At 43.3% G+C, this 144,179-nt stretch overlaps 3 protein-coding genes across 5 annotated transcripts; 1 reads left to right on the top strand and 2 right to left on the bottom strand.

Moving 5' to 3' along the window:
• Positions 1-47,904: 47,904 nt before the first annotated feature.
• Positions 47,905-73,056, bottom strand: LOC127576150 (tumor necrosis factor ligand superfamily member 13B-like). The gene is made up of 7 exons (XM_052026538.1): positions 72,793-73,056; positions 72,587-72,680; positions 52,319-52,375; positions 52,146-52,232; positions 48,383-48,492; positions 48,107-48,257; positions 47,905-48,017 (listed from the first exon to the last, which is right to left on the bottom strand). Exons 1-7 carry the CDS (start codon positions 73,054-73,056, stop codon positions 47,905-47,907), a joined length of 876 nt encoding a protein of 291 aa, XP_051882498.1.
• A 7,232-nt stretch (positions 73,057-80,288) lies between these two features.
• Positions 80,289-106,829, bottom strand: abhd13 (abhydrolase domain containing 13). Of its 3 annotated transcripts, none has more exons than XM_052026166.1 (2): positions 106,797-106,829; positions 80,289-81,959 (listed from the first exon to the last, which is right to left on the bottom strand). In XM_052026166.1, the coding sequence occupies exon 2, from the start codon at positions 81,922-81,924 to the stop codon at positions 80,911-80,913; it is 1,014 nt and encodes a 337-aa protein (XP_051882126.1). In that variant the 5' UTR covers positions 81,925-81,959; positions 106,797-106,829; the 3' UTR covers positions 80,289-80,910. The 3 variants fall into 3 exon arrangements, with proteins under 3 accessions (XP_051882126.1, XP_051882125.1, XP_051882127.1); XM_052026165.1 differs by having other exon boundaries at positions 80,289-81,964; positions 106,797-106,818; XM_052026167.1 differs by lacking the exon at positions 106,797-106,829 and adding an exon at positions 106,486-106,504 and having other exon boundaries at positions 80,289-81,964.
• A 3,315-nt stretch (positions 106,830-110,144) lies between these two features.
• On the top strand, positions 110,145-117,614 carry lig4 (ligase IV, DNA, ATP-dependent). Its single transcript, XM_052026745.1, has 2 exons — positions 110,145-110,467; positions 112,940-117,614. Exon 2 carries the CDS (start codon positions 112,979-112,981, stop codon positions 115,715-115,717), a length of 2,739 nt encoding a protein of 912 aa, XP_051882705.1. The 5' UTR covers positions 110,145-110,467; positions 112,940-112,978; the 3' UTR covers positions 115,718-117,614.
• The last annotated feature ends 26,565 nt before the right edge of the window (positions 117,615-144,179 follow it).

The raw sequence follows: 144,179 nt of genomic DNA, 5'->3' as shown, positions 1-144,179 counted from the left end.
TAGTGGAGCAGTGACTGATCAACAGTATCATCTGTCCACATCTCATGATTTTACACAGAACTGGTAGGGCAAAGTTTTTTTAAACCAAGTTTTGTTGACCCATGCCTATGCCACTGAAGAGCATTGATTTTCACTGCAAATGCCAGGAAACACCAATGAAAGAATTTTAATCTGACTATGAATTTGCTACATTTTGGAAAGCTAATACCAATCCACTGAATTTCATATTTAACCTGAGTTTGTCAGGCTGTGATTGAGAACTCTCCTTGAGAGAAGTAATTCCAAAATGTTCTTCACTCATTGTAAGCAGCATTAACAGGTGTTAGAACTTTAACATAATGCAGCAGTTGCCTCAGTATCCTGGTACTTAATGACAAAAGCAAGGCAAGAGGATAGCAGCATTGGACAAGGGCTGGGGAACGGAAATCAGACTTTACATACAGCAAACTCACAGTTGTTTTCTTGAATCACTATGACGGGATTTTACATAGAAACCACGTCATTTCTTTACACAGGAAACTTTGAAGAAAGAATTTGCAGGATTTGTGCTAACTTCTGCAATGGTGCTATTCACATTTCAACATATTGCTACCACAAGGTACCGCAATATGAAATGGAGGATGTCCATGAGGGACAGCTGCAAAAGCCTTGGTATCAGCAGCAGACTACTTTTTAACCACCTGGAGCAGGACAATAAAAGAAGGATTCAGAAGACAGGTATTGACTACTAGAGGCCAAATCCATCACAGAAGACAAGTTCCTGCCTATATACTGTGTCTGGAGGCTCAAAATATCTGGTGATGCCAGGTCACTGCAGAACTTGAGGAAGATCTGTCACCTGCCAGATCTGATGAACACTCTCTACCCAGAGACCAAGACAATGACTACCATTCTCAGATTCTATGCTTGGGAATCCTTCCACAGTTCCACCAGAGATAAATCTTAACTCTTTAGAAAGGACCAGGCAGTTATCTGGCAACTTTCTTTCAGGGCTGGGCTAGTTCCTCAAACTTGCCATTGAAGAGGCCAGGCAGAACAAACGAGCTCAGGCATGTCATTAGTTCCATCCATGTGGCTTTCAAAACACCAAATGATCGGCCAGGAATATCCTTAGTCATAAAGGCTTCCATTCCATGAGATTTAAGTGGTTGAAAACTACAAAAATAAGATAAGATATCTTTATTAGTCACATGTACATCGAAACACACAGTAAAATGTATCTTTTGCGTAGAATGCTCTGGGGGCAGCCTGCAAGTGTCGCCACGCTTCCGGCGCCAACTTAGCACGCCCACAACTTCCTAACCCGTACATCTTTGGAATGTGGGAGGAAACCGGAGCACCTGGAGGAAACCCACGCAGGCACAGGGAGAATGTACAAACTCCTTACAGACAGTGGCTGGAATTGAACCTGGGTTGCTGGTGCTGTAACAGCGTTATGCTAACCACTACACTACAGTACCCTTTCTGCAAGTGTGTACAAGATTTTCAGGCAGTTGCCATGTTCCTGTGACGTGTGGCAGATGACCTTCCCTGAATGAGATTTCACCTCCAAACAGACTTAGAACTGGACTACTTGGAGTCAAGGGATCTTCTCTTAAAACTTGGAATCCAGTGAAATGGATTGTGAGGTGGAAGATCGGTTGTGATTTTGTCAACCGGTGCTCAAAGAGTTCCATGGCTTACCCATGCTCCTGTATCTTTATATTCTTTTATAACCACCTTATGGCACAATGTTAGGAATTATTAGTATTGTTGGTTGTACCCTTTCAAAAAAGGTTTTCATTGCCTGTTTCTGGACGTGTAAGCCAGTGCACAGGTTTTGTAAGACTGGAGGAAGCTATTACACAACATGACAAAAAGCAAGTACACGAAGTTCAGTCTTGGTGCACAAGAGGGAGGTTCAGTATTAGGGAGTAGCAGCCATAATCAGGGTATAAAGCATAGCAGCCATTACTACAAACAAGAACCAGTCTTCAAACTCTTTTCAAGTGTAACCAATAAGCAAGCCATGATACATCCAGATAGGATGCTTTCTATGGTGCATCAGTAACAGTTGGTGAGAGTCAAAGGGGACAAACCAAATTTCTTTAACCTCCTGAGGAAGTAGAGGCGCTGGTGAGCTTTCTTGTCCGTGGCTTCTACATGATTTGACCAGGACGGGCTGTTGGTGATGTTCACTCCCAGGAACTTGAAGCTCAACCCTCTCGATCCCAGCACCATTGATGTAGACAGGTGCATGTACACCATCCCTTTTCTTGAAGTCAATGACCAGCTCTTTTGTTTTGTTGACATTGAGGGAAAGGTTGTTGTCATGACACCATTCCACTAAGCTCTCTTATCTCCTTCCTGTACTCCGACTCATCGCTGTTTGAGATACGGGCTACAACGGTGGTATCATCTGCAAACTTGTAGATGGAGTTAGAGCAGAATCTGGCCACACAGTCATGAGTATAGAGGGAGTAGAGTAGAGGGCTGAGGATGCAGCCATGTAGGACACCAGAGTTGAGAATAATCGTGCTGGAGGTATTGCTGCCTATCCTCACTGATTGCGGTCTGCTTGTTAGAAAGTCAAGGATCCAGTTACAGAGGGAAGTGTTGAGTCCTAGATCTTGGAGTTTGGTGACAAGCTTGCTTGGAGTTATTGTATTGAAGGCAGAGCTGTAGTCAATAAACAATAGTCTAACGTATATGTCTTTACTGTCCAGATGCTCCAGAGCTGAGTGTAGGCCCAGGGAGATGGCATCCGCTGTAGACCTGTTTTGCCGATAAGCGAATTGCAATGGGTCCAGGTTGTCTGGCAGGCTGCAATTGATGCGTGCCATGACCAACCTCTCAAAGCACTTCATGATGGTGGATGTCAGAGCCACTGGTCAGTAGTCATTGAGGCATGTTACCTTGCTTTTCTTTGGTACCGGGATAATAGTGCTCTTCTTAAAACAGGAGGGAACCTGAGATTGAAGCAGGGAGAGGTTGAATATGCTTGCAAATACTTCTGCCAGCTGATCAGCACAAGATTTGAGCATGCGGCCTGGGACACCATCTGGGCCAGGTGCTTTCTTCGTGTTCACTCTCTGGAAGACGGATCTTACATCCTCCACTGTGATCACAGGTTCAGCTACATTGGCAGCTCTCAGGGTGGATGGTGACAATCCACTTCTGTTTTGTTCAAAATGCGCATAGAATGCGTTGTTCATCAGGAAGGGATGCACTATTGATAGCTATGCAGCCCGACTTTGTCTCGTAGCCTGTTATGGCATGTAAGCCCTGCCGTAACTGGCGGCAGGTCTGGGACTCTATGTTGAGTCGGTATTGCCTCTTGGCATCCCTGATAACTTTCCGAATGTCATATCTCAATTTCTTGTAAAGATCAGGATCACCAGATTTGTGTGCAGCAGTCCTCTCCTTCAGTAGGGAGTGGATCTCCTGGTTCATCCATGGTTTCCTGTTTGGGAACACCCGTATTGTCTTCTTTGGTACACAGTCCTCCACACACTTGCTGATAAAGTCTGTGATGGTGGTGACATACTCATCAAGGCTGGCAGCTGAGTCTTTGAACATGGACCAGTCCACTGTCTCAAAGCAGTCACATAGGAGCTCATCTGCTTCCTCAGACCAGCACTGCATGACTTTCCATACCGGATCCTCCCATTTCAGTTTCTGTTTGTATGCAAGGAGAAGGAGCGCAGCCTGGTGGTCTGATTTCCCAAAGTGAGGACGAGGGGTGGCTCTGAAGGCATCTTTGATGGTTGTATAGCAGTGGTCAAGGACGTTGTCGCCCCTGGTGGAGCAGGAGATGTGCTGATAGTATTTTGGTAACATGCTCTTGAAGTTGTCCTGATTGAAGTCCCCTGCGATGATGAAGAGGGCCTCAGGGTATCCTTTCTCAAGGTTGTTGACCACGGAGTATAGCTCATTGAGTGCAGGCTTCATGTCCATCTGTGGTGGGATGTAGACTGCCATCAGGATAGTTGAAGTGAACTCCCTTGGCAGATAGATTGGTCAACACTTCACCATTAGATATTCCAGGCTGGGAGAGCAGGAGCTCGCCAGGACCACCACGTTATTGATTAAGAAGGAGATCCCTCTGCCTTTAACTTTGCCTGAGGACTCTGTGTGCGGTCCATTCGATGAATTGAGAAGCCGTCAGGTTGAATAGCAGAATCAAGTGAGGCAGGTGTGAGCCACGTGTCAGTGAGACATAGTACACAACAGTCCCTCAGTTCTCTTTGGTAGGTCAGTCTTGCCCTTAGTTCGTCAACTTTCTCAATGGACTGGACGCTAGCTAGTAGTATGCTGGGGAGGAGGGGTCTTGTAACCACGCTGTTTCAGCCTCGTCTACAGCCCAGTCCTCTTGCCATGTTTCCGAGATACACGGCGGTGACTCTTCGTTCTTGAAGTGGAGCCAGCAGGTAAGTTATTGTTTAGGGTCAGACCTGTAAGACCTGGTGTGGACTCTCCTGGACTGGATGGTAAGTATCTTCTCCTTGCTAGACTTTGAAGACCTGGAGCGGATTTACCTGGACAGGATTGAGTCGCCATTGTCTAGCACCAGAGGGTACGTCCACTAACTTTAGTGGGCGGCATGGTAGTGTAGTGGTTAGTGCGACGCTATTACAGTGCCAGCAATCGGGGTTCGATTCCTGTCGCTGTCTGTAAGCAGTTTGTACGTTCTCCCTTGTCTGCGTGGGTTTCCTCCGGGTGCTCCGGTTTCCTCCCACATTGCAAAGACGTACAGGTAAGTTAATTTGGGTTTAAAATGGGCGGCACAGACTCGTTGGGCCAGAAAGGCCTGTTACCACGCTGTAAACAAAATGTAAAAAATTTAAAATTTAATTTAGTTGATAGTTTCAATGGCACATGATCGGAAATGGCAATTGCATCATATACTTACAGTCAGTAACAAGTGGAACTAATCATGCATCAAGAAAAAAAGTAATCAATCCTGGAGTAATTGTGATAGACATAAGAAAAGAATGAAAGCTCTTTATCACATGGGTGTAGAAATCTCCAAACTTCTAAGATTCCAGAATCAACTAAAAAGAAGTTGATAAAAACAGCAGCTTTGTTAGGATGTGCAAGAGTCGACACAGATCCATCTGTCGAGGGGTTTAGACAACAATTAAAATCTCCACCCATAATCAACATATATTCGTTTAAATTAGGAAAAGATGCATAAAACCATAACATAACATAACATAACAATAACATAACATAACAAAAAAACCATAACAACTTTTTTGTTATGAAGTAAAAATATTAACAAAATAAAGATTTTGTTATAAAAATCTACCATTCGGGTCTGAAATTGCCTTATGATGAACAAATGAAATTGAGGAGTCTATAAAAATAGAGACTCCTTTCATCTTTGCTTGTGAGTTAGAATGAAACTGTTGACCCCTCCAAAATCTAAAAAAGCACTGATTATCCTCTTTCCTAATATGAGTCTCCTGCGCAAAAATAATCTGAGCATTCAGTCTATGAAAAACTTCAAAGATCTTCTTACGCTTAATTGGATTATTCAAGCCGTTTGTATTCCATGTAATGAAATTAATCACCTTATCCATTTTAATAGACTAAAAAAAACATATGGTATGTAAAAGGGTTAACGTTGCTAAGGAGATTCGTTAACAGGAAGAGGAAAAAAAGTTCAAAGAGGAGCCTGGACAAGACTCTGATACAATACAAATGGATATGACGACAGTTCAAACATATTTGTAGTTTATCAGTCCAGAAGAAAAAAACAACTAACCTAAAAACAGCCTCACCCCCCCCACCCACCAAAGCCTGAAAACTGCCAATTGGCAGCCAGAATGCCACCCACTATTGTTTTACCCCAACCTTTTGGTGGCAGATCTTGAAGTTGAAAAGAATGTATGGCACCATCAATAGTCTAAACATAAGAGAAAAGATCGCCAAAACAATTTTTCAAGTTGTAAACAGACTTGCAAGAAATACAGTCTTATTTTAATTTCAAAGAGAAAAAGGCAGTCACTCAGTTAAATTCTTAATTATTACCCAAACAGAACATTAAAAATGTTAAAATAAAATAATAAAGAAAAAACAATTAAATTAAGACATGGCAAGTATCCATGTTCCAGAACCAAGCACGAAAAAATTAACAAAGGGCAGGAAAATATCTCCGGGCATAAAAAGCGTTTAAACCTGTAAGTTAATCATTGCGTAGTAGACCAATTAAGTTCAAAATCAAAGAAAAACACATTTCTTGACCATCTGGAGACAAAAAATTAACCTTGGAGGAAATCTTCGGCTTCTTTAATGGAATTAAACCACCAGCATGATTTGTCGAGAAGTGAGATTCTCAGGCGGGCTGGGAACAATAATGCAAGGTTGATAATTCCCTTGATAAAACCGCGACACAATCAGTTTGTAAAGCAGTCTCTTTCATAACTTCTGAGGTGTAATCTTCAACCAGAAGGAACTTCCAATCTTTGTATTGGATCATTCCTCGATGACAAGCAATTAGAGTCAAATGCTCTTTGGTACTCACATAGTGAAATCTCAATATTACTGGCCATGGTTTTTGCTCTGCTGGAGGTTTTTGTCTTAACGCTCAGTGGGCATGATCAAGTATAGGGCTTGTAGAAGAAACTTCAGGGCCAGACACATCCTTCAGAAGTTTAGAAAATAATTCAATGGGATTACCAGATTCAGCGTTCTCGGAGAGGCCAATAATCCTCATATTATTTATCCGACTGCGGTTTTCTAAATCAATAATCCTCTGTCTTTGCTGTTCCAGTCTTTGTTTGGTCACCATTAAATCATTTTCCTGTAAGTCCAGCCTGCAATCTCTCTCTTTGCTAGCTTGATCCAGTTCAGCAATTGCTGTTGTTTAGCACTTTCCTGTATAAGTGTGGTCTGTCTGTCTTCGATATTTTTTAACAGCGTTTCCAAAGTGGCAAATCTCTGGTCAAGCTTTTTATCCAGTTTAGAGATAGCTTCCAAAGTGAGTTGAGGGTCTCCGTTACCCTTGCTATCAGCTCCAGCATTAGCTCTGGTATTCATTCTGATACTTAGAAGTCAAAATCAATCTTGTAAAAGTATTATAAAAGTCTTAGTAAAGGGTGGTGCTTAAGGAGTTAAAAGGTAAGTGGAGCAGGACCGAGATATGACCTACTCCATGTAGGGCCACCAGAAGACTCCCCCATAAACGTTTATTTCTATGGAACCATTTGTCCACACCCAAAATATTGAAGTAAACTAGGCAATTGTAACTATAGAAATTGTATGTATATTCACATGTTAATAGCTTTGTACTTAAAGGTCATAAAACTTCGAGGTACTTTGAATTCAGAGAAATTCTGCCATACGATTCTCCCTGCATGTGACACATGTGTAACATGTGTAGTGTGTGTAGCATGTGTAACAAGGATCTGTTCCATCTACTGCTACCCGTCTCTGTGTGGCTCATTCAAAGACACAACATTCAATGCCCCTGGAAGCCCTCCTTGTCATTGTGGTAGTGAGAAAAGATCATAACTAATATCAATGCCATTCAAGAACATGGATCCATTACCATAAGCTTAATGACCCCAGACATCATCAAGGTTAATGAAGACATAGAGTCATAGAGCATGGAAACAGGCCCTTCGGCCCAACTGGTCCATGCCAATCGAGATTCCCATCTAAGCTAGTCCCATTTGCCCATATTTGGCCCTTGTCCCTCTAAACCTTTCCTATCCATGTACCTATCCAAGTACCTTTTAAATGTTGTTAATGTACCTACCTTTACCCCTCCCTCTGGCAGCTCATTCCATATACAGAACATCCTCTGGTGGATGTCATCAGGTCTCATTCCTCAGCAATTCCACCACTAACCCCACACACTCCCCCAAGCAGTACACCAAGTCACTTATCTGATAACAACCTCTGTCAATCAAAGCTCAGCCCTACATTCACATGCCCACCACACCTCACACATACTCTAGGAGCAGAACTGTGCTTGCCAGTATTGACAGGACTGTGACCATGGCTCACTGTCCTAGAGGACAGATAACAGTAACAGAAGCCATTAAACATGATGATGGCTTTATACTTCATCTTCCTTTTCACTCCTCCCTTGTCCAACAATCAAATTTACAACTGGTAGATAGAGTAAGCATGTATCTCTTACAAGTTACTTTCTATTGTATAGGTGTATGATCACTTTGCACTCAAATGGACAGTCTTTTTTGTTCTAATTGTGTTCTTTCTTGTAAAAACTGTGTATAATTTATGCTTAATGTATGTTTTTCTTGTGAATGCTGCTTACATGATGCTATGTGCCTGTAATACTGCTGCAAGTAAGTTTTTCATTGCACCTGTGCATGCATATGACAATAAACTCAACTTTAACTTTGACATTCAACATGATTTGTTGGGATTAGCACTCTAAAACTAATGGCAGTTTGCCAGCCTTAAGAATCCTGCATGTTTTTGCCCCAGTATCTTAGTCTTACTGTGGACCAACCTGCTAAATTATCTGCTTTTCAGTTAATAGCATGACTTCTGTCCTTGTTAATATCTGTGATACCTAACTGATACATCGAAGAAACATACAGTACAGAAAAAGGCCCTTTGGTCCACCAACCATCAAACACTCACTTAGTCTAATCCTGCACTAATCCCATTTTAATCTCCCCATGTCCTCATCAATTTCTGTCAGTTTCTACTATTCAACTGTACACTAGGAGCAACTGCACATTAGGATCTTCCACTCTCTGAGGCAGAACATTCTGTCCTCAGCAGGGGCCTTAACTTTGGTCTCCTGCTGCCACACCTCAATGAGTTCCTTCCCCTCCATGACGCCGAGCTTGTCTTCTGTTGTGTCCGTCTCCAGGCCCACTTCTTTGGCAAGGATTCCCCACCCCCCACTGATGACCCTTTCTCCTGCCTTAAGCCCTCCTCCTCCTCTTGGACACCCTGCTCTGGCCCTCTGACTGCTCTGGATCTCTTCATCTCTAATTGCCAATGGGACATTAACTGTCTCAACTTCACCACTCCTGTTACCTATTCCAACCTCACCCCCTCTGAACACACTGCCCTCCACTCCCTCCACACTAATCCCAACCTCACCGTCAAACCCGTAGACAAGGGCGGTGCTGTTGCAGTCTGGCGGACTGACCTCCACCTTGTTGAGGCAGGTCTCGGACACCTCTTACTTACCCCTGGACGAGGATCCCACTGAGAAGCATCACTGACCTCATCACCTCCGGAGATCTCCCCTCTACAGCCTCCAACCTCATAGTTCCCTTACCCCACACTGCCCGTTTCTACCTCCAACCCAAGATCCACAAACTCAACTGCCCTGGTAAACCCATTGTTTCTGCCCTACTGAACTTCCTATCTCGACTTTGTTTTGTCCCCCTTGGTCCAGTCCCTTCGCACCTACATCCATGACACTTCGCATGCCCTCCATCACCTTCGCTCTGTCAGCTGTAACAGTCAGGATCTCCCGGTGACCAGTCATTTTAATTCCACTTCCCATTCCCACACTGACATGTCTGTCCACGGCCTCCTCTACTGCCACGTTGAGCTAGACACAGGTTAGAGGGACGAAACCTCACATTCCACTGTGGTAGTCTCCAACCTGATAACATCAATATTGATTTCTCCAACTTCTGGTAACCACTCCCCTCTGTTTCCTTCCCCCCATCCCCACCCCCGGGTTTTCCCATCCCTCTGGCCCCCTTACCCCTTCTCTTTCCCCTCCCCCACCCTAATGACCAGCCCATCACCCACACCTTCCTCCCTCTGGTTCCCCATATCCTTCCCTTTATTCCACGGTCTACTGTCCTCTCCTATCAGATGCAGCCCTTTTTCTTCCACCTATCACCTTCCAGCTTCTCACACCATTCCCACATTCCTCCCGCCCCACCTACTTACCTTCCTTCTCGCACCTGCATTCACCTATCCCCACCAGCTTGTGCTCCTCCCCCTCCCCCCACCTTCTTATTCTGCCTTCTGCCCTCTTTCTTTCCAGTCCTGATGAAGGATCTCGGTCTGAAACGTCGACTGTTCATTTCCTTCCATTGATGCTGCCTGACCTGCTGAGTTCCTCCAGCATTTTGTGTGTGTTGCTCCAGATTTCCAGCATCTGTAGTCTTTCTCATCCTTGTGTCTCTGTGTACTTTAGGGGCAATTTGCAGTTGCCAATTAACCTACTAACCTGCATATCTTTGGAATGTGAGAGGAGCCCCATATGGTCACAGAGATAACGTGCAGACTCCACACAGAAAACACTGGAGGTCAGGATTGAACATCAGTCACTGGAGCTATGAGGCAGCAGATCTACTAGCTCTGCCACTGTGCACATGGAACATTAAAGTTGAACTGATGGTGAAAAAGGGAAATTTAACATTGTTTTCTTTTAAACCTTTTTTGCTAATAATAATCAAATAAAGCAACATTTGATCATTTGCATTAATAAATATTTATCTTTTGTTGTTTGATATAATTTAGAAGCATTATTGTTGCTTCAGATTCCAGCATCTGTAGTCTCTTGTTTCTTGAGTTCCTTGCAATGTGGTCAGACTAGGCCTCCCACTGTCATTTCCTCCCTTGCTCCTCATCCATGTCCTCCAGTGGCTCTGGAACTGCAGTGCTGTGACGGGAAGGCCATAGAAGTCATGGGAGGCCATTACAAAGCAGAAGACCTTCAATGGACTGGAGAGCAGTTCAGCTCCAGAGTGGTCCAGGAAGTGAAATTGTTGCCTCAATATACCAGTGTGTCAACAGTTGACACTTATTAGTTGAACGCTGACTGGAATTTGGAGGATGAGGGAATCCCTCTGTGCCCATAGATAATAATTGTGAGCACAGCTTCTTGCTACAATATGAATGGGCCAGGTCATCTGTACAGCAGTGAGTAGAAATGTATCAACACATGTTTCTCAAGCAACCTGAACTCCTGCCAAGGCCTTCTCATGTCCCCTTCTAGCTCTCCTAATCTCCTTCTTAAGCTCCCTCCTATTAGCCTTATACTCTTCCAGATCTCTAACATTACCTAGCTCTCTGTACCTTTTGTAAGCTTTTCTTTTCCTTTTGACTAGATTTATTATAGCCTTCGTACACCATGGTTCCTGTATCCTCTCATGACCCCCTGTCTCATCGGAACATGTCTATGCAGAACTCCACACAAATATCCCCTGAATATTTTCCACATATCTTCCGTACTTTTCCCAGAGAACATCTGTTCCCAATCCAATTTCCTGCCTGAGAGCCTCATAATTCCCTTTACTCCAAGTGAACGTCTTTCTAGTCTGTCTGTTCCTATCCCTCTCCAGTGCTAACGTAAATGAGATAGAATTATGATCACTATCACCAAAATGTTCACCCACTGAGAGATCTGACACCTAACCAGGTTCATTTCCCAATATCAAATCAAGCACAGCCTCTCTTCTTGTAGGTCTATCTACATACTGTGTCAAGAAACCTTCCTGAACACACCTAACAAACTCCACCCCATCTAAACCCCTCACTGTCTGGAGATGCCAGTTGATGTTTGGGAAACTAAAATCCCCCATCACAACAACTCTGTCATTCTCACACCTTTCTAGGATCTGCTTCCCTATCTGCTCCTCAATATTATAATATAGACTATATAATATAGACTATATATATAATATAATATAGACTATATTAGAAAATAGTCTAATATAGGTGTCTTTACCATTCAGATGCTCCAGAGATGAGTCTAGGGCCAGGCAGATGGCATCTGTCACCAACCTGTTTTGGCGGTAGGTGAAATGCGGTGGGCTGAGGTTGTCTGGGAGGCTGGAGTTGATGCATGCCATGACCAGCCTCTCAAAGCACTTCATGATGGTGGATGTCAGGATAGTCATTAAGGCACGTTACCTTGTTTTTCTTAGGTACCGGGATGATAGTGGTCTTCTTAAAGCAGGAGGGAACCTCAGATTGATACAGGGTGAGGCAGCTGTTTTGGATGTCTGGATTGCCTACAAAAGTATTTAAATATGCATTGATGGTCCTGTTGGTTGAGATGTGTTGCTATTGTAAGTATGTAATTCGATGGAGCCATTTGGCTATGCCCAAAATGTTGAAGTAAACCATGTAAATGTAACTATTTAGTCACTGTTTGTTATCTTTGTGCTAAGAGTATAAAATACTCCAAGAGATTAGTCCAAAAGGTATCCTAAATGTCAGCTTGGGCTGAATAAAGACCCTCTGCAGTGTCTGTCTCCATGTGGAGAACATGTGCCTCCAGATCAGTAATTGAATTACCCCCAGCTGTACATAAGTCCTGGCTGGGTATTTTTAGTAAATGGTAAAAAAAAAAGCAGAAAGCATAAAAGATATTAAAGAGGAAGAGGTGTTGGGTCCATTGAAAAACATTAAGATGGAAAAATCCCCACGACTTGATGGAGTCTATCCCATGGTACTGAGGGAGACAAGGAAGAGATTGCTAAAGCCTTGACAGAGATCTTTGAATCCTCTTTAGCCACAGGCAAGGTTCCAGAAGGTTGAAGAATACCCACTGTTGTTCCTTTGTTTGAGAAGGGCAACAAAGTCAAACCAGAAAGTTATAGGACAGTGAGCCTTACATCAGTGGTAGGCAAATTGCTGGAGAAGATTCTTAGGGACAAGATTTATTTGCATTGGAAAAGCATAAACTTATTAGGAATAGTCAACATGGTTTTGTGTGGGGGACATCTTATAAACGAATGTGTTTTTTGAGGATGATTGATAAAGGTGGGGCAGTGGCTGTTGTATACATGGACTTCAGTAAAGCACTTAACAAGGTCCCTCATGGTAGGCAGATGCCAAATGTGAAGGCACATGCAATCCACAGAGACTTGGTAGATTGGATTCAAGATTGGCTTGGCCTTAGAAGACAGAGGGTAATGATAGACAGGTGTAATTCTGTTTATGACCAGTGGTGTTCTGCAAGGATCTGTGCTGGAACTTCTATTGCTTGTGATATACAGTATATAAATGATTTGGACAAAAATCTAGGTAGGTTGATTAGTAAGTTTGCAGGTGACACAAAAATTGGCAGAGTTGTGGATTGTGGGGAAACTTGTCAAAGGAAACAGCAGGATATAGATGAGATGGAAAAATGCGCAGAGAATTGGCAGATTGTGTTTAATCTGGACAAGTGTGGGGTATTGCACTTGGGTGGATCAAATGTAAGAGGAAACAATACAGTACAATACAGGACTCTTCGGAGCATTGATGTACAGAGGAATCTTAGGGTGCAAGTCTGTAGCTCCAGGAAAGTGGCAACATATGTAGGTAGGGTGATAAAAAAGACATATGACATGCTTGCCTCAGTGGTTGGAGCACTGAGTATAAAAGTTAGCAAATCTTGTTGCAGCTGTATAAAACTTTTGTTAGGTCATATTTGGACTACTGTCTGGATTGGAGAGGTTGGACAAACTTGAATTGTTTTCTTTGGAGCATCAGAGGCTGAAGGGCAACATGATAGAAATATATAAAATTATTTGATACATAGATAGGGGAGACAGAGTCTTTTTCTCATGGTGAAAACATCAAATATTAGAGGGCATAGCTTTAAGTTTAAAAGGGGAAAGTTTAAAGGAGATTTGCAAGGCAAGTTTTTTACTCAGAGAGTGATAGGTGCCTGGAACACGCTGCCGGGGAAGGTGGTGAAAGCAGATATGATAACAATATTGAAGAGACATTTAGTCAGGCACATGAACAGGCAGGGAATGGAGGGATACAGACCATGTGCAGGCAGATGGGATTGGTTAGATTGGCATCATGGTCAGCACAGACCTCGTGGGCCGAAGGGCCTGTTTCTGTACTGTACTGTTCTATGTTTGTATGTTATATGTAACTCCACTCAAGTATGTTCAGAATTTATAAGCTTTGAGCTCACACTGTCATTACTTGGTGATTGTTAATTGTAAGCTGGTATTTTAGCCACATAACCGTAATAAGGGAATTAGTTCTGCCTGTATAAATAATCACGTTTGCCACATCATCACTTTATTCCTTGTGCAACCAATCACATTCACAGGCAGATAAAGTCTTTCATAGTAAAGATCATTGAATTGTGAATGAACATTGACATGTGTAAGTAGATTGTTCTAGTTTGTGCTTATCACTGCATTTAAAGAAAAGCTCATTGTTAACTTTTCCTTGTCAGTTATTTTTGTTCCTTTTCCTCTATAAAGTGACCATAATTAATTCATGCATTGTCAATTATGCATTGTCAGTTATCAATACAATGATCTAACAATAAATACATTGCAAGAATTGATTGAAATTGTGATGCATTGGACAACGCATCAAAATATATTACCTTAAGTTAAAGCTCTTGCCAGCAATTGTGTACCATCATGCATTTTTGGTGATTATAACACATGGGAACTAATCAAGCAAATCTGCAGGGAGGCAGAATGAAGACTGGAATTGATTTTTATTGATGACTTTACATTTGTATGACATTGAGCAGCTGCAAGTGGCCCAGCAGACAAGCAGATTGGTGCTGCTAAATTACATAAATGATGAATGCATGAACTCCCTCTGGCTGTTTAACACACACAGAGTTGTAAATTGGTAAATTGGTAAATTAGTTTATCGTTGTCACATGTACCAAGGTACAGACAAAAACTTTGGCTTGCATGCCTCCATACAGATTATTTCATCACAACAATACATTGATGCAGTGTAAGGGAAAACAATAACAGAATGCAGAATAAAGTGTTACAGTTATAGAGACAGTGTAGTGCAGGCAGACACTAAGGTGCAAGGCCCTAACGAGGTAGATTGTGAGGTCAAGAGTCCATTTTATCGTACTAGGGAACCATTCAATAGTCTTATAATAGTAGGATAGAAACTGTCCTTGAACCTGGTGGTATGTGCTTTCAGGCTTTTGTATCATCTGCCTGATGGGAGGGGGAGAAGAGGGAATATCCGGGGTGAGTGGGGTCTTTGATTGTGTTGCCTGCTTTACCGAGGCAGCGAGAAGTGTAGACAGAGCCTATGGAGGGGAGGTTGGTTTCCACGATGTGCTGAGCTGTGTCCACAACTCTCTGCAGTTTCTTGCAGTCCCAGGCAGAGCAATTGTTGTAAAAAGCCATGATGAATCTGGATAGGATGCTTTCTAAGGTGCATTGATAAAAATTGGTGAGGGTCGGCAGGGACCTGCCAAATTTCTTTAGCCTCCTGAGGAAGTAAAGGTGCTTGTGAGCTTTCTTGGCTGTGGCCTCTCTGTGGTTGGACCAGGACAAGCTATTGGTGATGTTCACTTCTAGGAACCTGAAGCTCTCAACCCTATCCACCTCAGAACCATTGATGTAAACAGGTGCATGTACACCGCCCTCTTTCCTGAAGTCGATGACCAACTCGTTTGTTTTGCTGACACTGAGGAAAAGGTTGATGTCATGACACCATAAGACAAGATAAGGCATCTTTATTGGTCATATGTACATCGAAACACACAGAGAAATGCATCTTTTGCGTAGTGTTCTGCGGGCAGCCTGCAAGTGATACCATGCTTCTGGCGCCAACATAGCATGCCCACAGCTTCCTAACCTGTATGTCTTTGGAATGTGGGAGGAAACCAGAGCACCCGGAGGAAACCCACGCAGACACAGGGAGAATGTACAAGCTTCTTCCCAGGTCACTGGCACTGTAATAGCGTTACGCTAACCACAACACTACTGTGTCACTAAGCTCCTTCCTGTACTCTGACTCATTATTTGAGACTTGGTGGTGTCATCTGCAAACGAGTAAATGGAGTTAGAGCAGAATCTGGCCAGGCAGTTGTGAGTGTATAGGGATAGAGTAGGGGGCTGAGGATGCAGCTTTGTGGGGCACCAGTGTTGGGGATAATTGTGACGGAGGTGTTGCTGCATATTCTCACTGATTGTGGTCTGTTGGTCAGGAATTCAAGGACCCAGTTGCAAAGTGAGGTATTGAGTCTCAGGTCTCAGAGTTTGGTGATGAGTTTGCTTGGAATTATAGTATTGAAGGCAGAGCTGTAGTCAATTAACAATAGTCTAACATAAGTGTCTTTACTCCAGGGCTGAGTATAGGGCCAGGGAGGTGGCGTCCGCCATGGAGATGTTTCGGCAATAAGCAAATTGCAGTGGGTCAAGGTCTTCTCAGAGGCTGGAGTTAATGCATGCCACGACTAGCCTCTTGAAGCACTTCATGATGGTGGATGTCAGAGCCACCGGGCAGCAGCCATTAGGGCATGTTCCTTGTTTTTCATAGGTACAAGGATGATAGTGGTCTTCTTAAAGCAGGTGAGAACCTGAGATTGAAGTAGTGAGAGGTTAAACATGTTTGCAAATATCCCCGCCAGCTGACCTGCACAGGATCTAAGGACACAGCCAGGGACACCATCCAGGCCAGATGCTTTCTGTGGGTTCACTCTCCTGTGTCAGTGCTGAAGAATGATGGGCCACAAGTGAGACATTTTGAAGTGCCAGAGCATTCTTGATGGCTCTCTTTGACTTATTCCCACTGCAGCTCGTACTCATTTTGGAAGTTGGATCAAAACCTAAAAATTGATTGAAAGGAACATTTTGAAAGTTTTTTCTCTTTCTGTATTTATCCAATTGCTTTATGAAAGGTATAGGCCAGAAAATGGCATCCATCCACCCAAGCTCCTGCTGAGTTCCAGATGAACTTCATCTCACACAGACAGCTGTGACTTGCAGAGATAACCCAGCTCAATCCCTTGTTGAAAGGATCTGCTCATCAAAAAGACTTTCTATTCTGTAATGGGATCAAACTTGGGTGGTTGGTGGAGGAGGAGGGAAGAGGTGGATGAACTGAAAGGCAGGGTGAGAAGGTGAGTGGATGGAGTCAGAATACGATCCCTGTACAGAGGAAAGGTGAATAGATCACAAGATCACAAGATCACAAGATAAGGGAGCAGAAGCAGGCCATTCAGCCCATCGAGTCTGCTCCAAGGAAAAGGGAAAAAGAAATGGGGTGGGAAAAAAAGAAGAAAAAAAAAACTATTCTAATCCCATTTGCCAGCCTTATCCCCATATCCGTTGATACCCTGACTATTTAGATATCTGTCTATCTCCTCCTTGAATACCCCCACTGATCTGGCCTCCACTGCTGTGCGTGGCAAGGAGTTCCACAATTTCACCACCCTCTGGGTAAAGAAACTTCTCCTCATCTCTGTCTTGAAACTGTACCCTCTAATTCTAAGATTGTGCCCTCTGGTCCTGGACACGCCCACCAAGGGAAACAGCCTAGCCACATCTACTCTATCCTTACCTGTCAACATTTTAAATGTCGCTACGAGGTCCCCTCTCATCCTTCTGTACTCCAGCGAGTACAGTCCAAGAGCCGACAAACGCTCATCATACTTAAGCCCTTTCATTCCTGGAATCATTCTCGTAAATCTCCTCTGAACCCTCTCCAACGTCAGCACATCCTTCCTAAGATGTGGGGCCCAAAACTGCGCACAGTATTCCAAATGAGGCCTCACTAGCGCCCCGTAGAGCCTCATCAACACTTCCTTACTTTTATACACTATACCTCTCGAGATGAATGCCAACATAGCATTCGCTTTCTTAACCACCGATCCAACCTGGTGGTTAACTTTTAAGGTATCTTGTATGAGTACCCCCAAGTCCCTTTGTACTACCGCACTATCAATCTTCTCTCCTTCTAGATAATAATCTACCCGCTTATTTCTACTTCCAAAGTGTACAACTGCACATTTCTCAACATTGAATCTCATCTGCCATTTCCTTGCCCATTCTCCTAAACTGTCTAGGTCCCTCTGCATTCTTTCTATTTCCTCTATGCTCCCTACTCCTCCACTTATCTTGGTGTCATCCGCAAACTTAGCCACACAACCATTTATTCCATCATCCAAATCATTGATGTACAAGGTAAAAAGGAGAGGCCCCAACACCGACCCCTGCGGCACACCACTAGTAACCGGTAACCAACCAGAACGAGATCCTTTTATTTCCACCCTTTGCTTCCTGCCAACCAGCCAATTCTCCACCCATTTTGCTACCCTGCCCATAATTCCATGACCTCTCATCTTATTAATCAGTCTCTTGTGAGGCACCTTATCGAAGGCCTTTTGAAAGTCTAAATACACAACGTCTACCGCCTCTCCCTTATCCACCCTACCTGTGATTTCTTCAAAAAACTCCAATAGGTTGGTCAGACAGGACCTCCCCTTCACAAAACCATGTTGACTAGGTCCTATCTTGCCTTGCGCCTCTAGGTATTCGGTAACCTCCTCCTTGAGGATAGACTCCAATAATTTTCCCACCACTGACGTCAGACTAATAGGTCTGTAATTGCCTTTGTGCTGCCTCCCACCTTTCTTATACAACGGAACTACATTCGCTACCCTCCAGTCCTCCGGAACCATGCCAGAATCTATCGATTCCTGAAAAATAATCGCCAATGCCTCCGCTATCTCCACAGCCACCTCCTTCAGAACCCGGGGATGCACTTCATCCGGTCCGGGAGACTTATCAGCCTTAAGCCCCTTTAGTTTTCCAAGCACCCTCTCCCTATTAATCTCAATTGAACTCAGCTCCAATTCGTGAGACTCCTGACTAACGGGCACATTGCTTATGTCCTCCACGGTGAAGACCGATGCAAAATATTCATTCAATTCCCTTGCCATCTCACTATCATCCATTATAATACCTCCTGCACCGTTATCAATTGGTCCTATGTCAACCCATGTCTCTCTTTTATTCCTTATGTATTTAAAAAAACTCTTAGAATCCTTCCGAATGTTGTCCGCCAGCTTCCTTTCGTAACTCATCTTTGCTTTCCTAATGACCTTCTTAGTTTCTCTCTGCAGATTTTTAAAATCGTTCCAATCTTCTGTTTTCCCACTAATTTTTGCTACTTTGTACGCCGCCCCTTTTGCTTTTATTTTATCCTTCACCTCCCTCGTTCTCCACATCTGTGCCTTTTTTCCATTCAAAACCTTCTTTTTTCTTGGAATATATCTGTCCTGCATTGTCCTTATTTCCTGTAGAAATTTCTTCCATTTTTCCTCTGCAGTCCCTCCAGCTAACTTACTCCTCCAATCAATTTGGGCCAACTCATCTCTCATACCTTTGTAATTTCCCTTATTCCACTGAAATATCGATACACCAGTTATCAGCTTCTCCTTCTCAAACTTGAAACTAAACTCAATCATATTGTGATCACTTGTTCCCAGTGGTTCCTTTACCTTTAGTTCCCTAATCACCTCGGGTTCACTACACAGCACCCAATCCAAAACAGCCGATCCCCTGGTGGGCTCCTCAATAAGTTGCTCCAGAAAAACATCCCTTAGACATTCCACAAACTCACTCTCCTGAGTACTACCGCCTTGCTGCATTTCCCAGTCCACCTTCATGTTAAAATCCCCCATAATTATCTTCACATTGTCACTCTGACACGCTTTTTCTATCTCAATCTGCAACTTATGGTCCACTTCCTGACTGCTGTTCGGGGGCCTATATATGACTGCTATTATTGTTCTTTTACCCTTGCTATTTCTTAGCTCCACCCATAAGGATTCCACCTCCTCTGACCCAATGTCCTTCCTTTCTATTGATTTTATATCGCTACTAACCATCATGGCCACACCTCCCCCTCTGCCTACCCTCCTATCCTTCCTATATACTGTATACCCCTTGACATTCAGTTCCCAATCACATCCATCATGAAGCCACGACTCAGTGATTGCAACGATGTCATATTTATTAACCTGTAGTTGTGCCACTAGGTCATCTACTTTATTCCTGATGCTACGTGCATTTAAATATAGTATGTTTAGACTGGTATCTGCTATTGATTTTATTGTACTTCTATTGATCAGCAGATTATCCTGACTTTCTACCTGTCCATCCTTCTTACTATCTTCGCTACCTACTATCTTAGACATGTTCGTGTAGACCTCATCCCCTATCCTAACATTCGGTATCCGAACATCCTCATCCCCGATCCTAACATTCTGTATCCTAACATCCTGATTTGTTGTACTTCTATTATTCAGTAAATTATCCTGACTTATCACCTGCCTGTCATTCTTGCCATCCTCAATGGATTCGTTTCTATACACTTTCTCCCTCACCTTAGCATCTTGTAACCTAGCATCCTGGTTACCATCCCCCTGCCAGATCAGTTTAAACCCTCCCCTACAACTAAATTAAACATTCCCGCCAGGATATTGGACCCTTTGGAGTTTAGATGCAACCCATCCTTAGCAAATAGGTCTTGCCTCCCCCAAAAAAGGTCCCAGGTATCCAAGAATCTGAAGCCCTGCCCCTTGCACCAGTCACTCAGCCACGCATTTAACTGCCAGAGCTTTCTATTCTTCCTGTCATTGATACGCGACACGGGTAGTAGTCCTGAGATTACTACCCTTGAGGTCCTACTTTTCAACCTTCTCCCTAATGCCTTGTATTCCTCCTTCAGGACCTCTTCTCTTTTTCTACCTACATCATTGGTACCTACATGTACCAAGATTTCTGGCTGCTCACCCTCCCCTCTCAGAATATTCTCGACACGGTCTGTGATATCCCGTACCCTGGCACCAGGGAGGCAACACACCATCCGAGACTCATTATCACTATCGCAGAATCTCCTATCTGTACCCCTTACTATCGAATCCCCAATAACCACTGCATGTCTCTTCCTCTGCTGGACCACAGTATCAGACACGGTGCCAAGGTCCTGGCTGCTGAGGTCTTCCTCTATGAAGTCATCCTCTCCAACCGAATCTAAAATGAGATATCGGTTTTTGAGGGGGACCGCCACTGAGGTGCTGTCTACATAATCTTTATGACTCCTGTCTATCTCCTGCTCGCTCTCCCTAACCAACCGAAGGTCATCCAGCTGCTGCTCCAGACTCTCAATCCGTTCCTTGAGGAGCCGCATCTCGGTGCACTTTGCGCAGATGTAGTTATCAGGGAGTCTGGTCGTCTCCCAGGGGCCCCACATCTGACACTCCAAACACAACACTAATCCCAGATGCATACTGCTGAATATCACTGAGCTCAACACTAAACTAAACTAATAACTCACCCCTCTCTATAATCTCGCCTCTTTCCCGCTCTCGCCGAAGCCCGTTGAGCCAAAGCCGAACCCACTCTGCTCCCTCTCACTCAGCTGCCCGCTCCGACGCTGCCCGCTAGATATGCTCGTCTGCTTTTTAAATCGCCCGCGCGCTTCCGGGTGACGTCAATACAAGCTGTACAACTACCTCTGTGACTATCGCCCTTAACAAGCTGAAAGGCTGAGCTAGCATGGTGCAGTTTTCTGACGTATTCCAGGAATGGGCTGAAAAATTGTACTTTCCCTTATTATAATGCTTTGTGAGAATCAAGCTTTAAAGAGTTCTGAATGTAAGCCGATGATCTGAGAGAAACAGAACAGATGAGTGACAGCAGTAAACAAGTCTGGTCACCTGGGGAGATCGTGCATTCAAAGAGCTAGCCTTTACAATACCGTTGTAAAATAAAGGTTCCCTATCCCTTAAATTTGTCTAAGGAAGCTTATAGAAATAGTGACATACAGGATTTATTTGTTTACACAAAGCACGAGTTTAGCTCAGTTGAGCAGCGGAAAGGAGATGCTAAGAAACAGCAGAAAGGAGAATAGCAGAAGGGAGATGCGAGGGAGAGTTAACTGGGAACAGAAAGACCAACTGCATAAGAGTACAGGACAGGTATGTTCTAGTAAGAAGGAAGGACAAGGATGGCAGGGTAAGAGAACCTTGGATTATGAGAGAGATGGTGAATTTAGTCAAGAAGAAAAAGGAAGCATATGTAAAGTTTAGGAAGCTAAAATCAAACATGGCCCTTGAGGATTATAAAGAAGCTAGAAAAGAACCATGAAAGGAATTAGGAGAGCCAGGAGGGTCCATGAAAAGTTCTTGGCAAGTAGGATTAAAGAGAATCCCAAAGCATTCTGTACATGCATCAAGAGCAAGAGGATAACTAGGGAGAGGGTAGGACCACTCAGAGATAATGGAGGAAATATGTGCTTGAAGGCGGAGGATTTGGGTGAGGTCCTAAACGAGTACTTTGTGTCGGTATTTACCAAGGAGAAGGACATGGAGGATAGTGAGATCAGTGTGGAGTGTGCTAATATGCTCGGGCATTTTGAGATTAGGGAAGAGGTAGTGTTGGGTCTCTTAAAGAACATAAAGGTGGATAAGTCCCCAGGACTAGATGGGATATACCACAGGTTATTGAGAAAAGCAAGAGATGAGATTCTGAGGCATTGAACAAGAACGTTGTGTCCTCTCTAGCCACAGGTGAGGTACCCGAGGACTGGCAAGTAGCTAATGTTGTTCCGTTGTTTAAGAAGGGAAATAAGGATATTCCTGGTAACTATATACCGGTCAGTCTCACATCAGTGGTAGGGAAGCTATTGGAGAGGATTCTTAGGGATAGGATTTATGAGCATTTGGAAAACTGTGGCCTAATCAGGGACAGTCAGCATGGCTTTGCCTGGAGCATGTCATGTGTTACTAACTTGATTGAGTTTTTCGAAGAGGTGATGAAGGTGATCAATAAGGGTAGAGCTGTGGATTTTAAATCTACATGGATCTTAGTAAGGCATTTGACAAGGTCCCACATGGTAGGTGCATCCAGAAGACTAAAATGCCTGGGATCCACAGTGATTTGGCCATTTTGATTTAGAATTGGCTTGCCCATAGAAGACAGAGAGTAGTTGTCAATTGGATTTATTCTGGCTGGAGGTCTGTGACTAGTGGTGTGCTGCAGGGATCTGTACTGGGACCTCTGCTGTTTGTGATATATAAAAATAACTTGGGTGAAAATGTGGATGGGTGAGTTGGTAAGTTTAAAGGGGATGTGCAGGGCAAGTTTATTACGCAGAGAGTGGTGGGTGCCTGGAATTCACTGCCTGGGGTGGTGGTGGAGGTACATAAATGTGCAGAGAATGGAGGGATATGGACTTCTGTAGGCAGAAGGGATTAATTTAGTAACATATTTAATTACTAGTTTAATTAGTTCAGCACAACATCATGGGCTGAAGGGCCTGTGCTATGTAAGAAGTGTAAATTTTTTATTTACTCATTTAGCATTACACATGTATAACGGTATTGTGTTTTATGGGACTTCTCTTTCACATCCAGACTTGTACATCTGATACATGGACTTGACAGGTAAGGAAGGGAAGAGAGTTTAAGTGCTGTTTACTCAGGCCAGCACAGGAGGGCAGTTAGGCCACAATGGGAATATTGCTTGCAAAATAATTGTAAGGTCAATGGGAATTCCTCCATTTTTATTTGTGTTGCTGCAGGATTTTACCCTGAAAGTGGGACGGCCTTGGCCGCAGAATTACTGTTATCAGGACAGGGAATACAGTCAGGACACAGAACCCCAATCAGCCAAAGAGTTTCTGCAGTCAAGAAAGGCGAACTGATCATTTGCTATCCTCCAGTCATCTGGCACCTCATCTGAGGCCAGCGAAAATTTGAAAACCTCTGTCAGAATCCCAACTATCTCCTCCCTTGCCCTCTACAAGCAGCCTCGTTAGACCCTGTGGATTTATCCGCATTTAAGCCTGCTGAGACATCTAATACTTCCTTCATTTCAATAGTAAATTACTGTAGAATTTCTCCATTCCCCTCCCTGAATTCTCCAACTACAATGTTTTTCTCCTTGGTAAATATGGATGAGAGTATTCATTTAAGACCTCACCAATGTTCTTTGGCTCTAATCACAAAATGGCCCTTTGGTTTCTAATGGGCCCTACTCTTTCCCTGGTTACCTTCTTTCCTTTATATACTTATAAAATGCTTTGGAATTTTCCTGAAATTGCCTGTCAGTGATACTTCATGCCCCCTCTTTGCCCTTCTAATTTCTTCTTTAAGTATCTCCCTACACTTCCGATGCTTCTTTTGGGCCTCTCCCATTCTGTTCTCCATAACTGAATTTTTGTGGCTTTATTGAATTCTTGATGTTAAGAAATATCGCGGGTTCTTCACTGATCCAGTCGAGTTCTGATGCAGGGTTTCAACCCAAACTGTCAACAATTCCTTTTATCCTAGAAGATAATGCTTGACCCACTGAGTTTCTCCAGCAGATTGTTTCAGATTCAGATCTGCTTCAGAAGCATTGCTGCTTCAGATTCCAGCATCTGTAGCCTCCAGGATTCTTTGGAATTGTTGTCCTTACCTTCCACCATTGCAGGAACATGTTAGCCCTAAACACTTACTATATCACTTGTGAATGTCTCCAAATCGTCAGATGTAAACTTACCTGCTCCCTGTCTACTTTCACCAGTAATATTGAGGTCATAAATATATGGAGGTTTTACCACAGGGCTGGAGAGGTAGAAAGAATAGGAAGGTTATCCTAGCTCTGACCTATCTGTCTGTGGCCTCTTACACCCTTAAAACAAGACTTAATGCAAGTTGAGAAACAGCATTTTGCAGCATTCCAGACTCAATATTGAATTTGTTAACTTTAGGTAACTCATGTTCATTAGCTGCACCCAAACAGGCCATTTCTGCTGTTAGCCATCGATCTGTGACGTTGGCTGTTTTTGTCTCTCCATCAGTACAGCCAGATCTGCTGGGCATGTCCTACAGCCCCACTATTTGCAACACATTATTTTAAGTTTAATTCAGATAAATGTGATGGGTTGCATTTTGGGAGGACAAATGAGGGTAGGCCTTTCACAGTGAATGGTAGGGCCCTGGGGAGCATTGTAGAACAGAGGGATGCAAGAGTATAAGTACATGGTTCCCCGAAAGTGACATCATAGGTTGACGGTGATGAAGAAGGCTTTCAGCACGCTGGCCTTCATCAGTCAGGGCATTCAGTATGGAAGTTGGGAACTTATGTTGCAGTCGTACAAGACATTGGTGAGACCATATTTGGAACATTATATTCAGTTTTTGTCACCCTGCCGTAGGAAAGATGCTATTAAGCTGGAAAGAATACAGAGGAGATTTACAAGGATATTTCCAGGACCCGGGACTCCAGGAATTGAGTTATAGAGAGAGGTTGAGCAAGTTGGGACATTTTTCATTAGAGTGTAGGAGACTGAGGGGTGATCTGATAGAGGTGCATAAAATCATGAGGGGCATAGATAGGGTGAATACACACGGTCTTTTCCCCAAGGTTGGGAAATCAAGAACCAGAAGACATAGGATTAAGGTGAGAGGGGAGAGATTTAATAGGAACCTGAGGGGCAACTTTTCCACCCAGAGAGTGGTCCATGTATGGAATGAGCTGCCAGAGGAAGCGGTTGAGGCAGGTATAATTAACAACGTTAGAAGACATTTGGATAGGTAAGTGAACAGGAAAGGTTTAGAGGGATTTGGGCCAAATAAGGGCAAATGGGACTTGCTTAGATGGGAATCTTGGTCGGTATGGACCAGTTGGGCTAAAGGGCCTGTTTCTGTGCTGTATGACTCTGTGACTCTGTGACATTATGCTTCTTTGTTATCTAACTGACCTTATTGACCCATTTGACTGGACAGCTCCTACACCTCATCCCCATGGCAATCCCTGGCATCATCCCATCACAGATACTCTTTTAGTCTTATCTAACCCTCCCTCCAACTACTCTGCAATTTAAAACTATTTTTATCTCTTTCCTGGCTGATAAAAGGTCTTTGGCCTGAAACATTAACTCTATTTCTCTTTCCACATGCTGTTGAGTTTTTCCAGCATTTTTTGGTTTTCCCTTCACTGAGGTGACTGTAATCTGATCCCAGAGCAGAAGTCATAGAGTCACAGTGTCACAGAACTGTACAGCACCTAAGTGGGCCCTTCAGCTCACCAGGTCCACGACAACCTCTTTGCCCATCTGCACATCCCGTTTTCCCACCTTAGATCTGTTTCCTTCTATGCCTTACCTCTTCAAGTGTCTGTCTAAATGCCTCTTAAACATAGCGAATGCAAGTGACTCCAAACCTCTTCTGGCAGTGAGTTCCGGATATCAACCACTATCTGTGTAAACAAAAACTTTCCTTCAAATCTCCTTTAAAACTCCTTCATTTCACCCCAAACCTGTCTCTTATTTTTGATAGCTCTACCACAGGACAATCTACCCTATCCACGCCTCTTATAATTTTATATACTTAAGAGTCATAGAGTCATGATGTCTATGAGATCACCCCACTGCAGGTAAACCAAGTCCAGTCTGAACAGTCTCTTCCCATAACTAAAGTCCTCCAGTCCAGGCAACATCCTGCTGAATCTCCTCTGCACTCTTCCCAGCACAACCACATCCCAAGGGACCTGACCACCCTCCCACATGGAGCTGCACTTCCGATGGCCGAACTTGCTTTTAACCACTTGATCTCACTACTGGCCCCCTGCGATTGGCTGAGGGCCACACTTCTCTCATCAGCTGAGCTCCAGAATGGAGGGTCCTATCTGCACCTGATCCATCTACAGCCACCTACAAAAGTCTCATGCTTCTTCTCCAGACACCCAGATCTTACTGACCCCCTTCAGGCCTCAATTCTCCTTCTGAACCCCTGCCTCCTGCTTCCCAGCTACTGGCTTGATCACTAAGCCAATCCCTGGGTAGAGGTGCAGCCCTGCCTTTATCCCACTGGCCTTGCTTGTTGTTAGTTCTGGATAGTACATTTTCTGCCAAAGAGTGCATAAATCCCTTTGATTAGCACATGACAAAAACGGTTATTGATGTGCTATAACCGTTTTGGGAATTCTTTTGGGTGCACTGGAATTTCTAGGCCGGTGCCTTTCACAACTGTACTTGTCCTCCATCTAGTGGTAGTCCTCCCACATAGCAACACATAACACTGAATTCCATTCAGGTATGCTGCACATACATACTCAACTTGCAAATTCAGCCATTTGTTATGGAAACATGAACAGCCTCCATTAGCTCATTTTTACATCCAGTAGTTATTGATATGATAGTAGTTAATGAATGTTAGGTGAACCAGTGAAAGTTTTGATCTTTCTATTTAAAATAAACTTCTGTAATAAAGTGGAGAGAGGAATGTGGCATCTCAGATACACTATCTGCAGTAGGAGATAAGTTTTCAAATGTTTACAGGAGTGACTCAGACACCTTAAAGCCTTTCCAACAAGGCACAAGTCAGGAGTATGATAGAATACTCTACAGGATGAGCACAGATCAACAACAAGCAGCTTGACATCATTCAGGCAAAGCAGCCCATTTGATGGGCGCCTCATCCACCACTCTAAACATTAATTTCCTCTGCCATTGCAGTACACTACTCCAACAGCACTTCTCAAAGTACAAGGGCAGCAGGTGCATGAAAAGACCACCACCTGCAGTTCCTTTCAAGTCTGAGTTGAGCTTCTGAAACAATTTCACCAAAACACTCATTTTTCCCTTAGCAATATTTTCTACTCTTAGATAACCTTCATTACTTTAAAGTCCTTGTGGATGATCATATTACTTTCAGAGGTGCTTTATCAAGGATACATTGCACCTGTTTTTCAAGCTTTATTCAAAAAGCTACCGTTATTTAAGAAAGGCAGCAAAGACAAACCAAGGAACTACAGACCAGTGAGTCTGACATCAGGGTGGGTAAGTTACTGGAGGGGATTCTGAGGGACAGGATCTATCAACACTTGGATAGGCAAGGTCTAATTACACCTTCGACAAGGTCCCGAGTTACAGGCTAGTCTTGAAGGTTAGATTACATGGGATCCAGGGAGGGATAGTTAATTGGATTCATAATTGACTCCATGGTAGGAAGTAAAGATTGATGGTCAAAGGTAGTTTCTTGCATGAGAGATACAAAGCACTGCAGATACTGGAATCTAGATGAAAAACACAATGATGCTGGAGGAAATCAGCAGGTCAAGCAGCATCCGTGGAAAAAAGCAGGCGGTCAACATTTCGGGTCAGAACCCTTTTTCAGAACTGAAGATAGGAAAAGGGGTATTGGTATTGGTATTGGTTTATTATTGTCACTTGTACCAAGGTATAGTGAAAAGCTTGTCTTACAAACCGATCGTACAGGTCAATTCATTAAACAGTGCAGTTACATTGAGTTAGTACAAAGTGCGTTGATGTAGTACAGCTAACAACAGTAACAGTACAGAGTAAAGTGTCACAGCTACAGAAAAAGTGCAGTGCAGTAAGGTGCAAGGTCACAATAGATGACGTGAGGTCATAGTCCATCTCACTGTATAAGGGAACTGTTCAATAGTCTTATCACAGTGGGGTAGAAGCTGTCCTTAAGTTGGTGGTACATGCCCTCAGGCACCTGTATCTTCTACCCGATGGAAGAGGAGAGAAGAGAGAATGTCCCGGGTGTGTGGGGTCTTTGATTATGCTGGCTGCTTCACCAAGACAATGAGAGGTAAAGACAGAGTCCAAGGAGGGGAGACTGGTGTCCGTGATGCGCTGGGCTGTGTCCACAACTCTCTGCAGCTTCATGCGGTCCTGGGCAAAGCAGTTGCCGTACCAAGCCATGATACATCCAGATAGGATGCTTTCTATGGTGCATTGATAAAAGTTGGTGAGAGTCAAAGGGGACAAACCCAATTTCTTTAGCCTCTTGAGGAAGTAGAGCTACTGGTGAGCTTTCTTGGCTGTGGCATCTACGTGATTTGACCAGGACAGGCTGTTGGTGATGTTCACTCCCAGGAACTTGAGGCTTTCAACCCTCTCGATCTCAGCACCATTGATGTAGATGGGTGCATGTACACCGCCCCCTTTCCTGAAGTCAATGACCAGCTCTTTTGTTTTGTTGACATTGAGGGAAAGGTTGTTATCATGACACCATTCCACTAAGCTCTCTATCTCCTTCCTGTACTCCGACTCATGGCTGTTTGAGATACGGCCTACAACGGTGGTATCATCTGCAAACGTGTAGATGGAGTTAGAGCAGAATCTGGCCACACAGTCGTGAGTGTATAGGGAGTAGAGTAGAGGGCTGAGGACACAGCCTTGTGGGGCACCAGTGTTGAGAATAATCATGCCAGAGGTATTGCTACCTATCCTCACTGATTGCGGTCTGTTTGTTAGAAAGTCAAGGATCCAGTTACAGAGAGAGGTGTTGAGTCCTAGGTCACGGAGTTTGGTGACAAGCTTGCTCGGAATTATTGTATTGAAGGCAGAGATGTAGTCAATAAACAATAGCCTAAAATATGTGTCTTTATTGTCCAGATGCTCCAGAGCTGAGTGCAGGGCCAGGGAGATGGCATCCGCTGTAGACCCGTTTTGCCGATAAGCGAATTGCAATGGGTCAAGGTTGTCTGGGAGGCTGGAGTTGATGTGTGTCATGACCAACCTCTCAAAGCACTTCATGATGGTGGATGTCAGAGCCACTGGTCAGTAGTCATTGAGGCATGTTACCTTGCTTTTCTTCGGTACCGGGATGATAGTGGACTTCTTAAAACAGGAGGGAACCTGAGATTGAAGCAGGGAGAGGTTGAATATATCTGCAAATACTTCTGCCAGCTGATCAGCACAAGATCTGAGCACGCGGCCCGGGACACCATCTGGGCCAGGTGCTTTCCTCGTGTTCACTCTCCGGAAGACTGATCTTACGTCCTCCACTGTGATCACAGGTTCAGCCGCATTGGTGGCTGTCAGAGTGGATGGTGACAATCCACTTCTCTTTTGTTCAAAATGCACATAGAATGCATTATGTTCATCAGGAAGGGATGCGCTGTTGTTAGCTATGCAGCCCGACTTTGACTTGTAGCCTGTTATGGCGTGTAAGCCCTGCCATAACTGGCGGCTGGTCAGGGACTCTATTTTGAGTCAGTATTGCCTCTTACCATCCCTGATAGCTTTCTGAAGGTCATACCTCGATTTCTTGTACAGATCAGGATCACCAGATTTGTGTGCAGCAGTCCTCTCCTTCAGTCGGGAGTGGATCTCCCGGTTCATCCATGGCTTCCTGTTTGGGAACACCCGTATTGTCCTTTTTGGTACACAGTCCTCAACACTCTTGCTGATAAAGTCTGTGATGGTGGTGGCATACTCATCAAGGCTGGCAGCTGAGTCTTTGAACATGGACCAGTCCACTGTCTCAAAGCAGTCACATAGGAGCTCATCTGCTTCCTCAGACCAGCACTGCACGACTCTCCGTACCAGATCCTCCCGTTTCAGCTTCTGTTTGTATGCAGGGAGGAGCACAGCCTGGTGGTCTGATTTCCCAAAGTGAGGACAAGGGGTGGCTCTGAAGGCGTCTTTGATGGTAGTATAGCAGTGGTCAAGGGTGTTGTCGCCCCTGGCGGAGCAGGAGATGTGCTGATAGTATTTTGGTAACACACTCTTGAGGTTGGCCTGATTGAAGTCCCCTGCGATGATGAAGAGGGCCTCAGGGTATCCTGTCTCAAGGTTGTTGACCACGGAGTATAGCTCACTGAGTGCAGGCTTCATGTCCATCTGTGGTGGGATGTAGACTGCCATCAGGATAGCTGAAGCAAACTCACTTGGCAGATAGAATGGTCGACACTTCACCATTAGATATTCCAGGCTGGGTGAGCAGGAGCTCGCCAGGACTGTCACGTCTGAGCACCACAAGTTATTGATTAAGAAGCAGACCCCCCCACCTTTAACTTTGCCTGAAGACTCTGTACGGTCCATTCGATGAATTGCGAAGCCATCAGATAGAATAACAGAGTCAGGTGAGGCAGGTGTGAACCACGTTTCAGTGAGGCACAGTACACAACAGTCCCTCAGTTCTCTTTGGTAGGTCAGTCTTGCCCTTAGTTCCCAATATATAGGAGGGAAAAGCAGAGCAGTAATAGCTGGACAAAAGAGGGGAGGCGGGGTGGGCACAGGGTGGTGATATGTAGATGCAGGTAAGAGATAGTGATAGGCAGGTTCGGAGAAGGAGAGGAGAGCAGATCCACCGAGGGATGGGTAACAGGTAAGAGGATGGGGGTTACCTGAAGTGGGACAATTCAATATTCATGCCGTTAGGCTGCAAGGTTCCAAGACGGAAAATGAGGTTCTGTTCCCCCAGTTTGTGCTTGGAATTCTCCTGGCAGTGGAGGAGGCCAAGGACTGACATATCAGTGATAGTGTGGGAGGGGGAGCTGAAGTGACTGACAACAGTGAGATGTACATCATGGTTACGGACAGAACGCAGGTGTTCTGTTGAACAGTCACCTAGTCTGCAGTTGCTCTCAGCAATGTAGAGGAGGCCACACTTGGACCACTGAATGCAGTGGACGATGTTAAAGGAGGTGCAGGTGAATCTCTGTCTCACCTGAAAGGACGGTTTGGGTCCCTGGATAGAGGTGTAGGGAGTGGGATGGGTAGGGGGGGGGGAGGAGTGAATGAGGGAGTTGTAGAGAGAGTGGTTCCTGCAAAAGGCAGGAAAGGGTGGGGAGGGGAAGATATGCTTGGTAGTGGGGGCCAGTTGGGGATGGCAGAAATGGCGGAGAATGATGTGTTGGATATGTAGGCTGGTGGGATGAAATGTGAGGACAAGGGGGACCCCATCACTGTTGGGTCTGGGAGGGGTGAGGGTGAGAGCGGAGGTGCGGGAAATGGCAGAGATGCAGGTGGGAGCTTTCTCAACCACAGTCAGGGGGAAGGCCCGGTTAGAAAAGAAGTTGGATATCTTAGATATCGTGGAGTGGAAAGCCTCATCATGGGAGCAGATGCAGCGGAGGCGGAGAAATTGAAATAAAGGGATAGCATTCTTGCAAGAGACAGGGTGGGAAGAGCTGTAGTCGAGGTAGCTGTGGGCATCCGTGGGTTTGTAGAAGATGTCAGTGGATAAGGAATCTCCTGAGATGGAGATGGAAAGATCGCGGCAGGAGAGAGAGGTGTCAGAGATAGTCCAAGTGAATTGGAGGGCTGGGTGAAAATTAGTGGCGAAATTTATGAAACTGTCAAGCTCTGCACGGGTACAAGAGGTGGCACCAATACAGTCATCAATGTAACAGAGTTGAGGAATGGGCCAGAGTAGGCTTGGAACAGAGACTGCTCAACATAGCCAATGAAAAGGCAGGCATAGCTGCAGCCCATGCGAGTGCCCATGGCTACATGCTTGGTCTGTAGAAAGTGAGAGAAATCGAAAATGAAGTTGCTTAGGCTGAGGACAAAGTTCAGCCAGGCAGAGGAGAGTTTTATTGGAAGAGGAGTGGTTCTGTCTCTGGTCCAGAAAGAAGCAGAGGGTGGTGAGGCCATCGTGATGGGAAATGGAGGTATATAGGAACTGGACATTCATGGTGAAGATGAGGTTGTGTGTGCCGCAGAAGTTAAAGCTATGGAAGAGTTGGAGAATGTGTGATGTGTCACGGACGTAGGTGGGAAGGGATTGGACTGGGGGGACAGGATAGTGTCCAGTACGAGGATACGAGCTCCATGGGGCAAATAGCATGCGGAGACAATAGGTCTGCCAGGACAGTCCTTCTTGTGGATTTTGGGGAGGAAATAGAAACAGGCCATTCTAGGTTGCGGGACTATCACATTGGTAGCTGTGCAGGGGGGTGGAGTTCTCCCGAGGTGATGAGGTCAGTGATGGTGCAGGAGATAATGTCCTGGTGGTCCTCGGTCCAGTTTCTCACACTGGAGGCCTGTGATTAATGGTGTGCCACAGGGGTTGGTGTTGGGACCTTTGTTGTTTATTATTGATATAAACAATATGGACGTGAATGTACAAAGCATGGTTAATAAGTTTGTGGATGATACCAAAATAGATGGTATCGTAGACACTGAAGAAGGTTATCAGAAATTACAGGCAGAAATCTTGATCAGCTAGCAAGTGGGCTGAGAGTTGGCAAATGGCTTTCAATTTGGATAAGTGTGAAGCATTGCATTTTGGGAAGTCAAACTAGCATAGGACCTATGCAGTGAATGTCGGGCACTGGGGAGTGTAATGGAACAGACGGACCCAGGAGTACAAGTACATAGGTTGCTGAAAATGGCATCACAGGTAGACAGGGTGGTGAAGAAGGCATTTGGCACGCTGATCTTTATCAGTCAGGGCATTGAGCATGGTAGTCAGGATGTTATGTTGCAGTTGTACAAGACTTTGGTGAGATCACATGGAGTATTGTGTTCAGTTTTGGTCACCCAGTATAGAAAAACATGATTATACTGGAAAGAGTGCAGAGAAGATTTATGAAGATGCTGCCAGGACTGAGAAGCAGGATTGGTACTAACTGTGCCACGGCTGATGGATAAGATTCTCAAAGATAATCTAGACAAAGATATGAAAACTCGTGAAAGAAGTAGCAAGGTGAAGGGGCGTAGAGTTATCAGGAGAGTTTGAGGGGGTGGGGGCTAGGACTTTATTCCTTGGAACATAGGAGATTGAGGGGGTCACCTTATAGAGGTGTTATAAAATCATGAGGGGTAAAGATAGGATGAACACGGATAGTCTTTTTCCCAGGGAAGGGGAACTAAAAACTAGAGGGCATAGGTTTAAGGTGAGAAGTGAAAGATTTAAAAGGGAGTGAAGGGTAGCTTCTTCACACAGAGGGTGGTGTGTATATGAGATGAGTTGCCAGAGAAAGTGGTTAATGCAGGTCCAATAACAACATGTAAAGACATTTGGATAAGTGCATGGATAGGAGGGGCTTAGAGCAATTTGGACCAAATGCAGGCAAATGGGACTAGCTTGGTGGGTACCATGGTGGCACGGAGAAGTTGGGTGAAGGGCAGTATTACTCTGTGACTCTATGATTATGACTCTAATTCCTGCATTGTTTTTTCACTTTTGGTTCTGTGGAGCAAGTCCATCAGCACACATTCCCATCTTCCTTCATTGGCAAAATAACACTAAGCCCCATAATCTAGAACTCCATTCTACACCACCTTACTACTTCTTTCACAAGTTTTCATATCTTTGTCTAGATTATCTTTGAGCATCTTATCCATCAGCTGTGGCGCAGTTAGTACTGCTTCTCAGTCAGGAGTATGGGTTCAAATTCTGCCTCAGAAATTTGAACGCAAAAAAAAGAGAGCACTTATGGGGAAAGAAAAAGTTTAATACTTTATTCCAGGTAATCACTCTTCCACCAACATCCGTCAATCATACTCCCATGCTCCAACACATTCTCACACACTTATCTTTTATTCAAGGCTCATTCTCATATTTGCAGCTTACACAGAAATCTAGCTATTCAATGTGGCAGAGATACTGTACAAACATACTGCACATCTTCATTCAAAAAAAGTAATTGTGGTTTGCTTTTAGCATTAAGCATTTTCCTTTCCATAGATGGAACAATAGCTGTACATTTATAGACTACTACTGCCATCTATTGACGTACAAAGTATCTTCAAGTCTATTTCTTTTGTTTTGGGCATCTTACAAATTCTGTAGACAAGTCAGCCTTAATTGTTTTCTCCTGATTGTTTAGCCTACCCTTTATCCTTCACATTCTTGGCTTGTTCGAATACAGTTCAATACATAGTGATCAATGCAATTGCCCTTATTAATTATGTACCTCCAGTAATTAATATTTCCAAGGCAATATGGATAGCTTGTGTAATAGAATATTTGACCAGAAAGTGTGCCACAATTAAATCTCATCTTATATTCAGAGGGAAAAGCCTGCACCTTAAGCTAGAAGTTAATGTCTGCTTGGGTTAGACCTCGTAACCTGAGGTCAAACACAACAATCCCTGAGATTAACTCATCAGTTTGGCTTGTGAGTCTAATTCATAATGCACATGCCCTGGCCATAGTTTATCCAGATCTCATTCCATCCATTAGATGAAAATGTTCATCGCATAATCAGGTAATATTCATAATATAAATAGGACCAATCTTACACAAATATTTAATACAACTGGGGAAAATTTGTTACAGTTAAGTAACAAATGGTGAACAGGGAATAGAATGTAGAGAGGAACAAAAATGTAAGGAATTTTCCATGATCACAATAAATAAGTGTAATGAGGTAGTAGATCCTATTATTTTCTGAGAATAGGCTTGGTGCAAGGGACACACACTGCAGGGAGCACTCATTTGATTAATGTAGGACAATACAATTTCCATGGAATGCTTTCCACTGCACATCTCAAGCTCTATGTGATAATTGAAATAAGCTTGAATGCCACTTTATCCACACACAATCATTTACTGCTGCACATGTTTATGTGTAGCAGTAAAGTCCGCAGTGATGGCTATGATTAGGAATGTAGGAAGAATACATTCCCAGACATTCCCTGTCCCAGACCCAGGCTGGCATCTGAGCTCCTTGCCTGTAGCTCCATGAACCCAGACTTATTTTTTCTGGATGTAGAATACAGGACAAGTTGACCCCCAATAACTGATGGGAGTTCAGCAAAGTGGACAGACTCTGAGCAATGGCTAGGCCTCAATCAACTCACCAACTGTCAGAGGCTTTTGAATGTATCTGATCATCATACACATTGAAAACTGTTCAAATAGATTTAAATAATTTAACAATTGTTGGAAAAAAGTTTATTGATTAAACATGCATTAAAATACCTGCAAATAAGTCAAAACATTAGAGTAAAATATGTCAAGCACTGACCTACATCTACTTTTTTCACATGGTTGGTGCAACCTATTCAAATAAATGATATTTCTGTTCCTATACCAACCCTTCCATGTGTTAAACTGGAGAGCCAGGTGCAAAGTGCATCTGAATTCTCTGTTTAGCACATAACGTGTCTGCCACTAGACTCACAAATTGCACTGACAGCTGACTTCTAGTCATCTTGTACTTCCACATTTGACCACACATCTGCAGAAGTCCTAGATGTTCTGAGGTGCAGAGGCTGATAAGCAGTGGTTGCAGTACATTTGAAAGCAACTAAGGAGATAAAGAGGTGTCTATATGGACTTCAATGCACATCTTGCATGAAGCATGTCTGCTTCAGAATCCCAGTAAAGTTGGTGGGCCAGGTCTACGGATCTTTTAAAAACATGTCAGCAGGTAAAATTTTACAAGGGAGATGCAAATCATACAGATATAAGCCTGCAAACTTTATTTTAAATGAATTACCTACAAACCCCTTCAGATGAATACTGCTTCTAACTTTATTGACCAGACAAATACAATAATAGACAAAAGCAGAGGCATGGCTCATAATGGGCAAACAGTCTGATAGATTAAGAGAGGCAGATCATTGCTCATACTTCTATTTGTTAATCTACATGGCCAGTATCCAAGGTTAACTGGTAGATCTTGTACTGGTACTATACAGGTAGAGTAAAATAGAGGGCTGTGGGTAAGCCTAGTAATTTCTAGGGTAGGGATATGTTCGGCACAGCTTTGTGGGCTGAAGGGCCTGAATTGTGCTGTAGGTTTTTCTATGTTCTATGTTCTATCTTCATGAAGAATTTGATAAAGGTTGAAATATTTATAATCTTTTAAGTCAGAGTCTTTCATTTTAAGCAGCCCTAATTAATCTACTCTTTGACTATTAAGTGTGTAGCTTTTGACCTGTTTTCAAGTGTTTTCAATGCACACTTGACAGAATGAAGATTGTCAAATTAAATGTAAATTAAACTAAAGCTAATGAACTGAGGGGATGTATGAGTATGGCATTTGCTCATTACTGAAACATGGGTTAAGGAAGGAATAGAAATTCCGCATTCTTAGTTACAGATGACGTAGAGGGCTAAAAGGGTATGGGTTATTATGCTATTGGTTAAGGAAACAACCATTACTATGAGGAGAGCTGAAATGTGAGAAAGATTAACAAGTGAATTGAGGAGTGAAAAATGGATCATTACATAGCTGGGAGTGTAATGAAGACTTCAAGCAGTCTAAAGAAGATGAAAGAGCAAATATTAAGGCAAATTTCAGAGAACTGAAAAAAATAAAAAGCCAATAATAGTTGAGAATTTCGACTACTCAAATATTAACAGAGGCAATAACCAAAGTGAGACCTATAGAAGGTGCAGAATTCTTAAAATTTGTTGAAGAGAAGGGGGCAGTATAGACTAACTAAAAAGGTAATTCATCTCTAGTCACTACACCACAGAAGTGATGTTACCTCACTGGGTTCAGTGCAGGACAGATTTACAAAGGTTTTACTGTGGCAGGAGAATCGTACTTAGGAGGGGAGTTTGCCCCACCTGGTATTATTTGCTCTGAAACATAAGAGACTGATAATAAATTTAGTGGAGGTTTATAAAATTATGAGGGGTCTAGAAAGGGTGATCACAAAGGACTTAGTTCCCTTAGCAGATACCAAGGAGAAATAGATTTAGGTAAATTAGTGGAAAGACTAGAGGGAGGTTGAAGGGGAAAAACGCAAACATTCAGTAGAGAGGATCTGGAAACTCACTAAATGCAGATGACACTAAAATTCATGGTACAGTGGACAATGAAGAAGGTTATCAAAAATGACAGGGGGATCTTGATCAGCTGAGTAAGTGGGCTGAGGAATGGCAAATGGAGTTTAATTTGGATAAGTGCAAGGCATTGCACTTTGGAAAGTCAAATCTAGGTAGCACTTTCACAGTGAATGGCAGGGCCCTGGGGAGTGTTGCAGAACCTCAGAGAATAAGTACATGGTTCACTGAAAGTGGAGTCACAGGTAGGCAGGGTGGTGAAGACGGCTTTTGGCACACTGGCCTTCATCATTCGGGGCATTGAGTATAAATGTTGGGAGGACATGGTGCGGTTGTACAGGACACTGGTGAGGCCACACTTTGAGCATTATTTTCAGTTTTGGTCACCCTACTATAGGAAAGGTGTAATTAAACTGGAAAGAGTGCAGAAAAGATTTACAAGGATTTTGCAGGACTTGAGGGACTGAGTTATAGGGAGAGGTTGGACAGGGTAGGGCTTTATTCCTTGGAGCATAGGAGACACTGAGAGGTGATCTTATATAGAGTTGTATAAAATCATGAAGTGAATGCATTCGGTCTTTTTCCCAGGGTTGAGGAATCAAGAACTAGACAGCATAAGTTTAAAGTGAGAGGGGAAAGATTTAATAGGAACTTGAGAGGCAACTTTTTTTACACAAAGGGTGGTGTGTATGCAGAATGAGCTGCCAGAGGAAGTGGTTGAGCCAGGTGCAATAACGACTTTTAAAAGTCGTTAGAATCTCAGAATGTGATCACAAACTAAGTAAAACAGACTGCTTGCAACTCCTTTCTGAACAGACAGACATACTGTTATCGACCCCTGTTGAAAGTAAAGAAATCAAGTATTCAGTGGAAGGAGGGAGATGGTGAAAGTCTCTCTCACTCTCTCCCCCACTCTCTTTCTCTTTCTCTCTTTTAGTTATAGCTATGTGATTTGTCTTGTGATCCTGAAGGGGGGAGGGAGAGATACACTTGCTTTGACTTAAGAAGCAGGAGGATATTATCACACTAATGGACATAGTCTGAAGGCCATAAAACAGTGAGATATAGATAAGATATTTATTTATTAGTCACACGTACATCAAAATACACAGTGAAATGTGCCTTTTTGCATTACTGAGAATGAGCTGGGTGCAGCATGCAAGTGTCGCTCTTCCGGCGCCAACGTAGCATGCCCACAGCTCCTAACCTGTACGCCTTTGGAATGTAGGAGGAAAACCATGCAGACACGGTGAGAACATACAAACTCCTCACAGACAGCGGTGGAATTGAACACGGGTCACTGGTGCTGTAATAGCGTTATGCTAACCGCTACACTACCATGCAGATCAAAGAACAAATCTGCAGAAATTACAGAAATAGGTGAGAACTGTAGAATGATGATACTGGAGGGCCATCAATTACCCCAGTATATGTTGGTATAATGTTAAAGGGCAAAGAACCTGAGTCTTTTGTGAAATATGTTCAGATGGCCTTCATATGTCAGCATGTTCTCAGCCCAATGAGGAAAAAGCTTTGATTTAATGTAGTTCTGATGAATGAGTTGGGCCAGTGCACCTTCTCAGTGGGAGAAAACACATGGAGAGCAGTGATCATTAGATCATAAGAGTTAGATTAATAATGGAAAAGGGCAAGAATAAATCTAAAGTATAACTTCTTACTTGAAGGAGGATAAAGTGTAGCCAAATATTAAACTGTAGTAGGATAATGACTGACGTATGCTTACAACAATAATGGTATATGCAGACTGGGTACGTTCCCGCAAGATGTAAAGGAAACAAACTAAAGCCAGAGTTCCCTAGAGGACAAAGGAGATAAACATGATGCAACAATAAATGAAATGGAAGACACAGGTCAGACAAATATTCCAACTGAGAACCAGTAAATGAGAAGGAAAGTGAAAAGAAAAATAAGACAAACAAAGAGAGGGAGAGAGAAAAGAATGGCAATTATTGTAAAAAGTAACCCAAAACTTTCCAATATTCCCTATGTACAGGAGAGATTCCAAAGGTTGGAATTGGAAAGTGCAACACTTTAATCAGAAAGGACAAATCAGGGAATTACAGGCCAATCAGTTTTAATCTAGGCTGTGAACAAGCTTTGAAAAATAATAATCAGGCAAAATAGTCATTTGCACTTGGAGAAGTTTGTGTTCATTAATGAAAACCAGCATGGATTTATTAAAGGCAAATTGTATTTGACAAACCCGATTGAAATTGTTTGATGTGGTAATTGGGAGGTAATTTTGGGAGGTCAAATGGAAGAGGAAAGTATACAGTAAATGGCAGAACCCTTAGAAGCAGTGATGTACAGAGGGACCTGAAGGTGCAAGTCCATAGCTCCCTGAAAGTGGCAACGCAAGTGGATAGGGTAGTAAAGAAGGCATACAGTATGCAAACCTTCATTGGTTGGAGCATTGACTTTAAAGGTTGACAAGTCATTTTGCAGCTATATAAAGCTTTTATTTGGCTACATTTGGAGTATTGTATGCAATTTTGATCACCACATTGCAGGAAGAATGTGAAAGCTATGGAGAGGATGCAGAAGAGGTTCAACAGGATGCTGCCTGGATTGGAGAGTATTAGCTTATAAGGACATGTTGGACAAACTTGGATTGTTTTCTCTGGAGCTTTGGGGCTGAGGGGTGACCTGATGGAAGTATATAAAATTATGAGAGGATAGAGATAGGGTAGATAGATTTGTTTTTCCAAGGTGGAAATATTAAATATTAGAGGGCAAAGTTTTAAGGTGAGAGGAGGAAAGTTTAAAGGAGATTTACGAGGCAAGTTTTTTACTCAGAGAGTGGTAGGTGCCTGGAAAACGCAGGAGGTGGTGGAAGCAGATATGGTAGCAACACTTAAAGGCATTTAGATATATGTACACATGAACAGGCAGTGAATAGGGGGATACAGACCACATGCAGGCAGATGGGATGATTTAGATTGGCATCATGGCTAGCTCAGACATACTAGGCCAAGGATCTGTTCCTGTGCTGTACTGTTCTATGTTCTGAGAAGGTTGATAAAGGCCATGAAGTACTTTTTGTTTAGGGATTTTCAGAAGGTATTTGATGAAGCTGGCTAACAAAATTGAGGCCCATGGAATTAAAGAGCAAGTGGAATGTAGAGAGGAAATTGGTTTAAAGACAGAAAGCTGTGCGCAAGGATATATGGATGTTTTTTCAGACAAGGATTTGGTAGACAGTTATGTTCTACAGGAATCAGTGCTGATATCCCTGTTCCTATACATTTTAATGACACAGACATGGTTGTACAAGGTAAAGGCTCCAAATCTGAAGTTGACATAAAGTTCAATTGTGGTAAACAGTGATGAGTTTTATAGTAGAGGATATAGGATAGGGTAGCAGGACAGAAAAGTGTGAAGTGAATCACTTTGGCAGAAAGGTAGAACAATACAGATTAAAAGGCACAGTTCTAAGGAGAGTGCAGAAACAAAGGATCCCAGGTATGCATGTGCATAATCTTTGAAAGTCATACAGCATGTTGAGAAAGTGGATACAAAAGCATATGGAATTTGGGTGCAAGGGGTTTACTTTTATAGAGCTGGAGATGTTGACACAGGCCATAGAGTTGTACAACATGGAAAAAGACCCTTCAGCCCATATGTGTCCATGCCGACCAAGATGTATATTCAAGCTAATCCCATTTCCCAGCGCTTGGCCCATATCCCTCTAAAATCTTGTCATTCATGTACCTGTCCACGTACTTCTTATATGTATCTAAGGTACCTGCCTCAACCACTTCCTCTGGCAGCTGGTTCAATACGTCTACCATCCACTGTATAAAAAAGTTACCTCTCAGGTTCTTATTAACTTTTTCACCTCTAACCTTAAAACTATGTCCTCTAGTTTTCGATTCCTCAACCCTGGAAAAAGGACCACTCACTGTATCTATGCCTCTCATGATTTTATATACCTCTGTGAGATCACTCCTCAGTCACCTATACTCCAAGGACTAAAGGCCCAGCCTGTCCAACCTCTCCCTATAACTCAGTCCCTCAAGTCCTGGCAACATCCTTGTAAATCTTTTTTGCACTCTTAGTCCAAGGTGTATGTCCTTTTCTCAGAATCCTTTGATGAAAGATCTTTAAGCTGAAATGTAAACAGATTTTGCCTGACCTGCTGAATATTTCCAGCATCTTTGTCTTGAATCAAAGGATGTAATGCTGTGATCAGATACTGACCAAAGGCTGGGTTCTCATCTCTGGTTGGTAATAGTTAATTATTTATATATTGGTCAAGAAAATGCTCACCTCTAATGTGTAATCATAGAATTCAATGATACTGGTCACATATAAAATGCTAAATTTGTGGTAATTATTAGTTGTGACTGTAGGTCATTCTAGAACTCTTGTATTTGAGTGATTTCCTTTGATATGCTCAAATAAACCAATGAACAAAGGATTACTGTTGATTACTGTTGATTATCCTGTTGATATCCTGTTGATTACTGCAGGAATGTGAAGGAGATTAAACTCTCACAAAACATAAATGGAGACATACAGTAGGAAAGTTACATTGAACATATAGAAATTATTGGTTAGGCCATAACCGGATTATTGTGCCCACTACTGATCATCTAATGTTATGAAGAATGTGAAAGCCCTCGTGAACTACAGGTGACCCCCACATTTAGGGGCTTGTACTCCTGGAAAACAGGCCATGTCGCAATTTTCTGTAATATGAAGCTGCATGATTTGTGCATGCGTCAAGAAATACAAATTAAAAAAACATTGTGTTGATTTATTTACTTATTTTTTTCCACATGAATTTGGTGAGAGCAAATTTTATTCTGTATCTCAACTTTTTGGGTCGTGGTTTGTGAAAGCTGTAAAGGTGGACTTCTGTAACCTGAATGACCACAACACAGAGGTCACTTCTACCAGGTTAGACAGCAGAAGATGGGATTATTCTTGGAGAAAAAAAAGATTGGGAGGAAGTTTGATAATGATATACAAGATCATGACTGGTTTAAAGAGGGTAAAATAAATAGAAGCTTTTCCTATTATCAGATGATTCAAGAACCTGAAACATTAACTAGATAAGATAAGATACCTTTATTATGCACATGTACATCGAAACACACAGTGAAATGCATCCTTTGCATAGAGTGTTCTGGGGGCAGCTCACGAGTGTTGCCACGCTTCTGGCGCCAACATAGCATGCCCGCAACTTCCTAATCCGTACATCTTTGGAACGTGGAAGGAAACTGGAGCACCCGGAGGAAACCCATGCAGACAAGGGGAGAACATACAAACTCCTTACAGACAGCGGCCGCAATTGAACCTGAGTTGCTGGCGCTGTAATAGTGTTATGCTAACCGCAACACTACCGTACAGGTGCTGTCTCACCTGCTGGGTATTCTCAGCACTTTGTTATTTTTATTAACGTTTTACAGTCTCTAGAACTTCCCTATCCCATTAGCTGGATAGATCAATCAGATGTGCCAGTATAGTGATATACAACTTCCATAGAGTCAAAGAGAATCATAGGGAGTCATACAGAATGGAAACAGGTCATTCGGCCTACCATCCATGCCAACCAGTGGGACTCATCCATATTAATCCCAAATTCGAGAACCTGCTGCTAAACTGGAAGGGAGTGGTCTTGGCAACCCTCAACAGCAGATCCCATAAAGGCACACAGCATCAAATCAAACATTGACAAGAAAACCATCAGTAGTCCTCCTTAAGATGAATGCCATAAGTAAAACTGAAGCATTTGCAACCACTTGTGGCCAGAAGTACAAAACAAATTATTTGTCTCAGCTTTCCCAGAGCTCAGCATGATTTGGGGCAAACATTAAATTCAGACCCTAACTTCAGTGCCCATCACAGAAGCTAGTCATACGATTTCAAGAAACAATAAAGAAACCGCGAAGGTTATGAATCCATAGAGTATCCCTGTTGTGATACTAAGGATCTGCACTCCACAACTTGCAGTGCCTCTAGCCTAGCTGGTTCAGTACAGTGCCAACTTTGTATCTTCCCAACAAAATGGAAGTCTGAAATAAATATAGAAAACGCTGGAAGTTCCCAGCAGGTAAGGCAGAGTTAATGTTTCAGGTCTTCAACACCCTTGTGAATCTCCCCTGCACCCTTTCCAGCACTAAGAAAGAAGAATAATAACCTGTATTAAGAAAGTATTTTTATCACAGTTAAGATGTCACAAATTTTACACACTAGTGGAACTGTGTATCAATTATTACCAATAATATGGTCAAATATTGTAATTTAGAAAATCTGGACTTATTGTGTTATCAGATTTACTTCTCTGTTTTGTTCATCTCTTTACTACTAAGGGCCAACGTGCAGTCTACCTGAAGAGATATTATACTTTCCAACTCTGCACATTCAGGCTGGGCACGGAAGTTAGGGTCTGAATTTAATATTTGCCCCAAACCATGCTGAGCTCTGAGACAGCAGGAACACGCAACATACCATCTACGTCTTCAAACAAGTTGGTGAGAATTTGAGTGATGGTGCTGACTTGTGAACACACATGGCTGGCGTTACTTATAGACTGCCAGCCAGAAATTTTGCCAAAATCAGCATATTGAGGCAGTGTTGTGCCAGAGGGTTACAGCATCATATATATAAAGGCAGGGATTACACAGTCAGTCTTGCTCACAGTCCTTTCAGCCACGAGCTCTTGCCTTTGCAGAGAGTGGAGATCAACAATGGAAATCAGCCAGGCAGACAATGAATAGGGCTTGGGGATTTGGAATGGGAGAGAACTGGATGGTGGAGGCAGGGAAGTTGAGGAGAGAATCAGGTAATGGCTCACTGGAAGGAGGTGAGTCAGTGTGAGGCTGAGGGAGGGTTTTGGAGAGATCGGGCAATGCCTAAGAGCAAAAATGGGGGAGGAAGGTCAATAAGAAAAACATTTTAAGACTTATTTGGAAGAATATAGACGTCATGGACTCTCTGGCAGCAGCCTACTTAAGTTCAGAACCACTTTAAATAACACTGAGGTAGGCCTGTTTCAGTGTTTGAAGTCCAGACGATTTTTAATGTTTTGTTTGTGCAGAATAATTTTAGGCAAGTGATATCAAAATATTCATTGTATGTCATTTGACATTACTGCACATACCCAGTGGTATCTACACATACAAAGGTGATACACATAAGGACCTGGAACAAAAATCTGGACGTATACTACTAGTGCACTAAGTATTGAATCATGTGTAGCAATGGGCTTTTAATAAAACATTACCATATAGTGGACAAAATATTGTACTGCACAATAGGAATTAAAGGTAGGTCCGATTAGAGGCAAAAATGGGAAGGTGTGCCTGGAGCTGTAGAAGTGGGTGAGGTTCTCAATGAATACTTCTCTTCAGTATTCACCAAGAAGGGGAGTCTTAATGACGCTGAGGACAGTGTTGGTAAGGGTAATGTTCTAGAGCATGAAGATAACAAGAGAGAGGATGTGTTGGAGCTGTTAGAAAATATTAGGACAGATAAGTCCCCGGGGCCTGACGCAATATTTCCCAAGCTGCTTCGCGAGGCGAGGGAGGAGATTGCTGAACCGTTGGCTAGGATATTTGAGTCCTCATTGTCCATGGGAATGGTACTGGAGGAATGGAGGGTGGCAAATGTTGTCCCCTTATTCAAAAAAGGTAGTAGGGATAGTCCAGGGAATTACAAACCAGTGAGCCTTACGTCTGTGGTGGGCAAGCTGTTAGAAAGGATTCTAAGAGATAGGATCTACAAGCATTTTAGAGAATCATGGAATAATTAGGGACAGCTGCATGGCTTTGTGAAGGAAAGGTCTTGCCTCACAAGCCTGATAGGGTTCTTTGAGGAGGTGACCAGCAAGATTGATGAGGGTAGTGCAGTAGATGTGGTCGACATGGATTTTAGTAAGGTATTTGACAAGGTTCCACATGGTAGGCTTCTTCAGAAGGTCAGAGGGCAAGGGATCCAGGGATGCTTGGCCGTGTGGATTCAAAATTGGCTTGCCTGTAGAAAGCAGAGGGCTGTGGTGGAGGGAGTACATTCAGATTGGAGGGCTGTAACTAGTGGTGTCCTATGCTAAAGAAAAAACAGACCATCATTGAGGATGGGAATGTTCTTGGAGCCTCCTCATCCTGCTGAATTTTCCACCGCCTTGATGTGGTAGAACTGCAGAGCTTCAATCTGCTGGTTGTGAGATTGTTTAGCTCTATGTATTGCGTGATGTTTTCAGGGTTTAGAATGCATGTGATGGTGTATTGCAGCTTCATCAGACTGTCACCTCATTGTTTTAAGATATGCCTGATACTGCTTCTGGCATGCTCTACTCTGGTCATCATTGAGACACAAGAGAGACTGCAGATACTGGAAATCTGGAGCAACATGCAAGATGCTGGAGGAACTCAGCAGGTCAGGCAGTACCTATGGAGGGAAATGGACAGTTGACATTTTGGGTTGAGGCCCTTCATCAGGACTAGAAAGAAAGAGGGAAAGAAAGCCAGTATAAAAAGGTGGGGAGGGGGTGGAGCAAGAGCTGGAGGGTGATAGGTGGATCCAGGTGAGAGGGAGATGAGGAGGGGGAGATTGGGAATGAGGGTTGTGGTGGAGGGAGTGCATTCAGATTGGAGGGCTGTGACTAGCGGTGTCCCACAAGGATCGGTTCTGGGACCTCTACTTTTCGTAATATTTATTAATGACTTGGATAAAGGGGTGGAAGGGTGGGTTAGCAAGTTTGCAGACGACACAAAGGTTGGTGGTGTTGTGGATAGTGTGGAGGACTGTCGAAGATTGCAGAAGGATATTGATGGGATGCAGAGCTGGGCTGAGAAGTGGCAGACGGAGTTCAATCCGGAGAAGTGTGAGGTGGTACACTTTGGAAGGACAAACTCCAAGGCGGAGTACAAGATTAATGGCAGGATTCTGGGTAGTGTGGAGGAGCAGAGGGATCTGGGGATTCATATCCACATATCCCTGAAAGTTGCTTTACAGGTGGTTAGGGTAGTTAAGAAAGCTTATGGGATGTTAGCTTGCATAAATCGTGGGATTGAGTTTAAAAGCCACGAGGTAATGATGCAGCTCTACAAAACTCTGGTTAGACCTCACTTGGAGTACTGTGTCCAATTCTGGTCGCCTCATTATAGGAAGGATGTGGAAGCGGTGGAAAGGGTGCAGAGGAGATTTACCAAGATGCTTCCTGGATTAGAGAGTATGGATTATGAGGAGAGACTAGGGGAGCTAGGGTTTGCTCTTTGGAGAGAAGGAGGATGAGGGGAGACATGATAGAGTTATACAAAATATTAATAGATAGCGTCGACAGCCAGCGCCTCTTTCCCAGGGCACCAATGCTCAATACAAGAGTTCAAGGGAGATATCTGTTGTGAGAAAGGTTCTTTTGGTATCTTAAAGATAAAGGTCTGGACACACAGTCTTTGTAATTTAAAAATGGTTTATTAACAAAGAGAAACACGGGGACAGAATGAATGGGAACAGATGCACACTCACACACTCTCAAGCAGGAGATCACGAATGTGGGGGGAAATCACAACAGAAGGTGAGGTGCACACACACACACACACACACACACACACACACACACACACACACACAATAACTGGGTACAAATGATCAAGGAATAAACAGTACAATGTTTGTACTCCCTAATTCTGGACAAATATTGGCTCTTTGGTCTCGGGAGTCCTTAACTAACTCCCCTGAAGTAGTGCACACCTTACCTCAACATCCTCGGAGACAGAAAAAGAGAAACAAAAACCAAACATGCAGCACGTTTATGCTGCTGGGGGCTGGGTAGCCCAGCAAGGACAAAGGTGTTTTAAACGGGCCAATAGTAGATGTGTCCAGGAACAAAGGTGCTCGCACAGACCAATCCGAGTGGTCCAGCAAGACAAAAGTGTTTACCTAATGGGGCGGAGCTGGACCCCTGATTGACAGTGGTGTAGCTTCCGACCTGATAGGCAATGTTATCATCCGACCATGGGGGTCAGTAGTGTTGTCACTGTCATCTGACCCCTGGCCTTTCATACTACAATATCAGAGGGAGGTTTTTCACGCAGAGAGTGGTTAGTGCATGGAATGCGCTGCCTGGGGTGGTGGTGGAGGCTGATATGTTGGTCAAGTTCAGGAGATTGTTAGATAAGCACATGGAGGAATTTAAAATAGAGGGATATGTGGCAGGAAGGGGTTAGATAGTCTTAGGTGTGGTTTAAAGGTCAGCACAACATGGTGGGCTGAAGGGCCTGTATTGTGCTGTATTGTTCTATGGTTCTATGGTACCTAGTTATACAGCTACAAGCAATCAAATGAACAATATTGGAAAAAAATGGTGTTCACCACAATTAGAGTGATACCACATCATACCATTGCACAAAGTTGATTTTTTTCCCTGGTTGTGATAATCCATTTTGTTTGTAATGTGAAACTGACTTAAAAACGAAACCAATTGTTGATGCATTGCACAGTTAAAAACATTTGACATATTACACATTAAAAACATTATGAAAACAATTCTACCACAATTCTTTTTTTCCAGCTTCTATTTCCTTTTTTTCCAGCAGAGAGAAATATGCTCACATTAATGTTCTAAACAGAAGTATTTTACAACTATATATCCATTATAATGAATGAAGAAAGAACTGGATGTTAACATGATTCTTATTTCTATATTCCTCTTTCTTTTATTTCAAGAATAACCACTTTGCCTTCGGTGCATTGGCCAACAGTCAGAGTAGTTCTATTGCCCCAAAAAATGTCCCATCACCAGTTAGGGCAATTTGTGCTTGAGTTCGAGGTATCACAAGTTCAAGTTCATCTCCCACTTCAAGTTTTGCAATACCTGATAGAAAAGAAACAAGTTGATCAGCAATTGTGACAGAAGCAAACAATGAAAAAACAAGTAAGGTGAACACCAAAACAAATCCTTACCAGCTGTGAAGCAAGAACTGTTTGGACAGCAGGCAGACATGTTTTGGATGCATCGAAATAGAATTACAGTCCGTGGCTCATTGCCCACACTGCTGGCCCTTCTTCTCTGGATAAAATGTCCCATTGTAAAAGTATTGTCTTTATACCAAACCTATGAATTTGGAAACATAGTACATCTGTGAATCTGCTGGTTCTTTCATTGTGAATCTTAGGATAAAAAACAACAAATCTCACGTCATATGTCAGTGATAATAAATCTGATTCCAATTAACTTACCTGACTGTACACCAGGAAGTAGCCAGTTTCTTTGACTGAGATCTTGTTACCCTCTTTGTCAAGAGCATCTCCTCTTTTCAAACTGAGAATCCAAGGGATTGCGGTCTCTTCTGTGATAGAATTTCAAATAAAGCTCAGCAGTGAACTCTGTGTGAAAGATTTGCTTGTTTGTTTGAGAGGGAAAATAAAGAAACTGAGGAAGATACCACACATTATAGAGGAATTGTAATAGATCCCAGCACACCTCAAAGCAAAAAACATGACTCAAGGTTCCCAACTCCTGAAGTCCTGCCTTGTGATCCCAGATGGAAAATTCACCTGTAGATGCTGGGTGACATCTTCCACTTTCACTCTGATCTGAAATGCAAGTGTTTTACAACTATATACAGTATCTATCACATTCCTCTCTCTTTTACTTTCAATGACAAAAAAAACACGTAACCTCTCCTGCATTGGCCAGCAATCCAAACTGATCACCTCTTTTCCAAATGAATGTAAGCAAGGATAGAGCCATGAAAGTAGGAGGAAGAGAAGGAAGAACAAACAAAGGGATGGCCCACTTCTGTTGAGTTAACTGTAGCTCATCGGTAGCTAAATAGTGATGGTTTGAGTTAACTGCAACAACTATTAAAAGATGCTCCAGGTATTTTAAATGCTCAGTAAGTGCAGCATACTATAATCTAAAACTGGCAGTATTTTATAGCTATCTCAATTTGCAATTGAAAAGATAACCAATTAAAACTCCTACATATGACACCTTTGGAAATGCTGCTGATGTGTTGGTGTGACTGTGGACAAGTGTTTCGTGGTCTCTTCTATGTGCCATAGTTTCTCCATCGCTTGTAGGTTACTCCTATTTTCTCAAGATGAAAGTTGGTCATAATTACATGTGAATATAAGAAAGAGGAGTAGGCCATTTGGCTCATCATTCACTAAAACCATAGTAGATCCTTTACTCAGCACTTCTTATCTTCACTCACCCCATATTCCTGATTCCCTTAATTAAAAAAAATATTAATCTCTATCTTGAAGAAACTCAGCGGTTCAACCTCAACAGCCCTTTTGGGCTGAGAACTCCAAAAATTCACTCTCCACTGGCTGAAGAAATTTCTCCTCATCTCTGTCCTGAATGACTAACTCCTTATTTTGATTTTGTAACTGTTGGCTATAAATACTCAAGCCAAGTGAAACATCGTCTTAGTACCTTTCCTATGAAGCCCTGTAAGAATTTTGCCAGTTTCAATGAAATCGCTTGTGTTTTTCTAAGCTCTATAGATCCAGACTGCTTAACTTTTCCCCATAAGATAAATTGTGCCCCCACCCCCCCATCCCTCCACCTACTGTTCTATAACCCAAGAATCAACCTGGTGAATTTGTTAAGGTAACCATGAAGGTAGATGATAGAATACTATTGACACTAGCTGAAAATAGAACTACTATGAATTACTATGAAATTACTATCTTTCATGACTATTTTAAGATAATCACAACTACTGGGCTCTGCTAAGAACCCTGTAAATTCATAATTTCTTCAGTAATACAAAAATGATTTTAGTTAAGTCCATGTGTTTTCACAGGGAGAGTTAATAAAGCTTTACTGCAGGAAATAACTAAAGCAGAAGCCATTGAGTTTTCTAAGACAGAATGTCTAAGCAACTGAAGCCAAAGAAGGTCAAGGTCTATGGGAGGTTAGTTTGGATGGCCTTACTAGGATCCGACTCAGACATGGTGGTTGAATGGCTCGCTGTGTGCTGAACATATGAATGTTCTGTAAATTTATGAATATTTAATAAACTGCTGTCATCTCATGACACAGGAGGATGTTCTGTCCATTGAGTCTATGCTGGCTCTCACAACAATCCCATTACCCACATATTTCCCTGAAATGTATTCTCTCTCACATGACCAAGAACAACTCCCTCCATAGACTCTCCCACCCACATACATTAAAGGTAATTTACAGTTGCGAATTAAACTACCAAACAGCACATCATTACAATGCAGCAGGAAACTGCAGCACCCAGAGGAAACCCATGTGGTCAGAGAGTGAGGTTGCAAATTTCACACAGAAAACCTGGAGGCCAGGATCAAACCTAGATTGTTGGAACTGTGAAGTAGCAGCATTACCTGCTGTGCTATGGTGTCACCATACACTCATGCATGGTCTCTTTGTAACCATACACTAGAGATGCCAATTTGCAAAATCATTAATCCAGAAAGCAGTTATTTATTAGCCCCTGTGATCACTTCCTTATTTAAGAAAGGAGGTGCGAGCATTGGAGGCAGTCCAGAAGAGATCCACTAGGCTAATTCCTGAGATGGGTAAGTTGTCCTATCATGAACAGCTAAAAAATGTTAGACCTCTATACATACAAGACCAAGAAGATAACTAGGGAGAGGATAGGACCACTCAAGGATAGAGGAAGGAATATGTGCTTAGAGGTGGAGGATGTGGGCGAGGTCCTAAATAAGTACTTTGCTTTGGTATTCACCAGGGAGGACGTAGGGTGAGAGATCAGTGTGGAGCATGATAGTGCATTTTGAGATAAAGAGTGGTGTTGGGTCTCTCAAAGAACATTCAGGTGGATCAATGTGATATATATCAGGTTATGAGAGAGGCAAGAGATGAGATTGCTAGGGCCTTGTCCAAGATCTTTGTGAGGCAGATATGACAGGCATTTAAGCGACTCTTAGATAGGTACATGAATATGCAGAGAATGGAGGGATATTAACCATGTGCAGGTAGAAGGGATTAGGCATCACTAGTTTAATTAGTTCGGTACAACATTGTGGGCCGAAGGGCCCGTTTTGGTGCTAAAATGTTCGATGTTCTATTCTTTGGAGGGGGTCATAACAGGGTAGATGTTGAGATTCTTCCACTGGTGGAAGAGTCTTGAAGAAGGAGACATAGTTTCAAGATTAGTTAAAACCAAAATGCACAGGAATTTCTTCCTGCAGAGAGTAATGAACCTTTTAGAATTTTCAACCTGAGAGGGTTGTGGAGGCTGGAGGGAAGTAGATAATTTTTTGAAGGATTGGGGAATTTATTGGGGAATGTTATAGAGAAGAGAAGTTGAGGCCAGGGTCAGATCTGCTATGATCATATTGAATGACAGGGCAGGCTTGAGGGACCAGTGGCTTTCTATTTTCTTGAGCTCTTGTGTTCTTCTTTAGGGTAATAGTGAGAAATTCAATTAATAGTTTTCTTATTTGACGAGTCAACAATCTATGATTAGGATATCATGACATTATCAACAATTTTGATGAAGCACAAAATTAGTACCAAAGTTATTCTTTCTAAAAGGAGAGAGAGTTCCACTTAAGCATATTTATGCACATATTCATGTTCAAATGCCAGCAAACAATATCATTACCAAACAACTGAATGTTTCAACAACAAACAGAATAAAACATTTGCAGACGTGCAAAGCTCCAGGCGAAAACTCTTAAAACTCTCTTTTGTTCTGTTCATAGATAAGCTTGATACTGACAAGTTTGCAGGATTAACTTTTCTTGCCATTTACATTCTATATTAACGTCAATGTAAGATTCTTTTACAACAATCAAATGGTACAGTGTAAGTAACCTACAATGCTATTGTAAATGAGGTTAATCTCATCCAATAGCTATAAACCTAGTATCAAAAAGGTAGCAGGTTATCTATTTTCCATACAAGTTCATTGCATGGGTTTAGGGTTCACATTTTATTACTAATAGTTCTGACAGTATTATTTATATAATCTACTGTAACTTAGATACTTACGTTTACCACCCTTGTTTAAAACAAATCTTCGTTCAACTTTACAGATTGGTTGTGGCTTTCCAAAGAAATGCCTCGGGCAATCATTTGCTAAGAATTCATAAAGACACTCTATTAAAATTCAGGTTAAAATGCAGGAAGCAATTGCATCATTTTTATTTATTAATTAAAATTACCTTTCATAAGTGGCATTTGATCATTCATAGCAATCAATTGCAAACAGGACTGCTGCACTAAAATAAAAGAAATAAAGTCAAACACATACAGTGCCATTCATTGATTTTACCATAAGTGCTGACAAGCAAGAGATCAAACAGAATGTATTCGATGGTTTATGTAAAGTTACTCTCAACTTCCATTCTGTTTAGCAAATATCTGTCCGGATTAGAAATAGTTCCATTTATACGTAAAAGGACAAAAACTGATGGAAGGTACGTACTCAAAAGGAAAAACAGTCCAGAAACTGGAAATCTAAGATTAAAAATAGAAAATGTGGGAAATAATCAGCATATCAGGTACTCTGTGATATAACACATGCAAGGAACTCAACACCATCCAGGACAAAAGAGGCCATTTGGATAGAATTCATTGACCACCCTAAACATTCACTTCCTCCAGCAGCAATGCACTATCATGGCAGTCTGTAACATCCATAAAATGTACTTTGTCTATGATTGCCTTGTCTATACCAGCAATAGCTCCCAAATGTGCCCTTCTTCCAACAGGAAAGACAAGAGCAGCAGATGCATGGGAACCCCACAGCCTGCAGGTTTTCCCTCCACCTCACAAACCGTCCTAATTTGGAATTCTATCTCTATTCCTTTCTTGTTGCTGGGATTAAAACTTGAACCTCCATACTTAACGATACTGGAGGCATGTACGGTAGGGCTACAGCTGTTCATAAAGGCAACTCACCACTACTATTTTCTAGGTAATTCAGGGTCAACAATAAATGTTGGTCTACCAAACAACAACTCCCACCTCCAACAAAATTTTTTAAAAACGTTCAAATATTGATGCTAGGAAAGGAGGTACACATGAGGTACATGGACATGGGGGAAAAACTTTTAAAAGATTGCAATAGTTCAAAGGAAATTAGGAAGGAATCAACACATTAAATGAAATAGTATCATAAAATATTCCACAAACTGGGATTAAATCACAAATTGTGAGGTAAACTGGCAGAATGAAGGTATAACTAGCCAATAATATCAAAAAGAGACCAAACGTTTTTTCAGATATATAAAGATTAAAAGAGAGGTCAGAGTGGACATCAGACCACTGGAAAATGACACTGGAGAGGTACCAATGGGGAAAAAAGAAATAGTGGATGAACTAAATACGTATTTTGCATCAGTCTTCACTGTGGAAGACACCAGTGACATGTCAGAAAATCGAGAGAGTTAGGGGGCAGAAGTGAGTGCAGTTACTATTACTAAGGAGAAGGTGCTTCGGAAGCTGAAAGGTCTGAAGGTAGATAAGTCACCTGGACTGGATGGACTACACCCCTGGCTTCTGAAAAAGGTAGCTGAAGAGATTGTGACAGCATTAGTAGTGATCTTTCAAGAATCACCAGATTCAGGAATGGTTACGGAGGACTGGAAAATCGCAAATGTCACTCCACTCTTCAAGAAGGGAGGGAGGCAAAAGACAGGAAATTATAGGCCAGTTAGCCTGACTTCAGTAGTTAGTAAGATGTTAGAGTGCAGTATTAAGGATGAGGTTTTGGGGTACTTGGAAGCTCATGATAAAATAGGCCAAAGTCAGCACAGTTTCCTTAAGGGGCAATCTTGCCTGACAAATCTGTTGGGATTCTTTGAGGAAGTAACAGGCAGGATAGACAAAGGAGAGTCAGCGGATGTTGTTTACTTGGATTTTCAGAAGCCCTTTGACAAGGTGCCGCACATGAGGCTGCTAAACAAGATAGGAGCCCATGGTATTCCAGGAAAGGTACCTGCATGGATAGAAGATTGACTGACTGCCAGAAGGCAGAGTGGAAATAAAGGGGGCCTTTTCTAGTTGGCTGCCAGTGACTAGTGGTGTTCGTCAGGGGTCAGTGTTGGGTCCGTTACTTTTCACATTATATGTCACTGATCTGAATGACGGAATTGATGGCTTTGTGGCCAAGTTTGCAGATGATACAAATATAGGTGGAGGGGCAAGTAGTGTTGAGGAAGCAGGGTGACTACAGAAGGACTTGGACAGGTTGCAGGAATGGGCAAAGAAGTAGCAGATGGAATATAGCGTTGGGAAGAGTATGGTTGTGCACTTTGGTAGAAGGAGTAAAGGCATGGAGTATTTTCTATACAGGGAGCAAATTCAGCAATTGGAGGTCCTAGTCCTAGACTTGGGAGTCCTAGTGCAGGATTACCTAAAGGTTAACTAGTAGGTTGAGTCGGTAGTAAGAAAGGCAAATTCAATGTTAGCATTCATTTTGAGAGGACAAGAATACAAAAGCAAGGATGTAATGCTGAGGCACTCATTAGACCACATTTGGAGTATTGTGAGCAGTTTTGGGCCCCATATCTAAGGAAAGATGTGCTGGCATTGCAGAGGGTTCAGAGGAGGTTTATGGCAATGCTTCTGGGAAAGGGTTAACGCGTGAGTAGCGTTTGATGGAACTGGGCCTGTACTCACTGGAGTTTAGAAGCATGAGGGGGAATCTCATTGAAACCTACCAAATATTGAAAGGCCTGGATACAGTGGACATGAAGAGGATGTTTCCAGTAGTGGGAGAGTCTAGGACCAGAGGCACAGCCTCAGAATAGGAGGTCCCTTTAGAACAGAGATGAGGAGAAATTTCTTTAGCCTGAGGAATGTGAATCTGTGGAATTCATTGCCATAGACAGCTGTGGAGGTCAAGTCATTGGGTATATTTAAAGCGGAGGTTGATAGGTTCTTGATTAGTAAGGGTGTCAAAGGTTATGGGGAGAAGGCAGGAGAATGGGGTTGAGAGGGAAAAATAAATCAGCCATGATTGAATGGTGGAGCAGACTCGATGGGCCGAATGGCCTAATTCTGCTCCTATGTCTTATGGATGTCCAGTGGCTGAGATGATTGCCCTCCAACCATTTGAACCATCTTCCAAAAAAAACTTGTGCCTTGAAATCCAATCATGGTGAATAATGTGTAGCAAAGCTGAAATATATGAAGGACCTACACCAGATTGATCCAGTGAAGTTCGCACTTCAAAATTGTGTTTGCATCTCATTGCAATGATGTCAGCAAAAGTGTAATTTCAAGACTCCATGGCATGAACCTAAATTGTCATGTCTGAATTCTTTCTACTGTGAAATGAGAGGCACAAATTCTATAAAACTACTGCTGGAATTTGTTGCAAAGAACTGGGAACATTTACTCAAGCCATTAAAAAACAGCATGGGAATGGATACCCTGTTTCTTGGACAAGAGCTCACAATATCTCAGTTTAAGGAATGGAGAGTGAGAGAGAGGTTCTCCATTCCCTAAGGCTGGGCAATGAAGCAGCAGTGGGAGGAGGTGGCCAAGGAAGTCAGTGTGAGAAATAATGCCTAAAGGATTTGGATGTAGAGCTAGTGAAAGGTTTAATGATTTCAAATGATGACAAAAAAAAATCAGTCAATATAGCAACTATTCCAAGCTCACAAGAGCTATATCATTACCCTCATTCACGGCTACATTAATTTTCCAACACACAATTAAGAGTAATCTATTAACCAGAACTCCTGCCGAACATTCATATGCTGGACTACACTCTCATATATTTACCACTATTGGCTCAGACCCACATCTCACCCCTTACACACATGCCAAGCCATTCAATGTGGCATTCACATCATTCAGGCTTGCTGCAGTGAACTCAACTGTACTCTTCCCTTTCTCCTGCAGCAGCAGTAGGCAGATGGTGGACACTACACAGCACGCAGACTCATTGAGGAACAGTCACCATCACTGGTTGGCCGATACACAGTCCATCGCCAAGGGCACCACAAATAACCTTGAAGCTGATGGTATGTTCACATCCTATCCTCCTTCATTCCACACTTTCTCCTAGTTTATAATGTGGTTTAAACATGCACTATTACTTGTGTCCCTCCTCAACACAATCATATCCTTGTGCTTTTCTTCCTTCAGAAACCCAAAGCTCTCAACTGCTGAGCAGGAAGGAAGGCAATGATATCCTATCATTTGAGCTTTCTGAGGAAGTGACAAAGATGATTGATGAGGATAGTGCAGTGGATGCTGTATACATGGATGTTAGTAAGACATATGACAATGTCCTTCATGCTAGGTTGATCCAGAAGGATAAGATGCATGGCATCTACAATGACTTGGTGGATTGGATTCAAAATTTGCTTGACAGAAGACAGAGAGCAGCGGTGAATGGGTGTTATTCTGACTGGAGATCTGTAACCAGTGGTGCTCCACGGGGATCTGTGCTGGGACCTCCGTTGTTAGTGATTTATATAAATAACTTGGTCAAAAATGTAGGCGGGCTGAATTGTAAGTTTGCACAAATCCAGGGGAGTGGTAGGACCCTTAAGAGCATTGATGTACAGAGGGATCTTGGGGTTCTAAGTCCATAACTCCCTAAAAGTGACTGCACAAGTTGATAAGGTGGTAAAGAAGGCATATGACATGCTTGCATTTATTAGTCGAGGCATTGAGTTCAAGAGTCAGGAAGTTATGTTGCAGCTTTATAAAACTCTGGTTAGGCCGCATCTGGAGTATTGTATTCTGTTATTAGACGTCATTAGTTTAAGTTGTTCGGCACAACATCGTGGGCGAAAGGGCCTGTTCCTGTGCTGTACTGTTCTGTGTTCTATATTCTATGTAGATGATTAAAAAGCTGGTGGAGTTGCAGATAGCGAAGAATGTTGTCATAGGATATAGCAGGATATAGATCAGTTGCAGATATGTGCAGAGAAATGGCCGATGGAACTTAATGTGTTGTCTTGCACTTCAAACATAAGGGGAAAAAATGAAGTAAATGGCAGGACCCTTTGGAGCATTGAGGGGGAGAGAGATCTTGGGGTCCAAGTCTATAGTTCCATGAAAGTGGCAACACAAGTAGATAGGGTGGTAAAGAAAGTGTATGGCATACTTGCCTTCATCGGTTGGGGCATTTGAGTATGAGTCAGGAAGTCATGTTACAGCTGTTACACCTTTGATAGGACTGCATTTGGAGTACTGTGTCCAGTTCTGGTCATCCCATTACAGGAAATATGTGGAGGCTTTGGATAGGGTGCGGAAGAGGTTCACTAGTTTGAAGAATTAGAGAGCATTAGCTATAAGGAGAGGTTGGACAGACTTTGATTCTTTTCTCTGGAGAGTCAGAGGCTGAAGAGTGGCCTGATAGAGGTTTATGAAATTATGAGAAGAATACATAAGGTAGACTTTCAGAGTCTTTTACCCAGGGTAAAAATGTCAAATACTAGAGGACATGGCTTTAAGATGAGATGGAGGAAGTTTAAAGGAAGATGTGAAGGGTAAATTTTTTACACAAAGAGGTGGTGGTGGAAGAAGACACAATGGTGATGTTTAAGAGGCATTTAGACGGGCACGTGAACAGGCAGGGAATGGATCGATATGGATCAGATGCAGGCAGATAGGTTTAGTTTAATTTGGTATCATGGTTGGCACAGACATTGGGTTCCTGTTCTATGAACTGACACTACAGTCACCAGATGAGACAAAGGCACTCTACAGATAATATTCATAAGTTAGGAGGCAAATCTGCGTGTGGTGAACCATTACGCATGAGTGATCTTCATCACAGGCCAAGGGTTGGGTCACACAAGAATTCAGACCCAAGGACTCTGATGAGGAATTCAGGTGAAGGAATTCAGGTGACTTACAGGTGAAGGATGATCAACATGAAGATTTACATGCTTGAGATATTTTCTGATCCTGCCTGAAAGCCTGTGTGAAATTTTGAGGAACATAAGGAATACAACTTCAATCTTGCATGGGGCTCTGTGCTAAGTTTAGAACTCATCTTTTCCAGCTTGAGGGAAGATTCTAGCTTTACATTAGGACTTACACATTCAAACATGATTTCAAATTCAGCTTCCATTGGAGCTTAGCAGAAGCCACCCGACATCTGTGCTGCAGTGGAAGCTCAGACTGCTGCCATTACATTGCTGCATGACAGTGTTCAAGTGGGCTTTGAAGGTGCCACAGCAGCCCAGCAATCCATCCCCAAAAGATTAATACCATTTTTGATGTACTGGCCTACAAAAGTGAAAGTAGCTGTGGTCTGTCAAGATAAAAGTACTCATGATAACAGTATTGTCACTCTGACTGTGTCTATATTGCTGTCAATCAATCAGATAGTCTGGCCTGTTGCTGCTGAAGTTGGTGCAATTGGAGGTCCACAGCTGCTTATTGTCTTTATATCGCACCAACTGCAGCTTCTTCCACTGCAAGGGAGTTGCCTTCCTCTAGTAGCAACAGAGAGGAAGAAACACTGAAACTATCTTCCTATAGGGTATATGTTTCCACTTTATTTTTATTCATCCATGGAAATATGCATCACTGGTTGTTCATTAAATAATTTTCCTTGAGCAGGTGGTGAGATGTTTTCTTCTTGACTCCTCAGTGCTTGTGTTGAAAGAAATCCCATTGTACTGCTGTTGAATTTTTATTCAGTTTCCACAGAAGAACTGTGTTATGATTCCAAGTCAGGTGTGATGTGAGCATTCAACTGCAAAGTGAACTCCTAGCGATGGCTGCCATTGTTCTTCTAGGAGGCAAAATTCACGGCTTTTCTTTCTGCTACAAAGGAAGCTTAGGTTTTTGGTCATTTTGTGCATACCATACAGAGCAACCACAGTGAATCATTGGTTGGCAGTAGTGAATGTTCAAAATGTTTGATGGAGCAGCATTCATGTAGAGTTCATTGTCCTGAATGGTTAGATTACTTCAATGTGAATAAACCTGCACACACCAATGAAAGCAAAGACTAATCTTTCACTTCCTCGATATCCACTTCGATTGAAGCAAAAGCTTTGCAAATTCACAGGAATTGAAAACAAAGACTTGATTCACAATAAAAGTAAATTGAAGTCTCTGTGGATTGGCTTAATGCTGCAAGCAACAGATTCTAATATGTGCTTGCAACCACCAAATTAATCTGGGTCCTGGTCAGCTTCTATGGTCCCCAGGATATGGTAATACCATTAAATATCAAATACAAATATTCAAATTATTCTTGTTAGAGATGGCAATTGCCTGGAATATGTGGCCCACATCATTCCAATGCTGAGTCCAATGGTCTGTGCATGCAAAGCACAGGTTACTTCTCTATCCCTTATTCAGTGGTACAGTCCTCAAGTAAACTGCTGTGGAATCTGGCTACCTCCTGACAGACCATTAGAGATCGCCTCTTATGATGATCATCTGCCTCTTCCTCATCCTCATCAGTCTGCTTTAACTCTGCCTCCAACTGTTGTTGGGGTAGCAGCAAGTGCTTTGTCCACCTAATAGCCAAATTGTGGAGAATGCAGCTATGATGATGAAATGGAAGATGCTTTCTGAAGTGTACTGCTGTCCCCAGACCACTGTGTGCTTCTGAATTGCTGCTTAGGGACCTGAATACTTTTCTTCACAGTACTCCTAGTAGCCTTGTGAGTCTCTTTGTACATCTACTCTGCAACACTTCCAGATGAATATATTGCACTATGGAGCTATATATTCATATGAAAGTCTTTTAAACTTCCCTTCTCTCCACCCCCCCCCCCCCCGAGATATCCATCAAGTCCAGTAGCAACTGATGTATGGTGAACATGATAGACTACCATGGAATGATTATGTTATGTGAGCTTCCCAAGTCCATAGCGTTGACTATTGAGATCTTCCAAAGGTTGTCACACACCAGCTGTATGTTCATGGAGTGTGAACCCTATTTGTCATGAGAACTTTAGGATTCCGATGTGTGTAGTTTGTTATTCCCTGGCAAATCTTTGTGTCTGTCCTGCTTGGTGCTCTCTATTCAAGGAAGAGATGTATTCTTTTCACTTTGAGAAGAGTCACTGTGAAAGCCCAAATGCAGATGTAAGCTGCAAACAATGAGACATGGTCAGTCACTGCTGTCTGAAACATTTTGTATTGTATCTTTAAAAATAAAGATGCTATTGCATTCCTATTGTCTCTTATTTCCAATAATTTCTGTCTTTGATACTTCAAGGACATTTTCCCTTACACTATAATGCCTTCCGTTATCAAATTTGCAATCGCTTCTCCTCTTTCTTCTTTTCTCTGAGAATATATTGTATCCAGTGTTATTGTATTCACTTTTTCAGCCATGTCTCATTTATTGCTGCTGTTGCCATCATTTTCTCTATCTGCAGATCAAGTGCATCCACGCTTCCAAACATGGCTTAGAACTTCCTTTATTTTTATAATCTCTCCCAATTCTGTATTCTTTCTCTAAATGCATCTTCTAATGCTCTCTGCATCTTGATTCTACATTTCAAATTCAACATCTTAATGCCCAACTCCATCCCAAACTTGTTTTTAAGATCTCTCCCTTAGCATCAGTTAGTTTGCAAAGACATTGTTCCCAGTTCTGTTTTCAGGCAACTTGCTCATCCTCAGCAGATCTCTCCCACTAATGGCAATTCTCTCCTTCATGTAAAACAAGTATATTGCTGCAGCCACACCATAACACACATCATTTTGGTCCGTTGTTATGAGCCAACTCCCTAGGTTTAATGTCTAAATTGTGAAATTCTGAACATTTACTGACAGAGAAAATTGTTAAAAAGGACATTCTCTGACTTGAGTTCCCTCTGTAATAGTAATAAGAAGCATACAAGAAACTGTAATGAGGCTGAGACATAATGAATCCTAAAAGGGAAATGTAGAAATGTAAAGAAAATGGAAAGGACTTGGGAAACAGCAGGGGATTATGCTAATCAGAAAGCTGTTTCAATAGCCCACTGCATGGATTTTAGGCTGAATAGCTTTCTATGGGTTAAACATCTAGAATTCTTTTGCAACACACAAAGGAGCTGGAGGAACTCAGCTTGTCAGGCAGCATCTATGGAGGGAAATTGACAGTCAACGTTTTGGGTTGAGATGCTTCATCAAGACTGGAAAGAAAGAGGGGACAAGCCAGTATAAACGGACGACGGGAAGGGATGGAGCATAAGCTGGCGGGTTATAGGTGGATCCAAGTGAGAGGGGGATGATAGGCAGGTGAGGGAGGGGGAGAGTAGGAATGATACAAGAAGCTGGAAGTAACAAAGGGCTGAAGAAGATGGAATCTGATAGGAGAGGACAGTGGACCATGGAATAAAGGGAAGGAGGTGAGGAGGGGAACCAGTGGGAAGAATGTGTGGGTGATGAGCAGATTAAGAGGGCAGGAGAGGTGAAAGAGAAGGGGTCATGGGTCCGGTGGAATAAAGGAAAAAAGTGGGACAGAGGGTAGTGATCTGTGATCACTGTGACATAGCACTGCTGCTAATCCTTTCGTGTTTTTTGAACAACAGGGTAAAAAGAGGAACCTTTGTAAATCGCAGAACATATTAATAGAAGAGGAAATTGCATAACAGCTCTTGATTCTCAAGAAATTAAGATGTAAAATTAGCAGGATCAAATGTTCCAAGAAATATTTGTCTTCAGGTGGCATAAAGGATCCTTGAAAATCATATGGATCTGGAACAGAAATGTCCTGGATCAACAAAAGTCCGAACAACATTTCATTTTGAATTTTTCCTTTTTTGTTAATAACTTTTTTGGATGTAGGATTCCCTTCTCCTCCAATACAATTCAATTACTTGAAGTCATCTTCAGAAGCTCTTAAGTCGCTGGCTGATTTGAAGCTTATACCAACTTCATGACAAAGTGTTCTAGATAGGAATCTAGATATTGTCTTGAAAAGAAAGCTATCTTCAAAATTGCAAGCGTCGAAAGAAATGATCTTGAGCTTCCTGGTACCCATTAACAGCAACGTTGTGAATTACTTACCAGTGCTTCTGAACAGTGCATTCATTCCTCAATGAACTAAAAGATTAGTCATTTGTCTTCCAGCAGGTTCTTGATCCAGCTTTCAACAAATTTAATTACTGCATTTTATATTTTCATGTTTACAACTAAAAAATAGAATACATATTTTTAATTTTTATACATTTGATAAATATCAGCCTGGGTTCCGAAGCAACACTCTTGCCTTTTAGTCAGAAAATCTCTGACATCTGGGTAGGACTGAGGAAGGGCTGCACTAAAATCTTTTAAAGGATAATTTAAACTGAGACCCCATCTACCCCCCCAGAGACATAAAATATCCTACAATTATATTCAAATAGAACCGGGCATTTTCTGTGGTGTTTTGGTCCATTATCGATCAAGTATCACCGAGAAGAGATTATCTGGCCATTCTCTCAATTCCATTAGCTGGAGCTTGCTGTATCCAAAATCACTGCTACATTTCATGCTAAGGCCCTGGATATCCTGTTGTTGTCTCTGTGCCATTATCTGCTAGCATGTACATCACATGATAGTGCTTAAAGTTTTTGCAGAGTTTTCCTCACAAACATCCAGACTGATATCTAAATTAGCACAGCTGTCTCATAGACTGGTCAAGCAATAGCCTGTGATGTACTCACAAAATCATATCTTAATAACAACATTTCAGACTCTTCACCACATTTCCTACCTGGTCTGTCCTGCTGGTGTGACAGGACATACCCACCAGAGGTGGCAACGTAATGATAAACAGGCATGAGGGTGCAGCTCTTGAAGTCATCAACATTGACTCAAAATCCTATGACACTGCATCAGGATAAGACATGAAAAAGGAAACTCCCTTTGATTATCACATACTCCTTTCCCTCAGCTGATGAATTATACTCATACATATAGCTGATGAAGAAACCTTGGTGGATAGGTGAGAGTGTGGGGGAGGAGAACATCGGGGGTGTGGGTTTCCTGAAATTGGAATATTCATTGTTGATACCATTGGGCTGTAAGCTACCCAAGTGGAATGAATATGAGATATTGTTCTTCCAATTTGCATTTGGCCTCTCTGTAGCAGACCTAGGACAGACAAGTCAGTGTGGGAGTGGGAAGAAGGGTTGAAATGACATCCAAACAATAACTGGAGATGGCCACTGCAGGCAGATTGCAGGTGCTCCACAAAACAGTCACTTAGTCTGTGCTTTGTTTCACTGATGTAGAGGAGGTCACATCATGACCACTGAATGCAGTAGCCCAGGTTGGAAGAGGTGCCATGACTATCAAGCCAGGGAATCAATGCCAGTTCAATGATGAGCACCAATATGAGAACAGCACTTCATATTCTGTCTTGGTAGTCTCCAACCTGACGGCATGAACATCGATTTCTCTAACTTCCAGTAACCATTCCCTTCTGTCCCCCTTTTTTCTCTTTATCCTACAGACCATATCACCCCTTCTCTTTCCCCTCCCTTGCCTTCTCCATCAGCCCATCACCCACACATTCCTCCCTCCAGTACCCCTCCTCACCTCCTTCCCTTTATTCCATAGTCTACTGTGCTCTTCTATCAGATTCCATCTTCTTCAGCCCTTAGTCACAACCACCTATTACCTCCCAGCTTCTTACATAGAACCATAGAACAATACAGCACAATACAGGCCCTTCGACCCACCATGTTTTGCCAACCTTTAAACCACACCTAAGACTATCTAACCCCTTCCTCCCACATATCCCTCTATTTTAAATTCCTCCATATGCTTATCTAACAATCTCTTGAACTTGACCAACATACCTGCCTCCACCATTACCCCAGGCAGCGCATTCCATGCACCAACCACTCTCTGGGTAAAAAACCTCCCTCTGATATCTCCCTTGAAACTCCCACCCATGCCATGCCCTCTTGTATTGAACATTGGTGCCCTGGGAAAGAGGCGCTGGCTGTCTACTCTATCTATTCCTCTTAAGATTTTCTACACCTCTATTACGTCTCCCCTCATCCTCCTTCTCTCCAAAGAGTAAAGCACTAGCTCCCCTAGTCTCTCCTCATGATCCATACTCTCCAAACCAGGCAGCATCTTGGTAAATCTCCTCTGCACCCTTTCCAACGCTTCCACATCCTTCCTATAATGAGGCGACCAGAACTGGACACAGTACTCTAAGCGTGGTCTAACCAGAGTTTTGTGAAGCTGCATCATTACCTCACGGCTCTTAGACTCGACCCCACAACTTATGAAAGCTAACATCTCATAAGCTTTCTTAACTACCCTAACCACCTGTGAGGCAACTTTCAGTGATCTGTGGATATGAACCCCCAGATCCCTCTGCTCCTCCACACTACTCAGCATCCTGTCATTAACCTTGTACTCCGCCTTGGAGTTTGTCCTTCCAAAGTGTACCACCTCACACTTCTCCGGATTGAACTCCGTCTGCCACTTCTCAGCCCAGCTCTGCATCCCATCAATATCCTTCTGCAATCTTCGACAGTCCTCCACACTATCCACAACACCACCAACCTTTGTGTCGTCTGCAAACTTGCTAACCCACCCTTCCACCCCTTTATCCAAGTCATTAATAAATATTACGAAAAGTAGAGGTCCCAGAACCGATCCTTGTGGGACACCGCTAGTCACAGCCCTCCAATCTGAATGCACTCCCTCCACCACAACCCTCATTCCCAATCTCCCCCTCCTCATCTCCCTCTCACCTGGATCCACCTATCACCCTCCAGCTCTTGCTCCACCCCCTCCCCACCTTTTTATACTGGCTTTCTTTCCCTCTTTCTTTCTAGTCCTGATGAAGGGCCTCAACCCAAAATGTCAACTGTCCATTTCCCTCCATAGGTACTGCCTGACCTGCTGAGTTCCTCCAGCATCTTGTGTGTTGCTCCAGATTTCCAGTATCTGCAGTCTCTCTTGTGTCTCAATGATGACCAGAGTAGAGCATGCCAGAAGCAGTATCAGGCATATCTTAAAACAATGAGGTGACAGTCTGATGAAGCTGCAATACACCATCACATGCATTCTAAACCCTGAAAACATCACGCAATACATAGAGCTAAACAATCTCACAACCAGCAGATTGAAGCTCTGCAGTTCTACCACATCAAGGCGGTGGAAAATTCAGCAGGATGAGGAGGCTCCAAGAACATTCCCATCCTCAATGATGGTCTGTTTTTTCTTTAGCATGAGAGTGCTATAGAAAAAACAGAAGCATTTGAAACCACATTCAGCCAGAAATGCTGAACTGCTGATTCATCTTGGCTTCCTCCTGAGATCTGTGCTGGCAAAAAAGCCAGTTTCAGCCAATTCTGTTCACGCTACATGATATCGAGGAATGGCTGACAGCACCAAACATAACAAAGGCTACGGGACCAGACAACATCCCAGCTGTAGAACTGAGAACCTGTGCTTCAGAACTAGATGCAACTCTAGACAGGCTGTTCCAGCACAATCACAACACTGGCATCTACCAACAATGTGGAACATCACCCAGGGTACATCCTGTTCACAAAAAGTAGGATAAACCGAATCTGGCTAACTACCATTCAATCATGAGCAACATGATTGAAGTTATCACTGATAGTGCTTTAAGCAGTGCTTCCTCACGAATAGCTTATTCACTGATGCACTTTTGAGTTTCACTAGGACCACCCATATCCAGACCTCATCACAACCTTGGTCCAAAGATGAACAAAAGAATTGAATCCCAAGAACTCAGTAAAGCATTTGAACAAGTACATTATCAAGGTACACTGTTGAAACTGATGTCAATGAGCATAAACTGAAAGTGCCCCAGCGGCTGGAGTCATACATCACACTAATAAAAATGGTTTTGCTTATTGAAGGTCAATCATCCCCATGGCAGTCAATGCAGGAATTCCTGAGGAAGGCCCAACAATCTTCAACTGTTTCATCAATGATCTTCCTTCCATCATAAGGTCAGAAGTTGGGATGTTCACTGATGATTGCACAATGTTCAATTCCATTTGCAACTCCTTACTAAATGAAGGAATCCATGCCTTCCTGCAGCAAGAACTAGATGACATAGGTAGGAGAAGGAAACAAGGTCTAACAACACGGATTTAGGAGGCTAGGTAGCTATTTAAAGAGCAAGACCTCAAAGGTTGTAATTTCCGGATTGCTTCCAGTGTTAGGAGCTAGGGAATATAGGAATAGAAGGGTAGATCAGATGAACGGGTGGGTGAAGAGATGGTGCAGGCTGGTCGACTTTAGGTTCCTGCATCTTTGGGTCCATTTCTGGGGAAGATGCGACCTGTAGAAGTGGGACAGGTTGCACTTAAATCAGAACGGGACCAACACCTTAGAGGTTTGCTAGTGCTGTTGAGAAAGGTTTAAGCTGAGTTGGCAGGGGAAAGGGGCTCAGGATAGATTTTCAGATGGGGAGAAACAGTCACGTAGAGGAGTAAAAGTCAATTGTCCAAAAGGCAGATCAGGAGGACAAATGCCACATGATGAGAATACAAACCTATATTGCATACAGAGGGGAATGTAAAAGAGGAGGTGGCATTTCACTATTAATCCAGGAATGCATTACTTCAGTACTGAGGGAGGATATCTGAGAAGGCTCCTCAAGTGAGTCCATATGGGTAGAGATTAGGAACTAAAAGGATGTTGTCACTTTGCTGGGGGCATATTACAAGCTACCTAGCAGTCAATAAGAGGTAGAGGAACAGATATGTAGGCAAATACCAGACAGAGGTGATTTAAAAAATAGAGTTATAGTACTAGGGATTTTACTTTCCCAAATATTAACTGGGATTACCTTAGTGTAAAAGGCTCAGAAGGGGCAGAATTTTTAAGGTGTGTCCAGGAGAACCTTTTGACACAGACCAACAAGGGAAGGAGCATTACTGCAGCTTGTCTTGGGGAATGTAGCTGATTAAGTGGAGGCAGTGTCAGTGGGGCAGCATCTTGGAGGTAGTGACATGCCCTTTGGCCCACAATGTCTGTGACAAGCATGATGCTAAATTAAATTAATTCCTTCTGCCTGCATATGATCTATATCCCTCCATTCCCTGCATATTCATGTGCCTATCTAAAAGCATCTTGAATGCCACTATTGTATCTGCTTGCATCACTTACCCCTCGCAGTGCATTTCAGGCACCCACCACTCTCTGTGCAAAAAACTTACTCCACGCATCCCATTAAACTTTCTCCCTCTCATCTTAAATGCATGACCTCCAATATTAGACATTTTGGCCCTGGGATAAAGATTCTATCTATGCCTCTAGCACTCCAGAGAAAACAATCCAAGTTTGTCCAACCTCTCCTTCCAGCACCTGCCCTCTAACCCAGGCAGCATCCTGGTAAACCTCTTCTGAACCCTCTCCAAATCCTCCACACCCTTCCTGTTATGAAGTGGCCAGAACTGTGCACCTTGTCTTTTGTCCATAGTGTGGCGTAACCAAAGTTTTGTACAACTGCATCATGACTTCCTGACTCATATACTGTATGCCCCTTGCAATAAAGGCAAGCAAGCCATATACATTTTTTAGTTGTTTTACCACTTTAAGGGAAGTATGGATTTGGATCCCAAGATCTCTCTGTACATCAATGCTGTTAAGGGTCCTGCCATTAACTGGATACTTTCCCCTTCCATTTGATCTCCCAGTGTAACACCTCACACTTGCCCAGATTACACTCCATCTGCCATTTCTCCACCCATAACTGATCTATATCCTACTATATCCTTTGGTGACCTTCTTCGCCATCTGCAGTTCTAATTTTTTTGTCGTCTGCAAGCTTACTAATCAACCCACCTACATTTTTGTCCAAGTCATTTATATACATCACAAACAACAGGTCCCAAGCACTAATCCCTGCAGAACACCACTGGTCACAGACTTCCAGCCAGAATAACACCCTTCTACCACTACCCTCTGTTTTCTACCGGCAAGCCAATTCTGAATCCAAACTATCAAGTCACTGTGGATCCTATGCATCTTAATCTTCCTGATCAACCTACCATGAAAGACCTTGTTAAACATCTTACTAAAGTACACGTAGACAACATCCACTGATATATGCTCATCAAACACCTTGGTCACCTCCTTAAAAAGTTCAATCAAGTTTGTAAGACATGACCTGCCCACACAGAACCATGCTGACTGTCCCTGATTAGCCCACATTCTTCTAAATGTAAATAAATCCTATCCCTAAGAATCTTCTTCAATACCTGCCCTACCATTGATGTGAGGTTCACTGGCCTGAAATTTCCCAGATTATCTCTATTTTCCTTCTTAAACAAAGGAACAACATTGTCTTCTCTCCATTTCTCTGGGACTTCACCTGTGGCCAGAGAGGATACAAAGATATCCATTAAAGCCCCAGCAATCTCCTTTCTTGCCTCTCTCAATAACCTTGGATAGATTCCATCAAGCCCTGGGGATTTATCTGCCCTAATGTTCTTCAAGAGACCAACACCATCTCCTCCTTGATCTTAAACTGCCCCAGCATAATAGAATAACCTACACTAATCTCGCTATCCTCTATGGCCTTCTCCTTGGTAAATACTGATACAAAAATGAAATGATCATGAAGATGAAGAATAAAGGTCTTAAACTGGGGGAAGGAAAATTTGATTAAAACAAGACAGTACCAGGAAAATTTAGACTGGGAGCATCTACTTTCAGTTAAGTCTTTATCTGCACAGTGGGAAGCATTGAAAGGAAAATTAACAAGAGTTCAGGGCCAACATATTCCTGTAAGGGAGAAAGTCAAAGATACCAAGTACAGGGAACCCTGGATTGTCAAGGTATGTCAAAAGTTGGATAAAGAGAAATAAGGAAGCATATAGAATGTATGGAGAACTACAGACCAGGGAGGCATATCAGGAGTATAAAAAAATCAGGAGACATTTAAAAAAGAAATTAGGAAGGCAAAGATGTGTCATGAAATATCACTAGCAGGCAGGATTAACATAAATCCAAAGGCATTTTGGAAGTATATTAAGGGTAAAAGAATAATCAAGAAAAAGTAGGACCCATCAGGGATAACTGGGGCAATTTGAGTGTAGAGCCAGAAGGTATTGCTGAGGTCCTAAATAAATACATTTCATTGGTATTCGTAAAGGAAAGTGACTTTGTAGTTGGATAACTCAGTGAAGGGGAAACTCTAGTGCAAATCTCCATAAATAAAGAGGAGGTACTCGATGCCTTAGTAGGCTTAAAGGTGCATTACACTTATGTGGCTGCTGTGGGAGGAAAGGAAAGAGATTGTCGGGGTTCCCGCTGAGATTTTTACATCTTTGCTAGCCACAAGTGAGGTACCAAATGACTGGAGGATGTAGTCCTCTTTTTAAGAAGGACAACAGGAAAAACCCTGGCATTTACAGACCTGTAGTCCTAACATCAGTAGCCGGGAAATCATTGGAAAAAAGTCTGAGGGACAGGATTAATGATTACTTGGAAAGGCAGGGACTAACCAGAGATGGTCAACATGGCTTTGTCAAGGGCACCTGACCAATTTAATTGAAGTTTTTGAGGAAGTAATAAAATGTATTTATGACAGCAGTGCAGTGGATGTGGTTAAATGGACTTCAGTAAGGTTTTTGACAAGATCCCACTTGCGATACTGGTCCAAAAGGTTTAGGTGCCAAGACCTGGGGCAAGTTGGCAAATGGGATCCAAAATTGGTTTGGCAATAGGAGACAGAGGATGATGGTAGAGGGTTGTTTTTGTGTTTGTATGCCTGTGACTTGTGATGTTCCACAGGAATTGCTGCTGGGACCCTTGCTGTTTGTAATATACATGAATAATTTGGATGTCAGAAGCATGATCAGTAAGTTCACAGATGACATGAAGATTGGTGGAGCTGTTGACAATGTGGAAGGTAGTTAGGCTACAGGGTGGTATCAATGTGTTGGTGAAATGGGCTGAGAAATGGCAGATAAGAGTTTAATTGAGATAAGTGTGAGATGATACATTTTGGGAGTTCTAATGAATGGAGTACTGAGGAACAGAGGGACCTTGATATGCAAGGTCAAAGACCGCTAAAGGTGGCAGTGTGGGTTGATAATGTCAGTAAGAAGGCACATCGGATGCTGGCCTTCATTAGTCAGAGCACTGACTACAAAAACAGGAGGTTATTCTCCAACTTTATAAAAACTTTGGTCAGACCTCAGTTGGAGTACTGCATGCAGTTCTGGTCACCAAACTATTGGAAGGATATGGTAGCACTGAAGAGAGTGCAGGGGAAATCCACTAGAACAGAAAGTCTCAGTTATGAGGAAATACTGGAGAAACTACGTCTGTCCTCCCTGGAGTGGAGGAGTTTAAGAGTGGGGCATGATTGAAGTATATAAAATTATGAGGGAATATAGATAGGGTAGACTGCAGGAAACCTTTCCTCTTATCAGACATGAATAAAACTAGATGACATAGATGTAGGGGAAGGGAAAAGAAATTCAGAGGGGATTTGAGGGGTCCTTTTTCACCCGGAGAACTGTGAGTGCATGGAATGCACTGCTGGAGAGAGTGATGGAAGCAGAGTCACTTACGACCTTTTGGAGGTATCTAGATGAGTTGCCAAGGCATTGAAAGCCATGGGGCAAGCATTAGATAAAAGGATTAATATGGATGGGTGTCCATTAGTCAATATGAATGTATTGGGCCATATGGCCTGTTTCAATGCTGTATGACATTCAGGTGTGAGCTGATAAGTGACAAGTCAGATTTGCCACAAAAGTGCCAAGGCAAAATGGCCAAAGAGTTCTGTTCTTTTACCTCAGTGTACTCATGTGATGAAATAATCTGTATGGATGGCATGCAAAACAAAGTTTTTCACTGTACCTCAGTACATGTGACAATAATAAACCAATTTACCAATTTGCAATGGCCATCTCCAACAGAAGAGAGCCGAATCACTTATCCTCGCCACTCAATTACATAACGTCACTGACATCACTCCACCATCAGCATCTTTTGGGTCAATATTGACCAGAAACTCAAATTGATCAGCCACATAAATGTAAGACTAGGTCTGAGGCTGGGTATCCTGTGGCAAATGATTGGTCTCCTTATACCCCAAGTGATCCATCTCCTTTCCACCATCTACAAGGCACAAACAACGAGGCTTGTCATCTCCACTTGCTTGGATGAGTACAGCACAGCACCAATAACTCTCAAGAAACTCAACATCATCCAGGTCAAAGCAGCCCATTTGACTGGCACCTTATCAATCAACATTCATTCCCTCCACCACCAGTACACAGTAACTGCAAATTGTCAGCTGTTATTTTGCCCACGCTAGTCCAACAGCACTCCCCAAATCTGCAACATCTACCACTGAGAAGAGAATGGCGGCACTTTCAGGTTTCTGCTCAAACTGCGCAATATTCTGTCATGGAAATATGTTGCCAATCCTTCATCGATGTTGGGTCTAAATCCTGGAATTTCCTACCCTACAGTGCTGTGGGAGCACCTTCACCAGATAGTCTGCACTGGGTTAAAAATCATTATCACCTTCTCAAAGGCACTTAGAGGTCAGCAATAAATACTAGCCTGGCCAGTGATGCCCAAATGCTGAAAATGAATGACAAAAAACTGAAGACATCATTCAAATTTTATCCAAGTGTTTCAATCTTTGTTAAACCAGCTTAGTAAGACAAATGGAATTAAACCATAAATTCTTTCCAAATGGTTGGAAATTTTTTAAAAGCTGACTTTTTTTTTCTGGAATATTGGGGAGCAGTAGTTAGAAAAGTACCACATACTACAGGGGGATTTACAAGGTTTTGTTGAGTCACAATAAGGGGAAAACTCCTTTAAGCTTCACAATAGGGAACTACTGTATGTAAAAATAAACAGAACTAAGATAATTATTTACTGGCAGAATTTTCAATTTTGCTTTGTATAATTTGAATTCTAAAACCTTTTTCACATTTAAAGTCAGCTAAGCATCTACTGCATAACATTCCTTAATATACTGTATATTAAGAATAATCTTGAGAGCTACTAATCAATTAGTTTTATGGCCAAATACACCTTAAAGCTCTGGATAAATTTTCAGACTACTAGTTAATTTTTCATTGCATAAAGCAATACATTTAACCTACGAGTACCAGCTAGCACCAGTGGCAAGACTATTCATTCCAGATAAGCAATACTGATCGGGGCAATGCTCTCTACCAGACAATTGTAATTTTACGCATTTTGGGAGCACTGGCTGGAGCATTCATACTGCCCAACCTCAACATCAAGATAATTTAAAAAAATAGACTTAAAAAGAAACCCTCAGGACTTCTTAAAACTAAAACATGACAGTGTAAAATGGGGAAGAGACCACATCTGGAGGTGGGTGAGGTTCTGATTCCAATATGTGTTGAGTTTGCATTCTAAATAAAGCCTAAAAAAAACTTATGCTAAAACACAACTTTTAGAATATACTGTTTAACTACACAAATAACTATATTTTCAAACTGCACATAATGCAAATTATTTGTATGCAAAATAAATCCAAAGTTTATCTCACACGGACACATACAAACCTTGTTCAGGAAGAGACCTGCTTCCTCTAAATTTTATTTTTCTTTCTGTTGATTTCTCCCTATTGCTCAAGTTTCTCTCAAGAAATTCACTAACCTGATAAAACAAAACATACAATTTAAAAATATTCAACACAGTGCAACTGATGGTAAGTAATTTGATTTGAACAATTGCAATTCTTTTGGATTTAATTAGCTGTAGTAGGTACCTGATTTACTGAACTGTTCCAGTTGGTTGACATGCCCTTGGTCATCCTCATCAATGCTTGTAAATGATCCCTTTGGGACCCGTACGTTCCCAACTCCTCTCTTAGAGCTGAGATTTCTGCTTGCAGTGCAAAAACATGGCATAGAGTTACTGCTGTTATGTAGGCCAACAAAAAAACTACCGAAGTAAGGATGAAGGCAGAGCAGATCATACATCTGTGTTCTGTGTGGAACTCTTTCTTTTGTTGTAGCATTTTCATCTTCATCCCAATTTTTTCATCGCACATTTCAACTACTGTAGCACAATAACCCAGATTGGCAATTATGCATAATAATTCACAACAGTTGCTACTTGCTTAAGTTGTACTTTCTCTGTAACATTTTCTAGTTCTGCAATTGCACACATTTATATTTCTGCTTACTTCAAACTATAACTAAACAATGGTTGATCTGTATGATGTTTTCTTCCTAATACAAACTCCACCTCCTTTGCAGACTCCTCCCTTCAAATATAACTTCCCCAACTTGTCCAGCAGGTCTTGTTCAATATGATTTGCTGCCTCACAAAACCATTCTTCCTTCATTATTTAGGAATGATCTTAATTGATTGAAGGTGAGTTTATTTTCATTTTTACTAGTTTGAAGGGATTTTTGCCCTTTGTTTTGATGACCAGGAGCCTGAGAGGAAAATAATGGAGAGGCCAATAATGGAGAGGCCAGTTAGTAATAGTAATTAAGATATGTTTAATGCTGAGCTATACTTCAATTCCCCATTCTGCACATAGTGGGTTTTCTCTTAGAAATGTTGTAACATTAGTATGAATGGAAGGATCATTCCCATCTGGGACTTCTGTGGAGATGTTAAGTAGTGACATTGGATGAGATCCTGCTGACCCAGACTCTCACCAGGATTGCAACCTGCTGTCCTTCCATGTTTATTCTTACTGCTCTGAATCCAAGGGCTAATCTTGTTGCTCTGAGTATCTAGGGTTCCGGTACTTTACAAAATGTGAAAGCCTCACTCCTAGCCTTGCCAGCTACAAAAAGCTGAGTGAATCTATTTTTAAAATCTCTAATTGCCACTGAAACACTTATGTGATTAAAAATAATAAAGTGAAATAGGATAAAAAGTAATTTACCTTCCTCTTTCCCTTATAACAGCCCTAAATCATCTCTGAAATCAATGGGGTCTCATAGGAAAGATGTGATAACACTAGAGAGGACACAAAGGAAATTCACCAGGACATTGCCTGGGATGCATCATTTCAGTTACAAGGAGAGACTAGGTCTATTTTCCCTGGAGTGGAGGAGTTTGAGAGGAGACATGAATGAAGTATATAAAATTATGAGGTATATAGATAGAGTAGACTAGGAAACCTTTCCCCTTATTAGAGGTGAATAAAACCAGGGGACGTAGACTTAGGGTAGGGGATAAGAGATTTAGAGGGAATTTAAGGGTGACCTTTTTCCAGGTCACATTACAGAATGGTACCTGGAATGCACTGCAAGAGAGAGTTGTGGAAGCAGAATCACCGACAGCATTTAAGAGGTGTCTAGATGAGCACTTAAATCACCTGGTCCTGGAAGGCCAAGTTCTGGAAGATGGGATTAATGCAAATGGTTGCCTGCTGGTTGGCGTGGACATTGTGGGCTGAATATTAGAAACAAGAGGTTTCTCTTGGAAACCTCTTGGAAACAAGAGGAAACAAGAAACAAGAGCAAAATTAAACTTTCAAAAATCTCAACATAAGAGACCTTTTCCTTCGGACAACTAACAAAATAATAGACCATTAAAAATCATAGATTATAAATTGTCAAGTGATGATTTATTGTGAAAACTCTGCTTCCCCATTACCCTTGCCTTCCATGTAGGCTTAACTTTGTTATCACTATGGTGCAGTGCTCCCTATGTGTTTGCTGCCTTGCTGCTGAAAGGTTGTTCCTTTCCCACAGTAGGAAAAGCAGACAAATGTACTCAAAACACACAATGAGCTCATACCATGGAAGTGTCAACATAGGACTGCTGCTTTACAAGAGTGAACTCCTGGTATTCAGCATTGGCAACAGGACAGAATTCATTTTAATAGGAAAACCTTGCAAGGTGAGACATTTGAAGATATTTCATGGAAAACTTTGGACATTTCATCCTTACCAAGACATGAATTTAGTTGCTTGGCCTTACATTCCAGATTCAAACATAAAGCCATGAAGCTGAAGAGATCAGAAACAACACACCACTTATTCAACACTATTTTGCCTCCAACTAGCAAATTATTTTTTGACTTTATTTCGTTATTGTTTAAATTTATGGGTTTTTTTTTGCACAGCTGCACCTTGTGATTTCAAAACCAATGAAAATCAAAACAAAATCCATCATGTTTTAGTGGAAGTGCAATAAAATTGTCTATTAAAATTCTGTATTAAGATGTTACTCAGCAGAATCATAATTTTTTCCAGTGCAGGTTTAAATGGAGTGCAGAGAAACAAGGACCTGGTATATTTCAAGGGAGTGTGGGTGTTGTGAAACAAGTTCAAGGTCTCAAAGGACAAGGACTCTGAACACAGTCTGAGTTAAATGATTTATTTACAAAGGCAAACACAGGGAAAAGGTAACGGGATGACACACACACCGGTGATAGCGAGCATGAGAAAATCACAAGGGTAAAATACACACATGCACACACAATGAACTGGGTACAATCAATCAAGGAAAAGCAATATGTACCCACCACCCCTCCACGCCACCAGGAATACTAGCTTAAGATGCTTCTAACCCTGTCAAAGCTTACCAGTGGTCTCTCCAGCATCGTTTCATGATTCCTCTAGGCAAACAAAGACAGCGGACCCAGCACATGTGGCACTCTTTATCGTGCTGGAGGGCTGGGAGTGGGGGGGGGGGGGGTAGGGGGGGTCCAGCCCAGGTAGTTCAAAAGGGCCAATGGCCCAGTGCCAGCAAGGACTAATCAGTCACAGGTACAAAGGTACTTAAAGGAGCCAATGGTTAGGTGTGCACTGATGGGTGGGGTGGAGCCAGGCCTTGATTGAGAGTGGTGTGTCTTTTAACCAGGTACTGGGCAGTGCTGTCACGTGACAATACAGTGGGAAATAGCATCAGGTGAGTTTAAAGGGATTGAGAGAACCAGGCCCGGGTGAGTGAAAGGGAGTGGAGAATCAGGGTCCTGCCAAATTAGAACAGAGCAAGAGAATGGAAGGGAGCAGAGGAAGCTGGGCCCCATCAGTGGAACTGTGGTAATCACTCAGATGCCAACCCATTGGGATTTCAAGTAATCAGCATATGGTCAGGATTTTACAGTAGTTCATCAGCCAATATCATTTACTTTTGGTTATGTAATGATTTCACTGTGTTTGTTAAAGATTATACTTTATATTTTGAAGTTTATGGAGGGTACAGAAGAGAACTAAAACTAGGAGGGCCTAAAGGGGGTATGGCAAGCAGGATTAGGGAGAATCCTCAAACCTTTTATAAATATATTAGAATTAAGAGTTTAGCAAGAGGTTCACTCAAGGACCAATGGGGAAATCTGTGTGGAGCCGGGGATATGAGTGTATACTTCTCATTGGTATTCACCGGGGAGAAGAATGTGAAGGCCAGAGAGTTAGGGGAGAGTTATGTTGATATTCTGGAATGTGTTTATATACAAAAGGACGTGTTACAGATACTGGCACTCATTCAGATGGATAAATCAACAGGGCCTGATGGGATCTATTCCAGGATGCTGTGGGAAGCAAGGGAGGAGATTGCATCATTGTTAGTCTTGGATGATATACCAGAATATTGGAGAATAGCAAATATTCCCTTATTCAAAAAGGGCAGTATGAATAAACCAGGAAACTACAGACCAGTGATCCTTATATCAGTAAGGAAATTATCAGAAAACATTCTAATTGACAGAATTTACTTACACTTGGAAAGGGAAGGACAGATTGGGGGAGCCAGCATGGTTTTGTGTAGGGGAAATCCTGTCTCTCAATTTTTTGAGAAGTAACTAAGAAAATTAAAGAAGGCAGAGATAGCAGGAGTTTTGATGTATAGAGACACCTTGGGGTGCAAGTTTATAGTTCCCTGAAAATGGAAACACAGATGGATAGGGTAGTGAAGGCAGCATTTGGCATGCTTGCCTCCATTGGTTGAGGCACTGAGTACAAGATTTGGAGGTCACGTTGCAGCTGCACAATATATTGGTTAGGCTGCACTAGCATTGTGGACAGTTCTGGTTGCCACAGTTAAGGAAGGATGTGGCGAAACAGATGCTGGAATCTAGATGAAAAACACAATGATGCTGGAGGGACTCAGCAGGCCAGGCAGCCGTGGAGAAAAGCAGGTGGTCAACATTTTGGGTTGGGACCCTTCTTCAGGACCTTCTCCACAGATGCTGCCTGGCCTGCTGAGTTCCTCCAGTATCATCATGTTTTTCATAGGGATGTGGTAGCATTAAGAGAGAGCAGAAGATATTCACCAGGATGTTGCCTGGAATAGAGGGCTTTAGTTACAAGGAGAAATTCGATAGGCTGGGTTTATTCTCACTGCAGTGTAGGATGCGGAGGGGTGACCTTATAGAGGTTTATATAATTAAGTGTATTAATAACATTTTGAGGGACAGATAGATGTTTAGCATCATGGTCAGCTTGGATGAGTTGTGCTGTACAGCTTTAAAACATTACCATGCATTAGAGTTCTGAAGAGAACTATGGTATACGTTGGTTTACTTGCACTCATATTGGGTATAAAGAAGAGCCTTCGAGTTATCTGTTAATACACAGATAGTTAATGGCAGGACCCTTAACAGCATTGATGTACAGTGGATTTTGGGCCCAAGTCCATACTTCCCTGAAAGTGGCAAAAGTAGATAGAGTGGTAATGAAGGTGTATGGCATAGAGTACAAGAGTCAAGTTGCAGTTGTATAAAACTTTGGTTAGACTGCACTTGGGAGTATTGCTTGCAGTTCTGGTCACCCAGTTACAGGAAGGTGCAGAGCTTTGGAGAAGGTTCATAAGAGGTTTACCAGGATGCTGTCTGGATTAGAGGGTATTAGCTAGAAGGAGAGGTTGGACAAACTTGGATCATTTTCTCTGGAGCACTGGAGACTGACGGGAGATCTGATAGAAGCTTATAAAATTATGAGAGGCCTAGTCAGAATCTGTCCCCCTGGGTAGAAATGTCGAGTACTTGAGGGCATAGCTTCGAGTTGAGAGGAGGAAAGTGTAAAGGGGACGTGTGGGACAAGTATTTCTTTTTTTATTGGCAGAAATAGGTAGGTGTCTAGAACACGCTATCAGGGGTGGTAGTGGAAGCAGATATGATAGTGATGTTGAAGAGGCTTTTAAATCGACGCATTCAGGAAAGGGAGAGATAGGTATGATGTGCAGGCAGAAGTGATTAGTTTAATTTGGCATCATGCTCAACACAGACATTATGGGCTGAAGGGCCTGTTCCTATGCTGTACTGTTCAATGTTCTGTTTGTGTCCTTTGTTATCTGCAGGAAGTCTGTGTCCATGTCCTTTGTGGATAACAAGGACTTAGTGCAAGTTCAGAATTTCTAAAGAGGTTAACAAAGATTAATCAATGTCAATGGAACTCTCCTTTTAATATCATCAGTATCTACACGTACATTTCTCTGTCAAATAATGTTTCACCTCTGATGAATATGCAATAGACCTTGCACTGTACTGGATGTAAAAATAGACCGGTTGCTTGATAAGTTGATGGAAGTTCATTTTTAGCTTAGTAAAAATCATTCCCTGCACCCATAGCATCCAGTTGATTCTTAAATTAAGTTTATCACAGCAGTACTTTACATGGCAGTTAATGCCATGTGATCATGATGAAGTTAAGCTCTTTATCTCAGTTCTAAACTTGCCTTTCATTAGTTGAAAATCTATTACTCTGCCAATTTTGCCAGGCAAGATATATTTTTAAACTGTATTCCATATTACCTTTTCTACATACGATTACATGATTAAAACGTTTGAGCTTCTTCACATAATTTGATCAATCAGTCAGAATCAATCTTGAGGCCTTCTGTGCTTAGAATGTTTTCATCTTGCAGATAGGAACAGTATGATTACCAAGATCCCATTAAGTCTACTGCAGAAAAAAAATTAAGATGAAAATTTAAAGTTTATTTTAATATACAGGAAATCAGAAAATGTTAAACACTTGGAGACTTACTGTTCCAAGAATCAGGTATGTAAACACAGATGTACCAGGCTTTGCTAAACTTCAGAAATAATCCATTTTCATTTCATTTGACATTCCTGTGATTGGCTGGCCAACAATTTGTTAAGCACTTTACAAACTTGGGAACTGGAGTTTCAATCAAACCTTCTGGATAAGATTGCAAACAAGAACACAAAGGCCTTCCAGAACAGTTACAAGTGTCAGCCGAGGCAAACAAATCTATTTAGACAAAATATTATTGTGCAGAGTTACAGAAAATAAATTCAGAACTTTTCAAAACAAAAATGTCACTTGTATTTTATCTAGGAAATCACATTTAAATTTAGCAATATTCCTGGTATAATGTATAGTGAATTATGTGATATCATACAATGTACAAACTAATTTTCAATGGGACTAGTCTTTGCATAGAGGCAAAGATGTCTTAAATTACCTCCATTCAATAACCACAATACTAATCTCAGACCAATCAGAAGTTAAAGGACAATATTAGTGCCAAAATGAAGAAAGAAAACTTAATTCATTTTTCATTACATATATTCCAAAAAGAGTAGTCGTTTAAAAAGCCAGCTCCAAAAGCGCATCGACTCATCATGGACATTTGTCGCTACTGTGACACCTCTTTGGCTTAATCCTTTGAATTGAAGTAACTTTCCCAAGGTTGGAACACTAAAGATTCAAATTATTTCATTGATGATATCGAGGACATTAACTCCAAAACAAAAATTAGACCCTTTTTATATTTTTAAGTTCTGACTTATAATCCCACAACTGGTGGTTCTTAACAGAACACCTTTTTTTAAAAAAAGAATCCCCAGATATGATACAATCACAATATACCACTTGGTTATGGAATACTGTAAGTAAATTTCAACTTTCGTATTTCTGAATTTAATATGTTAAGCAGGATTGAAAGTTCTTTTTTTACAGATCTATTTAAATACAAAAACAGTTCAGTGCTTTGTACTTTGGTTCCATGTAATGAAACGCTTTTTGGCCACAACAAGATTTGCAAAGTAAACTAGAAGCAACAAATCTGTGGAAGCAGAGAAGGAAAGGTGATATCTTGTAAATGTCCGATTGACTTCAAAAGTTGAAACAAAAACATGGTTTGAAAACTATATTAATTAAAGTGTCCTTAAGAACTATAACAGTCAATAGACCTCAATAGTTATTATACTGGAAACTGGATTTAATGCTAAAATTATAGAATTTGCACAAACTGCATTTCACGGGTCATGCTTTTTAAATTAGATAGGTGGATTGATTCCACAAGAATCCACATCAATTCAGTCTATTCAAAATTTCAAGAGAAATTTACTTTATCTACTGTTATCTATTGAATACATTTAGTTACAACACAACAGGTGATAGTTTCTGAATAAAATTAAGCTGAAGCATTCATTCTCAAGGTCAGCAAAACAGTCAAAGAAATAAAATATCAAAATTCATAATAATTTGTAATATTGAAGCTTATCCAATAACATTTTTATTTCTGGACTATTAAAATTAGGATAAACTAGCCTAAACTTAATTGCACAAGGAACACTAGCTATCACTTCCTTATACAGATAACTATGCATTTCGTGCATAGACAATTCTGTCATATGTAAAAAGAACTTCAAGTACAAAATTTCTCACATAAAATTAAATCATTTTTAATTCAAAAGGGGAATAAATAAAATGACGCTTAGTTCATATGGTGCTCACTAAAGGAAACCTTATGTTACAGTATTAAACACCACAGCTGATCAGATCAACAAAGCTCTGTGAGAAACATCAGTATACTTTTCTCATGCACTGAAACAGGTAAAAATATTCCACCACTGGTGATAAAACAGCCAATAATGACTTCCCAAGTTAACCTTCACCTTTTCTGTACATACACATTTAAAATTTACACCATATACAGAAAAAAATTATATTATTGTTACATTAGATGTGGTTTTTACTTCTTCATGTGAATTATTTTTTAATAACTCTTTTATGAATTGTTCAAGAGCAGCAAAATAGCCCTGGCACTGCCAGGTATCATTATGAGTTCCATCTGGAAAAATGACTAGTCTCTTAGTCCGTGACGTAGACAGCTCACACAGTTGTTTCATCATGACTGGTGGAATTAGCTGGTCTGACAATCCTGAAATCAAAAGCGATGGCATCCTGCACTGCACAATCTTGTTGTAGGACAAAAATTTGTTCTTGTAGCACCAAAGTGGAAGATACCTCATTGGAAAGAAGGAGAACAAAGTGCTGGCCATATGTGGGATACTGAGGAAGGTGTTCTCAACAACTATTGCAAAAATCCGATGTGGATTCTCCGAGGCCAAGTGAATAGCCACTGCGCCACCCAAGGAGCGGCCAAATAAGATTATTTTTGTTTTATCAAGATCAGGTCTGGTCATAACGTAATCCAACACAGCTTCTGAATCCAAGTAAAGGCCTTTTTCACTCGGTTCCCCCTCACTCCTTCCGTAACCTCTATAATCTACAAGTAATACATTAACTTTTAGATTGACCATCATCAACAGAGCATTTTGTATCCTGTGACCAATATTACCAGCATTCCCATGAAAATAAATTATGGTTGGTGAATATGATGCATTATCTCCAGTATACCTCAACAGAATCAAATTAAGTCGGATTCCATCTTTGGTTTTAACAAAAAGGTTTTCATGTGGGATCCCAGTAGGTACAGGAACATACAAACGTGACGAAGGTGGTTGCTCGGGGAAGTAGAGGAGTACATCTTGGAATTTGTACAATATACCTGCTACAGATGCAAGGATCAAAAGAAGCAAAAGGATGCCTCCATATAAGTGAAAGGTTAAAATCAAAGCTAGTAGGGAAATCCGGCATAGACTCCAGGACCATGATATCAAGGCAATCAGCCATTTCCTGACATAGGTCCATGATTTCCATGTTTTTTCCATCATAGTCTCTTTCAGAGGCACACGTTTTTTAGGTACATCTGTTCTAAAAAAAAACAAAATACACAGATTAATCCTTCAATATTTGCTGCACAATTACCTTGTAAAAGATTGAAATATCTACCAGCTATGAATCCCTAATTGTATCATGGTCTGGTACAACAATATGAATGCACAGGAACACAGGCTGCAGAGAATAGTGGACTCTGCCCAATACATCAAGGTCGCTGCCTCAAAGATCCCCACCATCAAGATCATGCTATCTTTTCACAGATACCATCGGGCTACCGTCAAGGTGCAGAGGCCTGAAGTCCAACACCACCAGGCTGCTTCCTTCAACCATCCAGTTCTTGAATGAACCGGCAAAACCCTAATCATTAGAGTTTAGCAACTCTATGACCACTTTGATCACTTTGCACTAAGATGGACTTTGGTTTTTTTTCTAATTGTGTTCTTTCTTGTAAAAATTGTGTATAATTTATGTGTTTTCTTGCAAATGCTGCTTATATGATGCTATGTGCCTGTGATGCTGCTGCAAGTTTTTCATTGTATCTGGGCATACATGTACTTGTGCATGTGACAATAAACTTGAATTTGACTTTAAGAGTAATCAGAATGCAAAGGACAATACAAAATGAAGTTACTACTTACTTTACTCTATTTGAAATTTAACCATCTAGGAGCCAACATCATTAAAACCAGACTGAACACTTTTCATTAAGTCTTCAAGTTGCACGACAAAAAAAAAATTTTTGTATCATCTGGAGTATTGCATTCAATTCTGGTTGCCCCATTATAGGAAGGATGTGGAGGTTTTGGAGAAGGTGCAGAAGAGGTTTACCTAGATGCTGCCTGGATTAGAGGGCATGTGCTATGAGGAGAGGTTAGACAAACTTGGGTTGTTTTCTCTGGAGCAGTGGAGGCTGAGGGGAAACCTCTTAAGAGTTCATAGGATTATGAGAGGCATAGATAGAGCAGACAGCTGGTATCTTTTGTCCAGGGTTAAAGTGCCTAATACTAGAGTGCATGCATTTAAGGTAAGAAGGGGCAAGTTCAAAGGAGAAAGGAGATGTGTTGAGCAGGTGTTTTTTTTACACTGAGAGTGGTAGGTGCCTGGAATGTACTGCCAGAGGTAGTGGCAGATATGATAGAGGTGTTTAAGAGGCTCTTAGATAGGCAGATGTTTATGCAGACAGTGGAGGGATATGGACCATGTGCAGACAGAAAGGATTAGGCGTCATTAGCTTAATCAGCTCGGCACACCATCATGGGCTGAAAGGCCCGTTCCTGCGCTGTACTATGTTCTATACCAGCTGTTGTGACTGTGACCTTAGTCACTGGAAAGACACTGAAGCTGGTGATATAAAAGTCCGACAAGCAGGCATTCTCCTGAAGACCCTCTCGGGTAGAGTCTCCCAAACTCAAAGTACGTCACATTTTTATACCCTTAAAATCAAAGGTAACAGCGGGTGATTCAATGCAATTTCTATTGTTACAATGACATGTTTACTTCAGTACTTTGAGTCTGACAATGCTTCCATTGAGTTACATATCTACAATGGGAGACACTTCTGAATGTTCAAACAACTTTGCTGGGAAAAAGAAGTTTACACAGATGGTCTGAAAGCTTCTGAGGACAGAGAACCCAAGCACCCAAAATTAATGCTGTGAGGACTGATTCTCTAAGTACACAAATATCCCAATTGTTGAGAGAGCAAATATGCCTGTGGCCATGTTTGATGTGCTAAGTAACAATATCAGTCTGGTCTGCAAGCTTCCTTGAGTCACAATGGTGCAAAATAACATAGCTAATGTTGCCTGTTTTGATGAAGGCCAATTAACATAACCCCACTGTTTTACCTTTGGCTGATACACATGAGAATGTCTGGTGATCATTTCACTTTACAAACCATATCTCTTGAGCAGCCCGCCCCCTGCTGTGGGCCAGCAGACTGTACTCTGTAGATGGTGCTGTTGTTTACAAAGCTCTCCTTTCAACTTCAACCTGATTACTGCTGGCAGTTTACATTAAGAACTGAAGACTGGTTCTTGTTTGAATTACTATCTGCTATATTCACATTATTCCATAACTCCTGGATCCCTAACACCAGCTTTATTAATAACAATTAAAAATTCAGAAGTAAAATAATTTGAATTGAAAACCTGATATCATATACAGTTCTTTGGCAGAAATCATTAAAAAATATAAAAAAGTATTTGACATAAATATTCCAACACACACCAGGGCATCAGTACATCTGAGAACTAGATTTGGGGGACAGCATTTCAACAATAAATGTGCTGCATTTCCAGGTTAGCATCATTAGGAAGTTTTCAGCTGACCCAAGTGAAAGTCAAGAGTAAACAGAATCACATTGTCGTTGTGGCACTGCCTTTGTAGCCAGAGCACGGCGACTCATTGCAAGCTGCTCTCTGCAGCTCTACTCATTACTTGCCTCAATGTACTGTGTAATGAATTGATCCGGACAAACAGTATGCAAGTCAAGTTTTTCCACTGTACCTCAGTACAAGTGACAATGATAAACCAATACCAGATACAATATTTTCCTGACATCAATTCTCTATTGCTGTATCAGATGTTCTGTCTCTCTAAGCCACAGATACAAATCATGGATGTTATCAATTACTCTGTCAAGTATTGTGTGCCTAATGTTAAGAAAGCTAAAGTGGCACAATTTAGGACATGTACACAAATGAAGTTAAAGCATGCATGAAGTCCTTCTCAACGTTTCAGTTTCAGAATATTCAAACAGCTCAAACTTGTTACCAGGGTTTGCCATACTGCCTGAAAGTGGTCCACAAACCATAGCAAAGACACCCCAGCAATACAACATACATAATAATGTTTTCTGTACTCCCCCCTCCTGTCCTGAAGAAGGGTCCTGACCCGAAACATTGACCATCTGCTTTTCTCCACGGATGCTGCCTGACCTGCTGAGTTCCTCCAGCATCTTGCTGTTATTTCATCTAGATTCCAGTATCTCTCTTTAATATTGGTCCTGAATATCTGGATTAGACATGTTTTCCTATATTGTAACAAATGGTTTAACTTTCCAAAAACAAAAATTCCTGATCTTCCCCCAAAGATCAGTTACCCAAAGGATCAAAGAAAGAGCAGTCTTATTGATTCATAAACTGTTATCATAATCACTGAGCAAGAATTAAAAACAGATTTGTAACAGCTGTAACGGTTTGCTGCGTTGGAATGGTCAACTGATCAGTGAACATCAATGTGTCTCCATCATGGTCGTGGGTGACAATGCTTCTTGTTTTTTTCCTGGCTGACTTTTCAAGCTGATCAAGGTAAGAAGCCAAGGCAAGAATGAAGGAGCAATTTCAAGGAGCTGTTAATTGGTTACCTACATATAGCTTTGCACATAAACTTAAGTATCCTATCTCATGAGGTTGGAAAAAAATTCCCAATCCATCACTATTCTAATAAGCACAGGCACCAATGGACCAACCACAGACAGACAGAGAGACAACTTCATGAAAAGGTAGTGGTTGTTACCCTTCTTCATCTTTACCCTGTAGTCTTAGGCTGCTTTTTTCTTTATAAAAGACAACTGTCCCAGATAATACCATTCTGAAGGCATCAACTTAACTCACTCAACTGTCTTATCTGTCCAAAAGCTATTCATACCAGGATTTCCCAGCTAGCATGGCACATTCGACCTCTTCTCAGACTGTATTCTGTCCTGCCTTAGAGTCATAGGGTTGTACAGCATGGAAAAAGACCCTTCGGCCCATACATGTCCATACTAACTGAGATGTATATTCAAGCTAATCTCATTTCTCAACACTTGGCCCATATCCCTCTAAACTCTCATCATCCATATATCTGTCCACATACTTCTTAAATGTATTTAATGTACCTGCTTCAACCATTTCCTCTGGCAGCTGGTTCCATACGTCTGCCACTCACTATGTAAAAATATTTGTCCTTAGGTTATTATTAAACATTTCACTTCTAACCTTAAAACTGTCCTCTAGTTTTCAATTCCCCTACCCTGGTCAAAAGACCACTCACCATATCTATGCCTCTCAAGATTTTATATACCTCTGAGATCACCCCTTAGTCTCCTACACTCCAAGGAGTAAAGGCCCAGCCTGTCTAACCTCTCCCTATAACTTGGGTCCAAGTTCTGGCAACATCCTTGTAAGTCTTTTTTGCACTCTTTCCAGTTTAATCACATCCTTCCTATAACAGGGTGACCAAAACGGAACATAATACTCCAAGTGTGGCCTCACGATTATCTTGTACAATCGTAACATAACCTCCCAACTTCTATATTCAATGCCCTGACTGATGAAGGCCAGTATGCCAAAAGCTTTCTTCACTGCCCTATCTACGTGTGACTCCACTTTAAGGGAACTATGCATCAGTACTCCAAGGTCCCTCTGTTCTACAACAGTACCCATAAGGAAGTAAAGGATTAATAAACTATAACTGTATTCATATCTTATAACTGATGAGAACTATGGCTACATAAAATATTGATTAAAAAGGTGGTTGGCAGGCCAGAGCAGCAAAACCACTTTTTCTGGGCTGGGTGCTGAGTGATAATTGCTGTGTCCAGGACTTAATTGGCTTGCAATCAAGTTAAACTATAAGAATGATGGTTGCACTTAATGGGAAATGGGAAGGCTGTCCCAAACAATGAGTGTGATACCTGTCTGTGTCTCTTGATTGCAAACTGATTAACTGAACCTTGGGTGCGATGCTGTTCTTTGTTTCTCTGCAGTTGTCCTTTGTTTCTTTGCTGCTCAACCCAGAACCATGGTGCCTGGCTCATTAAAGTGTGGTGACAACATTTGTATAAATTACTGTCTGCCCCCTCTGTACCTCGGAGAACTCCGCTGCGGACTCTACCTGAAAGTAAGGAGATTTCTCCCTAGCGATATATTGCTAAATAAACGCATTTGAATTAACCTGTGGCACTGTGTGATTTACAGCAGAAGGAAGTGGGACATCAAAAATCAGGTTAACACCCAATGCCCTTCCATTTAGGGAAAGTCCTACTTTGATTTGTCCTTCCAAAATGTAACACTTTGCATTTATTTGACTTAAATTCCATTTGCTATTCCTCAAACAAGCTACCCAGCCAAGAGCCTGCTGCCACTCTTGATACTCCTCTTCACTGTCTACAACATCACAGATTGTGTTGTCTGCAAACTTACTAACTATTCCTTGCATAATTCTCATCCAAATTGTTAATACAGATGACAAATAACAATGGGCCCAGCACCAACCCGTGGCATACAACTAGTCACAGACTTCCATTCCAAGAAACATCCTTCCATCATCACCCAGTTTCCTACCATCCAGCCAATTTTGTATTGTTTGCTAGCTCTCCTTGGATGCCATTCAATCTAACCTTACAAAGCAGCCTACCACGTATATCCTTATCAAAAGGATTACAGAAATCCATATATACAAGGTCTACTGTCCTCCCCTTGTCAACATTCCTCATTACTTCATCAAAAAACACTATCAAAAAAAGACAAAATCTCCCACACGTGAAGCTACCCCTAATCAACACGCCTTTCCAAATGCAAGTATATCTCATCCCTCAGAATGCTTTCCAGCATCTTCCCTACCACAGATGCAAGGCTAACAGGTCTATAACTACCAAGTCGATCCTTACAGCCCTTCTTAAATAAAGGCATAACATTTGCACTCCTTCAGTCTTCTAGAACCTCGCCAGAGGATAGCGATGCTGCCTCCAGGCACACAAGCTATATTTGCAACATTACTGAAAACTGTCTTTTGAAATGTTTGAGTTAAAGATGCTGTCTCAACATTCTTCTGTACTCCTCATTCATGGACTCAGAGATACAGTACGGAAACAGGCCCTTCAATCCACCGAATCCACACTAACCATCAACCTCCTATTTATACTAACCCGACATTAATCCCTTTCTTAATTCTCCCCACCTCATCAACTCCCCGATTCTACCACTCACCTACTCACTAGGGACAATTAATCTAGCAACCTGCTTGGCTTTGTGATTTGCAAGGAGATCGATGCACCCAGAAGAAATGTACACCATCACAAGGAGAATATGAATGTGCAAACCCCACACAAAAAGCACTGGATGTCAGATTTGAATCCATGTCACTGGCACTGTCAGACAGTGGCTCGACTTAAATTGTTTGCTGCTTAGCTGAAACGTCTTGGCTACTACAGTTAAATTTTGTTAATACTTTCTAATAATGACTACCTCAACCTTGGACTGTGCTATGAACTAATCCATAACTCAATAATTTAACTTCAATATACAAAGGATCTCATATACAGACATCTACACATTTCCAAAACTTGTAAACTTCCAGTTAGTCAACGCAAACTACATACTACACACAAGCATAAATACATATTACACTAACTTCACATAGCTTTGCTATGCTTTGAAATGTAACAATCCAACATTCTCTGGACTTGATGGTGCTGGACTGGTAGATTATCCTTAGTATCGGATTTATTCCTATTAATACCCCAGCACACTACTAATTCACATTAGATGTCAACTGCATTTTAATAATTTTTCCCATGGACCCAGTAAATTTCAAGGGAATGCAAGAACCAGTGTCCCACTGAGTTCAAGAGAGCGGTGGAAACATCTTCTGGTCAGCCAGATAGAATCAGAGCACAGAAACAGGACCATTCAACCCACTTCACCCATGAGATCAATCTACACTAATCCTACTTGCTTCTATTAGGCCCATATCTCCATACACCTTTCCTCTCCATCTGTACCTGTCAAAATGCCTTTTAAATGTTGTAATCATATCTGCTTCTACCACCTTTTCTGGTTGCTCGTTTGAGATACCAAAACTTACTCCTCAAAACTCCTTTAAATACCTCCCCCTCCCCCCCACCTTAAGCTTGTGCCTTCCAGTCCTAGACTGTTCTGCCCTGATACCACTATCCTATCTATGCCACAAAACTATATAAACCTCTTTAATGTCACCCCACATCCTCCCATGTTCCAATGAGAATAAACTATCCAATCTCTCCTAATAACTACATCCCTCCATTCCAGGCAACATCCTGGTGAACCTCTTCTGCACTCTCTATTGTAATCACATCCTTCCTATACTGTGTACAGAACATGTCACCACACTAATCAAAATGTGGCCTAATAAACGTTTTGTAAAGCTGCCACATAATGTCCCAACTCTTAGACTCAATGCCCCAACCTACAAATGCAAGCATACCAAATGCCTTCTTCACTGCCCATGTTGACACTTTTAGAGAGCTATTATTTGCACCCCAAGATCCATCAACGCTTATAAGGTCCCTGCCATTTACTCTATACATTTGACCAGATTTTGACTTCTGACCCATAAGGCTTTCCAAATAGTTTAGTTGGAGTTTAATGGTACTCTTCTGTTCTATTTGATATATTTCACTACAGATTTGTTTGTATCCTACAATAATGTTATGCTACATTTGCTTGGTAAAAGTCAAAGTTGCAAAAAATTACTGGTGGATTAGGTAAAGGATATAGTGGGGTCAAAACATTCATGTCGATTCTAGATTTCTGTGCATTTTAAAAATCCATGAACAATATGGCACAGATAGCATTAAAATCTACAATAATACCATCTGACAACAATGCACCAATCATGTTCTGCAATGCTTGCTGTGGCATGAGTTACTCTGATTTCAGCCGAGGACTTTGTTGAGTCTGATGTTCTCATTTTTGTGCAGTCTAATATTCACAAACCATTAGCCGGATTGAGGTACACTGCAGACTTCGCTCAAGCTTCATGGCAAAGATGAAAAACAGAGTTTGTTGTCATGCAACTCTAGGATAGTTACCAACATGAGATTGCCTAACCAAAGCTATTCTCAGTGCTAGTTGCATTTCTTGAATTGTTCTGTGGTCTAAAAGTGGCCAAGATTATTGTCAAAGTTTTTTCATTATAAGACCAGCAATTATTGCCATCCCAGACAGCCTGTGGAAAGGTCTCCTCCAGATAGATCATCTGTGATTAGAAAGCTTTATCAACTTCTCTCAACTGGCATGAACACTACTTGTGTCATTCATTCTCAGGGGGTCTTCACCCCATCACAGACATCCCCAATTGCTCTTTCCATCACTCCTTCTCTGCAACTTAAAACATACTTAGTTTCTAACTTTTCTTGGTTCTGATGAAAGGTCATCAACCAAATCATGGATTATATTCTTCTCCCCACAGATGTTGCTTGATGTGCTGGATAGTTTCAGCATTTGTTTTAATTTTAATTTCCAGCATCTGCAGTTATTTTTGCTTTTCAATACCCAACATCTAACCTGCTCTTGGAGCCACAGCATTTAGGTGGCTGATCCTATTGAGTGTCCAGTCACAGCTAAAGACTTGACAATAGCAATGCCATTGAGTATCAAGGTAGCAGGCTAGACTTTTTCTTGTCTGAGATGGTTAATGCCTTGCACTTTTGTGGCATTAATGTTACTTTATTACTGATCAGCCTATATCTAAATGCCATCAAACTTTTACTGCATGCAGATGTTGACTGCATTATTTACTGAGGAGTTGTGAATGAAATTGAACATTGTGCTATTAATGAACATCACAACATTTGACTTTCTGATAGAAGATGGGCTACTGATGAAACAACTGAAGATGGTTGAGCCTAGAGCACTGTCCCAAGGAACTCCTACGGTGATGCCCTGGGATGGAATGAATGATCTTCAACAATCACAACTATTTTTCTTGTGTGAGTTGTCACTCTAACCTGGAGTGTTTTCTCTTTAATGGTCATTCACATCAATTTTACCAGGGTTTCTTGAATCCACACTCGATCAAGTGCTGTTTTGACATCATGATCAGTCACTCTTACCCTATCTCTGGAATTAAATTTTTTGGTTCATATTTGGTTGAAGGCTACGATCCAGGTGAAACCCAAACTGGGCATCAGCAGGCATATTACTGGAGAGTAAGTGTCACTTAATAGCACTACTCTGGAGGTGAAGCTGGATATTGTCAAATTCCTTCGTTACGCAGGTGTTAAGGAAGCCAAATCATTATTTTTTTTAAATTGAACACTGAAAGATGCAGGGTTAAAGACAAATAAACTAATCGAACTAATTGGGTCTCTAGCTTAAGACCTGAATCTCTACATCTCCTGCAACTAAATACTTGACTTACTCATCGACAGACTTCAATCAGTGAAGTAACATCATCTCCTCCTCACTGACCATCAACACAGATGCACCTCAAGGCTGCGTGCTTAGCCCCCTGCTCTACTCCCCATGCACATGTGACTGTGTGGCTGAGCACAGTTCCAATGTCATCTTCAAATTCGCCAATGACATGGTTGCTGAATGAATCACATGTGGTGATGATTCAGCTTATTGGAGCAAGATAGGACACCTGGTTGAGTGGGGCCACAACAACCACCTCTTGCTGAATGTCAGCAAAACTAAAGTACAGGGCAGTTTAAAAAGCAAACCGCCATATCGAGCGGGCAACGTCGGAGCAGGCAGTGGAGTGAGAGGGAGCAGAGTGTTCTGGGCTTTGGCTCAAGGGGCTTCAGTGTAAAGGGGCGAGGAAAGGTAGGTGACGAGGAAAGGTATGTGTGGGGTTTCCTGTACTCAGTGTCAGATGTGGGAGTTCCCGGAGTCTCCCTGCTTCCGGGAGGGCTACATCTGCACCAGGTGTGTCGAGCTGCAGCTCCTGAGGTACCGTGTTAGGGAACTGGAGATGCAGCTCGATGACCTGCATCTGGTCAGGGAGAATGAGGAGGCGATAGAAAGGAGTTATAGGCAGGTGGTCACACTAGGGCCACAGGAGCCAGGCAAGTGGGTCACAGTCAGGAGGGGGAAGGGGAAGGGGAAGAGTCAGGTACAAGAGAGTACCCCTGTGGCTCTACCCCTTGACAATAAGTACTCCTGCTTGAGTGATGTTGAGGGAGACAGCCTGCCTGAGGGAAGCAACAGTGGCAGTGTCTCTGGCACAGAGTCCGGCCCTGTGGCTCAGGAGGGTAGGGAAAGAGAGAGGAGGGCACTAGTGATGGGGGACTTTATAGTTAGGTGGGCAGACAAGCGATTCTGTGGATGCAGGAAAGAAACTCGGAAGGTAGTTTGCCTCCCAGGTGCCAGGATCTGGGATGTTTCAGATCACATCCAAGATATCCTGAAGGGGGAGGGAGAAAAGCCAGAAGTAGTGGTACATATTGGTACCAACGACATAGGTAGGGAAAGGAATGAGGTCCTGAAAAAAAACTATAGAGAATTAGGAAGAAAGTTGAGAAGCAGGACCTCAAAGGCAGTAATTTCCGTGTTACCGCCTGGGCTAAGTGACAGTGGGTATGGGAACAGAATGAGGAGGTGGTTAAATGCGTGGCTGAGGGATTGGAGTAAGGAGCAGGGATTCAGATTTCTGGATCATTGGGGCCTCTTTTGGGGCAGGTATGACCTGTTCAAAGAGGACGGGTTGCACTTGACTCCCAGGGGGACCAATATCCTGGCGGGGAGGTTTGCTAAGGCTACTGGGGAGGGTTTAAACTAGAATTGTTGAGGGGGTGGGATCCAAACTGGAGAGACTGGGGAAGAGGTGTTTGGCTCTCAAACAGAGAAAGCTAGTAGTAGGTATGATAGGCAGGTGATAGAGAAGGGACATGCTCAGACAGGTTTGAGATGTGTCTATTTTAACGCAAGGAGTATTGTGAACAAGGCAGATGAGCTTAGAGCTTGGATCAATACTTTGAGCTATGATGTGGTGGCCATTACGGAGACCTGCATGACTCAGGGACTGGAATGGTTGCTTCAAGTGCCGGGTTTTAGATGTTTCTGAAAGGACAGGGAGGGAGGTAAAAGAGGTGGTGGAGTGGCACTGTTGATCAGAGATAGTGTCACGGCTGCAGAAAAGGTGAATGTCATGGAAGGACTGCCTACGGAGTCTGTGGGTGGAGGTTAGGAACAGGAAGGGGTCAATTACTTTATTGGGTGTATTTTTTATAGGCCGCCCAATAGTGACAGAGATATTGAGGAGCAGATTGGGAAGCAGATCCTAGAAAGGTGTGAGAATAACAGAGTTGTTGTGATAGGGGATTTTAATTTCCCAAACATCAATTGGCATCTCCAGACAGTGAGGGGTTTAGATGGGGAGGAGTTTGTTAAGTGTGTTCAGGAAGGATTCTTGACACAATATGTAGATAGCCCTACAAGAGGAGAGGCTGTGCTTGATTTGGTATTGGGAAATGAACCTGGTCAGGTGTCAGATCTCTCAGTGGGTGAACATTTTGGTGATAGAATTATGATCACTATCTCCTTTATGTTAGCACTGGAGAGAGATAGGAACAGGCAGACTAGAAAGAAATTTACTTGGAGTAAAGGGAATTATGAGGCTCTCAGACAGGAAACTGAAAGATTAAATTGGGAACAGATGTTCTCAGGGAAAAGTACGGAAGAAATGTGGCAAATATTCTGGGGATATTTGTGTGGAGTTCTGCATAGGCATGTTCCAATGAGACAGGGGAGTCACAAGAGGATACAGGAACCGTGGTGTACAAAGGCTATAATAAATCTAGTCAAAAGGAAAAGAAAAGCTTACAAAAGGCACAGAGAGCTAGGTAATGTTAGAGATCTGGAAGAGTATAAGGCTAATAGGAAGGAGCTTAAGGAGGAGATTAGGAGAGCCAGAAGGGGGACATGAGAAGGCCTTGGCGGGCAGGATTAAGGAAAACCCCAAGGCGTTCTACAAGTATGTGAAGAGCAAGAGGGTAAGATGCGAAAGAATAGGGCCTATCAAGTGCAGTAGTGGGAAAGTGTGTATGGATCCGGAAGAAATGGCGGAAGTACTTAATGAATACTTTACGTCAGTATTCACAACGGAAAAAGATCTAGGGGGATCGTAGTGGGGACTTGCAGCAGGCTGAAAAGCTTGAGCATGTAGATATTAGGAAAGAGGAGGTGCTGGAACTTTTGGAAAGCATCAAGTTGGATAAGTCACCAGGACCGGATGAGACGTACCCCAGGCTGCTGTGGGAGGTGACGGAAGAGATTGCGGAGCCTCTGACGATGATCTTTGCATCGTCGATGGAGACAGGAGAGGTTCCGGAAGATTGGAGGGTTGCGGATGTTGTTCCTTTATTCAAGAAAGGGAGTAGGGATAGCCCAGGGAATTATAGACCGGTGAGTCTCACCTCAGTGGTTGGTATTCTAATGGAGAAGATCCTGAGAGACAGGATTTATGAACATTTGTAGAGGTATAATATGATTAGGAATAGTCAGCAGGCTTTGTTAAGGGCAGGTCCTGCCTTACGAGCCTGATTGAATTTTTTTGAGGATGTGACAAAACACATCAATGAAGGGAGAGCAGTAGATGTAGTGTATATGGATTTCAGCAAAGTGTTTGATAAGGTACCCCATGCAAGGCTTATTGAGAAAGTAAGGAGGTATGGGATCCTGGGATGGAGCATTTCAGATACAAGGAGAGGATGGATAGGCTGAAGCAGGGACCTGACAGAAACATACAAAATTATAAGCAGCCTAGTTAGTAGGAAACTCATCCCTAAACTGAAGTATCCAAGACTGGAATGCATAAGTTTATTGTAGAGATTAAGAGGATAAGGCACAAGAAGAAAATTTTCACCCAGAAAGTGGTTGGACTCCAGGATACATGGTTTGATTTGTAAGTTTCTAGACAAGCACTGGAATTGTAAACACAGCTACAGAAGAAATAATAATTAATGGGGCGGCACGGTAGCGCAGCGCTATTACAGTGCCAGCGATTGGGGTTCGATTCCTGCTGTTTGTAAGGAGTTTGTACGTTCTCCCACGTCTGCGTGGGTTTCCACCAGGTGCTTCGGTTTCCTCCCACATTCTAATGATGTACAGGTAGGTTAATTTGGGGTTTAAAATGGGCGGTGCGGACTTGTTGGGCCAGAAGGGCCTGTTACCACGCTGTAAATAAAATTTTTTAAAAATTTAAGTATAAACAGATAGGTACTTCATTGACAAAAACACGGTGAGTTGAAGGGCCTGTTTCTATGCTGTAAGACTCTGACTTTAATGTAATTTACAGGATTACATTCATATACTAAATGTCATTGTCTGTCATCCTGCTTTCCTCACTGGGCATACAGCACACTGGAATGCCACGTCACGTCATAAATACAAATACTTTCTTCCCCTCTCATCTTACTTCAAATTAAAAGAAGCCATCACAATTAAACTTCGAGAAAATAACTTGTATTTATAGAGGCACATTCAATGACATCAGATGTCCTAAAGTGCAGGATGTCCAACCAGTGAAGTAATCTTTATTTGTGCTGAAATGTAGAAAAATGTAACAAGTTGATTCATGTGCCCAAAGCTCCACAGTAACAATCTATATACAGGTCCTCCCCAGCTTACGGATGTCCAACTTATGTACCGCTCGTAAATCTGAGGGAGCATTTGGGAGACCGGCAGGATGGACTTGCAGGCTACTGCAGGCATCTTCTGTCATTTGGGAACTCTGTTTGAGGCCACATTTCTGACTTGCAAATAGAACCGTGTCGTAACCTGAGGAGGATCTGCATATCGCAAGCATTTCCCTGTGGAGCTGTCAATCTGAAGGTAACAGAAATTGGAAACTTAAGTCTGCCGACACTCACAGCTAATAACTACAGGTCTTTCCAAACCACTTCTTTATAGGATCCATTGCATTCCTTAACTTTCTCCATCTCTGCAGCTGTTTTGATTGCACTTGAGTGTTTCCAACATGCTTTCCTTCCATACCCACCCCCCCGGCCCCAAACACTGAATTTCCATCCAGTGAATCTGACAAAGAGCTGTTGACTACAAGTGTTCCATTTCCTGCATTTCAGCTCTCACCATTTCCCTCTTTCCTGGAACTTTAGATAATTATTCTGCAGTGCCATTTTCCTCCTCTGGACCCATTTTATGTTGTTTCTTCATTTAGTTCATTATCATACCCTTGTTTCTTGAACCTTCTTATTTCTTCCCAATTAACCTCCTAGGCTTCCACTCCTAAAAAAAATTTTCCCTTTATCTCTTCCCTCCTCTCTATTCTTTGTATCTTCATCATTTTATTTCCAAAATTTTCCTGTTCTGATGGAAGATTTTGACCAGAAGTATAATTTTCTCTCTGCAAATAATGCCTTATCTGCTAAGTATTTGCAGCATTTTGTGTTTCCATCAATTTTCCCCCATAACAGAAACTTTTCCATATAGCAGAAATGTCTAGAACTACAGGATATAGGTTTCAGGTAAGGGGGAAAAAAGGTTTAGAGAGGATGAGGAAGGATTTTTTCATCCATACGACAACTGAAATCTGAAATGCACTGCCCAAGGTAGTGGTAAATGCAAGTACTCTCACAGCATGTAAAACTATCTAGATGAGCACTTGAACAGCCAAGGCAGGTAAGGCTATGCTGGTAAACAGGGTACTTGATGGTCCGCATGGATATGGTGGGACAAAGAGCCTGTTTCTGTGGTGTACGACTCTAACTATAACTGTAAAAGGTGGATGTGGAAGAGCATTTTTGTGACAGAACTCACAATTCAGTTAGACTTAGCATAGTTCTGGAAAAGGAGAACGATTGACTACAAGTAAATTCAGTCTTGGCCAAAGCTGAGTAATTATTTACTGAAGTGATCTAGAAGCACGACACAGCAAGGGTTCAGCATAAATATGCTCCCATTGAAAGAACAAGGGGAAGCTCCCAATTTTATAAGCTTAGCAGTATTAAGAAACAGAGAAAGGGAATGGAAATAAAAAATGGAAGTTTATGACAGATACCTAAAACTCAACACTACAGAAAACTTGTAGTATGGAAGGTACAGAAGTGAAAATAAAACAGAATTTAGGAAGGATGTATGAAAAATATTGATAAGTCAAGGAAAATGCTCTATAATTACAAGAATAGAAAGATAATATGCAAAGGAAAGAATAGATCTTTTTTATGGATGCAAATGGCAGCACAATGAAGGAAGAATTTGATGTACTAGAAAGTGCTGGTGGTCAGCTCATTACCAGCGGTGGGCATATTATTGGAAACAATCTGATGGATGGTACATATCAACACTTCAAGAGAGACCGACAAACCGAGAACAGCAAGCATGGATTTGCAATGTGAAAATGTCATTTGACCAAGAATTATTTTGCTTTGAGGTAACAATTGCTGTTAATGCATTTGATGCAGCATGATCAGAGGTGACCTGTACAAGAGAGTAGGGTTACAGCTGAACTGGAGGGGTCCAATATCCTGGCAGGGAGATTTGCTAATGCTACTTGGGAGGGTTTAAATTAGATTATCAGAGGAGTTTGACCCTGAGCAGTAGAGAGGCTGATGAGAAGTCAGGGGAAATACTGTAACTAACAAGAGCAAGTGTAACCGTCAGGACAGCCAGGAGCATAGTAAAGGGAAAGACCACTGGTCTAAACTGCATTTATTTCAATGCAACAGGTAAGGCAGATGACCTCAGGGCATGGATTGTCTCTGGGGACTGGGATATTATAGCCATAACAAAAACAAATGACTGAGAGAAGGGTGAGACTGGCAGCTTAATGGCCCAGGATACTGTCACACCTGTAGCAGACGTATAGGTAAGCGAGGAGGGGGAAGCTGCATTTTTGATGAGGGAGGACATAACAGCAGTACTTAGAGGATGTTCCTGGGGGATCAACCAGTGAGGCCATATGAGTAGAACTCAGAAACAAGAAGGGGATGGTCACTTTGATAGGACTGTATTATAGGCCCCCCAATAGTCAGTGTGAATTAGAAGAGCAGATGTGTAGAGAGATGGCAGTAAGAATAATGGGGTAGTGTTAGTGGGAGATTTTAATTTCCCTCACATTGACTGGGATACCCACAGTGCAAAGGGTTTGAATGGGATGGAGTTTGTTAAATGTGTCCAAAAAGGTTTCCTTAAACAATATATAGAGGGCCCTACTAGAGAAGGTGCAAAACTGGACCTCTTCTTAGGGAACGAGATAGGGCAAGTGACTGAAGTGTCTGTTGAGGAGCACTTTGGGTCCAGTGAAGCATAATTCCATTAGTTTTAAAATAGTTATGGAGGAAGATACAATGGGTCCACAGGTTAAGGTCCTAAACCAGAGCAGTACCTAGTTTGGAGGCATTAGGTGGGATTGGGCAGAGATCAATTAGGTGAGACTGTTTGCTGGTAAAGGGACGACTGGCAAGTGGGAGGATTTTAAAGTGTGATATCAGGATACCAGGGGCACCATGTTCCCCACAGTGTGAAGGGCAAGGCTGGCAAGTTTAGGGAACCCTGACTGATGAGAGATATTGAGGCTCTAGTCAGGAAAAGGGAGACATACATCAGGTTTAGGCAATCAGGGACAAGCAAATGCCTCAATGACTACAAGTGTAGGAGTACACTTAAAGGGATATCAGGTTGGACATTAAAATATTTTAGTGAATATTTCTCATCAGTTTTTACTGTGGAGAAAATGATGGATGCGAAAGAAATTAGGGAAATGAGTGATGATGTCTTGGACCCCATACAAATTACCAATGAAGTATTGGCAGCCTTGAAGTGCATTAAGGTGGTTAAATACCCAGGGCCTGACCGAACCTGTGCCTGGTGGGAAGCTAGGAGAGAAATTGCAGAGGCCCTTGCAGAGGTATTGGTTCATCTTAACCCTCAGGTGACGTTCTGGAAAACTGGAGGGTGGCTAACGTTGTACAGTTATTTAAGACAAGTCAAGCAGTGAGTGACATCAGTGGTAGGCAAGTTACTGGAGGGGGTTCTGAGCAACAGGATTTAATCGACATTTGGATAGGCAAGGTCCTGCATGGCAGGCTAGATTGCAGGGGATTCAGAGAGAGATAGCTAATTGGACTCATGATTGGCTCAACAATAGGAAGCAGAGAGTGATGGTTGAAGGTTGTTTCTCACACTGGAGGGCTGTATCTAGTGTTGTGCCATAGGGGTTGGTGTTGTTCATACCAAACGATTTGGTATGGACTTACAAGGCATGGTTAGAAAGCTTGTGGATGATACTAAAATAGGTGGTATGGTAAACATTAAAGAAGGTTATCAGAAATTACAGGGGGAAATCTTGATTAGCCAGGCAAGTGGATTGAGAATTGGCAAATGGCTTTCAATTTGGGTAAATGCAAAGTGGAGCGTTTTGGAAAGTCAAACCAGGGTAGGCCGTATACAGTGAATGGTCAGGTTTTGAGGAGTGCTGTGGAACAGAGGGACCTAGAAATTGGAACAGAGGGACCTAGAAATACAAGTACGCAGTTCACTGAAAGCTGTGTCACAGGTAGGCAGGGTGATGAAGAAGGCATTTGGTATGCTGACCTTCATCATTCAGGGCACTGAGTTTTGGAATTGGGATGTTACGTTTGCAGTTGTACAAGATATTGATGAAATTGCACTTGGAGTATTGTGTTCAGTTTTGGTAACCCTGCTACAGGAAAGATGTTATTAAACTGGAAAGAGTGCAGAGAAGACTTACAAGGATGCTGCCAAGACTCATCGAGGGCCTGAGTTATAGGGAGAAGTTGGGCAGGCTAGGACTTCATTCCTTGGAACGTAGGAGATTGAGGGGGGACCTTAAAGAGGTGTATAAAATCATGAGGGGTACAGATAGAGTGAACATACATGGTCTTTTTCCCAGGGAAGGGGAACTAAAAACCAGAGGGCACAGGTTTAATGCAAGAGGTGAAAGGTTTAAAAGGGACCTAAGGGGCAACTTCTTCACACAGAGGTGGTGTTTATATGGAATGAGCTGCCAGAGGAAGTGGTTGAGGCAGCTACAATAACAACATTTAAAAGTAATTTGGATAAGTACATGGATAGGAGGGGTTGAGGATTATGGGCCAAACACAGACAAATGGGACGAGCTTGGTGGGCACCACGGTTGGCATGGACAAGTTGGGTCAAAGGGTCATAGCCAGAGTAATACATGCTTATAGAGTGATATGGTTTTAGCAAGGCATTTATGAAAATCCCACATGTCTGATTGATCAAGTGGGATCCAAGGGAAAATACCAAACTATTCTGAAAACTGAATTAGTGGCAGAAAGCAAAGGCTAACAGCCGATGGGCAGCACAGTGGTGTAACAAGTGGAGTTGCAGTCTCAAGATTCCCATGTTCAATCCTAATGTTAATTCACCACTGTAAATTGTAGATAAGTGGTAGAATCATGGAGTTGGCGGGGGGGGGGGGGGGAAGAGGGTGAGATCAGTGGCAATGTGGCAAGAATATGTACAAAGAAAATGGCCAGTGGAGACAGAAGCTTTCACATTTAAAGTACCTTGATAAGCACTTGAAGAACTATAATCCAAGAGGCTATGAACTAAAAGCTGGAGCGGGATTAGTTTAGTCCATTTTTGGCCAACATGAACCGAATGGCCTCCTCCTCTGCTGTAAGTGGATGCTTGATGGTTGGTGTGGACATGGTGGGCCAAATGCTGTTTGAACATAGAACACTACAGCACAGTACAGGCCCTTCGGCCCACGATGTTGTGCCAACATTTTATCCTGCTTTAAGATTAATCTAACCCTTCCCTCCCACATAGCCTTCCATTCTGCTATCATTCATGTACTTAAGAGTCTCTTAAATATCCCTAATGTCTCTGCCTCCACCACCTCTGCCTGCAGTGCATTCCACGCACCCACCACCCTGTGTAAAATAACTTACCCATGACATCCCCCATATACCTTCCTCCAATCACCTTAAAATTATGCCCCCTTGTGTTAGCCATTTTTGCTCTGACAGTCTCTGACTGTCCACTCGATCTATGCCTCTTATCATCTTGTACACCTCTATCAAGTCACCTCTCATCCTCCTTCGCCCCAAAGAGAAAAGCCCTAGCTCGCCCAACCTATCCTCATTACAGCACAGTACATGCTGTCCAATCTAGGCAGCATCCTGGTAAATCTCCTCTGCACCCTCTCTAAAGCTTCCACATCCTTCCTATAATGAGGCAACCAGAACTGAACAAAATACTCCAAATGTGGCCTAACCAGAGTTTTATAGAGCTGCAACATTACCTCGCGGCTCTTGAGCTCAGTACCCCGACTAACGAAGGCCAACACACCATATGCCTTCTTAAGAACCCCATCAACCCGCAGGACAACCTTGAGGGATCAATGGACATGGACCCCAAGATCCCTCTGTTCCTCCACACTAAGAGTCCTGCCATTAACTTTGTATTCTGCCTTCAAATTCAATCTTCCAAAGTGTATCATTTCATACTTTTCCAGGTCGAACTATATCTGTCACTTCTCAGCCTAGCTCTGCATTTTATCAATGTCCTGTTGTAACCTACAGCAACCTTCTACACTATCCACAACATCACCAACCTTTGTGTCACCTGCAAACTTACTAACCCACCCTTCCACATCCTCATCCAAGTCACTTATAAAAATCATAAAGAGCATGGGTCCCAGAACAGATCCCTGCGGAACACCACTGGTCACCGACCTCCACTCAGAATATGCTCCATAATTCCAGTTTGAATTTATGATTCTATGATAGGAGCTTTAGGGGCTGGAGAGCTGTGTGTAGGGTTCCATAGGGCTCAGTACTTCAGCCTTGCTTTTTGTTTAATATTTTAATGATTTTAACTGAAGTTGCAAGGGTCGCCATTAACACGCTTGATGATACCACTAAATTTAACAATGTAGTTATTAAATTGAATGAGAATGACACATTTCCTTTTGCAGAGGGAACAATAATTGGGGCATCTAAATTTAACTTCATCAGTAGAATGATTAGAGAAAATTGAGAAAATTAATTTTCAGTAAATAGGTAGGGGATGTCCAGAATTCATTGCCTGAAGGTCAGTGGACGGAGAAACCCTCATCATATCTAAAGTACCTTGAAGAACTATAATCTATGAGACTATGAACCAAAAACTGGAGTCCATTTTTGGCCAACATGAACTGAATGGCCTCCTCCTCTGCTGTAAATTTCTGTGATACTATAATATACTCAGAAAATTGAAAACAGGAGTATGATTAGGCCATTTGGTCCCTCGACCTGCTCTGCCATTGGGTATGATCAAGGCTAATCCTCTATTTCAATACCGTACTCCTACCTCTCCCCGTTTCCCTTGACATCTTTTGACATAGCTTGCAGACTAATATTGTTCATCATGGGTCTCAACCTCTTGTTAATTTTAATGATGCTGGATTTTCACATTAAATTTTAATGAAGCTCAAAGTATAAAGTTAGGACTCATATTTAAAAGCATACATGCCAAATCTCCTAAGTGTTTCTCCAATGTAGAAACAGAATTTTAAATCGTATCCTGCGTATAGTAAATTGAGATTGTTTTCTTAATTTTCCATTTTCTTACCCCTTTCCTCACCCAGTTTTTATTTCCCAATCATTTCCTTTTTGTAACTGATCTGCCTCAAATTCATCTATTTCTATCTCTACTGTTGTTTTTTTCTCGCTGCTTAAAGCAATTTGTTATTAACTTACCAGGTTATTAGAATGGCAGTATATTTCACCTGTTATTGTATCTGTTGTTAGTTTGACCTCCACCCTCTAAAGTCAACTTTATCCTGATACCCTCTCAAATCTAATATTAAACTCAATCATTCCATGGTTCTTGCTAGCAATTGTTCCAATACTGATATCTGACCTCACTGGTTAAAGAACGTACTGTTCTGGAAAGCTGTCTTGAAGTAGCCACACTGTTTTACTGGATATTTATGTAATTTCTGTTGCAGAAATGTCACTCGAGGCTGACAGTTCTATCCTTCAGAGTTTCATCAGTTAAGCCAAAAGTTCCATGTCAGCTTTTGCAATGAAGCCTCCAGATATCATAGGGTTAGAAATTAATTTTGAGGATTCTCTGACCATCCCCTCCTTTCAGCTACCACTCTGCCATCATTTCAGGCCAGTATGTCCTGCGATGGCCTGGAGCTGGAAAATAGATACGGACAATAGCTAAAATGTATGACTTAGAGTTATGACAACGATTTTTCATCTATGGGACAGCACTCCCAATTTTAGCATGTTCCCAGAAGTGGAAAGGACTTTGCAGTGAACTGGGCTGGATATTTCATTAATGCATCCATATCTAGATTAATACCAAGTAAGCTGTCTGCTTCAATCTATTGTAACTTGTCGAATGAATTTTGTAGAACTAAATGGCTTACTGTGTAATTTCACAGAGCAGTTACGAGCCAACCACAATACAGTGAACCTGCTGTTATTTCTAGGCCAGACCAGCAATCAGCAACATTAACTGTTTCTGTACCCACTAATGATGCCTGACATGCTGAACACCTACAGTTTCTGGTTTAATTTTAGATTTTCAGCAACTAATTTTTTTGTTTTTCCAAAGTATAGTCTAAATCATAACAGTTCACATCTAAGAAGAATTAATGGATAAAAATTTGAGAAATAATGTATATAAATTTACAAAATTGCTACACTGGTCTCCAATCATACTCAAATACAAAATTTTAAAATTGCTTGCTTATGCATTTCCTGGACAGATCTGGAGAGTAAATTAGCAAGGATAATAAAATAAAATTGCTGCTTCTACAGTTTAGTAAATAGGAAGAGTAACAAAGATGTGTGGGTCCCTGAGGGACAAAGGGAGTAGAAATTATAATGAGAAATAAAGAAATAAATGAGGAAGAAAGGCCAATAAATACAGCAGAAATAACAGTGAACTAAAGGTCTAGTACAAGTGAGAAACTTAGAAATAACTAATGTCATTAATGAAAACATACTGGACAAAGTAAGAGGACTAAAGGTAGCAAAATTGTTGGATCTGACAGCCTGCATATATGGCTTCAAAGTGTTGCAGAGAAAGTGGTTTCATTTTTGATGGTCTTTCAAAATTCCATGGATTTTGAGGCGATTACAGCGCCAGTGACCCAGGTTCAATTCTTGCTGCTGTCTGTAAGGAGTTTGTACGTTCTCCCAGTGTCTGCACGGGTTTCCTCTGGGTGCTCCAGTTTCCTCCAACATTCCAAAAAGATGTACAGGTTAGGCGTTGTAGGCATGCCACGTTAGCACCAGAAGAGTGGTGACTCTTGCGGGCTGCCCCCAGCACGTTCTCAGTAACGCAAAAAGATGCATTTCACTGTGTGTTTCGATGTACATGGGACTAATAAATATCTTATCTGAAGGTCCTTTTTGAACCATATGAGCGATTTCCAGATTTTTTTTATTTTTCAAGTTAAATTTTGTTACAAAATCAATCCCTTCCACCCAATCCCCATAAATTGGAGTCACAATTCCAGAACAATACAAACTCAGCATTGTTATTTGACCGAGATTACTATGTTAGCTAAAAACTTGTGGTCATAGCAGATAATCTACTTGATGGACATGCAAATTCATTAGCCTTTGAAATAACCCGAAGTTATGAAAGGTGCTGTACAAGTTTCTTTGCAATATATACCCACACTTCCAACAGACATCGAATAATTCCAAACAAAATGCTAGTTTAAAACAAAATTATGGGCATTCAGGATAAATCTTAGAATGGACCTACTTATTGAAAATAGGCACTTATCAGAGAAATGTCAGGAAAGGAAAAAGGAGGGACAATCAGTTATCATCTCATCAAAAGGCCAATCAAGGTTTCACTGATGGTCTACTCATTCACTCATGCAGTGTCCTCAATTTTGATAAGCAAATTATACAACTCAGATTTGTACACTAAGGCTCAGCTCAGACTAACCATGACATATAATAAATACAATGTGATCAAAATTCAATATTAACGTACCAAAGATTTACAGTGGTCACCTGTACAAATTATCAAACCAAGAAATTAATACGAAGCAACTCAGTATCTATGCAAAGAATTCAAACATGATTAAATGGACTGAACTGCAACAGTTAAAATTCAATGTGAGCAAATGTAAAGCACTTCCCCCAGGAAAGAAAACATTTACAAACCAAAGTAGAATATCTTTCAATAAAGCAAAAAGAGAATTACTAAGAATAAGCCATGACCAAACTGTACTGAGCTCCAGCCAGAAACTATTTTGGATAGTGGCCAATTCTGAACAAGAGGGAAGATGGAAAAATGTGAGCTCTTTAAGCTGTAAATGAATTGTCTGATATACATTGAACACATCCAAAGGTACTTAGATGAATGAACACAAGGTTGTTAGAAAAAGGATTTATATATAACACTGAAGTTGGCCATTTAATCTTTCATGCCCATGTCAACCCTGATAAGCTATTCAACTGGTCATGCTGCTCTGTGCCTACACATTTCCTTCATATTCAATAATTATTTCTTCTCTCAATTTTTAAATATAGATTCCTTCCATCAGTCTTGTAACTTAAAGCAATTTTCTGAATTTAATTTAAAAAAAACAAAAAATACTGTAAACACTCATCATGTCAGTCAGTATCTGTGGAAAGACAAACATTTTAAGGCTGAAGGCTCTTCATCAGAACAGCGAAAGCGAGAAAACAAGTGGTTAGGTTTAAGTTCAGACAAGCCGATGGAGGATGGATTGGACAAGGTTTCTCTTGTCCTATCCTGCTTGAAACAATAAACAGGTCAGATTGTGGAATTAGGAACCTAATTACTTGGAATTGTTCTGTTGAAGGGTCTTCAACCCAAAATGTTAACTGTGTTTCTCTTTGCACACATTACCAGACCAGTTAAGTGATTCCAGCATTTTTGTGTTTTTTTTAAAAAGATTTCCAGCACATTCAGTACTTTGATTTTTTATATGGAATAACCACTCATTTTATTGTAATATAATACAATCACCACTACTTACAAACTTGGATTTGTTATTAATCGCTCAATTTCTTGTACAGTAGACACATCAGATCTTGAAGAATATACAGGACTTAACCTGTACACAAATTGATTTTGCTATCTTTATAAACAATACCCCAAACTACCTAGAGACCTAAAAAGTCCTTCCAGGTCAGGCAAAGATTCAGATGCACCTCCTCCAACCTCGTCTACTGCATTCAGTGCTCTCGATGCAGAGGAGGGTAAATTGATGAGACCAAATGTAGACTGAGTGACTGTTCTGCAGAACACCCAGGTTCTGTCCTCAATAGACAAACTGACCTCCCAGTTGCATGCCATTTCAACTCCCCTCCCCATTTCCACACCAACCCATCTGTCCTCAGCCTTCTCCACTTCCAGGTTGAGGCTAAACGCAAGCTCGAACAACACTTCATAGTCCATCTGGATAGTCTACAACCAAATGGTATGAACATTGAATTTTCCAGTTTGTTCAAGTGTAGTTATTTATATGCTCTTACAATCAACCTTACAACTGTAGTCAGTTACCTGCATTAATAGTTTGTATTAAATACTAAAATGTGACGAACAATCTTAACTATTGCCCAGAGGAGTGTTTTATACCGAAATGTTCCTCAAGTATCACTTAAAAGAAAACGCCATATTTGCAATCCCGGCAAAAGATACGAAACGTGCAGCCTTAAAAGAGCTAAAATTTAACACAACCATACACAAATTGCCTTTCCTCTTTGCATTGAAATGCACGGGAAGTTTTAGACTGGGCTCGTTAAATATCTGCAAACGTGCACTTCCACCAGGGACCTGAACGTCTGTTTTGTTGCCAGTTACCATGATCAGAACCAGTACACGGCGATCCTGTCTCCACCTTTTGACTGGGACACGACCGTTTGAGCGAACGGACCCGAACCCGGACCCGAACCCAGACCCGGGGACGCGCCACCGCCCCCTCCCTCCGGCCAGGGACCGGTGTCGGCCCCGCGGCCTCATCCTGCCGCAGTCCCAGAACCGGGACCCCCTGACTGAAGGGAGAGCGAGGAGCAGCTCTAAAAAGCCAACGTTCACCTGTCCCCACACACAAGGAGCAGCGGGGGCCGTGGGTGACCCGCGGCCGGAGGTCCCACAGCGACTCGCACACTCACCTTCTCCATCTTTGCGGCCAGAAGTGCCGGATGTGACGAAACCAAGGCATCCGGTCTCCCAGAATGCGGCGCGACGTACAAGGAAGAGGTCAGAGTTGGACAATCTCCCTCGCCTGATCCCCTCACCCTCACCTTCCTCCTGATCTCATCCCCCTCAACCTCCTCCCCCTCAACCCCCTCCCCTTCCTCCTCCTCCTGATCTCATCCCCCTCCTCCTCATCCCCTCCTCCTTCATCCCCTCCTCCTTCATCCCCTCCCCATCAACCCCCTCCCCTTCCTCCTCCTGATCTCATCCCCCTCCTCCTTCATCCCCTCCCCATCAACCCCCTCCCCTTCCTCCTCCTCCTGATCTCATCCCCCTCCTCATCAACCCCTCCCCCTCCCCTTCCTCCTCCTCCTGATCTCATCCCCCTCAACCTCCTCCCCCTCAACCACCTCCCCTTCTTCCTCCTCCTGATCTCATCCCCTCCTCATCCCCTCCCCCTCAACCCCCTCCCCTTCCTCCTCCTCCTGATATCCCCTCCTCATCATCTCCTCCTCCTCCTCCCCAACCTCCTCCCCTTCCTCCTCCTCCTGATCTCATCCCCCTCCTCATCATCCCCTCCCCCTCAACCCCTCCCCTTCCTCCTCCTCCTGATCTCATCCCCCTCCTCATCATCCCCTCCCCCTCCCCTTCCTCCTCCTCCTGATCTCATCCCCTCCTCATCATCTCCTCCTCCTCCTCCTCCCCCTCCCCTTCCTCCTCCTCCTGATCTCATCCCCCTCCTCATCATCCCCTCCCCATCCTCCCCCTCAACCGCCTTCCTCCTCCTCCTGATCTCATCCCCTCCTCAGCATCTCCTCCTCCTCATCCTCCTCCTCCTCCCCAACCTCCTCCCCTTCCTCCTCCTCCTGATCTCATCCCCCTCCTCATCATCCCCCCTCCTCCTCCCCCTCCTCCCCCTCCCCTTCCTCCTCCTGATCTCATCCCCCTCCTCATCATCCCCTCCCCATCCTCCCCCTCAACCCCCTTCCTCCTCCTCCTGATCTCATCCCCTCCTCATCATCTCCTCCTCCTCATCCTCCTCCTCCTCCCCAACCTCCTCCCCTTCCTCCTCCTCCTGATCTCATCCCCCTCCTCATCATCCCCCCTCCTCCTCCCCCTCAACCCCCTCCCCTTCCTCCTCCTCCTGATCTCATCCCCTCCTCATCATCTCCTCCTCCTCGTCATCCTCCTCCTCCTCCCCAACCTCCTCCCCTTCCTCCTCCTCCTGATCTCATCCCCCTCCTCATCATCCCCCCTCCTCCTCCCCCTCAACCCCCTCCCCTTCGTCCTCCTCCTGATCCCCTCCCCCTCCTCATCATCCCCTCCCCCTCCCCTTCCTCCTCCTCCTGATCTCATCCCCCTCCTCATCATCCCCTCTCCATCCTCCCCCTCAACCCCCTTCCTCCTCCTCCTGATCTTATCCCCTCCTCATCATCTCCTTCTCCTCATCCTCCTCCTCCTCCCCAACCTCCTCCCCTTCCTCCTCCTCCTGATCTCATCCCCCTCCTCATCATCCCCCCTCCTCCTCCCCCTCCCCTTCCTCCTCCTCCTGATCTCATCCCCCTCCTCATCATCCCCTCCCCATCCTCCCCCTCAACCCCCTTCCTCCTCCTCCTGATCTCATCCCCTCCTCATCATTTCCTCCTCCTCATCCTCCACCTCCTCCCCAACCTTCTCCCCTTCCTCCTCCTCCTGATCTCATCCCCCTCCTCATCATCCCCCCTCCTCCTCCCCCTCAACCCCCTCCCCTTCCTCCTCCTCCTCCTGATCTCATCCCCCTCCTCATCATCCCCCCTCCTCCTCCCCCTCAACCCCCTCCCCTTTGTCCTCCTCCTGATCCCCTCCCCCTCCTCATCATCCCCTCCCCCTCCCCTTCCTCCTCCTCCTGATCTCATCCCCCTCCTCATCATCCCCTCCCCATCCTCCCCTCAACCCCCTTCCTCCTCCTCCTGATCTCATCCCCTCCTCATCATCTCCTTCTCCTCATCCTCCTCCTCCTCCCCAACCTCCTCCCCTTCCTCCTCCTCCTGATCTCATCCCCCTCCTCATCATCCCCCCTCCTCCTCCCCCTCAACCCCCTCCCCCTCCCCCTCAACCCCCTCCCCTTCGTCCTCCTCCTGATCCCCTCCTCCTCTCCACCCTCAACCCCCTCCTCATCATCTCCTCCCCTTCTCCTCCCCCTCCCCCTCCTCCCCTTCTCCTCCCCCTCCCCCTCCTCCCCTTCTCCTCCCCCTCCGCCTGCTCCTCCTCAACCTCCTCCCCTCCCCTCCTCATCCTCTTCCTCCTGATCTCCTCATCCCCCTCCTCCTCCTCCTCATCCCCTCCTCTCCCTCCTCTTGCCCCCCGATCCCCCTCCTCCTCCTTATCCCCTCCTCCTCATCTCCCTCCCCTGATCCCCCACCTCCTCATCTCTCTCCTCCTCATCCCCCATCTCCCTCCCCACCTCCTGACCCCCTCCTCCTCATCCCCCACCTCCTCATCTCCCTCCTGATCCCCCAGCTCCTCATCTCCCTCCTCCTGATCCCCTCCTCCTCCTCATCTCCCTCCCCTGATCCCCTCCTTCTCATCTCCCTTCTCCCCTGATCCCCACCTCCTCATCACCCACCCCACCTCCTCATCTCCCTCCTCCTCCTCATCCCCTCCTCATCCCCTCCTCCTCCTGACCCCCTCCTCCTCCTCATCCCCCTCCTCCTGACCCCCTCCTCCTCCTCATCCCCTCCTCCTCATCCCCTCCCCCTCCTCATTCTCATCCTCCTCCTCCTCCTCCTCATCCCCTCCTCCTGCTCCTCCTCCTTCTCCTCCCCCTCCTCCTCCTCATCCCCCTCTCCTCATCCTCCTCCTCCTCCTCCTCATCCCCTCCTCCTGCTCCTCCTCCTTCTCCTCCCCCTCCTCCTCCTCATCCCCTCCTCCTCCTCATCCCCTCCTCCTCATCATCCCCTCCTCCTCCTCATCCCCTCCTCCTCATTCTCATCCTCCTCCTCATTCCCGCTCCTCCTCCTTCTCGTCCCCCTCCTCCTTCTCCCTCCCCCTATCCCCTCCTCCTCATCACCCACCCCACCTCCTCATCCCCCTCCTCCTGATCCCCCACCTCCTCATCACCCACCCCACCTCCTCATCTCCCTCTTCCTGATCCTCCACCTCCTCATCTCCATCCTCCTGATCCCCCATCTCCCTCCCCTCCTCCTGACCCCCCATCTCCCTCCCCTCCTCCTGACCCCCCCTCCTCCTGACCCCCTCCTCCTGATCCCCCTCCTCCTCACCTCCCTCCTCCTGATCCCCCTCCTCATTTCCCTCCTCCTGATCCCCTACCTCCTCATCTCCCTCCTGCTGATCCCCCTCCTCCTCACCTCCAACCCCTTTACTTCCTTCCCTGACAAGCCGAGTTGTGTGCCTCCCAATCTTTAGTTCACTTTTTGCAAAACATTTGAACCACTTGTCTGCTTTTGGCTTCCTGTTTGCAGTCTGAGAATTCTACAAGCATTTTTATCTGCTGAACCACCTTGGTTACACAGTTTTGAAGGGTGAAATTTGAGTCGAAATCCACAGTTGCTGGAGGGTACCTGTCACTGTTAGACTGCAAAACACAGAGGAAACTGGAAATGTAGGGACCATGCAATTCACTAAGTTTTGGTGGGCAGTTTTTTAGGTAAGTCCATTTGGATCTTTTGCAAAATATTGCCACTATATCATTATTGATCTTTATTTTGCATTCTACAAATGCCCCAAGTATTCTTTTCAACCATTTTATCTCAACAGTTTTCCATCAGTCTGTCAAGTTACAAAAGATAAGATATCTTTATTAGTCACATGTACATCGAAACGCACAGTGAAATGCATCTTTTGCATAGAGTGTTCTGGGGGTAGCCCACACTTCTGTCGCCAACGTAGCATGCCCACAACTTCCTAACCTATGCATCTTTGGAATGTGGGAGGAAACCAGAGCACCCGGATGAAACCCACGCAGACACAGAGAGAACGTACAAACCCCTTACAGACAGCAGCCGGAATTGAACCCGGGTCGCTGGTACTGTAAAGCTCTTTCCTGATATCCCTTGATGCCTTTTGTGTCTTGAACTCCCAAGTATATTCAGCATTTTGTCCTCCACCATTTTCTGCGGTCCAGAATTCCACAGGTACACAATAAATGAAGAAATTTCTCCTTATCACAATTCCTGTCTCCTTAGACAATGATCTTTTGTTCTAGACTGTCCCCCCCCTCCTCGCCCCTATCCTGTCTTTTTTCCTATTCCCTCCTTCCCCATTCAGAACAGTAATAGAATTCCCTTGGTCCTCACTTTTCACCCCACTAGCCACCACATCCAAAGTACCACCCTTCGCTATTTCTATCAGCTCCAATGTGATTGCCACCAGTCGCATCTTTCCCTCTCCCCTTCCATCTTTTTGCTTTCTGCAAGGAACCGTTCTCTTCGTGGCTCCTTGGTTCATTCATTGCTTCCCACCTACCCATTCCCAGCCAGTTTCCCTCACTACTGTAGGAAGTGTAACACCTGTCCCTTCAGTTCCTTCCTCACTGCCATATAGGGACCTGTACAGCCCTTCCAGGTGAGGCAGCGATTCACATGCACCTCTTCCAACCTGCTCGACTGCATTCGGTGTTCTCAATATGCCTCCTCTATATTGGTGAAACCAAGCGTAGATGAGGCAACTGTTTTGCAGAGCACTTGCCCTCTCTCCGCAATAACCATCTCGAGCTTCCCGTTGCATGTCATTTCAACTCTCCTTCCCACTCCTACAACTGACTTGTCTGTCCTTGGCCTTCTACAGTGAGGCCAAACGCTAATTCGAAGAACATCTCTTTCCACCACAACCCAATGGTATGAACATTGAATTTTCCAACTTCAGGAAGTCTGCACCTCCTGTGTTCTTCTCCCACACACACTCACCTGTCAACCAAGCTTTCTTCTATCTTTGTTCACCTTTGCTCTCTCTTCACCCCCCACCTGGTTCCATCTGTCCGTCATTGCGTCCCCAAGCTGGTTCCACTTATCATCTATCAGCCTCTGTGCAGCCCTCTCTCGTACTTGTATATACTGGCAATCGTTCTTCTTCCCTCTTGAAAGATGATTAAAGGGCAAAAAGTTGAAAACACAGATGTAGGGAGGAGGGAAGATATTCTGAATTTCACCATCTAGAAAAGATCCAGAAATATTGGAAGGTGCAGTTATTCCATCATTACTGGAAAGGGGAAAATCTAATGGTACTCTTGGATCCAGTTATTTTCGAATGCACAGGTTCTTTCAGGAGTCCAAGAATGAGTTGAAAACAACTTGGTGCTTCACAAAGTTTTATTGGAAAAGTTTAAAACAAAGAAACAGTCACAGAGCACATGGCACTAGCTTTACTACTAGAAGGTGAGCCGAGACAAAAGGAACCAAAGAGCTAGGGCCGGGGGTGGGGGTGGGGGTTGGGGAAGAGAAGCAAGAGAGATAGAGCAAGATAGGCAAGAGAGAGATAGAGGCAAGAGAGATAAGCAAGAGAGTGATTAACAAAAAACGACACCTTTTACAGCTGAGATAAGAGGTAGCTAACAATAGTCCAATCAGGAAACCTATTAGATGCCTGTGGCAAAACCAACCAATGAGAAAACATATTCACCTGATGGGCAAACCAATAAGCTTGGAAGCAGCCATTCCTTGTACAGCCAGTTGAGGTGTATGAAACACTATACATATTAGAAAAAACTACTTAAAACAGTTGAATCCAACAATACTGATAATCCAGCATCATTGTGTTCCAATAATTTACATCCAGATGTCATGTATTACATAAAATTTATTATTTTTCCAGTAGCATTACTTATATAAAATCAGTATAAAGTTTCCCTGAAGTCTTTGGTCATGCTGTTGATAGATTCTGAAACCACATGCTGTGGTAGAAGAATGCAACTGCAGTTGTGACTAATAGGTATTTCCCCAATATACAATTATTTGTCATCTGGGCTATGAAATTTATGATGCTCCAATAAGAAGTCTATGACAACAGGAAACTTAATACAAATTCATTTAAAACTGGAATAGTTCAATCAAAATTTTGTGTTTTTTCACCTTGACTTAAAAGCAAAAGCATTAGCAACTCATCATGCTTTTTGAATTTGCAGGTTACATCTTTGAATGCAATATTTTATCACAGATTGATCATGTCTGAGGCATCTGTGTCAGACAGTTCACCAGTAAAGACTGTGGCCTCTAAAGTTCCTTTTTGTGATCTCTGTTCAACTTTGGAAAAAATACAGAAAACCAAATCCAGACCTGAAAAAAACAAGTATTTCAAAGACTTCCTGGATTCATGGAGAAACTTTCACAGTGCTCTTCATAAGAATGATTCAGACACCACCGATTCTTTTTACCCAGCGCTGCGTCTGATACTGCCTCAACTTGAGAGGGAGAGAATGGCATATGGAATCAAAGAAACAATGCTTGCAAAGCTTTACATTGAAGTTCTCGGTTTGCCAAAAGAGGGAAAAGATGCTCTTAAACTCTTGAATTATAGGGCTCCAACAAACTCGTATGGAGATGCAGGTGATTTTGCTGTGATTGCGTATTTTGTTCTGAAACAGAGGTGCCCAAATAAAGGCACACTAACTATTCAGGAGGTAAATGAACATTTGGACTCCATTGCACTTAATAATGCTGTCAAGAGAAAAGATTTGGTCAAAAAGAGCCTGTTGCAGTTAATCTGTCGGAGTTCTGCTGTGGAACAAAAGTGGCTTATTCGTATGATCCTGAAAGACATGAAATTAGGCATCAGTCAACAAACTGTACTTCAGTTATTCCATGCAGATGCAGCAGAGCTTCACAGCGTGACAACAGATTTGGAAAAAGTTTGTAGACAACTTCACGATCCCACTATATCCCTCAGTGATGTCTCCATCACGTTGTTTTCTGCTTTTAAGCCAATGCTTGCCACTGTTGCTAATATGAAAAACATTGAAAAGTTAATGCACAATCAGAGTTTTTACCTAGAAACTAAATTGGATGGGGAACGTATGCAACTTCACAAAGATGGAGATGTTTACAAATATTTTTCACGTAATAGCTACGATTACAGCCAGCAGTTTGGTGTTTCCTCAGTGGAAGGATCTCTCACACCATTTATTCACAATACCTTCAAGAGCACAGTGCAAAATTGCATCCTTGATGGAGAAATGATGGCTTACAACCCTGTTACCAAAACCTTCATGCAGAAAGGAAACAAGTTTGATATCAAAAGAATGGTGGAGGATTCAGAATTACAAACTTGTTTCTGTGTTTTTGATGTGCTAATGGTAAATAATCAGAAGCTGGCAAATGAAACTCTAAGGAAGAGACACGAAATCCTTCAGACTATCTTCACAACAGTGCCAGGTCATTTTCAGATTGTGGAAAAAATAGAAATAAAAACAAAAAAGGATGTTGCTGATGCCTTGAATGATGCTATAGATAAACGGGAAGAAGGAATTATGGTAAAGGATCCTTTATCTGTTTATAAACCAGACAAACGTGGTGAAGGCTGGTTGAAAATTAAACCAGAATATGTTGATGGCTTGATGGATGAGCTTGACATCTTGATTGTTGGTGGTTACTTTGGTAAAGGTCATCGTGGCGGAATGGTGTCCCATTTTCTGTGTGCGGTTGCAGAAGTTCCTTCACCTGGTGAGAAGCCATCGGTCTTCCACTCAGTTTGCCGTGTAGGTTCTGGATATACAATGAAGGAGCTGTATGACCTTGGGTTGAAACTGGCTAATCACTGGAAACCTTACCGTAAAAAAGATCCTCCACCAAATATTCTGTGTGGTACTGAAAAACCAGAAGTGTATATTGAGCCCTGCAATTCGGTTGTTCTGCAAATCAAGGCAGCTGAAATCGTAAGCAGTGATGCGTATAAAACAGGTTGTACCTTGCGTTTTCCACGAATTGAAAAGATCAGAGATGATAAACAGTGGTATGACTGCATGACCTTGCACGATTTGGGTCAACTGCACAATAAAGCATCAGGGAAACTTGCATCCAAACATGTAGATCTAAATGATGATGAGCCAGATAAGAAGAAGCGTAAAGTTTTGACAAAAGCCAAAAAATTGATTGGTATTGCAGAACAGTTTAAGGCCCAAGATCTATCGAATGTCAGCAAAGTTTCAAATATTTTTGAAGATGTTGAATTTTGTGTTTTAAATGGTCTTGATCATTATCCCAAAGCTGAGCTGGAAAAGGGAATAGCTGAATGTGGAGGATTAGTTGTACAGAATCCTGGACCTGATACGTATTGTGTCATTGTGGGCACTGTTAATATCCGTGTCAGAAACCTTGTCACTGCTAATGAGCATGATGTTGTGAAAGCTGATTGGTTGGTTGATTGTTTGCAAAAGAAACATTTTATACCCTGGCAACCTCAGTATATGATTCATATGTCACCTTCAACAGAAGAACATTTTGCTCAAGAATATGATTGCTACGGTGACAGCTATTATGCTGATGTTGATAAAACTCAACTGCAACAAGTTTTCAAAAGAATGAGTAAACCAGAACAGAAATTACCCTTTACAACTATTGCTGACTTAGAACAGCGTTACTTATGGGACAAATCACCTCTAAGTATGTTCAGATACTGCATAATTTATATAGACTTCTACACCAGAATTGGTGACTCCAGTACACAGATACACAACTCAAGCTTAGATCTGAGAGTTCTGGAGCTGCGATTTCATGGGGCAAAATGTGTCACAAGTCTGCATGAAGGTGTCTCACATGTCATCATTGGTAGTGATATGCAGCGTCTCTCAGAACTGAAATTGCTCAGGAGAACATTTAAGAGGAAGTTTAAAATTGTGATGGAATCATGGGTATCTGATTCAGTGAAAGCCAGATGTATGCAAGATGAAAAAGTTTACTTACTTTAGAAGATTGCTAAAAATCACTGAAATATGAGTAAGAGTTGGATCATTCTTAAAGTGGGCAATGTAGAGCTCTGAAATCATTAAGTTCACCAACAGGAACTTGAGTTGAAGATCAGTTTGTGTCTGAATCTCTGCTTTATAAATGCTTATTTTTCTGCCAGTACATAATCTGTAATTCTAGGTAAAGATTACTGCATGGGTCCTTCTCACTTAAAAAGCTGAGCTTCATGCAGGGTAAAACTACAATGCCCATCATAACATACATGGTATGATATTATGCAGTTAATCAGCTGGCATGCTGGTTGTCTCATCATAGTATGTTTGAGTAAAACCAACTATTTAAATTGTTCGTTTTTAAACTAAAGCACTAGCAATCTTAACCGCAAGAAAGATCAACATGAGAGTACGATATATTTTTTTACTATATATGTAATGTTCTTTAAGAGAACAGATAATGCAATTTTTTGTACCTGACTCATAGCTTGCCAGCTATTAACCTGTTGATGTATATTCCTAACCTGTTGATGTATATTCCAAACCTGTTGTTTAGTTTGCCAGTTGTAAAAGGAAGTATTTACTATTCTACAATGTAAATGGTTTCAACTAGGATTATTATCAACTTCTAAAATATGACTGCCTTTGGTTTTGGAATTGAGATTTAATTAACAGGAAAATTGCTTTAAGCTGGTAATATACATAAATAAAAATTGATCATTAACCAAGCAAATCAACAACATTGTAGATGAAAAGTAACAAAAGAATGCTATCAAGACTTACAGAAAAAAAACAAGTAAAGATGGTGAGGTACTCAGATCAAGGACAAGAAAATAAATTACAATGGAAACTAAACAGTGACAAACTGCAGGAGGAAATGTGTTTTTACATGAAACATCCCATTCTGGTTGAAAGTCATTTCAGTGTAGAATCGTAAGAGGAATTTCTCAAGTATGTTAACTTTTATTATCTAAGTGTAATGTAAGTAGTGAAATACTAACAAGTATTCCAAATGTGCTGTTTTGGTTCAACATTTTCTGAAACAATCAAGATGCTGGGCAGGGCTAAAGGGTACATGGATCAGATTTCCAACCATGTAACGAGCAAGTCTCATTTTCCGTTTACATCCTGTACCATTTGTCAGTCACATTTAGTAACAAGTCAGGCAAATGCCATCAGTCTTGCATGATGTGCTGATTTTGCATGCCCAAAGACCTTTGTGTGAGGACGATCGCATACAAATTTACAGAAGCAAGCTTTGCTATGCATACAAAAAGTAAAATGATTGGTTTTCATAAAATACTAATGCAGCACGATATCTGGATAATACTATCTAACTAGCAGTTCTTAACCATGCAGTTACGAATCATCAGAACATTTGATTTTCTTGAATACTACAAGGGGAGCTGGTGCACATGGTGCAACTTCTTGAATATTGCTTCAAAGCTAAATTACTTTTATTTTAATGTGCTTGCCAGGCCAAAAGCTCTTTACAGCAAATACTTTATGACAATTGTTTAATTGCTGTCCATTCTTGAACTAAGTACTGTACAAATCCACCTGATATTTTACACCAATTAATTGTTGAAATAAAATATACTTCATGATTTGAAAATACATTTTCCGATTATCCAATGCACATACAAATAGTGTATTGTTAAAATTTTAGACATTCAGAAAATGTTACTTACCCTGTCCTTTCTCTTTAACTTGGAAACCTAATTTCTCAAGATGAGTGAACTGAATAATGAGCAAAAATATTGAGAAAATTGATTATTTTTAAAATTGAATGGAATGTTTCTCTTTCAAAAGTAACCATTCTGTATTAATATGTAAATAATCAATATTTAATGAAACGGTAAAAATGAGTAAATTTCAGATTTATACACAGGCTGGTCTATATGTAATTGTGCTGATCTTGTTCAATGTTACAAAAATAATGTGTTTTTGATAGATAATTTAATAAAAAACTTGTTTAAATGTATAATTAATCTGTACAAATTGTTTATTTTGCCTTATAACAATCTCTGACAACATTAAAATATCTAAGGTAACAAGATACAATGTCAGTGGACTTTAGAGTCAGAACTGTACAGCATAGAAACGTGTGCTTTAGCCGATCGTACCTATCCATACCGATCCCAATTGCCTGCATTACTTCCATATCCCTCTGCCACACTTATTCTATTACCTGTGCAGATGTCTCTCATAAGCTGTTACTGTTACTGTTTCTGCCTCCACCACCTCCTCTGGCAATTCATTGCATTTACCAACTTTGAAAAATTTGCCCCTTAGATCCCCTTTAAACCTTCTCCCACTCCTTCAAACCTATTTCCTCCAGTTTTAGACATCCCTACCATGGGAAACAGATATTGACTCTCTACACTATCTATGCTTCTCAAAATTTTATATACTTTATCATGTTACCTCTCTGTCTCCTTTGCTCCAGGGAAAACAGATCCAGTCTTTCCAATCTGTCCTTATAACTCAAGCCCTCTAATCCAGGCAACATCCTTGTAAATCTTTCCTCTCTAGCTTTACACATCGTTCATCCTCTCTAGCTTTACATATCTTTCCTGTAGTGTGGCAATCAGAACAGCACACAATACTCCAAGAGTGGCCTGATCAATATTTTGTACATGACATCCCAATTCTTGTACTCAATACCTTCACCACCCTGTCTACCTTTATTGCCACTTTCAGGGAACTATGTACTTTATGTGCAGGTCTGTCTATTCAGCAAAATTCCTCAGGGCCCTGCAGTTCACTGTGTATGCTCTGGGCTGCTTTAACTTCCCAAAACGCTTCACATTTGTATATGTTAAATTCCATTTGCCTTTCCTTTGTCCACTTTCCAAGTTTATCAATATCCTGGTATTACCTTAACCTTCGTCACTGTCCACTATACCACCAATTTTAGTGTCATCTGCAAAATTATTAATCATGCCACCTAGGCTTACAAATCATTAATGTATATGATAAACAACAGTGGATCCAGCACCGATCCCTGTGGTACACCACTGATCACAGGCCTCCAATCTGAAAAACAACACTACCACCCTCTGCCTCCTACCACCAAGCCAACTTTGTATCCAGTTGGCTAACTCACCCTGGATCCCATGTGATATAACCTTCCAGAGCAGCCTACCAAGTGGGTCCTTCTTCATGTAGACAACATCTACCGCCTGCCCTTGTCAATTCTCTTGGTCACTTCTTAAAAAAAAGTTCAGTCAAATTCACGAGATACAATTTCCCATGTACAAACCAATGCTGACTATCCCTAATAAGTTCCAACAATGTGAGTCAACAAACTCGAACCTTGAGTGGCTTGTTTCATCCAGCAGTATCACTGAAGAACGAGAGACAGTTTTCACTGCTGCAAGCCTTCATGTAAGGATTAGAGTGAAGAGATCATAGACCCCATTGTTGAAATCTGTGTCAGATTAGGTCATGTTTACAAAGAGCTCCAGAAGAATCTGACCAGGGATGTAAAATAGCAGAGAATTACCTCTTCTGAGTCTTGGCCTACATGTCCAGAGATTGTTAGAATCTTGGGAGGAGAAGCATGATGATCTAGAGAATAATTCATAAGGTATAAAATAAATTATTATTTTGTAATTTCATCCATTTGTAATCTGTGTCCTCATCAGCCATTGGAAGCCATGCCTCACTGGAATTTTCTTCTGTGACTTTTCTGCTCCCCTCACCCCCTCCAACCTTACCCCTTCTGAACGCTCTGCTCTCCACTCCCTCTGCACCAACCCTGACATTGTCATCAAGCCAGCTGACAGGGTGGTGCCATGGTCGTCTGGAATACTGTCCTCTACCTTGCAGAGGCCAGACGCCAACTCTCGGATACCTCCTCCTACCCACCCCTTAACCATGACCCCACCAAGGGCCACCAGAACATTATCTCCCAAACCATCACTAACCTCATCCCTCATCACCTCAGGAGATCTCCCCACCACCTTCCCGCCACCGCCCCCCCCCCCCCCGCCCAGAGCTACCAACATGATAGTCCCACAACCTAGGACTGCCCGCTTATATCCCCAAAATCCACAAGAAGGACTGTCCCGGCAGACCTATGGTCTCCGCATCCTCTTGCCCCACAGAGCTCGTATCATCATACCTGCACACCATCCTGTTCCCCCCAGTCCAATCCATTCCCACCTACATCTGTGACATATCACACGCTCTCCAACTCTTCCATAGCTTTAAGTTCTCCGGCACACACAACCTCATCTTTGCCATGGATGTCCAGTCCCTATATACTGTACCTCCATTCCCCATCATGATGGCCTCACTACCCTCCGCTTCTTTCTTGACCAGAGAAAGAACCAGACCCCTTCCGCTAACGCCCTCCTCCGCCTGGATGAACTTGTCCTCATCCTAAACAACTTCACTTTCGATTCCTCTCACTTTCGACAGACCAAGGGTGTAGCTATGGCACTCATATGGGCCCTAGCTATGCCTGCCTCTTCGTTGGCTACAGTGAACAGTCTCTGTTCCAAGCCTACTCCAGCCCCATTCATCAACTCTTTCTCCCCTATATCGGCAACTGCTTTGGTACCACCTCTTATACCCGTGTACAACTTGACAATTTCATAAATTTTGCCACAAATTTTCACCCTGCTCTCCAATTCACTTTGACTATCTCCAACACCTCTCTCTCCTTCCTTGATCTTTCCAGCTCCATCTCAGCAGATTCCTTATACACCGACATCTTCTACAAACCCACCGGCGCCCACAGTTACCTCAATTACAGCTCCTCCAACCCTGTCTCTTGTAAGGATGCTATCCCTTTTTCTCAATTGCTCCACCTCCGCTGCATCTGCTCCCATGATGAGGCTTTCCACTCCACGATATCCGAGGTGTCCAACTTCTTTACTAACCATGGCTTCCCTGCTACTGTGTTCGAGAGAGCTTGCACCCATATCTCTGCCATTTCCCACACCTCCGCTCTCACCTCCCCCCTCCCAGACCCAACAGGAATAGGGTCCCCCTTGTCCTCACATTTCATCCCACCAGCCTACATATCCAACACATCATTCTCTGCCACTTCTGCCATCTCCAGTGGGACCCCACTACCAAGTATATCTTCTCCCGACCCCTTTCTGCCTTTTGCAGGGACCGCTCTCTCCACAACTCCATAGTTCACTCCTCCCACCCAACCCATCCCACTCCCACCCCGGGAACCTTCCACTGCCCCCGCCATAGGTGCAACACCTGCCCCTACACCACCTCCATCCAGGGACCCAAACAGTCCTTTCAGGTGAGACAGAGATTTATCTGCACCTCCCTTAATATTGTCCACTGCATTCGGTGCTCCAAGTGTGGCCTCCTCTACATTGGTGAGAGCAAACGCAGACTAGGTGACTGTTCAACAGAACACCTGCGCTCCATCTGTAACCACGATCTGCATCTCCCCATTGCCAGTCAATTCAACTCCCCCTCCCACTCTATTACAGTTATGTCAGCCCTTGGCCTCCTCCACTGCCAGGAGAATTCCAAGCGCAAACTGGAGGAACAGCACATCATTTTCCATCTTGGAACCTTGCAGCCTAATGGCATGAACATTGAATTCCCCCACTTTAAGTAATTCCCACTCCCTCCACACCCACCATGCCACTTCTTTTTTTCCTTTCCTAGCCTCTCTCTTTTTTCTACCCCTCCTTACCTTTGATCCATCCCCTGGTGGATCTGCTCATTCCTCCTCCCCCACACCTGCCTTTCACTATCTCTTGCCTGCATCTACCTATCACCACCTTGTGCCCACCCCGCCTCCCCTCTTTTGTCCATTTATCACTGCTCTACTTTTCCCTCCTATATATTGGGCTTCCCCTCTTCCTATCTTCAGTCCTGAAGAAGGGTCCTGACCCAAAATGTTGACCACCTGCTTTTCTCCACGGATGCTGCCTGGCCTGCTGAGTTTCTCCAGCATCATCATGTTTTTCATCTAGATTCCAACATCTGCAGTCCTTTGCTTCTCTAGTCCCAGTGGAATGTCAGTGGATTGTCCCCACGTAGCAAGAGTATAGAAAAACTGTAGGGGGCATTCTAGTGTCAACTGTTACATTAAGGATTTTGTAATCACTCAAACCCAAGAAAGGGTGTTTCACTATAAAACAAGGAATTATGGTGTTTTGTCATTTAGTAAAGCTCTTTCTGCTTAGCTGGCCATGATTGATTTACTGTGATTATAAATATGGGTAAACAGGAGAAGATACCAGTGCTACAAAATGAAAAAAGAACATCCACAATACTCAGCAAACATCCCCACTTCTGACCTTATGACAGGAAGGTTGTTATGAAGCAACTGAAGCTAATTAGGCCTACAATACTGTCCTGAGGAAGTCCTGCAGTGAAATTCTGGGCTGGTATGATGGACCTTCAGCAGCCAATCATTTTCCTTTGTGTGAGGTATGACTCAAACCATTTTCCCCTTGATACCTATATGATCACTTTTACCAGGGGTCAAATTCTGTTTTATTAGGACAGTCACTCTCAATTCACCTGTGAAATTCAGCTCTTGGACTTGGACTGTGATGAAGTCTGGAACCAACTACGACTGGCTAAAACCAAACTGCGTTTGGTGAATAGGTTATTCACTTGATAGAATATTCACGTGAGTAAGTGCCACTTGATAACATTGTCAAAAACACATTTTATCACTGAGCTGATGATGGAGAGTAGACTGATTGGGCAGCAGTTAAAATGGATGGCATTGGTTCTGCTTTCGTGAACAGGACATATCTGGGCAATTTATCACAATAATCATCACCCTTTCCACCGCTGACCCCTCAATGAAGACTGGTGTGTGTTCTCCCGACCAGTGCAAGCAAGCAAGACCAAGGAATTGATTGTGGTCCTTCCAATTGATTGTGGTTGATGGAAAAGGTCTTTGTCATCATGTCAAGCAGGCATTCTTTTGGAGACTGTCTCAGTAGAATCTCCCTGAACTCAAAGTAAGTCAAGTTTTTATACTCTTAAGAGCAAAGATAACAGCAGGTGATTCAATACATTTCAAAAGCTACCATGACATCATTTACTTCAGTATTTTGTGTCTGAAAAATGGTTCCATTGAATTATATATTTACAATGGGATCCTGCTTCAACTGACAAGACACCTCTGAATGTTCAAACACCTTTGCTGAGACAAAATAATTCACATAGATGGTTTAAAAGCTTCTGAGGATAGAGAGCCCAGACATCCATAATTAGTGTTGTGAGGGCTGACTTTCTGGGTAGAAAATATCCCAATTATTGATAGATAGAGCAAATATGCCTATGACCACATTTGATGTGCTGGGTGACAAAATCAGTTTGGTGTGTGATTCCTCCTTGATCTCTGGCACAAGAGTGCCTAGTTTGATGTAGGCCAATTAACATAGCCCATTGTCTTCAGTTTAGCTGATGCATACAAGAATGTTATATGATCATGTCAATTTACAAACCATATCTCTTGAGCTACCTTTTCCCGTGGGCCAGTAGCTTGTGCTCTCTAGATACTACTGTTTGTTTACAAAATTGTCCTTTCAATTTCCAAACAGATTGCTGCTCATAACTTAAATTTGTACACATTGTTTTTGAAGACTGGTTCTCACTTGTATTAATGTCTGTTAGCCATATAGATTCATAAATCATGAATAATCCCTAACATGGAAAAGCCTGAAAAAATTCGAAGGAAGAGGGTAAATGATCACTTGGAAAGGCAGGGACTAATCAAAGACAGCAACATGGTTCCGTGAAGGATAGACCCTGCCTGACTAATTTGACTGAATTCTCGGAAGAGGTAACAAAGTCTATCGCTGAGGTGATTAACATGGGCTTTAGTAAAGCCTTTGTTGAGGTCCTACGTGGGAGAATTGTCCAAAAGGTTAGGACTGATGGGATCCAGGGCAAATTGGTAAACTGGATGCAAAATTGGCTTGGGTGATTGTAGAGGGTTGTTTTTGTGATTGACTGCCTGTGATTAGTGGTGTCCCACAAGGATCAGTTTGTAACATGTGAATGACTTAGACGTGGAGGTGGAGGCAAGGTCAGTAAGTTCACAGATGAAATGAAGATTGGCGGAGTTGTTGAGAGTGTGGAAGGTAGTCTTAGGCTGCAGAGAGATATCAATGTTTTAGCAAAATGGGCTGAAAAATGACAGATGGAGTTTAATCTAGACAAATTAGGCTATACTATACACCATAAATGGTGGGGTTTTAATGAGTATTGAGGAAAAGAGCAACCTCAGAGTACGTTTAGAGGTCCATGAAGATGGCAAGATAAGGAGGAAGAGATTCAGTGGGGATACAAGGGGACATTCTTCACCGAGAGAGTGGTAAGTATCTGGAATGCACTGCCTAAGAGATTGGTTGAAGCTAGGTTGCTGACAGTATTTAATAAGTGTCTAGATGAACACTTGAATTGCTTAGGCATTGAAGGCTATGGACCAAGTACTGGGCGATGGGGTTAATACAAGTTGGGCTGAGTGGCCTGTTTCCATTCTGTATTATTCTCTGATACTAAATTCCATTTTCCATTTCTTTGCCCATTTTACTAACTGACCCAGATGATACTGTATCCAAACACTACCCTCTATCCTATCGATGACACCACCAATTTCATGTCAGCTGTGGACTTACTAATCATACCCCTATAAGCACATCCATTGTATGTAATAAACAATGAGGGTCCCAGCATTGATCCCTGTGGTACAGTGCTGGTACAGACTTTCAATCACAAAAAATACCTCCACCTTCACCCATTGCCTCCTATTACCAAGCCTGTTTTGGATCTAATTTGTCTACTTCCCTTGGATCATATGGGCTCTAATCTTTTGGACCAATTTCTTGTGTGGGACTTTGTCAAAAAATTCTAATTGTTCTGACTATATGTCTATCATCTCTTGCTTAGTTCCTTCTTTCTTTTCCTGTTTATTTCAAATTCTGTACCTGACTTAATGATATTCTAGCTAATTGGTTCAAAGTCTGAATTCTCATTAACAATTCTTCATTCTGCTTGGCGAAGGAGAACTTTTCCTGTTCCCACATGTCCTGGGTTTCTATAGATGGCACTTCATTATTTTGATTGTATTATTCACAGTAAGTAAAATCCCACGGAAAGTCTGTGGGCAAGAGTAAATCTAAAGTTTGCCTTTGGTTGACTTATAGCAAGATCTGCCCTTGAACGTCTGTTTGAACAAATATTACAAGTATATGTCTCAGCATATTCAATCCTAGGATTGAAACATAAAATATAATTGTTTTTTTTATTTATATTTAATGCTTCTGTTCCTTAAGGAAGCAAAAGACCAGGCACTTTTATCCATTGACCTTGCAAAGCTTCAATTGTAATCTGTACCAAAAGGAAATATTAACAAAGTATATATTTTTAAAGTACCTAACACCATAACTGTGTTTATTTAAAATGTGTCAACAAACTGACACATTGGCAACTAGCATTTCACTCCTCCATAACTCGGAAGGATTGTCCTACATTTGTGCCCAACATTGTTTTGCTTTGCCTCAACAGAAAGTGGGTAAGGTATTTCAAACAAGTGGGCTCAATGACAGAACAATGCAGCATCATTGATATATATACTTAGAGTTGCTTCCTCAAACAGCAAGACAGCCTTAATTATATAATCCTTAGCACCTGCCCTGGTGAGAAGGATGTGTGGGATGGATACCTTTTCATTATCAACTTTGCACCATTTGTACAGTACCCCAGCTGGACTGTTTTACATTCATAGTCTTTTGCAAGTGAGGCAAACAGAGGCTACCACCTTTACCTGCTTCAGGGACTTATAACCCCATACAACATGAGGGAAGCTTCCTCTCTGCATTCACCCTGTCAAGACCCCTGGGGGTTTTATATGTTGCAATCAAGTCCCCTCTCAGTCTCCCAAACTTCAGTTGACCCTGTATTCTCCCCCACCCCGTCTCCCCACCCAGCACTAAGCCACCCTCAGTGTTGTGGCCTTATTTTGTTGCTGACGATCCTCTCCAGAGGAGCTATCACCCTCACATGCATTCACAGCTGAGTCTCCAAAACCAATTTAGTGAAGGTATAGAGGAAATTTATGAAGATGAGGCTGGCGAGCTCTTTTTCAACCAGCATGGACGCAAAAGGATGAATTGCCTCCTTTTGTGTCAACAATTGTCTATGGATTGGAAATGCACTGAGGGAGAGAGCCTAGCATGGGCAAACGGGATTAGCATAGGTAGACATCATGGTCAGCTTGGATGAGGTGGGCTGAAGGGACACATTTCTGTGCTCTGCACCTCTGTGATTCTATGAACATGCCTGACATTGTGATAATGGTAGCACTGGGCCATCTGCAATGGGCATTCTCAGGCTGCTCTGATATCCATGACAGGAATTCCTTCCTTTCGCTATTGCATGGGTTTAAATCAAAACTAGTTAATTTGACATTAGCAGGAAGAGTTTAATGTTCTGATACTAGGTCTATAAACTTCAGGAGAAAGAACTGATAATTGTGAGTGGGAACATGATTGAATTCTGAATGTGATTGGTGGGCCAGCAACAGCAGAGTGCAACCCCTGCAGTCACTTGGGAACTTAGACTGGAGATTGGATGAACAGCTGACTCCCATCCCACAAAAAAGGGGAAGGAAGGGCTGCCCTCTTCCGTTCCAGTTCTGATGAAGGGTCTCGGCCTGAAACGTCGACTGTTTACTTCCCTCCATAGATGCTGCCTGACCTGCTGAGTTCCTCCAGCACTTTTTGTGTATTGCTCCAGATTCCAGCATCTGCAGAATTTCTTGTGTCTCTGGTACAGTGGTGCTGCAGGTAGTGCAGCTGTCCCATAGTTCCAGTGATCCAGGTTTGATTCTGACCTCTTGTGCTGCTATGTTCTTTCTGTAACTGCCTGGATTTCCCCCACATGATGAACTATGAAATATGAAAAAGAAAATGAAACTTGCAGCCTTCTTGTCTGTGGCAGCATGTAGTCCACAGGTTTCTACTGAATCTGTTTGTAATAAGACCATAAGGTGTAGGAACAGGAGTGGGCCAATCACCCTTCAAGCCTGTTCTTTCATTCAAAAGCATCACAGCTGATCTAACTTTCCTCATCCATTCTCCTGCTCTTTCCACATAATCTTTGATTCTCTCATTGGTTAGAAATTTAGCAATTGCATCCTTAAATCGATACAGGGACTCTGCCCTAAAGCTTTCTGTGGGAATGCTTTGAGAGAAGAAAATTTTCCTCATTGTGGTCTTGAATGGGTGTCCCTTCATTCTGAGATCATACTTTCTGGTCATGAACTCCCCCTTGAGAAAAAACATCCTCCTGGCATCCTCTTACTCCATCTATGTCCCTAAGAGTCTGTATATTTCAATAAGATCACCTCTCATTCTTCTAAACTACAACGCCCATCTGCTAACCTTGCCTTGCAGGACAACCCTGTCATATCCAGGATCATACAAGTGAACCTTCTTTTTCCATAGACTGGCAGACCTGAACTGTTTCCAGTATTCTAGACAAGGTGCCTTGGTGACTCAGCTGTAAAGAGGAAAACAACGCCATCATTACTATTTTTATGAATTTGTTCCCCACTTGCATTTCAGAATCATATCCGAAGTGAAACTGCTTCATATTTTTAAGTGCAATCTCCATTTGGATGTTCAGTCTGTTGGTTCTCTCAAATATTAAGTCCAGGATATCAATAGTTTCACCCAAATTCCACCCACCAAGCACTCCCAGAATACCTGACTGTTACGGATTAGGTTACTATTTGGTGAATGTGCCTTTTAGACATAGTACAGTAGTGTGTGTGTGTGTGTGTGTGTGTGTGTGTGTGTGTGTGTGTGTGTGTGTGTGTGTGTGTGTGTGTGTGTGTGTGTGTGTGTGTGTGTGTGTGGTGTTATTACGACAACAGGAGATAACGACGTGCTGATGTTTTGGTTCAGTCAGAGTCAAGAAGGAGAGAGGGGAGAAAGAGACACCCTGCCTGCTGGTCTCTGTATCGATGGATGAAAAACAGTAAATGTGTCTGTCACTACAATCCACGTATGGAATTTTGGAATAATCCAGTGGAGTCTACTTTGTCGTTAACCTGTAGAGGGAAACAGGTATTTCTGTGGACGGCCACATCTTGAATGCCTTTCAGGGTGGCAGATACTTCGGAACAAAGCAGTGAAGATCATCAGTGACTGAGGTGTCATGTGGGTTCCATCATGGAACATTTGACTTTCGTAATGTCTCTATTTTCTCTCTCTACATTTTCTCTTCAGTCAATGGTGGTTTTGCAAAAATCTTTGCTCACGTTTCACCTTATGGCTTGCTGAACTGAACTTTGAGAACTATTCCTGGACTCGGAGTTTGGGAATTTGCCACACACATACTTCGGGTTTAGTTTTTGGGGTTAATGTTTGGTATCTAACATTTTTACTTCTAACATTCTAACATTTTTACTTTTTTTTCTTATTATCATAAGTAGTTATTAATAAAATAGTTTCTAACACTTATACATGACTCGGTGTGTTTCTTTTGTTGCTGGTACGTAACATGACTTAAAAAGGATTGGAAATTGCACCTCTTTGTATGATCACGTATTAAATAAACATGTACTGAGCCTGTAGCTCTTGAAAGTTACTGATTAAATATCCTTTTAAGTTTATTGTGATAGTAGAATCACCAATGACTCACATATTTTAGCTTAACCACCAACAACAGTATCGCTTTCCTCTTCTTAACATGGCTGCATTTCTTGTTTCGTGTCTCAGGAACATTTCCACATATTCTATGTACAGGACAAATAGTTGAACCTGCTCACATCTCTCAAAGTCACCAATGTATCCACCATATGCACTGGCTGCCATCGTCACTATTCTCCTTAGAGAATCCTCTTCTCTATTTTCTTCACACTAAATCACTGTCCTCCTACTTAAATCAGTAAAATCATTGCCAGTACAGTGTCTGTTTAGAAACAGTAATAACAATGGTAGAACTATCAACAGAACATTTTTATTCAAGGCGGTAACTCAACTAACAGTAGTGAGTGATACAACAGTTTATTAAACGGCATACAGCATAGTATGCTTGGCTCTTAAAGGTACATTTACATTTACATGCACTGCATTCACTATTTAAAAATAATTCTTTCTGTACTTCCTACCAGCATAACCTCATATTTTCCTACACAACATTCATTTTGTCATCTTGCCCACTTGCTTAAGCTATTCATACCCTTTTACAGATTTTTTGCATTCTCCACACATTGTCATCTAGTTTTGTATCATCAGCAAACTTGTGTATGTTGCACTCACCTATGTGATTAATTGTGCAAAGTCATAAGGTCATATATCTTGCTTGGTGCACTTGCAGTTTCATGATTCTAGGTCATTTTGTGTTGGGATTTGGGTCAAATTAGGCTTCTATTCATTGCCTGATCATCTCTACCTGAAATGTTTTCATGTCCTCAAAGTAACTGCTTCTTGACAGTTTTCATTGCACTAGGATGTGAATTTCTGATGTTATTGTGCATTTTTGGTTGACAATGTAAGTTGGTCAATGAAAGGCCCAATTTAAAAAGCTTTAAAACCTTTATTTATATAGCACGGTAACAGACCCTTCCAGCCCAATAAGCCCGCGCCGCCCAATTACACCCATGTTAACCTACTAACCCGTACGTCTTTGGAATATGGGAGGAAACCAGAGCACCTGGAGGAAACCCTCAGTCACGGTGAGAATGTACAAACTCCTTACAGACAGCGGCAGGAATTGAACCCTGATTGCTGGTGCTGTAACAGCGTTACGCTAAGCACTATGCTATTGTGCCACTCGCATATGTTAATATGTGCTAATTATCTTTAACCTGAATGGAAACCATTTGATTGAAGAATATTTGACCATAAAAAGAATGACGGGACAATTTTGACGGGGCTATCATTTTGCCATTTCTAGTTGCCATGTTTTATACATGTTCATATTTCTTCGTATGAAAAACAAAAAAATGAAGGGCAAATTATTTTGTTTATTTTGTGGGGAAATAATTATACTGTAGGCAATTAATTGTGGCTTTTACTTTTAATGTTCTTAGTGAAAAATACTCTGCCACTATCTCCTTTTTGTTAATGGTTTTGAAAATTACCTGTGAAAAGAAAAGATCACATTTCATGTTTTATGCATCTGCATTTCCTAGAATTCTGTTTTATCCTTGTAAACTGAAGCAATTATGAGCTTAAATTCTATTTTTGAACATTAACTATTGTTTGCAGCACTTCCTGCAGAAAATAATACAAAACATAAACTCCTTGCTTTTCATCAATACAGTTGATTATAGTTCATACTGAAACAGAATATATTTTGATGATTGCATCAGTAATCTGAAAAGTGAAAGAAATATATAAATGACGAGTGAAAAGAAATGCATAACAAATAAAAAATCTATATCTGACACTGTGATGCAAATACCAGTAATTAACACGTGTTCAGATTTATAGGATGATAATAACAGTTTTATGTTTATTTATGCACAATAAGGATGTACACTTAAGGTAAGTTAGGGACATAAATTGAACTGAACTGAAAGGCAGCTCCTAATGTAATCTCTCAAGGAGTAAATTGTGCTTTGTTCAGCAATGTGACAATTCATCCAAGTGTGCTTTTTGTTGAAGGTGATGATATGAAATTTGACCGATGTATCAACAGAGAAGCACCCTGAATCCGACTGGTACAGATTGAATCAGTGACTGCATTTCTTAAGGGGGAGATGCTCATTGCTATGTGGAGGAGATGACAGAGACTTTGTTTTTCCTCATAAATCAAACAAGATGCAGTCAAACATTCACTCTTTTAAAAAGTCTTCATCACAGCCTCTGGTTGTTCATAAATGTATCACAAGCAGTGAAGTATTTTGCAAGTGTAGTCACAGTTGTAATATGGGAAATGCAGCCGACAGTTTGTTGCAGCCAAAAGTTTGTGCACCGCAGACCCACAAGGCAATGGCAAGAGAATTGACTTTTATCTGTCAGTTTTATTGGCAGCCTGGCCACCTCCAGGCTGCAGTGCCCTCCGGCTCTGGCCTCAGCCCCCACCGCTTCCGGCTCCGGCCTCAGCCCCCACCGCTTCCGGCTCCGGCCTTGGCCCCCACCGCCTCCGGCTCCGACCTCGGCCCCAGCCACCTGCAGGCTGCAGTGCCCTCTGCCTCCAAGCTCGGCCCCCGCCCTCCAGCTCTGGCTCCGCCTCCACCTCCGGCTCCAACATCGGCCCCTGTCACCTCCAGGCCGCAGCACGCAGCGGCTCCGACCTTGGCCCCTGCCGCCTCCAGGCCAAGACCTCTCACACCACCACTGGGCCCTACTGCTCCTTTGCTTCCACCTCGACTCCTCATCTATCACTGGTCTCCCACACCTTCCCCTACCCCCTGACCGCCTTCACTCCTCTGAGGCCCCATCTTCGTCCCACCACACTTTCCCTGACCTCTCCAACTTTCCTCTCTCCTCTGATGTCAGCTCCAACCCTCCACTCTCCCTGACCCCAGCCCCAACCCCTGCCATGTCTTCACTATCCCTTCTGACCTTCCCCTCTCTGAGGCGGAACGTTCTGTCCTCAGCAGGGACCTTACCTTTGTCCCTCTGCGCCGGCATCTCAACGAGTTCCGTGCCCGCCATGACGCCCTCTTCTTCCGTCACCTCAGTCTCTGGGCCTACTTCTTCAGCAAAGATCCCCCACACCCCACTGATGACCCCTTCTCCCTCCTTAAACCCTCCTCCTCCTCTTGGACACCTCATCCTGGCCTTCGCCCCCTCTGGATCGCTTCATGTCTAACTGCTGACGGGACATTAACTTCACCACTCTCGTTACCTATTCCAACCTCACCCCCTCTCCACTCTCTCCGTATTAATCCTAGTCTCACTATCAATGCCGCAGACAAGAGTGGTGCTGTTGGAGTCTGGTGGACTGACCTCTACCTTGTCAAGTCCAGACATAAACTCTCAGACAAACCCAACCAATTCCCCTCCACCGCCATCTTCCTCCATCTGGCAGAACTACTACTCACCCTCAAAAACTTCTCTTTTGACTCCTCCCACTTTCTTCAAACCAAAGGTGTAGCCATGGGCACTCACATGGGCCCCAGCTATGCCTGCCTTTTCTTTGGCTATGTGGAACAATCCATGTTCCAAGCCTACACCCGTAACGCTCCCCAACTCTTTCTCTGTTACATTGATGACTGCATTGGGGCTGCTTCCTGAACCCATGCTGAGCTCATCGATTTCATCAACTTTGCCTCCAACTTCCACCCTGCCCTCATATTCACTTGCTCCATCTCCAGCACCTCTCTTCCCCTTTCTGGATCTCTCTGTCTCCATCTTTAACAAACCCACCAACTCCCACAGTTACCTTGACTACACTTCTTCCCACCCTGTCACTGCAAGGATGCTATTCGCTTCTGTCAGTTCCTGTGCCTCTGCCGCATCTGTCCCCATGATGAGGCTTTCCATTCCAGGACATTCGAGATATCCTCCTTTTTTTTCAGAAAACGGGGTTTCCCCTCCACTGCTGTCAATGCAGCTCTCACCAGCATCTCCTCCATTTCCCACACGTCTACCCTCATCCCATCCCCCCCCCCCACAACATAACAGGGATAGAGTTTCCCTTGTCCTCACCTACCATCCCATGAGCCTCCACATTCAACACATCACTCTCTGCAACTTCTGCCACCTCCAACAAGATCCCACCACCAGGCACACCTTCCCCTCCCCCACTCCGCTTTCCGCAGGGACTGCTCTCTCCGTGACTCCCTTGTCCACTCGTCCCTCCCCGCTGATGACCCTCCCGGCACTTATCCCCGCACTAAATGCTACACCTGTCCCTTCACCTCCTCCCTCACCACCATTTAGAGCCCTAGACAGTCCTTCCAGGTAAGGCAGTACTTCACCTAGGAATCTGAGAATATCATCTATTGCATCCGGTGCTCCTGGTGCGGCCTACTCTACATCGGTGAAACCTGACGCAGATTGGGTGACCGCTTCGTCGAACACCTTCGCTCTGTCCGCCGCAAAAGCAAGGATCTCCCAGTGGCCACCCACTTCAATTCCACATCCCACTCCCATACTGACGTGTCTTTCCACGGCCTCCTCTACTGCCATGTTGAGGCCTGATGCAGTTTACATATTCTGCCTTGGTAGTCTCCAACCTGATGGCCTCAATGTCAATTTCTCTAACTTCCAGTAACCCCTCCCCTCTTTTCCCCCTCCTTTATTTTCTCCCCCTTTTGCTTTTCCTCATTCCTATGGCCTCTTCGCCCCTTCTCTTTTCCCTCCCCCACCCTCATGACCTACCCATCTATTATTTATTAATAATCTATCCATCTATCTAGTTATTTATTGTGGTACAATCCACAAATGCATATTAACATGTTCTGCTAGTTTATTAAAGCCATTCAATTGCCACAAATAAAGTAATATAAATACAAAGACTACAAATAATGTGACTTATGATGTCACATTAAGTTACAGAAGTTATAATGTAAACCATTACAAAATGTCACTCTCTACTATGACCTCAGTATTATGCTCCTTACACATGTTTAACCCTAGCAGGAACTCATGGCATCATTACCCATCTTTACAGGTGGTCAAATTTCTTTGCAGATCCCTTATAAAATGTGCCTTAACTTTAACCGCTTTCTCTTTAACTGAAGATGATCTTAGACTGAACTCATCCTGGCAACCACTCAGAAGGTGGAACAGTTCTCTCCACCATTCCTTGCAAGCTGCTCCCTGTCCTCCTTGAGCTTCCCTTTCTTTAATTTTACAAATTTCAGACCTGTGATAATTTGAAACAACCTTCCTTTTAAATGAACCTTTTTGCTTGTTACAAGACCATGAAGTGTCTTGTATAGGAATGTTCAAGTCCAAACATTAGCATAACAAGGTGCTTTGCTGAATAAAAAAATGAGTTGATCAGCATTTTAAACATTGCTAACAAGTTTTTCCTCTGAAGATTGCATTTTCGACTGTCCTGGAGCCACCTTTTTAACTTTGTGATGAATTGTAACTTTGGCGACATTATCACAAAGTAGGGATCTAGAAAAAAAAGCTTCTCTTTGTGTAAACAAGTTCTCTAGGATTTCTTTTCCAGCTTAATGCCAGTTTGAAAAACTCAATACTGACACTGGCATTCCCCCAGTATCCTGGCATAGGAATTTTGGTCAATGTATGCTGAAGGCATGAGAACAATATCAAAATCCATCTGCCAATAATTATAAAACTGCATACACACTACTTCATTCACCATACTCCCAACATATGCTTACTAACATGCTCCATCAGTCAAAACTAGCATTCATTTGCACCCATATGTCCAAACACACACCTGCATTACTACACTTACACACTCACATCTCACACTTTACAGACTTTTACAATGATCCAACAATGGAAGCTACATCACACACACATTGCAAGGGACATCTAACTTGCTTCCTTCTCTTTTGCTAGAGAAGTTGGCAAACAATTGCCTACTACTGCAGCTGGAGACCCTACCTTGCTCACAGCTAGGTTAAATAGTGGAGGGTGTGTCACCTGTTGTGGGTCAGATGTCATAAACCCTGTGACCATCAGAATCAGTGAAGATGACTTTGTTCCTTCATTTCACATCAGTTTTTCCTCATCCCACAACCCTTTCTTTTGCTTAGAGCCTCAGAAGGTTTCAGCAAGCAAACCACTCCCCTCACAATGACCATAACCTTAGTCTACAAAATTTGTACTGCCATGCATCAATTTAGCTATAGCAATGGAGGGAGCAATGTACAGAAGCATTAAATCAGGCAAAGTCACACAGCGACAGGCACTGAAATTTGTACAGGGGTGATTACTCAACAATTATATGGTTTTGATAATGAAAGAAAGCAAAATATGTTTGACATTTTGATTTTCTTGGCTCTCATATTTGTGCTCCGGAGGCACAGGTACAACAAAGGATAACATGGGAACTACACTACAGAAGGTGATTTGGTTTTGCGTTTATTTGCAAGCACTTGTGGCAGGTAGTGTTACTGGGAAATCAGCCTGCATTGATAATCCCTAATCCCTAATAGAAAAAAACTGCCATGTCGAGAAACTGCTCCACGAGAGCAGCTGGGTGTAAAGATTCCTTTGGTACCTGTGGGTAGGCAACTCCAAAATAATAAAACAGAGATCTTATAGAAACAGAGATATACTGTATATTTCTACGTTAGGATGGTGCATGAATTTGAATCCACCTCACTGCTATGTTGAAGTGCAAAAATAATTGCTACCCCCATCCTTCTGGGTTGTCAGGTTATCAGTTTTCCTTGCACTGGTGAACTGTTGCTGGCATCCACTTGAAACTTGGTGCACACTGCAGGACTGTGGGAATTCAAAGCAACATATGGGCATAGAAATGTAGTGCTCCACGTTGTGCTGAATGTGTTCAAGCTTCCTAAGTAGAGAAGATATTTCACTACTGTACCCTGGACAAGGGGAAAGCCTTGACATGTTTGTTGCCAAGTTCTTATGTGTTATGACAGTAATTTCCTACTTATTGCCATTGTTCCATTTGTTGGTAAGTCTTTCAGTGAAAGATCATTTGATCCCTTATTTAGTGGAGTGAGCTCCTCAGCTGAACAACTGGCTTGTTGATTGTACCCTAACAGCTTTTCAGAGAATGCCATGACCTTCTTCTTCACCCTTGGGTAGAACCATAGAGTCACGCAGCATGGAAACAGACCCTTCGGTCCAGCTCATCCATGCTGACAGTTTGTCCAGCAAATTAGTCCCATCTGCCCACGTGTTATGAGAAAGGTTCTTTTGGTATCTTAAAGATAGAGGTATCTGGACATATGGTCCTTGTATTTTAAAAGGAGGATTTTATTCACAAAGACCAATGTGGGAACAGAATGTGAAGGAACAAATGCACCCTTGCACACTCGCAGTAGGGTGACCGCAAAACATGGGGGGGAGTTGCAACGGGTGAAGTGCACACACGGTCACTCACACACACACAATGAACTAATACAAACTATCAGGGAATGAACAAACACGTTGTCTGGACCCCCTGAATCGGGATAAACAACGGCTCTATGTTACTGACAATCTACTCAGGATGCTCCTAGATCCCTGTGGAAGTACACCCTCTCACCTGTGGTCTCGACCCCAGCAGCAATCAGAAAAGAGGATGAGAGTCCACGTGTACCATCTTTTATAGGGCTGTAGCAGGGTGGAGCCCGCTCAGGTGAAACAAGCCAATAATTCAAGGTCAAGAACAAAGGTGGGTTACGAGCCAATCCTTAGGAGTGCTCTTTAATGGATGGGGTGGAGCCGGACCCTTGATTGACAGTGGTGTAGCTTCCGTCCTGATAGGCGATGCTATCATCCGACCATGGGGGTTAGTAGTGTTGTCACTGTCATCTGACCCCTGGCCTTTCATACTACATTCCACCCCTCGGAAGTTATACCATATGCCAATCATGGGGATAGCTACAACTAAGCTAACAGAAATATGCGTCAGTGTGCGGTACTTAATGTAAGGCAGAAGTGGTTCTAATAAGTTGGCAAGCACAGCACAAAATGCAGACCGCTATTACAACTAAAATGAGGGAGGTGGCCCAGTGGACGATAGTTGCCCACCATCCCCCCAGAGACCCAAATGGCCACCAGTTTCCCCATGAGGTGTCTTGCTGGAGGAGCTGGTCCCTTGCCTTTTGAATTTTAGTTACCGAGTCCCCAGTGTGAGCAGCCAGGTCCGTGATGTTGCTGGACGCATCTGGGATAAAGGTGCAGCACTCCTTCCCAACCACTGCACAGGTTCCACCTTCTGCAGCAAGTAAGTAGTCCAGGGCCATCCTGTGCTGAAGGGCCACCAGCCTGACAGCAGCCAGCTCTGCTGTCGTCTGGGTCAGGGCATACCTGGTACATTGCAGTGACATGTTGGTTTCGTCAGCCACTGTCTGGAACATGTTGGTTATCCTTATGACTTCTCAGGACAGTTGAGCTGTGCCATACATGGGAAAGGCAATCATCCAGAACCTTCCTGCCGCTGTGATGGCTCTTCTGCGCCGGTGGCCGCTGTATGCTGGGTGCTCCCCAAGGTTGTCGAGTGCATGGATATAGGGCACCACAAATGCTGGGAAGCAGCAAACGTACCAGCTTGTGGGGAGTCACGGGTAGGCACGGTGTCCGCAGACCCAGTGGGTGCCATTCAAGGTCCAGGGTGCTCCCAGCTTAGCGGCGCCGCTGATGGAGGTCACTGTGGCCCCTGGGTACCAGTTGGTCTCGCAGTCACTGTAGCCGGCTGGAAAGGTGGAAGTGTGGTCGTTTTGGAGTCTGCACCAACATTCTTTCGGCTGACCAGATGGCTGTGGGGTGACTCTGAGGGTAGGGACTCGGGTTGAGGTCAAATTGTAAGAAGGGAAATACCAGCTCCTGAAGCACCCACCCCATTGGGAATCACTGGAAGAAATATTCTGTATTGGAGAGGGGACCGGTGGGGGACTACCGCCCGGCCCCCCCCAAACCGATAGACCGAACCCGACAGGCGCACCAAGTCTGTGTAGGCAGTTCATATGGAGATCAGCAAAGGGAATTGCTGTAAGTGGGAGAGTTTCACCAGCGTGTTCTGGGGTTCGGAGGCAGATCCAGCAGTCTGATTGAATGGAAGTGTTGGCGAATTCATAGGCGATGCGGAGGAAGGTGTTGGTAGGCTCCCCGATGCCGATCATCGCAGTGAGGAGGAGGAGTAGCGCCATCGTCCTGTAGGGTGGGGGGAGGGACAAACTCATTCTCGGCGGGTCAGGTTTTGTGCATGAAGGCAGGGGAGGTTAGTTTGACCCGGGATCGCAACCCAACGAGTGTCCCCGGGACCAAGCGCGACGACCTCCCCCTTCTGAGGGGGACCTTGTGGCTATCGGACCCAGACCTTCCCGGAGTCCTCAGTCTCGGGAGGTTCGGGGTCTTGCAAGTCGGGTGGTTTTGAGTGGGCCAGATGGCAGGATAATGGGGACCCCCCTTGGCCAGTGGGCCATGTGTTGAGCAGATCGACGGCCTGCTGCAGCACGCCCGACCACCCCTGCAGTGTGCGGGAGGGTGTCAGTGTGCTTATGGTTTCTTTCAGCAGGCCGTTCATTCTTTCTATCAGGCCCGATGCCTGGGGATGGTAGGAGATATGAAACAGCCACGAAATCCCCGCCTCCACTGCCCAGTTTTGTACCTTAGCCCCCGCGAAATGTGAGCCCTGATCTGATTGCATCTCCCATGGGACTCCATAGATGGAGGAGAGATGCTGCAATCCTTTGATGGTGCTGTTCTGGTCGGCCCTCTCACAGGGCACCGCCACCAGGACACTTGAGTACATGTCCACCATCGTCCGGGTGTACTGTTTTTTATTGTGGCGTGGGAACAGTCCGATATAGTCTATTTGCCACAAGCGACCCGCTCCCGTGCCGCGGCGAATGTGACCCAATGGCCCCGCCGGCCAGCCTCATGGTTTTACCTGCTGGCAGGTGGGGCAATTTGCAACAGTGGCTTTGCACTGATCCACCGTAAGGGCGACCCCGAACTGTTCTGCCAAGTGCCGCGTACCATCAGTCCCTAGGTGACCACTCTTGCAGTGCACCCATGCGGCTAGGGCGCTGAGGTCAGGTTCCTCCGGGGAGACAGTAGCGCAGCATATCTGGGCAGCCTGGTCCACAGCGGCATTATATATGGCCTCCTGAGTACTCTTGTGGGTATGGGCATCCATGTGGTGGACTGATATCTGTCTCTGGGCGGCTTGATCCCAGATGTAGCTCCAGTGTTCCTGTCCCCAGAGGGGGCGCCTGTGAATTTCCCACCCCGTCTCGTGCCATCCACACTGCCATACAGTTGGCTACTGCCCAGGAGTCGGTGTAGATGTAGACCGGTCCTGTGGTGTCCCATAAAGTGAGTGCTACCCCCGCGAGCTCAGCCAATTGACTGGACCCTCCCGCTCCCTCTTTTGTTAATGTTTTCCCCGTGGCGGGATGAAGTGCCACCATTTTTCAATGTTGTTTCCCGTTTTTCCAGTGGCTGGAGCCGTCTGTGAACCAGGCGTGCAGTTTCTGTTCGGGGTCGAGGGAGTCGAAGGGTTGGCCCCAGAATACGGGAGAGGGCTTGATCTCAGGTATGTCCGGGGGTGGGTCCTGGGACTGGGGGAAGGACATGACCTGTTCGTGGAGGCGGCTGACCCCTTCCAGACCGGGGTCGGCCCAGTCCGCTATGTACCACTTCCGCTTCACTATTGAGGACCTCTGGGCTCTGCCCTCTTGGTGTGTGGAGTCGGGGAATTTGACCCAATGCATTATGGGCAGGTGGGGGCGAAGGACCACAGGGTCAATACCGGTTTGGTTCTTGGTTGCGAGGAGCACCAGGTAGCAGGCCAGCAGCTGGCGCTCGAAGGGGCTGTAGCGGGTGGCGGCCTCAGGCAGTGATTTGGTCCAGAAGCCGAGTGGGACTCTGCGCCCCTGGACCTTCTGCCAGAGGCTCCACTCGGCCACCGACTCGCTAGCGGAGACCTGTAACTTGAAGGGGACCCCTTCCTGTCGTGGGGAGAGGGGCAGGGGTTGCTCCACCGCCTGTTTGGCTGCTTCAAAGGCGGCCTGCTGTTCAGGCCCCCATGAGAAAGTGGCTTTTTTTAAATTCAAAATAAACTTTATTCATAATAAAAGAAACTATAATAAAACTGTTCAAACCTTTACATTCATGTACAGTTCAATTCTTAGTGTTACCTTTTTATATATAAAAAACACAGCACTGATGCCACACGTGTGTCTCCCTGGGGTGATACCCCAATCCCATATTTACAACATTTGAGCGGCTTCCTCGCCTGACCCCGCCCCTCCTTCTCCTGTGGCAGAAGAACCCTAAACTGTCATCCTTCCCCACTGAACCCTCGCGCTGGCTGCACCCAGCTTCAGTGCACCCCTCAGCACGTACTCCTGCATCCTGGAATGTGCCAGTCAGCAGCATTCCCCTGCGGACATCTCACAGTGCTGGGAGACCAACAATTTTCGGGCAGACCAAAGGGCGTCTTTCACCGAGTTGATGACCTTCCAGCAGCAGTTGATGTCCGTCTCTGTGTGTACGGAACAGCCCGTAGATCAGAGAATCCTCTGTTACGCTGCTGCCGGGGATGAAACGTGACAAGGACCCCTGCACCTTTCGCCACACCCTCCTCGCAAACCCACAGCCCACAAAGAGGTGGGCGACCGTCTCTCTTGCGGGAGATCTTGTAAAGCAGTCTCAGGAGTTTGGTCAGGTGAGGGATGTGTTGCCACCAGTAGCCAAGGAGGCCTACGAAACTCTGGGTGTCTGTCTTGTTGGTGGGGACAGCAAAATTTAAAATTTTGTTCTTTGCAATGTCAGGAATTTCTCTTCTGCCTGCATGCCACTGTATGCCTCGGAACAATACATTCTGGGCTGGACCTTGTACCTTTTCCATATTAATGACCCAGCCCCGTTCTCTGAGGGAGGATATTAACATATCAAGAGCCTCTGAGACAATAACCTCCAAGGGCCCCTGTAACAATACGTCATCTATGTAATGAGTGACTGACCCCCCTGGGGAAAGGTGAATGGCTTGCAGATCTCGGGCTATTAAGCCTTGACAGATTGTTGGGCTATGGATGTACCCCTGTGGCAGAGGTTTGAATGTATATTGTCTCCCATCCCAGGTGAATGCAAATTGGTCCTGGGAGGTGTTGTGGAGGGGGATGGAGAAGAATGCATTGGCCAAATCCACAACGGTGTACCATGGTTTGTCTGGGCATCCTGCAATATCTTCCATTAAAGTGACAATGTCGTGTACCGCAGGCGCAAGGGTGGGGGCAACCTTGATTAAGTGTCGGTAGTCTACCATCATGCGCCACGTTCTGTTCTTTTTGCGGACAGGCCGGACAGGGCTATTAAAAGGGGATGCTGCGGGTCTAATGACTCCCTCTTGCAGCAGGGCTTGGACAGCCTCTGTGATGTCTCGGTGTCCCCCCGGCACCCTATATTGTCTACTGCAAACGACCTTGGAGGGAAGGGGAATAACGACCGGCTCCCACTTGGCCGCCTCACCATAGCACAGGCGATTCCAAAAGTGAACTTGCCCCGGTTGGTGTGCAGGGACTGTCCCTTTAAGACGTTAATCTCCAGTGTACATTCCCTGGAGTCTGCGATTAAAACAATCACAGTTCGAGGAGGCTGGTTCCCGATGGTCATACAGACCCTGACTTCCTTTGTGGGCATAAGGGAACCCCTCCCAACCCTTGCATTTGGGCCCCCTTCCATGCAGCGGGGTTCCCCGAAACGATAGTGTGCTGGGCACCTGTGTCGACGAGCGCCATCCACCTCTGCACATTCCCCTTTCCCCAGTGTACCGCTACGGGTATGTTTGGCCTCAGGTACCCCGGACGTGGAAGGGTGACGGAACAGACGCGCTGGGGACCCTGGCCTTCTTCCTATGGAAGCAGGGTAGGGGGCTGCCACCCTGTGGGTGAGGATTCCTGCTGGCGGAAGTGGGACATTTCTCTTGTTGCAGCAGGTCTCAGAGCTGAGCCCAGAGGGCAGGGAAAGCTGCTTCAGGTGGGGGAGGTGCGGAGGCAATATCGGTGTCTGCGGGGCAGCCCACGTGGTCCGGCGGTTGAGGGGACCCCCTGTGTTGGGCTTGGCCCCGGGGTGGTCACGGGGCGTCCCCCGACCAGGCTTTCCCAACAGAGCTCTTTCCATCGTGCATAGAGAGCAGGGGTCGGGATCCCATCTATGGTAGCACAGTCCACCCCTGCGCACAACAGGTCCAGGTACAGCTGCTTGCGCGACAGGCGAGAGGTAGTGTCCCCAGCCTTCGTCTCCACCCTGCAGACCTGTGTGACCACCCCCCGCTGCATGTATTCTTACCCCTCCAGGAGGGTAATGGCTTCCCGTACTGTCCTCCCGCTGGCTGGTCCCATGAGGGTCAGGACCACTGGCCTCAGGTCGGGACGCATGGTGGCGACCAGGTACCTCGCTAGCGCACTGGTCTCGATGGTATTTTCTAACAGCCCGAGGTCACCCGTCCCTGCGTATATACCGGTCACTAGTGCCCACTCCCAGATGACCCTGTTGTCCTCACTGACTGTTCCCCACTGTGGTCGCGCATATAAATCCCACTCAAGGAGGGTAGGATATCGGCTTCTCATGGCGGCCACTACCTGATCCCACAGGGTAGCGGTGTTCCCAATCCCTCCCGGTGGCGTCCACAGACTGTTATTAATGCTCTGTTGGTCTGACAAGCTCCCCAGGGCACTGGCCTCCTGGTGAGAGAGGTTCACGTTGGGGGCCCCCTCATCCCACAAGCGGAGCAGCCACGCAGCCAGCGGTTCGTCCAACCGCTGGCGGTACTGATCCGCCAGCTGGGTGAGCTCTTTAACGGAGAAGTCCCAGGCCTCCATGGTCTCGGAGGGGCTGCGGGCACCTTCCCCCGCTGGGGTCCCATCCTGACTCCCTTCCCTTCTATAGCAGACCTGGGACCACGTGGTGACAGGTCGAGCCTGCAGGGGCTCGGGCGCATAGGGCGGGTGGCGGGTATGATGTGGCTCAGGCTGTTTGGGTACCCCCTCCTCATCATCATCCATCCAAATGTCCCCACCCCCCCAGCCATGCGTCCAGCTTGCTGCCATGCTGGACCAAGGCATGGATTTTAAACGGGTCCGGTTGCCAGCCAGACCTGCGGGCGGCTTGTACCTGCTGTACTTGAATCAGCCGGCAGGCAACCTTGGTACCTCTGGCCTTGAGGTCAATGGCCCGAGTCTGAGCAGTCTGAACTGCCTCCTGCAGCGTACAACATCGCTGCTGAAGCGTTTCTATCTCCTTTTCCCTCTGTAGGCAGGTATCCCGTAACTGGTCAGTAATCTCAACCTGGCGCCTCAAAAGGGATGCCAGGAGCCAGAAGGCACCCCTTTGACTCCCTTTGGCTCTGGGGAACCCCGACTTCTGGAGGAGGGCCACCATGTGGTGCCTCAGTTTTTTACCATGTGGATCTAACTGTTCAGCCCAGTCCACTGGCTTCTCGTGGTCTGCCAGCAGACTGGCCAGGCTCCCAAATCCCTCTCTCTCATCGGTCCATCCTGGGATCCTCTCCTCAGTGCCTACACTTTCCTTCTACCCCTTGTTCCAGATCATCCCACCTGCGTCTGTGTTTAGCCAATATCCTTAAGACCCTGCTATCAGCGCCAATTGTTATAAGAAAGGTTCTTTCGGTATCTTAAAGATAAAGGTATCTGGACACACAGTCTTCGTACTTTAAAAGGATGATTTTATTCACAAAGACCAAGGCGGGAACAGAATGTGAAGGAACAAAAGCACCCTCACACACTCGCACTAGGGTGATTGCGAAACGTGGGGGGAGTCGCAACAGGGGTGAAGTGCACACACGCTCACACATACACACACACACACACACACACACACACACACACACACACACACTCAGACACACACACACGTACACACGCACACGCACACGCACACACACACGCACACACACACGCACAACAAACTAGTACAAACGATCAGGGAACGAACAAATACGTTGTCTGGACCCCTGAATCGGGATAAACAACGGCTCTACACTGCTGGGAATCTACTCAGGACGCTCCTAGACCCCTGTGGAAGTGCACCCTCTCACCTGTGGTCTCGACCCCGGCAGCAATCAGAAAAGAGGAAGAGAGCCCACGTGTACCATCTTTTATAGGGCTGTAGTGGGGGTGGAGCCCGTTCAGGTGAAACAGGCCAATGATTCAAGGTCAAGAACAAAGGTGGGTTACCAGCCAATCCTCAGGTGTGCTCTTTAATGGGTGGGGCGGAGCTGGACCCTTGATTGACAGTGGTGTAGCTTCCAACCTGATAGGCGATGCTATCATCCGACCATGGGGGTTAGTAGTGTTGTCACTGTCATCTGACCCCTGGCCTTTCATACTACACCGGGTTGGTCTGATCACTCTCTAAACCTCTCCTATCCATATACTTATCGAGATGGCTGCTGTGCCCATCTCAATCACTATTTCTGGTGCTCATTTCAAGTACATGCCACCCTCTACGTGAAGAAGCTGCCCCTGATGTTGCTTTTAAATCTCTCGCCTCTGATCTTAAACCTATGTCCTCTTGTTTTTAGCACATCCTCCCTGAGAAAAAGACCATGCTCCTTCACCCTGTCTATGCCCCACATGATCTTATACACCTCTATCAGGTCACCCCTCAATCTCCTACATTCCAGACTATGCAACCTCTCCTTATAGCTCAGTCTCCCAAGTCCAGGCAACATCCTGGTAAAAAAGAGAAACAAAGGATTGCAGATGTTGGAATCTAGACGAAAAACACGATGATGCTGGAGGAACTCAGCGGGCCAGGCAGCAGCCGTGGAGAAAAACAGTTGGTCAACATTTCGGGTCAGGACCCTTCTTCAGGACTGAAGAAAGGAAAAGGGGAAGCCCAATATATAGGAGGGAAAAGCAGAG

The sequence above is a fragment of the Pristis pectinata genome, chromosome 11, assembly GCF_009764475.1.
Source record: "Pristis pectinata isolate sPriPec2 chromosome 11, sPriPec2.1.pri, whole genome shotgun sequence".
NCBI lineage: Eukaryota > Metazoa > Chordata > Chondrichthyes > Rhinopristiformes > Pristidae > Pristis > Pristis pectinata.
This window is presented reverse-complemented; position numbering and strand designations above follow the sequence as displayed.

Bases quoted from the DNA above. Each gene is read 5' to 3' on its own strand.
- abhd13 (XM_052026166.1), bottom strand. From the start codon at position 81,924: ATGATGGAAAAAACATGGAAATCATGGACCTATGTCAGGAAATGGCTG.
- lig4 (XM_052026745.1), top strand. From the start codon at position 112,979: ATGTCTGAGGCATCTGTGTCAGACAGTTCACCAGTAAAGACTGTGGCC.
- LOC127576150 (XM_052026538.1), bottom strand. From the start codon at position 73,056: ATGAAGATGAAAATGCTACAACAAAAGAAAGAGTTCCACACAGAACAC. The intron at 72,681-72,792 runs GTACCTACTACA...TTGTTTTATCAG, and splicing joins GGAACAGTTCAGTAAATCAG to GTTAGTGAATTTCTTGAGAG. The intron at 48,493-52,145 runs GTAAGTATCTAA...ATTCTATCACAG, and splicing joins TTTAAACAAGGGTGGTAAAC to AAGAGACCGCAATCCCTTGG.